At 41.8% G+C, this 105,345-nt stretch overlaps 8 protein-coding genes across 19 annotated transcripts; 3 read left to right on the top strand and 5 right to left on the bottom strand.

Annotated features, from left to right (window-relative positions):
- Positions 1 to 1,637: 1,637 nt before the first annotated feature.
- tnpo2b (transportin 2b) lies at positions 1,638 to 14,871 on the bottom strand. 2 transcript variants are annotated; one of them, XM_028973120.1, is made up of 25 exons: positions 14,631 to 14,871; positions 14,011 to 14,110; positions 13,717 to 13,792; positions 13,478 to 13,627; positions 12,607 to 12,713; positions 12,351 to 12,484; positions 12,178 to 12,259; positions 11,960 to 12,082; positions 11,671 to 11,789; positions 10,740 to 10,800; positions 10,383 to 10,554; positions 9,911 to 10,063; positions 9,220 to 9,445; positions 8,579 to 8,750; positions 7,968 to 8,054; positions 7,732 to 7,839; positions 7,267 to 7,425; positions 6,953 to 7,040; positions 6,757 to 6,855; positions 6,358 to 6,453; positions 3,686 to 3,761; positions 2,406 to 2,505; positions 2,239 to 2,313; positions 1,998 to 2,142; positions 1,638 to 1,774 (listed from the first exon to the last, which is right to left on the bottom strand). In XM_028973120.1, exons 2-24 carry the CDS (start codon positions 14,107 to 14,109, stop codon positions 2,035 to 2,037), a joined length of 2,670 nt encoding a protein of 889 aa, XP_028828953.1. In that variant the 5' UTR covers position 14,110; positions 14,631 to 14,871; the 3' UTR covers positions 1,638 to 1,774; positions 1,998 to 2,034. The 2 variants fall into 2 exon arrangements, with proteins under 2 accessions (XP_028828953.1, XP_028828954.1); XM_028973121.1 differs by having other exon boundaries at positions 14,011 to 14,115.
- Positions 14,872 to 15,072: 201 nt separating this feature from the next.
- On the bottom strand, positions 15,073 to 15,943 carry rln3b (relaxin 3b). The gene is made up of 2 exons (XM_028974233.1): positions 15,772 to 15,943; positions 15,073 to 15,542 (listed from the first exon to the last, which is right to left on the bottom strand). Exons 1-2 carry the CDS (start codon positions 15,941 to 15,943, stop codon positions 15,253 to 15,255), a joined length of 462 nt encoding a protein of 153 aa, XP_028830066.1. The 3' UTR covers positions 15,073 to 15,252.
- Positions 15,944 to 21,028: 5,085 nt separating this feature from the next.
- rfx1b (regulatory factor X, 1b (influences HLA class II expression)) lies at positions 21,029 to 37,354 on the top strand. 3 transcript variants are annotated; one of them, XM_028971210.1, is made up of 18 exons: positions 21,029 to 21,190; positions 25,201 to 25,550; positions 28,460 to 28,557; positions 28,709 to 28,780; positions 29,120 to 29,217; positions 29,531 to 29,888; positions 30,212 to 30,393; positions 31,534 to 31,653; positions 31,735 to 31,850; positions 31,930 to 32,048; positions 32,623 to 32,732; positions 32,927 to 33,078; positions 33,196 to 33,293; positions 33,739 to 33,888; positions 34,384 to 34,592; positions 35,937 to 36,090; positions 36,200 to 36,245; positions 36,322 to 37,354. In XM_028971210.1, the coding sequence occupies exons 2-18, from the start codon at positions 25,220 to 25,222 to the stop codon at positions 36,465 to 36,467; spliced, it is 2,559 nt and encodes an 852-aa protein (XP_028827043.1). In that variant the 5' UTR covers positions 21,029 to 21,190; positions 25,201 to 25,219; the 3' UTR covers positions 36,468 to 37,354. The 3 variants fall into 3 exon arrangements, with proteins under 3 accessions (XP_028827043.1, XP_028827045.1, XP_028827044.1); XM_028971211.1 differs by lacking the exon at positions 21,029 to 21,190 and adding an exon at positions 21,877 to 22,146; XM_028971212.1 differs by lacking the exon at positions 28,709 to 28,780.
- Positions 37,355 to 39,121: 1,767 nt separating this feature from the next.
- On the bottom strand, positions 39,122 to 44,829 carry dcaf15 (DDB1 and CUL4 associated factor 15). Its single transcript, XM_028971213.1, has 13 exons — positions 44,697 to 44,829; positions 43,732 to 43,829; positions 43,528 to 43,666; positions 43,092 to 43,198; positions 42,598 to 42,743; positions 42,258 to 42,416; positions 41,619 to 42,182; positions 41,378 to 41,469; positions 41,163 to 41,285; positions 40,915 to 40,997; positions 40,703 to 40,807; positions 40,511 to 40,626; positions 39,122 to 39,857 (listed from the first exon to the last, which is right to left on the bottom strand). Exons 1-13 carry the CDS (start codon positions 44,790 to 44,792, stop codon positions 39,802 to 39,804), a joined length of 1,884 nt encoding a protein of 627 aa, XP_028827046.1. The 5' UTR covers positions 44,793 to 44,829; the 3' UTR covers positions 39,122 to 39,801.
- Positions 44,830 to 45,056: 227 nt separating this feature from the next.
- Positions 45,057 to 62,175, bottom strand: vps54 (VPS54 subunit of GARP complex). Its single transcript, XM_028971209.1, has 23 exons — positions 62,019 to 62,175; positions 60,477 to 60,651; positions 60,061 to 60,302; positions 59,682 to 59,766; positions 59,385 to 59,419; positions 59,158 to 59,286; positions 55,561 to 55,946; positions 55,084 to 55,210; positions 54,209 to 54,316; positions 54,073 to 54,128; positions 53,832 to 53,928; positions 52,734 to 53,113; positions 52,297 to 52,429; positions 52,017 to 52,198; positions 51,823 to 51,935; positions 51,590 to 51,653; positions 51,183 to 51,288; positions 49,279 to 49,366; positions 48,766 to 48,887; positions 48,608 to 48,688; positions 48,423 to 48,530; positions 48,034 to 48,128; positions 45,057 to 46,801 (listed from the first exon to the last, which is right to left on the bottom strand). Exons 2-23 carry the CDS (start codon positions 60,619 to 60,621, stop codon positions 46,696 to 46,698), a joined length of 2,988 nt encoding a protein of 995 aa, XP_028827042.1. The 5' UTR covers positions 60,622 to 60,651; positions 62,019 to 62,175; the 3' UTR covers positions 45,057 to 46,695.
- A 142-nt stretch (positions 62,176 to 62,317) lies between these two features.
- Positions 62,318 to 79,629, bottom strand: peli1a (pellino E3 ubiquitin protein ligase 1a). Of its 7 annotated transcripts, none has more exons than XM_028973563.1 (8): positions 79,571 to 79,629; positions 75,613 to 75,668; positions 70,901 to 71,080; positions 69,797 to 69,926; positions 68,098 to 68,199; positions 67,310 to 67,522; positions 66,765 to 66,953; positions 62,318 to 63,743 (listed from the first exon to the last, which is right to left on the bottom strand). In XM_028973563.1, the coding sequence occupies exons 3-8, from the start codon at positions 70,981 to 70,983 to the stop codon at positions 63,117 to 63,119; spliced, it is 1,344 nt and encodes a 447-aa protein (XP_028829396.1). In that variant the 5' UTR covers positions 70,984 to 71,080; positions 75,613 to 75,668; positions 79,571 to 79,629; the 3' UTR covers positions 62,318 to 63,116. The 7 variants fall into 7 exon arrangements, with proteins under 7 accessions (XP_028829396.1, XP_028829395.1, XP_028829394.1 ...); XM_028973562.1 differs by lacking the exon at positions 79,571 to 79,629 and adding an exon at positions 76,105 to 76,401; XM_028973561.1 differs by lacking the exon at positions 79,571 to 79,629 and adding an exon at positions 76,105 to 76,401 and having other exon boundaries at positions 70,901 to 71,088.
- A 5-nt stretch (positions 79,630 to 79,634) lies between these two features.
- Positions 79,635 to 81,116, top strand: lgalsla (lectin, galactoside-binding-like a). Its single transcript, XM_028973564.1, has 5 exons — positions 79,635 to 79,749; positions 80,084 to 80,164; positions 80,249 to 80,337; positions 80,659 to 80,842; positions 80,918 to 81,116. Exons 1-5 carry the CDS (start codon positions 79,732 to 79,734, stop codon positions 81,059 to 81,061), a joined length of 516 nt encoding a protein of 171 aa, XP_028829397.1. The 5' UTR covers positions 79,635 to 79,731; the 3' UTR covers positions 81,062 to 81,116.
- Positions 81,117 to 81,942: 826 nt separating this feature from the next.
- aftpha (aftiphilin a) lies at positions 81,943 to 96,201 on the top strand. 3 transcript variants are annotated; one of them, XM_028974547.1, is made up of 11 exons: positions 81,943 to 82,224; positions 83,400 to 83,457; positions 83,533 to 85,034; positions 86,236 to 86,390; positions 86,918 to 87,044; positions 87,131 to 87,187; positions 87,345 to 87,467; positions 87,684 to 87,744; positions 88,176 to 88,259; positions 88,860 to 88,983; positions 94,786 to 96,201. In XM_028974547.1, exons 2-11 carry the CDS (start codon positions 83,406 to 83,408, stop codon positions 94,928 to 94,930), a joined length of 2,430 nt encoding a protein of 809 aa, XP_028830380.1. In that variant the 5' UTR covers positions 81,943 to 82,224; positions 83,400 to 83,405; the 3' UTR covers positions 94,931 to 96,201. The 3 variants fall into 3 exon arrangements, with proteins under 3 accessions (XP_028830380.1, XP_028830379.1, XP_028830381.1); XM_028974546.1 differs by having other exon boundaries at positions 81,946 to 82,224; positions 83,400 to 85,034; XM_028974548.1 differs by lacking the exon at positions 88,176 to 88,259 and having other exon boundaries at positions 81,946 to 82,224; positions 83,400 to 85,034.
- The last annotated feature ends 9,144 nt before the right edge of the window (positions 96,202 to 105,345 follow it).

Here is a 105,345-nt window from a genome sequence, read left to right on the forward strand (position 1 = left end):
AAGGAAGTTGCATCAAAGGATGCAAAAGGATACAAGATTACATGATCACAGTCACAAATGCACAGCCATAAAAATTGGAAATGGACCAAGCAGATGGTTTCAAAGCTTGCATAGAATATTAGAATACTTTTTTATCCCAAATGATGACACTGGACTGCAAATGTTCAACTTGATAGAAAATGCTTTAATTTTCTGTTGAGGAAAGAGAAAAATTGGATTGTTTTGAAAGCTGATGTAGCATCAGCATCACAGTTCAGAAATATATAAAGCATGGAGTCACTGCTTAACAGGGTTTCTGGGTTGTCTTAACTTGCTAGATTTTTTGCCTTTTTTTTTTTTTTATGTATTTATTCCCCCCTCAGCGAACAGACATTTCACATCTTACACCATACAAATTCAGAGAAAAGTTTGCAAATTGTTTAAAAAAAAAAAAAAAAAAAAAAAAAGACAAAAAATATTAAACAAAAAAAAGTGCATAATGGAATAAAATACTTGTGATTTTTTTTAGTTCACAGATGAAGGGGAAAAAAAAACAGTAGCAGCAAAAAAATATATATATATATTACCACGGTGAGTCACGACAAGTCAGTATGGCATCAATTATTATCAAGTACAAATACATAGTCACAAACCAAGCTCTCTCTCTCTCTCAAGTTCTCTCTGTTCTCTCCTACACAAACACACAGTTGGTCACAGTTTACAGGTCGCTAGGAGACAAGGGGCATAGGAGTCAAGTGTATGGTACCTTAAAATAATTAAACATCCCATAATAACAGCTACACACAAAACAAATGCAAAAAGTGAAGGGGGAGGAAAAAAAAAAAAAGAAAAAGAAAAAAAACATTTAAAACATTTTAGACAGGCACATTCAAAACACCGAGACACAAAACACCACATGAAGTGTATCGTTTACGTCCCTCGTTTACGGTAAAGCTGCTGCAAGCATTTACTATGAAGATGTCCAATAAACAGCAACAGAAAAACTGGGGCGGGGCTTTCACATTTCTATTGGCAGAAGGCAAAATTAATGGGCTCATGGTGTACATGCTGAGGACAGTGAAGAATCAACCAAATTGTGATTTAAAAAAAAAAAAAAATAGCAGAAGTGGTCATTTTATACAGAGCCCTTAAATCCCTGCTGCCACCCACCCGCCGCACCCAAAAGAGGATTTTTTTTTTCTATTTAACCTTCCTAGATATAAATATGACATCCCTCAAGCACAGGTTAGATAAATACAATAGCGCCCCCACTGTGGGATAGCAATTATTGCAAGTCTCTGCAAATGCCAAGATCTGATTGGTCATGTGGACAAGTGTGCTTCTATTTTATGTTAAATAAACGTACAGAGTTTTGTGATGTAGAGGTGTGTTCATGTGCAGTTTCAGTATGTGTACGTCTCATATATTATTACATCTCATAGTAAAAAGTGTCCTTCCTAACACAGATTCATGTGACATTTTAGTTTTCTAGTCACCACACGATCCCTTTTGGTCTTTTTCCCTCTCTATCTTACGCTCTCTTTCAAAGTCGCTCTTCTTCCCCAATGGTTGTCTTCCCTACATTTTTAGTATTTCCCCCATAATGGGTGCATTCCACAGTTATCTAGAGGAGTCCCCTCCCCCCTCCCAAACCCACCCACCCACCCTCATGGACATACAGGGTGTGCGGTCTGTCCTTCACGTGGAGCGGCCAATCACGTCCCTCTCCCCCATGACTAGGGCAGTGCAATACACAGATGGATGAGTTTCCCCGGTAACCCTCCTAAAGGTTAATCTGAAAGAAAGGCAGTCGTATTTAATTAGACTCTCCAAGTGCTAAAAGTGAAGGCTGAGACAGGTCATGATGTCCATCCACTTCAACATTTGAATGATTTTAAATCAGTAAAGTTGTTTACTGTAGTAACGGTCCAGAGTGTTTTTCTGCACTGGAATGAAAACTCACCACACATTTATAGGGCATTGTAAGCATGCATAGCCATTGAATAAAAGACTGGTACCTGGCAAATGCGCTGTGCCGGCAGGATGGGAGGGGCTCTAGACGCCGTAGCAGGCAGCCAGTCGCTCCTTCAGAATGGGCGGGAACTGCTCAGAGAACTGTTGCCAGTTTTCCTCCCCCACCTGCTCCTTAAAGCCGTGCAGGATCTGCACCCAGTACAGCGCACACACACACACACACACACAAAAATCAGCACAACAGGTCAAAATCAGAAACACAACCACCAAAGAAGGGATGCTGACCTTGTAGAACATGTCCCGAAGGTCATCTTTAGGGTTCACCCATGAAGCAACCGCGTCGCAAAAAAAGATGAAGTCCTGGGGACGATGAACAACGAAGAGTTAATTGGGAGTCACCAGAGGTGGCAAACATCAAAAAGCATCAAAAGTGGGATTAGAGCTGAACTTGCCTGCACCACGCCACCAGGATTAACACCAATCATGACACAGATCCCACGGAAGGCAGAGTCCTTCTCTTCATTGTCCCGAATGTTCCTTAATGACGTACACCTGTGAACAGAAAAAATAATAAAAATATGTCTACTGATCAGGAATAATGTCACATATGTGAATATGTGTAGAAATATCTTGTAGAAGATTACAAAACATAACAGGTTGGACATAACAGCTTGCATCTGGAAAGGATAGAAGACCAATCAGCCACATCATTAGCACCAATTGCCTAATACTGAATCAGTCACCTTCTTGCTGCCAGAACTGCTCTGGCCTGCTGATGCCTGGATTCCAGTAAAACCAGTGGTATCAGAGACCAAGGTGTCAACCGGATCCTTAAAGTCCAGTAAGTAGTAAGGTGGTGCCTCCATGGATCAGACTAGTTTTACCAGCACAAGTTGAGCATTCAGATCTGTGGAATTTGCAGCTATAGCTGAGGTTCACTGCCATTGAACATTGTCAATGAAACATCAGTGTTGGTCGTTAATTTGCAGATTCATCATGATACAAAATAATAATCAGCATGGACAGTGGTGATCAAATCAACTTTCAAACTAATCAGCCCATTCAACTGATGGAAAAACAAAATACAACCCATATGACAGCGAATCAAAAGCTGGAGAAATTGATTTAATCCAACTCTAATTCAAACATGCTTTTTTCAAACACAGTAAGAAGTAGTAATTCTAGAGGGCAATTTATATGGATACACCTTAATAAAATGGGAATGGTTGGTGACATTGAACACATTTTATACGTGGTCAGAAACTTGTAAATAACTCATGAAAGAATAAAGTTACGTTAAAACCACACCATTGTTTTTTGTTTTTTAGTTATTATCTGATTTCTTTACAGGGTTAAGTGTCTTGCTCAGGGACACAATGGTAGTAAGTGGGGTATAATATTTAAATAAATGATCTATGGGAAGCTTGTTCTAACACCTAGGTGGCAATGCAGAGAAGGGTTTCGAGGTAGGCCTTCTTAGTTCTTGAAGATATGGTGGGACTATTTGAGCAGTATGTCAGGATCAGAGAAGGCCCAGTGCAATGCAGAGTATGATCAGGGATTTGAGGTTGGAGGACGCCAGACAGTTTCTTGCACTGTATGCAAGTGTCTTTTTTTTTTTTAGTCTAATCGAATCGTTTTGAATCCGGGATGCCAGTTGGAGGGAATGGCACAACAGGAGAACTTGGGAAAGATTTGTGCATCCTGTACTGTAAGCTTTAGTGGTTCTCACCAGGGTCTGATGAATTGTTGTAGCATAGGAGCCACTTCTTGTGGACACACATATCCCAGACGTCCAATCGTTATGGCTGCCAAAAAAAATGACATTAAAAACAACTTACACAACAATAATCTTTGCAATAGAAAAGGAAAGTTGATACAATTAATAAATACTTGAACAGCAACACTGCTGCCCTCAGTTTGGTTCTGTACAACACCACAGAGGATATCAAAAGAAATGTAAAGTACTGTACATTCTAGTATTAACACTGTCATTACAGATATCATTGCTGCTCGCTCAAAATGGTATTGAAAAAAAATCTGGTTTCATTTTAAAATGGTCTGTTTGTCTGAAATAACAAAAATTCGCTCATAGGCTCACGTAATCACCGCAAGAAGGGTTTTATTCTGACATTTTAAACTGTGTAACTGTTAAACCAGAAAGTGCATGGTGTAACGTTACAACACAAACACGTTTTCAGTAAGTTACCTTTCTTGTAGAATTGTGCTTCAAGTAAAGAACTTGTTGTTTTGTTAACAACATTGATATTTAATCATTTGAAAGTCAATATAGCCCACATGCACAGCAATTTAAAAAGGAGAAAAAATGAACATGTAAAACTGCATTATTAAATGCTATGCCATTGAAAAATTAGGTCCACCAGGGCAGGTTAGTCTAGAGCCCTGATTAGTCTTACTCGCATCCAGAGTCAAGTTTCAGTTTTCAGCATTTTAGTTTTATTTTAGTCAGGATTATCCATGACTATTTTAGTCTAGTTTTAGTAGTGATTTAGTTCTCGAGGCCAAGACCATTTTTGGTCTTGAATTATGTTCCTAAATTCAAATGCAACCAGTCAAGAGCATCTATTTGTTTTGGTTTTCTATTGTCCATTAGCGCAGTGCAGCCACTGCTTGCCACAAAGCGAGGAGACGGCACGGTGTGGGGAGTGAGGCCAATTTTGTCTAGCCACCTTGAATGAGACAGCTGGGATAACGTCTACATCCACCAGGCATCTGGAGAGAAAGCACCATGAAAAGTAAGATAACTAACTACAAGATTGCTGTCAAACTGTGAGGAAAAACTCGATCTGACAAAGAATATTGCATATGCACGCATATAGTCATTTGTTCAGGGGGAGATATTTTGTAGCTCACTACAAGTACCATGATATGGTAAAAATCCTCTGAACATGAGTTATTGTGTACCACGGTCTGTGGGCTCAAGTTTAGGACAGTCATCTAATATTTCTAAAGCTTCTATAAAATAGCCCCCAATAACTCTCGGGTCACTTTTTTTTTTTTTCTGAAGGAATTCAGAAAAATAGTTTTTCATTACATAGCCATGTTCATATCGTACCCGAGGCCTCGGTCCCTTGTATAAGAGACTTAATTATAATATTTTTCTGGTACATCCCATCTCTTTCCATTAACAAGGTCTTATAAAATGGTTCTAGGAGAGGATTGCTGAGAATGTTATTTTCCATCAGGCCTTGTAACTACAACAAATCATTTTAAATGACAATATAATTGAAAAGATAACATGAACTAGATTTAATGAGTAATGACACTTTACAGCAATTCCTTTTTTCTCTCCAGTTGAGCTGAGTAATGTAAAGTCGATTTTAGCCGTAGTCTGTTTTCGGTCTTGGTCTCGCCATAGTGGGTCTTCGTCTAGTCTTGTAGTGGGTCTTGGCACTCGGTTAAGGCGGTCTTGACTACAAAACTAAGTTCTAGTCAACAAGAACAGATGACATTTTAGTCTAATTTTAGTAAATGAAAATTGTATTGTCTTTTTTTTTTCTTCTATATTCTTTTCATAATTAAAACAAAATTATGTTATTATTATATTATGCTACCTTATAGAATCAAGAATACTCTATATCCATTCCAGACATGGAAGATGCTCTGATTTGTTCCACACATTACATTTACTTTGGTTGTTCCCGTGGCGTGTTCACCTTCCTAGAGTAAATTTACAGCATTTATCAGACGCCCTTGTCCAGAGCGACTTACAATCAGTAGTTACAGGGACAGTCCCCCCCTGGAGCAACTTAGTGTTAAGTGTCTTGCTCAGGGACACAATTGGTAGTAAGTGGGATTTGAACCTGGGTCTTCTGGTTCATAGGCTACTACCACCCTTACCACACATTCTGTTTTCTTTTCCACTTCATTGTAAAGAAGTGGAAATAGTTTTAATTTTGCAAAACACTTTTAGGCTTGTTTTTATTCATCATTACATGATATAATTTGTTATATTTATAATCACATGACCAGCATTTTCGTTTCGTGTAGTCCTCATCATGTCAAAAAGTTTAGTTGACTAAGATATTTCATCATAAATTTTGTTGACTAAAACACTGCTACACTGCAGAAACTTGAGGGAGGAGAGAGGGACAGATGGGTTTCAGCATTGAATGGCCATTACTTGGACTTAGCCAATCAGAGATTGTTGTGTGAAGGATTTTAAATGAAGCTGAAGGGTGAGTGAAAATGGTAATTACTTAATATCGCGTGTGGTTAAAATAAAATGGCAATGTTGAATTAATAAAATGCCTAATAATCAGCCAAGCTGTTGGTCTTTAATAAAAACTGTAATTTCCTCCAATCTGGATGTGGATACACTCAATTTTGTTCATATTCAAATGTTTTACTAATTGTGTATGACATAAGACATCTCAGACATACCAGTGTTCTCTAGAAGCGTCTTGGGGGTGTTGGGCCTGTTAATGATCTCCACCAGGTTTGTTAGGACCAGAGCTACATAGGGCTGCATCTCCACACCTAAAAAAACCCCAAAAAAACACAGATTCAAAAACGCTCACACATCCACTCTCATGTAACCAGGGTTGGGGGAAAAAATAAGACTAATATATAAACTGCTTTTTATTAAATGTGTTACTGCAATTTACATGGATCCTCCTCACCCAAGTGTAAATATGCAAACAAGAAATCAGTAAACTAGTGATGTGCACGCCCTTCTTGTCCTACAGTTGGGCAAGTAGCAGATTTGCAATACTTAACCGTAAGGTACAAGACTGGCTTAATCCACTGCACAGGGAGTTGGATGAGGAGATTTTCACTTACCCATCTGCATGCAGATCTCTCCAATAGCCCAGGTGGCATTGTTACAGACAGAGATGAACTCCGGGTTCAGGTTGGTGCCCAAGATTGGCATGAACTCCGCTGAATGGTGGAAAGAAGACCCATTGCATGTGGCCTGCAGGACATAGCACTGTACACATCTTTATACTTGTGAGATATACTAATGCGTGTGCCATACCAATGCAGGGCTTCACATGAGGAAAGCAGGCCTTGGTTAAATCCCCCAGCAGAGCGAAGGAGCTCTGCCTGACCTCAGGCATGGTGTCCTACACAGAGAGAGAATTCAGCTCTTAAAACACACAAAACCAAAAAGAGACAAATTTGTGTTCTTTAACCTCTAAGCAGCTATCAATTAGAGATGCAGCTACCATTCTATTTTTAAGAAGACCTACCAATCACGACACAGACAGACAAAGCCTAAATTCAGAGCAGTCAAACCATTCTATCATTTCAGAAATGTACATTTAAATGGATTTCTGTTTCAACCCCTACCTGCATACACTGAAAAAGTAAAGTCATGATGTTGCTACGGGCAACCAGCTGGTCCACATGGCCTCCCAGGCCCTCTGCCAGACCACTGAGAAGATCCAAAGCCACGATCATGAAGTCCTTATCTGGAGCCTCGTACTGGTCTGGCTGCTGACTGTACATCTGAATGAGGAAGATAAGGGAGGGGACATAATCAGTGTATTTGACTCATCATTTCACAAAGGGTTCCTCATTTCCAAAAAAAAACAATCAGAATCAGACAACTAATAAGAAAGTTCATCCTGTCTTGAATTCATTGCACTGTTGGCACTGTACAGAATTAAATTCACATTTACATTTAAGGCATTTGGCAGTCACCCTTATCCAGAGCGACTTACAACATGCTTTCAAGTTACCACCAAATTATTCTTTATGTACCTATTCCCCCATGTCATTTATATAAATTTACTCTAACACACACACACTCACCATGGCCTGGGCAAGAGTCTTTTGGACGAGTGTAACACAGCGCTGATAAACGGGCTCACAGTAGGGCAGGAAGCCGCTCTGCAGAGCAGTGGCCACAGACGACAGACACTAGAGGGCGACAGAAAGCAAGCACGAGCGTGAGCCAAAACCAGGACACAGAGTTTCACCCGATTTTTGCCTCAAAATAAATCATCCCTCATCCCACGCTTGGTCTCCATGGAAACAGAAATGCCAACCTCTAGCAAAGGGAAAAGGTCCTTGTCTTCATCCTTTAGTTCATTCCATTTCTGAATAAGGGGGGGCATCAATTTCTGAATGTATTCCTACAAAGTCATGAGAATAATGTCAGCATGATTTAACCACATGATCATCCACAATTTTTTTTCATTTCGGCTCAGAAAAAATAAGCATATATCCCCATGATCTTATGAGGGCAATTGGTTTTTATTGGTAAACATAAAACCTATTAGGTTTTCAAGGACAACCAAATTCAATAAAGTTACAGGGAAGTCTAAAGAGAAATGGAATGCTCGGATATGATTACATGTAAACTGATTTGTATTTATTTAAACTCTTTCTGCTATCAAAAGTTTAAATGCTGGAACTATGGTCAACCCTGCAAGCAGTGGGGCAGCTTATGTTGCTACGGTAGCACTCTCTCATCATGACCTTTGACCCAGAGTGACAAACCCACATCTGAAGTGTCATGCTTTGACCTTGTCTGATTTACACAAGTTTGGTTTTGTTCAGATTCTTAAATCTAAAGCTGATGACAGGTTCAGGGTTCAGGACAAACTTTTTTTGAAAAGTATAGACTGTTCAGGTCGTTAAAATTCATATTTTTTACCGGTTGGTTGAGGTGATGCCCCACAGAGTCAGCCAATGTGCCAATGGCATCATACAGGATGAGGAGGTTCTTATGCTGGTACTTCCCAAAGGCAAACACCAATGTGTCCAGGATGAAGCTAAGGTATGGCACCAGCTCTGTGCATGCCTCTTCCTCCAAAGTGGCAAATGCACTGCAGGAGAAAAAGTCAAGCCAGAGAGACAAAGTTGAGGTGAGCATATCAGCAAAAACATATAAGCAAAATAAAATGTTTAATATTCCACTAAATTGTATTTTTAAATACTAAGTTAAAAAAATACTAAATTACTAAAAATGACTAGCACTTCACATAAATTTCATGTGACTGCATTTGTACATTTGTATTTGGATAGTTTTAGAGTAAATCAGAGCAGAATGAATGAAACACAAATTCATTCAGCCTGTGGATTAAACCCAGATCTGTTCATGTGCTATTTTATTTCATGTGATTTAAAATTCTGAGTATGGGCTCCAGGAGCCGGGAGCCAGCTATAGATTCAGTAAAACGATCCATGTCTAGCAACATACATGACCGAGGGAATGTGTGGTTTTCCAAGATGCTCAATTTCACTTATTACTGTAGACAAGACTTCCCAATAAACACTGCCACACACACAGCTCACCTGCAGGCAGCCTCCTGCACCCTCTTGTTGCCATCAAGGATGCGTTTGAGAAGCTCAGTCATGAGGGGTTTGAGGTGGGCATCAGGAGGTTGGCTGACCACCCAGTGGGCATACCGGCTCAGAGTCCAACAGGCAATGGAGCGCACCAGCGCCTTCTTATCACACAAGCACTGAATCAGGTGGGGGATCAGCTCTGGCAGGTAAGGAACCATACCCTGCATACAACCTGCAGCCCAAAAAGACAATAATATAATCTATTCACATGGTGTGTAGTAGCCTAGCAGGATACACACTCACCCAGGAACCTGAAGGCCACAGTCACAGGTTCAAACCCTACTTACTAGCATTGTGTGCCTATTTACTTAACCCTGAGTGTCTCCAGCGTGACTGTCCCTGTAACTACTGATTGTAAGGCGTTCTGGATAAGGTCGTCTGATAAATGCTGTAAATGTAAATTTATTCAGCTATTTGAGTTGTTTATAAATGTTTCTAATATTCCAGAGGTTCATAATACATGATGTGAAAGTATACCTGTTTAAAAAGACTGCAATCAATTCTCTGTGATCCTCATAATCAAAACTGACAGAAATCACCACAGGACCTTTTTTACTCTGGAATTCCGCATTTCCTCTGAGACACAAGGTTCAGAAAAGACATACACACACACACACACACACACACACACACACACCTTCAGCGATGGCCCCCAGCACCAGGATGCCGGATTCTTTGATGACCCAGTCAGGGTGGAACAGTAGACCCTTCAGCAAGGGTAGCAGGTGAGGCAGTAGCTCGTCCCTGAAAACGTTAGCCAACACGTCCAGTGCGGCCGCAGAACATTTACCTAACGACAGTAACCAAGGCAGTTAGTTCAAAATGGGTCGCATATTCATTCTTACAGTACATTATATTTTTTACATTCTTGCACAGGTTTGTATTTATCATGTATTTTTTTGTATTATAATACCTTTCTATTTCATCTACATTTTTTAGATACAGAGATGGCATTTTTGGTGGACAGGATCAGAATCTTGTACTACTGTACTAAGTATGACTGTGCACTGACAATAAAGTCTTTTAAATCGAACCTTCACCCCTCAATAGCTATGGAGAATACTGTTGGCACTTGCTTTGGTCATTTGGGTTCCTCCCCATAAACTTACGCAGGTTCCAGTCAGACAGTGTATCATCATCATCATCCTCATCTTCATCAATGTCCTCTCCCTCCTCCCCCTCACCATCCTCATGCTGCAGGGTGATGGTACGGGACTTGTGGAAACGTGGCTTAATGTCCTGCTCGCTGTCTGGCACAGTCTCATCTTCCTCTACATCTCCCTGACAGCGCAACCAAGGAATAAAACACTGTGACTTCCCCGCTACACAGAAATTCTTAACACATAATTGTTATTAACAATTATTAATTACTGAGAAAAAAAAAAAAAAAAAGACAGACAGACAGACAAAAGAGATGAATGATGGTTCATCAGAATCCAGACTCCACTGAGATGAGGCCAACTCACCTTCAGCAGGATGATGTCAATCTCTGAGTACTTCATACCATTTACAAGAATGGGAATGAGTCTGCAAAGAGACCACACCGGCACGGTTTAGCTATTTAATGCAATTCTGTATCATGCCTTTAAGCAAATATGTGCAAATATGTCCTTCAATTATTCTAAGCACAGACCATCCATTACATTCATATTGTGTTTCTTAAACCATTCTTCACCCTTTTTTGCATTGCAATGTCCTGTCCTCCTCCCAACAGGTAAATACAGTCTCCATAAAAAATAAAAAAATAAAAAATGAGGTACCCAATCAGTTTAGTTAGGTGGAATTTGTCCAAGTAACATACAGACAAATGCATGAGCTGAGGATTCCCAGCAGAATCACACTGCGTCCACTGGTTTGTCTTCTGGTACCATGTCTTTCACAGGCAAGTGACGTGTACGCACACGCACACACGCACACACAAGGACAGGTTCAAATCCCATTGTGTCCCTGAGCAAGACACTTAACCCTGAGTGTCTCCAGGGGGAACTGTCCCTATGACTAAGGGTGGGTGATACCTCCCAAAAATAATATCACGATATTTTAGAGTAATCTGAAGCAAACAATACATTTGAATAAATTAAAAATAATGTATACTTGTTAATCATTTGACGACATAAATATAACAAGATATCTAAATATATTATGTAAAAAAATATATTAGCATGAGCTCCTGAGCTAAGTGCCTCCCGGGATTTCAGACGATCCTCATACAGACTCGGGTGCAGATGGTGCATGTAATCACATGATTAAATTAGCATATCGTGATATTTTTTGTGGGCAAAACATTTCATACCGCACCCCTACCTGTAACTACTGATTGTAAGTTGCTCTGGATAAGTGTCTGTTAAATGCTTCCCAGAATACTCTGGGGCGGCATGACGGCAGAGCTGTACTCACTGGACCAGGTGTCCGGAGAGGGCTTCTTTACAGATGGGTTGCTCTGCCAGCGTGAGCCAGAACTCGCAGGCCTCCAATGCCACATTCTCGTCTGGATCCTGCGTGCGTTGTAGCATGTACTGAGGAAGAAACAGACCGGAAACAGGTATCGCATCAGAAAATTTAACCCGGCTAGTTTTGGCATTTCATACACCTTAAATAAAAGATTTTGGTTTAAGAAGGGGAAATAGCGTGATCTATGGCATCTACTCGAATGCCTCATGAAACGCATGAAGGGACTTGGCCTCACCTGTATGATGCTGTGCATATGCGGTATGAGCCTGTCAATGCGGACCTCCAGGAGCATCACCAGGGCCCTGCACACGTTCTTCCTCACCTCGGAGTCCTCATCACCGGCCAACGCAAACAAACTCTGAGACGGAGGGAGGGCCAGGAGGAGGAGTAGGAGGGACGGCGTGTTACATAACGCTGGGTAGTAGCGGCGAATGCACCAGAGAGAGATCTCACCTCAATGAAAGTGTCAATGTTGTCCATCAAAGCCTGCGCCCTGCTAATGATGAACTGGTTCACACAAGCGATGGCATGAGATCTAAGGAAGAGAAAGAAAAATCTAATAATTCTCGTGCCACCCCCTCACCCATCTGTTAAAAACATGAAGGCAAAGCCCAGATCATTCTTGCCTGATCTTAGGGCTGCAATGTTTAAAGAACTGCAGGAACTTGGGGATCATGATGTTGAGGGGGCGGTTGAGAGCGTCGCTGTCCAGCAGTTCAGAGGAGTCCTCGCAGATTTTCTGCAGTGCGCCGAACGAGCCCTGCATAAAACAGACAAGACCAAAACCAACGATTCATATAAAAAAAGCGGAACTCGGCAAATCCGCCTCTGAATGAGGAAAGCTGCGAGTGCGAGACATGCTGGGCGAGGAGCTTGTCTGACCTCACAGGTGTTGTAGTCCTCGGAGTTGAGCAGGTTGCAGAGCTGCGGCAGCAGCTCCGGCCACGTCTGCAACTCGCCCTTGGAGGCGATTGTGGTTATCAAGATACCTGGGGGGAGAAGAGCCAAACACACAGGCACTTAGGGCGGTTTCCCCAACTACAGGGCATCGGAATTGTACTCTAGATTGCCCCCTTCCCCCCTTGCTGCAGTTGGTTTGGTTCGCTCGGGTGCGCACAGCTTCATGAAAAGAGGTGGCCTCGATCCGAATCAAAATCTCGAACTCTGGTGGAATCCGCCAGGTGAGATCAGGACTATGTGCTATAAATCAGATGATTTGAGAACAATGAATTATGGGTAAATCTGTACACTCAACATCCGGTAAGAGATGCAGTTGGTGTGATCACCACAGACGCGCAATTTCACACAAACATCTAGTAGTCCACAAAAGAAGATCTGCTTCCTGCATTTACTGCATTTACACATCTGACCAATCAGCAGAGCCAAAGTTCTTGAGTGCTTTGAACCGCCGCATTTCGGGTTCACTCGCCAAAGCAAACAAACTATGGCGTGGAAGTGGCCTCAGCATTAAATACAGTCATGCCAAGCCATTTCCAGGCCGGGTTCATTAAGCTCTGGGTTGGGAGTGTCGAGACCAGAAAAAGTGGGTGCTAGTAGCCTAGTGGGTAACACACATGCCTATGAACCAGAAGACCCAGGTTCAAATCCCACTTACTACCATTGTGTCCCTGAGCAAGACACTTAACCCTAAGTTGCTCCAGGGGGGGACTGTCCCTGTAACTACTGATTGTAAGTCGCTCTGCATAAGTGCGTCTGGTAAATGCTGTAATTGTAAATGAAAAGACGCACTTACCTATTGTGGCTCGGATGAGGGGGGACGGATCACCAATGTTATTCAGGCACTCCCGCTTTATGAAGTCTGCGACAGGCGGTGGGAAGTTCTGGTAATGGGCCTTCACATTATTCTTGAGGATCAGACCACTGAGAGAGCGGGTGGGCTCATCTCAAAAAATGACAAGAAAGTCTACATGTGACATTCTTATGACATTTTTCACTTCATATTCAGTTATATCTGGTTTAATAACAGGATACCTTCTGATTTGAGACTGGTGAGGACAAAGATGAGGTAATTGTTGAAGTCGGGATACTGGTTCAGCTGCTCCAATTTCTAGCAGGAGCGTTAAGGACCTAAAAGTGAAGTGACGAGGACGTGTCCTCTGCATTTATCAGTCACCCTTGATGAGCGGTGGGCAGCCACGACTGGCACCCAGGGAGCAGTGTGTGGGGACCAGTGGCAGCTCGGGATTCGAACCAGCAACCTTCCTCGCCCGCTAGTCCACCCTGTGTGTGTCCAACATGTGCATATGATTCGCTGTTGAAGGATACTTCCTGGACAGCTCTCTGCGTGGCCGTGTCTGGGGACTGAGAGTCCTTCAGGAGCTGAAGCACCTGCTGCAGTCCCTGTTCGTCTGGCTGCCACTCCATCCTGCGCTGCGAAACCGCACAGTCAGAACAGGGGGACAATTCAAGTGACAAATGCGACCAAGTGACAGATCCTCGGAAACTGTGACCTTATTGCAAAATGTCAACAGAAGACGGCGCTCGTGCTGAACAATATGCCATTCCATGCGTGCAGCGACACCGCCACTGGTTTCACGTCCCGTAGATCGTTTTATTCAAAGAATCATAACGGGCGAGCAAACGAGAGCGATCGGTCGGATTTACGACAAGGAAAAAGTTCACATGGCGGCGCAGGCCACGAGAAGGTAGCTCGCTAGCCCGATACCCAGCTAGCCCAAACATGAGCATGAGTATCACGACATGGCCCCATTTTCTCTAATCAGCCACCACCCCGACGAGCCGGGTCCTCGCTGCGACACAAGCGCAAACACGCAGGACAGAATTAAGGGCGACGGCGGGGCGTGTTCGATCGCGACCGAGTTCAGCTACGGCTAGCTAACTGGCTAGCACGCTACGCGTTGGAAGTGCCACCAAACAGCACTTACCTGATCTCGCCGCCTTGCAAATGCGCGAATGTGTGTACGGGAGTGTTGTGCCGATGCTCGCTGAACTGCCACCGACCGCGGGAACGGGGTTCTTGTCGCGTTGCAGCGGCCCGATTCGCCTCGCCTTTGTTTGGAACCAGTGTTTATTTGGGAGATATTCAATGCCTATTGGATACAGCTTCTATTTTCGATAGATATGCCTGGGGGAAGTGGGCGCGTTAGAAAAAAAAATCTTCCGTGAACCTTTTCGGCTGCCGTATATCGCACCAATTAGAAATGGGCCAATCGCTGACGCGCTGTGGCTGCGTAAACATGCCAGAAGGTGGCGACAGAGAAATGAAACCGCTACCGTCAGTGGTGATTACTGTGGTTTATGTGTACAGCATGAGAGTCACCTATTGTGTAAAAAAACCCAAACAAACAACACATTGTTCCCAGTATCAACGTTACACGTGTTTAATAGCACAGCGCATGTGTAATTGACACGTAAAATGCAATTATAGAAACGTCTGAAAAAGACTGCAAACATCCGTTGCATACATGGAAAAGTTACGACTCTTTCAACCTCATGATGAACAGCTTTGCAAAGTTTGCAACACGACGAGTTAAAGAACAGAAACCATCAACAGAGGGAGCTGATTTCACTCTTGCTACAGCCCCACTTGCAGCAGGCGTTGGACAGACCAACCACCACATCCCGCCCCTTCCTGTCAGAGGAACGTAAGGCCTCCAGCACTTCCTCTGACATGAGAGAGCGTGCCTGGCGGTTAAGCATGTCTCCGTCCTGATCATCCCTGTCCCAGGAGGCGCCGTTTGGATGCTGCTTGTAGGAAGGTCCAGGGTCTGAGTTTAGACTCCAGCTTTTTGAGGCATCTTCATCATGAGAGGTGAATGGGTCACTTGCCTGGTCACCTGTTACAGAAAAGTGAATGTAAAATATCCCACAGTGGGACACACAACAAATAATGAATAAATCTTGAACCTTTAAGCTTGGATGTAAACATCTGTAGAACATAGATATGCACAGATATGAACAGAACATCCACACAGATATGAACATAGGTAGGAACATCATACACTGATCCAAATACAGAAAATTTATTACACAGATAAAGAGTCTCATGTGTGTGAGCTCTCTTACCTGATATACCCACGGATCTCCTCCAGCGAGAGCCACCGCAGGTGAATATGACAGCTCGAATGAACTCACGACCACACAGCTTCACGCCATAGATGGGGTTTGCCTCTGTGCCATTGGCGGTCCTGACCAATGCCACAAAGAGACCCAGTGTCAACACTACAGCCTTCCACATTTTGAAGAAAGGCAAAGATAAAAAGGAATTGATTTGGAAATAAACAGGTTGCCTTCCGCTCTTTTTTTCTTTGCCTCTGCTCCCCTGGTACAAATAAAGTCCTCCGTGGTTGTCGTTGGTGTCTTTTATATAGCACGAGACCATCACAATGACCTATGCCGGTGTAGCGTTGTACACAACAGGAGCGATAGCCGGAGGAGATAGAGATGGAGACCTTTGCCAGGACAAAGGCCAGGCCAGGACTGGCTGTAATTAACCAGTGTATGCGTATGGAAATGATATCAGAGACAGAGACATATTCTAATCTGATGGCGAATAACCTTTAGGTTGCCCTCGGCACAACCTGGCAATAGAATTGTGTTGGCGTCTGATGTCATTTTAAGTCTGCAACATCTTTTGTTAGAGCATTACTATTTTATAAATGGTATTGTATTTCTGAAATAATTTTAACCAAAAGAAATTAGGGCAATCACTGAATTAATATAGCAACTGATTATCACACATTTTGCAATTAATTAATGAAAAGGAATTGCAATATCTATAATGTTGTCACCGATCGGTGCTAGGCAGGAAGGAAAGGATGGACAGACAACTCAACTCAAATAGACCAATACACAGAAAGAGAGAAACACAAGAACAGTGCAGTGGTAAAACATTAATGAAGCAGCAGGATACATTTATACATGTAGGACACAGATGCAGACAATCCGGTAGTCAGGGCTACACTGGAAAAACACAAAACACAGACCAAGAGCATCCCACAAAGCCAGGCTCATGACAAATGTAAATTAGGAATTATTTCCTTGTGTTTTTTTTTTAAATAAAACACCTTTTAGACTCTGACATTAATTGCAACTGAAATACAATTTTGAGCAAATTCACAGCATACAAATACTGTACAATATATCAGGTACATGGTGACCACCAGGCCAACCTTGTGAAAGTGTCGCAGAGAAATCGACTGCCATTTCAGCAGTAAGACAAGACAGAAATTAGTTTTAACACCCTATCAGGCTGAGGAAAGCCTGTCTCCCACCACCCATCCTCACCACCTTCTATAGAGGGACCATTGAGAGCATTCTGACCAGCTGCATCACTGTCTGGTTTTGGAACTGCATCATGTCGGACTGCAAGACCCTACAGCAGATAGTGAGGACAGCTGAGAAGATCATCAGAGTCTCTCTTCCCTCCATAACGGACATTTACAACACACGCTGCAACAGGAAAGCCACCAGCATTGTGAAGGACTACACACCCCTCACATGCATCATCCGGAAAAAGGTACCGAAGCATTCGGGTCCTCACTGCCAGACTCTGCAAGAGCTTCATCAAACAGACCATCAGACACCTGAACACTCAGGGACTTTCCATTCTGAACAAACACACTCTACCTCTTATATTCAGAATATATCTCCATTACATTTCTATTACATTACATAACATTACCGTAGCAGCATTTGCACATTTCTTACTCGGCACCTTAATTACCAATTTCACTGTTTTTTAGCGATATCTGTCTTCTTTATTTATTTGCTGTTACTCTTGTTACTCCTACACTGCCTGTGTCCCATGTTTTTGCACTTTATGTAGCCCAGTTTGTCGATGTCACACATGTGCACTTTATGTCAGTATGTAACTTTGTTTAAACGTTACATGTAGCACCAGGTTCGGGAGAAACGTTGTTTCGTTTCACTATGTACCTTCTAACATGTATGTAGCTGATATGACAATAAAGTTCAAGTTGAACTTCAGCTTCAACATTCTAAACATTCAAATGGTCCACCATCCATGTAATGAAGAATAACAAAGCAGCACACAACTCAAATATCGGAAAAGACATTCCTTAAATTTGAATAACGTGAAACCTTTTAATCGCATCAGAAAACAAATAACATTAATGTTTAATTGAGTAAAATATACACTTTATCCACAAAATGAGCTCATTTCAAATTTGATACCTGCTACAGGTCAATAAAAGTTGGAACGGGGCAAGTGATGGCTGAAAAAACAAGAAAGTAAAAAAAAAAAGTTGTGAGGGCATCTTATTATGTTAACTGATATCAGGTCTGTAAAATGATTAGCTATGAAAGGGCTGTCTAAGAGAGGACGAGTCTCTCAGAAATAAAGATGGACAGAGGCTCTCCAATCTGTAATACTTTAATACTCCTCCAATGTGGAATACTTTAAAAACAATGTTCCTCGACATCAAATTACAAAGGGTTTGCAAATCTCATCATCTACAGGGCATAACAATATAAAAAAAACAGACATCTCTGTGCATAAGAGACAAATCTGAAGACTTTATTGGATGCCCATGGTTCTTGGGCCCTGTCTATGACATTACAAAATGGGACCAGGAGTACTTCCAGAAACCACTGTCTGTAAACATAATCCAAGAAGTCATACTTGAACATGATGTAGAAGGGCTGTTGTGTCCTGTGGGTCAAAATAGACTGTTTTAAAGTGAAAATGGTCACACAAGTCCAAATTTGACATTTTTCTTGGTTATCATGGACGGTGTGTCCTCCGGCCTAAACAGGAGGGAGACCTTCCAGCGTCTTATCAGCATTCAGTTCAAAAGCCACCATCTCTGATGGTACAGGGGAGCATGAGTGCATATGATGTGGGCAGCTTGCATGTTTTGGAAGGAACTATGAATGCTGAAGGGTATATAAAGGTTTTACAGTTTCATATGCTCCCCTCCAGATGACATGTATTTCAGGGAAGACCTTGTGTATTTCAGCAGGACAATGCAAAATCACATACTGCAGCTATTAAAGCATCATGACTATGTCAGAGAAGAGTCCAGGTGCTGAATTGTCTTGCCTATACTCATTTAGAGCATTTATCAGACGCCCTTATCCAGAGTGACTTACAATCAGTAGTTACAGGGACAGTCTCCACCTGGAGCAATTTAGGGTTAAGTGTATTGCTCAGGGAGACAATGGTAGTAAGTGGGATTTGGACATGGGTCTTCTGGTTCACAGGCGAGTGTTTTACCCACTAGGCTAATACCAACCATCTACTCCTATAGGGAACATCTTCCACATCATTAAATAAATCAAAGACAACCACAAATGGTTCAGCAGCTTGTAAACCTATATCATGCTAAGAATGGGACCAAAACTCCTGAACCTGGATGCCCAGAATAGAAGATGCTTTCGGCGTGGGGATAAGCCGTCGTACGGCTTAGCCCGAGGACGGCCTCGCCCGAGGACACTGGGCGAGCGGGGCAGGAGGACCGGGGGCGCCTGGCCGGCGAGGAATGAGGAAGTAATGGACGCGCTGCAACGCAGCGGGGAGTCAGTTCGGGATCTTTGGGAAGGACCGGGGCAGAGGAGAACCGGAAGACGGCGGGTTTCAGGATGGTCCGGGATCTTGGACAGGACGGGAGTAGGTCTTGGGCGGTAGGAAGGTAGGGGAGCATGGAATCCCGTCTTAACCGAGGGGTCAGGTAGGTTCAAGGTCAGGGGCAGGAAGAGGTTGTAGTCAGGAAGTTCCGGTCGGGGTTCCTTTCGTGGTTTCCAGGGGATCAGGCAATTCTCGAAGTCGTGGGCAGGCGAAGGTCATATTACGGGAATCTCAATTATCATCGGTCGTGGGTGAGAGAGCTAGCGTCTCTGGCGAGTAAACTTATACAACTCATTTAACACATACAAAGAGCGGGCGTGTCTCCTTGGTGTTACCTCCCTTTTATACTTGCCACCGCCCGCTTCCATTTCCTCTTCCGGGTTGCCATCTCCCAGGCTGGTGAGGTGCCCTCTAGCGGGCTGGAGGCGCGTTGGCCATGACATAAACATGTCCCTGGCCCAACTATTTTCAGATCAGAAACGGGCATCAAAATTGAAATGAGTGCACAACATTTGTAACATTTCTAAATGTAAACATTTGCTATGTTATCTGTGTTCTGCTGTGAATATTGGCTAGTGTGATTTGAAAGACTTTTAGTGTTATTTAGTATGTTATTCAAAAGTGAAGTGATGTGATACACAGCAGCACAACACACGGTGCACACAGTGAAATTTTTCCTCTGCATTTAACCCATCACCCTCAGTGAACAGTGGGCAGTCATCACAGGTGCCCGGGGAGCAGTGAGTGGGGACAGTGCTTTGCTCAGTGGCACCTCAGTGTTACCTTGGCGGATCGGGATTCAAACCGGCAACCTTCTGATTACGGACCCGTTTCCTTAACCACTAGGCCACCACTGCCCCGTAGTTATAGAACTATGAGATTAGACTAAAGCAGTATTCTGTAATCAGAGTTACTCTTCTGTAGTCGAAAAAGCAAATGTAATAAAGGTCTATCAATTATTTAATGAGTATAGATATGCTTAATGAGGGTGATGACACTAGGGTTTCTTCCTGTCCCTGCCTCATCTTGTTTTAACATGTTCCACTCAAACATCTCTTCTCAACAGTTAATTATATATGGTTTTATATACTAGGCTGTCTTATTGTAGGCTGTCTTATTTGGGGCAGTGGTGGCCTAGCGATTAAGGAAGCGGCCCTGTAATCAGAAAGTTGCCGGTTTGAATCCCGATCCGCCAAGGTGCCACTGAGCAAAGCACCGTCCCCACACACTGCTCCCCGGGCGCCTGTCATGGCTGCCCACTGCTCACTCAGGGTGATGGGTTAAATGCAGAGGAAAAATTTCACTGTGTGCACCGTGTGCTGTGCTGCGGTGTATCACATGTGACAATCACTTCACTTTATTCTTTATTCTTGTAAGATGCCCAGGGGTACAGTTTACTTTCGAAGTAATGCACAGTAATGATAGCTGATTGCTCATAAAGTAAATGCTAGACAGTTACAACATTGTCATAACTCATCGAAACTATGTACTACATTGCAATATATGTCACGTTAGTTGGTGACAAATATGACTGGCAAGCACGTTGCCCAACAGTTCTTTAGACAAGGGGTGTGTTTTAGTTGCGTAATGTCTGACGGTGGCGATCGACAGAAACCGAGTACGAATAGGACGAGAGATAAATTATTGGCAGAAATGTAGTCCAATAGTTTAGATGGAAACTCCCGTTTCCTTGACATGTTACACCAATCAGACAACAGAAGAGGGCGGGACTAATGCGGGTGGGTAGCAACAGTTGCCCCGGTGAGGACGAGGCGCCATAGTCACGGTAGTCCTGGCGACAAGAACCCAGCAACGAGAATCAACAACAACAACCTGAATCGTTAAGGAAAAAAAAAACTCAACGACAAACTAAGAAAATTCCACGGGAATCGAGAGGTGAAGAACGGCAACTTTGCGTATCCTTGTTTCCGCGCGTTTTTATGGAGATGATAGAAACGGTCACGGGTAATTTCAGTCTCGGGCTCTTTACAGCGCGACCGAGGCGGAGCACCGCGCCAGAGAGCCGCTTTCCAAGTGCAGGCGGTTGGTTGTTATGACGATGTCAAATCCGCGATAGTGGTACAAAATGGCGGGTGTTGTAACATGAGAGTGTTGTACTTTTAACTAGTTCTTTCGGCCTCCTCGGTATATTCGCCCAATGAAAGTCAGTCGGACTCGCTGAAAGGGGAAGTGGAAATGTGCATTACGCGTCCTCTGGCGACGCACTTTCTGTTTAACTTGTTTTTTTTTTTGCGTACGCTTTGCCGTATTTTGGAAATTATACGTGTACATTGTTGGTGTCGTGCGTTAAATATCAAATACTGGCACGTTTCAGCTAGGTAAAAATAACTTTTCGCTCGAAACAGTGAAAGTCGTCGAAGGGCCATATGTTTTGCCAGACCGTCCGCCAGGGCTGTCACAGAAGGGGAGTGATGTGGGCGGAGTTTGGGGAAGGGGTGGGGCGCCCTAAGGTATGTGGGATGATTGACGTCCACGACGTCCAATCGAGAGAAAACTTGATAAGGGGCTGGCCAGTAAGTAAAAAAGACGGTAACATTTAACGTTGCAACATTCTAGATCAAAAGCCAGAATTATTATGTGAGAAAAACGTTGAATAAGTCACGAAATATTTCGATAACCTTGCATTAGTTTTTACAGAAGTTGCAGCAGCGCCAGTACACCACCCGTCGCGCTAAACTTTGGTCCCCGTTGCGAGGTAAAGCGACAGAGAGGGGTGAGGTAACCCCACAAGCACCCAAAAGTCCGGGTCAATGATCGACGACAGAGCGGCCAGCGCGGAATATTTTGCATTCATAACTATTTCCTGTACACTGTCGTCGCCAGGAAAGCTGGTTTGTAATGCGTGTTGCGTGTCGGGGTTGCGTGTGGTGACCACCAGGGAGGTCTCTCCGTGCGCCACGTTGTCGGGAGTTCCGCTGCGGCAGCTGCGGGTTTTTCACGGAACTCGCAGGAATAAATATGGAATAAAGTTGAACTGTCAAACTAATCATAACATGAATCATTTGCGTCCACTTGTCAGTAGTTGAACTAATTCAACGTTTTCTTCCCAACAGTAACTCTGAAGCAGTTCAGGAAGGGAATATCTAAAAGTGTAAAATACACAAATAATTGTCACCAAATATGAAAGTGGCAGTAAAAAAAGTCGAGTCTATTTCTCCAATCACATAATGCCACTGATGAATGAAAATTGGGAAATTCTGCAATGAATGGTTTAGGTAAATCAGTATCTGATCAATGTTGGGGTTACTTTAGGAAGCTAGATAAACAGTCATTTTGTAATGGTGCCCATGACCATTAGCACAGCATTGTAGTTCATTCAGCTGATGCCGCTCAAAAGTGGTTACTGTAGCAATTGTTGTTTTCAATAGGCTAGCCTGAGTGTTAATAATGGTTTAATTTAGTTCAAAAAGACATTAGTTTTATTTTAATATGTTTAAATAATGTCTGGCTTAAACACTTGATTAATGCTGGGGGTATTTGTGTGTATAAAATATACTAAATACAGGGTTGTGTAATTCTAAGTTGTACTTTGTTCCAAACATGTTAGTCAAGCCTTTTAATTGCGCGCATACCTCACAAGACAGATATTTGTTTTTTCGGATTTGGATTGTATCTTTAAAATAAAGGTAGGTATTCTGACTATGCCAGCAGAATAATTATGAGTATTTACTTCTTATATAGCCTATAATCACATACAGTATGTCTCAATGGGCTTTGACTGACCCTTCAGTTGACACCCCCACACTTGACTCTTCTGCACACAAGGAAAGACCCCAGTAAAAAACTCTAGGAGGGAGAAAAAAGAAAGGAAGAAACCTTGAGAAGGAGTGATACCTGAGAGGGACCCCCTTCCAGGGTAGAGTGAGCCTGCAAGTGGTGTTTTGTCCAAGAAAAGAGAACGTCCAACAGGTTTAGAGGTGGAAAAGTCCAAAGTGTCGTATAGCGCATCTGTCCATGTTTGGAGGTATTGGACAGTGCAGAGTATTTTTTTAGACCAGTATCATGGTTTCCAATGCATGTCAATTATAGTGCTACTGGTCTATATGAAGATCCCGGAGGCTTTAGCTGTTACGGTGGTGGTGGCTGTGGTGACCCTCTGGTAACTTTCATGCTAGGTCATCTCATTAGCAGTTCATTGCTAGGGACTAGGATCCCTCTGGTGGTATCTTCACTGGACTCTGGAGGTGGTCTACTGTTGGGATTCAGTGCCTTGGAGAGAACAAACAAGCAGTGGCAGACGGTGCCATTGTACAACTGGTACAGAAATATATAGCTATAGTGGTATATTTGTGCAACAGTGGCCCGGTACCCTAACTTGAATTTTAAGGGTCGTAGTAACCTAGTGGGTAACACACTCACATATGAACCACAAGGCCCAGGTTCAAATCCCACTTACTACCATCGTGTCCCTGAGCAAGACACTTAACCCTAAGTTGCTCCAGGGGGACTGTCCCTGTAACTACTGATTGTATGTCACTCTGGATAAGGATGTCTGATAAATGCTGTAAATGAACACTGTCTATGCTTGACTAGGTGACTGTGTGATAAAGTGGACTTAGTAATTGACACTGTAGCTGGGATTTTAACAGAAGGCCAGAGTGAAACAGGTGTGTTTTCAGTCTAGATTTAAACACTGAGACTGTGTCTGAGTCCAGAACACTGACCGGCAAGCCTTTCCACAACTGCGGAGCTCTATATGAGAAGGATCTGCTCCCAGCTGTAACCTTCTGTACTTTGGGTACCAGTAGTGACCTTGCACCCTTTTAACGCAGGGGGCGTGGTGGGTTGTAAATAACTAAACGCTCACTCAGAGCCATTAAGAACTTTATAGGTTAAAAGTAGGATTTTGTAGGCAATCCTAAATTTGATGGGTAGCCAGTGCAGTGATTGTAAGATCAGGGTGATGTGGTGAAATTAGTGATATTAACTACATTAACTCGAATGAGATACTTGCGTCAATGAGGACACCTTCTTTACCTCTGTACTTGTTGAGACAGGCTATCCAGAGTTATGATGTAGTCAGACAGCATACTTCATACTTCTGAGGCCCAAGTACAAGAGTTTCTGTCTTATCAGGGTTTTACAGAAGAAAGTTGGTGAGCAACTGTCCACTGTCCTTTAGACAATTCTCTATTCTGTTCAGCTGTTCTGTCTCGTCTGGCATTGCTGATAAATACAACTGTGTCGTTGGCATAGCAGTCAAAGTTAATATGATTTTACGAATGATGTGATCGAAAGGTAACATGTATAAGGACAATAGAAACAGGAAAGACAGAAACTTGTGGAACACCAAACTCCACTTTACTATGTGAAGACAAATCACCATTAATGTTCACAAACTGATACCGATCAATATGATTGGAACCATTCCCTTAATCCCAACAACATTTTCTAACCTGTCGGAAAAAGGAAAATGTTGTGATCAATAGAGTCAAACGCTGCACTCAGGTCAAGCAGGACAAGCAGCGAGATGCGGCCCTGATCAGATACCAACAGCAGGTCATTAACCACTTTAACCAGCGCCATCTCAGTACTACAATGAGGTCTAAATCCCTATTGATATACTTCATGAATGTTGTTGCTGTGTAGGTATGCGCACAGCTGCTGTGCTATGACCTTTTCTAAAATTTTCAATATAAACGGAAGGTTACGTATCCTTCTATAATTTGAAAGGTGTAAATACATCCCAATCTTGATTTTAATGATCAGATTTATATAGTTTGTGTTCTTTGAAAAACATAAATGTTTCTAAAATAGACAAACAAAAAAGGTTTAACAGACTGCTAATGGATTTTTTTTTTGCTTAGTGGCCTAGCAGTCTTTATCTTCTAGAGGGTGGTTGATTTTAGTTATGCATGATTTCATCTCAGTCTTTGGCCTTGCAGGTTTTTAGCTGCTGTTATCATGGCGACTCCTGCCTATGTGGAGGAGCTTCAGCAACCATCCCAGCCTCAGGGTGGCACCATAAATGTTGCCACAGCCTCGCCTACAACAACTCCATTTCTGCCAGAGGTGCAGGCATCCCCGGGCTCTACCACGCAGGCAGCTGGAGTTACCGCTCAACCTGGACATAGCACGAATGCTGTCCCTCTCACTGTTGCTCAGAAGTCAACCATCTTGGCCACACCCACACAGGTCACCACTGCACAGGCACATTTTGTGACCACAGAGATCCAAAGCCCACAGTCAAGTAATGGCCAGAATACACCACAGTACATTGTGGTCACGGTAACAGGTGAGCCAGCTGTCCTTCAACCACACACCCAATATCTAAGAAATGTGTTTCTTGATATTAAAGTCTTTGTTTTAAAAGTAATTTCAATAAAGTGAATCATTCAGAAACGTATTTATCCAGATTATGCATGCTGTGTTATTCACACGCCTTTTTTCGGTCAGTGCAACACATACATGTATTCAGTATTCAGATTGATTATTCACTGGGGCAGTGGTGGCTTGGCGGGTTAAGAGGCAGACTTGCAGGTTCAAATCCCAAACAGCTAAGGTGCCACTGAGGTCCCCTTGATCAAGGTGCCACGCACTTCTCCCAAGGCACCTTTCATGGCTGCTCACTTACTGAGGATGATTTTGTTGTGTCTGAAGTGTTTCACAATGACAAATGACACTTTCACTTCACTGGTCAAGAGTGAGCAAATACTATTTTATTTATTATTTCTTGCTAGAACTATTTATTACTTAGAGTTGAGGTTGAGTTCCAATTTGTGTGAATCTGACAGACATTGTCACTGAATTAAGATGTTAGATGTTATCCTTGTTAAAATAATGTGTTTCCTAAGTGCTGATACAGGAAATATTTTTTTAGCATTCTAGCGTAGGGTAGTAGTAGCCTAGTAGCCATAGGCACTCGCCAATGAACCAGAAGACCCAGGTTCAAATCCCACTTACAACCATTGTGTCCCTGAGCAAGACACTTAACCCTGAGTTGCTCCAGGGGGGACTGTCCCTGTAACTACTGATGGTAAGTCGCTCTGGATATGGTCGTCTGATAAATGCTGTAAATGTAAATGTAGCGTTAGCTGATGGTTTCCAGGGGTGTTAATGACTGCTTATTTTTGGGGCCTTCTATAAGTAGATGAAAGACCTAGTTGAGTATCAGTTGTATCATATTGCCTGGTGACGAACGCATGCACTATGACCCTGTACAGACTTGCCATTAATATCCATCTTTGGCAATCCAATCTCAAGTGAGCAGCGCTAAGTACAGGTGTCAATGTAGAGATGAGTGTTAAATGAATCCATGTAACAGTGTGGATGGACAAATACTAACTACATTAGAAACTGCTGCTGTTTACTGTGCAGTACTACAGTTAAAACATACACAGTCTTACAAATATGATGACACTATATCATAATCCACAGTTTGCTGGAATGCACAGACTTGTTTTAATTTGATTTAGGGCACAATTTAAGTTAAAACTTAAAAGTTTAATTTTTTATTTACAGGCAATAATGCAGCATCATTACTCGCTTACTCTCTGCTTATTGCACACTAGAGTGACGGGTACCATTAACACTCACTGAACTTCCAACGTTAATAGAAAATGTATGAAATGTAGAAAATGAAGTGCCATGAACAGGGCATAGGGGTGACCAGATGGACACGCACAGCATACAACAATCAGTGGTTTATTACATGTAACAGGAGCATGCAGCAGGACACGACTGACATGTTAAGACCTGATGAGGACAAAGCACAAAAGGTGTCCATTTAAACAGGCTAGAAGAGCTGCACACAATCAGGATAATAGGAAACACAATGAAACTCCGGCTTGAATGGTGGAGCCAGAGTACCCCCTACGGAGTCAGTCCCTGACAGAATTCCAAGAGTCATATCTAGTCATTTAAAACGTGTCAAAATGAACTTTGTCAAAACCATATCTAAAATATGTGTATCTGCAAAAAAAAACATAATTTATAAATCTCAGCAGTTCTGTGCAATGGTCTAAACCATAATTGAAAATAAATTGTTAAAAAATAAATCTTTGTGGTTGGATCACAAATATTTTTTGTTAAATATTTTTTTTATTGTCTCTTTTAAATGGGTATAAAATTAGTTCTATAGGGGTTTATTTTCCCGGCACAATATAAAGCATGTTTATTAATTATGCTTGGTTTGGAATGGTCGCAGAATGACTATAACCGAGAAAGAGGAAATTGTCGATGGACAGTAGGACAAAGGACCATTTTAAATGTTGTTTTTAAATACATCATTATGGCCAACAGAAAGAGCTGTCTTATCTTAGAGACATTATGTGCTTTCTTCTTTAGTTCTGTAAATCCAGATACACTCCGTTGCACTGTCTGAAATGCTTTTTTACAGTGACAAGGATAAATGTGTTTATTTGCATAACTGAGATACTTCCTGTGATCGTACAGTTAAAGGCACGTGAAAAAACTCAACTCACACATGAAAAACTATTTAGCTGGAGTCAGACATCCAGACTACAGCACATGATGTAATGCGGTTTATGGGGTTTGCTTACTGTATTGCATCTTCATAGACATTCATAATCAGTGCCTACAAGGCTGATCTTGTGCTTCGGTAATAAAGTTAGGTCCCAGCTAAATGAGTTTTCCCTACATCAGATACGTCAGATGACACACATGCCCAGTGAGGGGTGATTTTAAAATGAAAACGAAGGAAAACATCTTACACTACATACAATGGACATAGGACAGCAAAAGACAGAAGAGGCGGTGAAAATTAAAAATGCATTCCCGTTTTTGCACATATCACTCATCTACATCTCTCACGCTCTCTCTATCCCCTTTTCAATCTGATATCCATGTTTACCAAAACAGGGATTTTTTCCCCATCTGCTAAGATTAGTTGTCCAAGGCTACATTTCTGGCCAGTCAATATAAGGGTAGAACGGAAGCAACATTCAGACTTTTCCCTCTGCCTGCTCTGTGTCTCTGCTGTCTGATGTTCTACAGTAATTACTATTACAGCCCGAATGGCGGCTATCGTGAGTACTCTTGCCAATAGGCTTATAAACTTGCCGCTTTGTCCATGAATTGACTCGTGTTACATATTCACTTCTCAGAGTAAGTCATTTACGCCTGAAAAAAAAGGCTGTTCATTGTAGTCACATGGTTCTATTGCTCTCATCCTATCCTTTCCAGAGGGTTCTTTGCACTCCAACGACTCTGTGTCTGACTCCAGTCCTCCACCCTCGGTGGTGCAAACAGGTGTTCCCACCCAAGTTGTGCAGACAGCACAGGTAAGAATATATATTGACTACGCATTACTTATGCTAATTTCAGTTTATAGATGTGTAAAGTAGTGGCGAAATGATGCACAGCCATCTCAGACATGTTCCAGCTGCAGGGTCTTGTGGGTAATGGAGTTTGATTTGTATCTGTTGCCTGTAGAGGTCAGTAGTCCAGGCTACGGCTAAGACTGGCCAGAACACCAGCCTCCAGCAAGCACATATAACTCCAGAGGTGATTGCCCGCTCACACTGACACATGGATGCCTTTCCGAATTTCTCTCGTGTTTCTGACGCATGCTGGCATTCAGGCATGCAAGCAGCTAGAGACAGACAGAGAAAGAAAGAAATGCACAGAGGAACCTGATTCCAGCACATGTATGGAATCTGATAGTTGGGATGTTGGGAGTTATTGTGAATATCAACCTCCTCCCACCCAGTGTGTCAGAGTGAATGAACAGCAGGAGGGTGAGATTAGGTGTTACATGGCATTTATTTGGCATGCTTGCATGTGCTTGTGATTGTTTTTGTCAAGGATCTGGATATTTATGTGTCTTGTATGTGCTTTTTGTAGGTACAGCCACAGATCCAGCCAAGTTCTGTACAGCATGTGTATTCCAGTCAGGTGCCTTATGTGGAGGGAGGGGAGAGCAACTACACTAGTAGCTCCATGTGAGTCAACAGTAGCCTTCCTGTTTCCTACTTCTTCCATCCCAAAATGTTCCCTCCCTCGGACTGACCACACATACGTCCACTAACAAACACACACATCCAATACATGGTACTTTCTTATGTGTAGTCCTGAGATGAATGTAATGACCATTTTATATTGTGCGTCTCTCTATCCATCACTCAGTGTTTATTTCTTAATTTGGTTGTCTTCTTCCTCTCATGTTTGGGTTTTGGAGCTGACATAGCACCATAAAACTTCTGTGTTCTACAAGGTCTAATCTCTGTCTGTCTCTCTCCCCCTTTTGGTTACCAGTCGACCAGGCAATTACTCGTATTCCGAGGCACCACTCTACCCTCAGGCCACACCCACTGCCTCATACTACGAGAACCCGCAGACATCCAGCTCGCAGGCCACCACCCCTGTCACTTCACAGACCGTCTCTGTCACGGCAGGGGCCAGCGGTACAATATCCATGTTTGTGGCCAACAGCAGTTCTGGTGCAAGTTCTGGGGTCACCGTGGCAACAGTTGGTATCACTGGCAGTTCGAGTGGGGCTGGAAGTAGCGGAGGAGGAACAGGAAGTTATGTAATTCAGGGAGGATACATGCTGGGAGGAGGAAACAACAGCAGTCAGAACTACTGTCACAACATACGCGCATCCCCGACAACTGTACGTACACAAGCTGACACACACATTTGCAAGCATTCATATTCATATTCTCATGCATAATATTAAGTCTTGTAGATACTCCAACATTTTAATTTAAGACACCTAGTACTCTTTTCATCAACAATCAATTACTGACCTGAGGACCAATGAAGATATTTAAGTGTCACATGAACATGCTTGTTGGATGCTAATAAAGCAAAATTATTTGGATTTTGACAGGGGAAATTGACTGATGATAAAGTAATGCAACTGTATTCCCACAGTTGAGACATTTTAGTTAAACACATCCTTCTTATCTCAAACTTGGACTCTTTTTCTCTTAGGTGCAATGGTTGTTGGACAACTATGAGACAGCAGAAGGTGTGAGTTTGCCACGTTGCACACTTTACTGCCATTACCTGCTGCACTGTCAGGAGGCCAAACTGGAACCAGTCAATGCTGCCTCTTTCGGCAAACTCATTCGCTCAGTGTTCATGGGGTTGAGGACACGCCGCCTTGGGACAAGGTACATAAAATCACAGAGTAGGCCTGGGTGGTATGGTCTAAAATTATATAATGTAAAGTACTGATGTTAATGGTGGATATTTTGCATTGTATTTGCTGCATGGCAGTTATAACTGTATTCTTAACTGTATGATTATACTGTATATATATATTGTGTGTATATATATATACTGTGTGTGTATACTGTGTGTGTGTGTGTGTATACACACACACACACACACACACACACAGTATATAATATTACATAATATGATAATAATACTAATATGATATGATAGTATGATAATGATAATAATAATAACAGAGCACCACAGTGTGACATGGTGAGAGATGTATTTAGTCCATATTTAGTTCATAGTAATAGTATTGAAGAATATTTGTTATACCAGTTTGCTCCCTTAAGTACGCATATGACTTCTTTTAGTCATGCCATGGCAGAAAATGAATGGGAGGTGCAATTGCTTGACATCGTGATCAATCAGATTTATATACTGAACACCCTATTTGTCCTGCAGCCACACTATTAAAGTGTCACAAAAAATGAGGGAGCAATAGTAAACAATGGATTTGTTATTTTGTGTGTATGATTTTTATACAAAAGGTAAGGTATATACAGAGCATGATAAAGATGTGCTATGCAGCATTCCCCAACACACTCAGTCTCCTTCAGCGGTCTGAAGAGGGGGTTGTACACCAGTAAACACAGCACAATTACACTGTGTAAACACAAATGCACAATATAATTCAGCAGGTGGGGCTCTGCCTTTGAATGGAGTCACAATTCATTTTTGTGGTAGATGAAATCTCCCAATTCAAAGTGAATGTACTGAGCCTGCTTTCCACACTTCTTGCTATAAACAGGTGTTATAGCAAGCTTGAGTTTAGTAATTATGAGCTATCATGGCTCATTATTCAAAATGTGTGCTTAATTAATTTTTTATTTAATTAATAATTTTAACAGATAGGAATGTGCTTATGTCTCATGCAGTAAGACCATCCTCTATTTAATTACCTGCCACTGGATCAGTATTGTGAAAGACCAGAGTCTAGATTTACATGGGACAAGAGAGTTCAGGTGTCAGGGTGACTCAAGGCTATAAAAAGGGAAGCAGTGCATTTACCTCCTTTATGTGTGTTAAAGGGGGAACTCAAAGTACCACTACTATGGCCTCCGGATCAAGGCTGGTTCCCAGTTGCTTAAACTGATGGAGGATCAGCAGTACCTGGCAATGAGACAGCAGCCGTTTACACAGAAACAGAGGTAGCTCATATCTACATTTTCATGCAATTTCTGTGTCTTTGAGATTCCTGTGCTTTGTCAGTGTGAATTCTGTTTTTGCAGGATAAAGCCCATCCAGAAGGTGGAGGGCATGACGAACGGGATGTCTCTGGGGGCAGGGCCGCAGCAGGTGCCTGTTGACATCAGCACCCAGGTGCAGCATTACCAGCAGTTTCTGGGTGAGGTGGACACATGCGAACAGCAATAAAGGTACAAGTTAGGTGAGCCGTGTCCCAACTGAACTCTGTTGTCCTGTAGAAACGTCTCGCACCCTTCCTGAGTTTCTGGATATTGAGCTCCAGGGTAAAGTGCTGCCGGAAGGGATTTCGGTGGAGCACGTCAAAGCCTTCCAACAGCTGTACCGGGAACACTGCGAGGTCAGCGTCCTACATGCAGACTCGGGCTCAAAAGATGCTATATGGTGTAACAAGTATCTTTATCATCTTTTCGTTGTTTAATGTAACTTCATAAAAAAACACGACTTGAAGATGTGTGCTGTGGACTTAAATATCACTATTTATGTAAAATGTTTCTTGTGGTGTGGAGTTGAATGATATTTTTTTAGACTGATATTTAGCTAAAATGATCATTCATAGAATACAAACCGTGTAGTTTTTACTACACATCCATGGAATGTAGTTTTATTTAATGAAGGGTTATGAAGTGTTATAATATGTTTTATTCCTGATCTTTTCCATTACATGGTACCACTTCAACTCCGCTCGACTCTAACTTTTTGCTTTTCCATCAGGCAAAAGTTGTGGACAGTACCCGATACTCTTTTTTGGTATCACCTCCATCGAGGTTCCAAGCGAGCTGAGGCAATTCCGAAAGGTGACGTGAAAACAGTCGAGTCGAGTAGAGAAGAGTAGAGTTTAGCTGGTACCATGCAGTGGAAAAGAGACGTGTGGGGCGTGTGTTCTTATGAAGCCTTGTGCTTTCTCTTTCCAGGCCATTATGGATGTGATGGTGAACCTGCAGTTCCCTCTAGTGGAGACTCTGTGGAAAAGCTTTTGGCGTTTCAGTGAGGGTCAGACCAGTGAATCTGACTCAGCCAACATGTGAGTTCTCAGCACTAACCACCATCCACATCGAAACTGTCCTTTGCTGAACCTCTCAGTCATTTCCATAATCTTGGTTGGACCGCAGAGGCAAATTTGAAATTATATCTACGTGGCATACTGGCTTTGGGGATTTATGAATTAGTATTACTTGTATAAATGGGAGAACTTCTGTGTATTGTGTGTCCATACAGTCATGAAGAATCAGAGAAGCGTCTGCCAAGGTCATGTCTGGTGCTGCTGTGTAAGTATGAGCCAGTGCTGGGCTGGAGCAGAGAGTGCGACGACACGTTGTACCAGACCCTGGTGGAAATCCTCATTCCTGATGTGTTGAGACCCATACCCAGTGAGTTACATTGTACAACAAGATGTTTACACGGCTATACTCACACCATGCTATAAAACGGCGGCATCAGTGATGTGTTTTGCAACTTTCAGTTTTTAATCCCATCAAAAATTTCAGGTGCCTTAACTCAAGCCATCCGCAACTTTGCTAAGAGCCTGGAGAGCTGGCTCACCAACGCCATGATGAACATCCCAGAGGAGATGGTCCGCATCAAGGTCAGACACGTGCATGGCTCTAAATTGAAACTTCAGTGGCTCAGAAGGGTCAACACAAATGCAAATCCTGCAACACGAATGCAAAGGGCACAATGGAAGTTACACGCCAGTTTGCGAATGCCCAGCTTTAAGACAGGTTGTGAGTTTCTTGTTTCACGTGGGTTTCCACCAGGTTCTCAGGTTTCCTCCCTCCATCCAAAGTCATGCACACTAGGTGAACTGGCAACTCTAAATTGTTTGTGGGTGTGACAGCGCATGCCTGTAATCCAGGATTTGCTCTGATTGAGCAAATTAAGATAAAATATAATCCCATTTGTTTATAGAAATAAAAGAATAACTGTTAGTTGTTACATATCTGAAGAAAACACACACCCATCCTCAGGTATTTCCATTTAGTGGTCTTATGTGTGAGCTGATGTGACATGAGCACTGCCACCTCCTGCAGGTAACGTGTGCGGGCGCCTTTGCTCAGACTCTGCGCCGGTACACTTCACTCAACCACCTGGCCCAGGCGGCTCGCGCAGTACTGCAGAACACCGCCCAGATCAACCAGATGCTCAGTGACCTCAACAGAGTCGACTTTGCCAACGTGCAGGTCTGTTGGTTTGCCTCTCGCTCTGAATTGAAAGTCATTGTGATATACAGCAAGCTCAGCACATGGTGACACAACAAAATGTGTCTTCTGCATTTAACCAGAATGTTGTGGGGACAGTACCTTGATCAAGGGGACCTCAGAGTCACACAATCACCTTCCCCTTCCATCTGTATACTCCTTGAAAACAGCCATTAATTAAACACCATTTTATTTCCTCTGTTTCATATTAGGCCTCCTAGATTCAAGATGATAAGAGCTGTGGTGTTTGCTCATGAGGCTGAACACTCAAGCACATCTTCAAATGCTGCTCTCCACTGCGCCTTTTTGATTATTTTGGGATGCTCATCGGTGGGCAGTTTAGAGAAGCCATATTTAAGAATACTCGCAGTAAAGTTTAGGAGATGATGAGCACACAAGGCAATCTTTGGTCTATAAATCTTCTCAGTGAATAGGTTCCTTTTGTGGGAATTTAGTGTCTTTCTCTCTGTGCCACAGGAACAAGCTTCATGGGTGTGCCGGTGTGAAGACCGCGTTGTGCAGCGTCTGGAGCAGGATTTTAAGCTCACACTGCAGCAGCAGAATTCTCTGGAGCAGTGGGCTGCCTGGTTGGATGGGGTTGTCTCTCGGGTCCTAAAGCCCTACCAGCCTGGTCCTTCCTTCCCCAAGGCTGCCAAGCTCTTCCTGCTCAAATGGTCTTTCTACAGGTGACTATGACTCTGCATGCACCAGAAAGCTGTGCCGTAGATGACTAATACACACATCTCAATATTAACAAAAATCTCAGGCTCCTGAAATAAAGCTAAAGCCCCAAGACTAGATTTAAAACACGAAATTGAAAAGTTTAGAACGTATCAAATACACTAGTTTCTTTCGTGTGGCAGCAATCTTTCATGACCAGGAAAGTGGCAGATTTCCTATTGATCTAAATTTTAAAATGTATGTCAATCTTTATCACACACACACACAAGCACGCACGCACGCACACACACACACACACACACACACAGACCTAACAAATTTTGAGGCCTAGGCAAGATTTCAGGTGGCACACCCTTGAATCACAGTAAATTCCACTGCTATTGTAGATATACTCTATACTAAACTTTGTCTTAGACAGTCTTTTATTTAAATAAACCAATTGCAAACTTAAATTGCAAAATTCAAAAATATGAAATGTTGACACATCAAAAAATGACCACCCCCCCAAAATAGCAGGTAAAGGCTAATTAAATGATGGCCTCTCAAGAAGACAGGTAAGAGTGACATTCCACTAAATATTTCCAGGATGCCTTCATTGGTTGTTGTGTTGCATTTTACCCATTTACCGCGATGGCCTGATAAGTATTATTGTTACTACTACTACTACTTAATAGGCTTTGCTAAGCAGGTATATGTATATTTGCTTGTTCTTTTTGTATTAAGATGCATTAAGTCAACTAGTTTTAAGATTAGCATTTGCCTATACTGCCAAGGGCAAGTATGCTGATCTGTCAGAACAGTGGACCTGACTGCCAGCAATTATAGTGCGTCACGAGAGAGTAAAGATTTAATTTAAATCTTTTTCATTTGATGTCTGATCACCACCCTGTAACAGAGTATGTGTTGCTAATAATTGCTACATTGTACGCTGTAGTTTACTATTAAGGGGAATACGTCCATCTTTTCAGTGTATCATACATCATCATTGATCTCACATGCCCACAGTTCTACGACTGCTTGTTTGTCAGCCTTCATCTGAGAGTAGGTGTTATGCGCAATGTGCAATTGTGTTATGTGCAAACCTGTAGCATAAAAGCCACGAGAAACAGCTGCTTTGCATGTATCAGACCTTTCCTGGGCCTTTATAAGTTGGTCCATTTCTGTCCACAGCGCAGTTCAGTATTTTTGAGAGGTGCACTAATCTCCATCCATTACTGACAGTGACATGTTACAATCCCACCACCACCACCGTACATCATCTTATGGCAGCAAAAAAAAGTGTAGTATGAAGGTGCCTGCGAGTGTTAAATCAGTATAAAACATACTTTCTTTGTACCTGCCCCTTCCAGCTCCATGGTGATAAGGGACTTGACCCTGCGCAGCGCCGCAAGTTTTGGCTCCTTCCACCTGATTCGGCTGCTGTACGATGAGTACATGTACTACCTGATAGAGCACAGAGTGGCCCAGGCCAAGGGCAAGACACCTATTGCCGTCATGGGAGAGGTAGAGATCGACACACACACACACACACACACACACACACACACACACACACAAATACACACGCCCTGTTCTAGCAGAGATACATCACACTTTCACTTCCCCCCCTCAGTTTGCCAGCCTGGGACGCAGCCTTAGCACACTTGACCCTGATAAAGGTATGCGCCTTCATCATCATCCTCATTTATTAAAGCATATATTTCCTAATTCTTTGCCTCTGTGTGTGTATTCCAGAGGAAGAAGAGGAGGAGGAGGAGGAGAGTGACGAAGAATGCCAGGAACTCTCTCTCTCTGCTGAGACAGAGTCCCTGGAACCACCAGCCAAATTGGCCAGGACTGATCCCAGGGCTCTCTTCAGCACCGGCCACACTGAGAACTGACAACACACACTCACACACACACACACACACACACACACACACACACATACAAAACACGGAGACACCAGCTACAGCTTTTGGCCTGTCATTCCTTCACTTCACTGTGCATGAGTGATCATGAGTGTGTGTGACTTTACTTCATACCACTTTCTGTCACACACACACACTTAGATATTTGCAACATTTCGTGAATATTATTCTCTGTCATGCTGCCTGTTCACTCCTGCATGCGTCTGTGTTTTAATCATTACTTGTCTGATGACAGAGGCAGTATGATGGGGTACAGGAGAGAGAGAGAGAGGTTGATGTCAAGTCAGTTTATTCTGTTATGAGTGAGTGAGTGAGTGGATGTAACCCTCTTCCTCCTCTCCTCCATTAACTGCCTTTACTCTGTTTCATTAGAAACCCAATACATCGTTGTTTCTGCCTTATGGACTCAGAAAGATGGACGTAAGGCAGCAAGTGCCAAGAATCAGTTCTGAAATATCATATCAGCCTTATATTCACGATTATTTCTCACTTATTATAATTCTTCTCTGTGTTCTGCCTGTCTTTGGCCTAAAAGATTTATTGTCTGATTGTGCCTTGGGAGAATGTTTAAAATTCAAAGTATATACAGTCAGGTAAATTCTATTTGATCCCCTGCTGGTTTTGTAATTTTGCCAACTAAAAAAGAAATGATCAGTCTATAATTTCAATGGCAGTGACAAAAAACACAGAAAAAGGCATTTAAAAAAAGTTATAAATTAATTTGCATTTTCATGAATGAAATAAGTATTTGATTCCTTCTTTGTTTTGCAAATTTACAAAAACAGCAGGGGATAAAATGATTCTTTCCCTGACTGTACCTGAATGACATGTTTGAATAAATTATGTTTGTGAAACTCTACCTTTGTAGGTATGTATTAGTTGTTATTTCTGTTTGAATTGTTCTGTAATGTGATGATGCTTACACTTCCTATGCTGTGTAGCCATCACAATGTTAAATTGATTTTTATGAGGGCATCTGACAATAGGGCCCTCTGAGAGTTATTTAGGCATTCTAGGGGAAAGTAATAGGACATCCATCCATCCATCCATCCATCGCCAACTATTTTCATTTAGATCCCATCCATAGATTCATGCATTGAATCTTTTCAAATGAAACCCAAACTTTATATGGCAGCATGATAACATTAACTGACCAATACTCATACACACACATGCAAACTACAACAAAATGCTAAGTCTCAACAACACTTAAACATACACTGAATTAACTTGGCCAGCCTAGTTCTAAGTGTTAGTATTGAAAAGCCTTTTAGTTGCAGCATAAATCAGCAGATATAGAAACTACATGCTAAAATAGCAGCAGCCTAAACTCTGTAACCATGGAAACAAAATGGTCTGCTGCTCAGCGAGATGAATTCAAAGATTTTAGTGATTTTAGGTATATAAAGATTATTTATATACATTATATATAACAAGAGACAAATGTTACTTTAAATGTTACTTCAAGTTAAAAGAAATTGTGTCTCTTTTGTGGACTGACTCTATATATATATATATAGATATATAGATATAGATATAGATAGACAAATGTCAGTCCACATAAGTGACACAATTTCTTTTAACTATATATATATAATATCAGTATACATAAATACAGTGTATCTCAAAATATTTAAAAACAGAAGGAAGACAAATCATGAAATGCTATTTCCAGGCATTTGACTTTTGAGGTGATTATGTTACGCTGACCCAAAATGACCCAAGTCTATTTTTTTTAAACAAATGATTTATACAAAACCAGTTAAGAGTTTGGACGACCTACTCATTTCCCTTTCTGAATGATTTTTATACCAGAAAAAAAAAGAAAACCAAAAGCTCTAAACTGTGAAGTGAACATGTGAGGTCATGTGGTAAACAAGGTTGAAGAGAGCAAACTCTGAACAATCTGTAAATATACATATATATGTAGATTTCTTTTGTAAGAATATTTTTGCCATTGTTATTAGAAGCCCCGTAGAGAAGGTGTGTACAAACTGTGGACTGGTGCTGCGTATTAGTGTGCCCTAGTACAGATTAAGAACTGCTTGAAGTGAATAAATGACGGAGGAGACTAAAACTTAAGTGTAGCAACCGAATAAAGATTATTTTTTTTAACAATTATTAATTGCAGTTATATATCATTTGAGTTTCCCCCAGTTTTTCTTGGTCAGATTTGTTCAGGTTCTGGATAATTTCTATCAGGACCATGACCAGGACATTGAAGGGTGGTTTTATTGTTAAGTCAAACTAGCATGATTTTTCTTGACTTCAGAGTAAATATGAGTTAATATTAAGTGAAATTCTGTACTTTGAGATGCAGTTTATTGTACTGTTTCAACCATCACGGCCTTATTTGAAATGTAATGGTAGCAAATTTTGATGTTTTTGAAGATAATTGTATAGTGAAATTATTGTGGAATGTGTTATTTTGAAGCAGAGGGGAAAAAAAAAACCTCTTTCAGTCTGTGGCTTCTTTTCTGTGAGACATTTTCAAAGCATGAACTCCTAACACAGCCTACAACCTTCAGAGCATTAAGCTTTGTAGTGGCAATCTGAGTGACCTAGAAATATATTAACACAGCAGAATAGAATACAAAGTATAAAAGAGCAACAACGCAGTCAAATAAGGGATGTTAATCTGTTTTATTATTAACCCATGTATAAAAATAAACAAATACAGCGAGATAATCGAACATTCTCGTTGAGTCTGCAGCATCAAAAGAGTGGGCTTGAAGGAGTTGGGCTCTAGTTGTGTTTGCAGCAGTCTGTGTTCAACATAGAACACAAAGGTAAAGGGTGGTGAACCCATAACCCTTGTGCAGATATCATGCTACGGATGAAAAACCAAAATCATAAGGTTTGAGTACAGTTTTGCTCAGACCAGTGAGTGGTGAACGCATATGAAGAAAATATTCAGAAATTTCAGTCTGTCTGTGCATATTCTTATCACACATAAACAGTATGCCAGAAAGCATACTTAATCTCCATATATAAAAAAACAAAACAAAAACAATAGAACAAAGTTCTTTCCAGCTTTCCCCAAAGCCTTAGCCACTGGGTTATCTTTGGAAATGTAGTCCAACATTGAACAAAACTAACCAACACTGCTTCAGTGTTACATTCAAGCAGAAAGAGATGAGCGCCAGCAGCATATAAAAACAGCTCGTAAGAAACCGTTTAGGGTCTCTTAAAAAAAAAAAAAAAAAAAAAAAACCTAGGTGGGTGTAATGATGTGTATGTAAACCAGGAGCAGCTTAAGAATGTCTTCATTTCTGACATTTGAAAAAGGACTTTTTCCAACTCGTCACAGGATGATCCATGTCCCTCGATCACTGTCTGCCAGAACTTGCAGTGATGAACCTGCAATCACATTAAGCAAAAGAAAAAAAAACATTGCATGAGTTCAACAAATCAAATTAAAGACATTTTCAAATTCCTCTGAAAGACATGAAGCTCATCAATGAAATTGAGAATGTATTTGTGACCTCAATTTTTTTATCTCCACAAAATTAATTAAATAAGATAGGATGATCCTTTATTAGTCCCCCACAAGTGGGACATTTACATGGTCAGACAGTACAAGATTAAAACAAAAAAATTGCATAGAGAATATGGCGACTGTATAATATAAATACAACAATAAACAGAAACAATTAATTCAGATAGACATAATTAAGGATATGCTGAAATGTGCCCAAATTCCCTTTATTTTGCTGACTTGTCACAGTGGGGTGACAGTGACCTTGTCTTTTGACCATCACCTTATAATCAGTTTGACTTAGAGTGAGCATTTGTACCACATTTAAAAGAATTTCCCTCAAGGAATTCCACAAGGATGGACACGGCCCTTCAGTCAAGGCAAGAGGAGGAGAAAAAAATAAAACTTGGCTTGAAAAAAAATCTGCTCTGATCACAGAAATAGTTTCTCATGTTTTCCAGATTCTGTTCAAGCGATTGGACGCGCTAGTGAGTGCACTATAAAGCAAATGTGTCAAACTGAGTGACAGACTGACCTTTATGCAGCGCCTCATTGGTCATGCGGTTGATGTAGCGCGAGCTGCTCTCGGGCACCAGCCATCTCATCACTGTGTTCACACAAGATTTCCTGTACGAGCTCCACACGCTCCCACTAGGGTCAAAGTGGAGATTGTTTTCAGAGGGCGTTTCACTTAGGAGCGCATTCCATTCACTTCAGTCTGCTTTACCTGGTCTGACCTTTAACCTCTGTGAGGTCTCCCACACCAACAGTCCAACAGGCCCCTGTGTTGAGGTCCCAGCTCACTTGCAGACTGGAATGATATGACTTTGGCCTGCAGAGAAGCATACAGGCGTCTTTCTTTTAGTAAAGTATGTGTAGAGCAGGTGCAACCTGGAAAATGGATGGTCTGAGGAATGAATCGGAGGTAGACAAGCAAACCTCGAGTGCTCCTCTTCAGCAGTGGAAAAAGCCAGCAAGAGAAGCCCAATGTTAATCACCACAACGTTCGTCTCTGGGCATACCTGTTGCCAAGGAAACAAAAAGCAATCAGAAAATGTCATAAGTGTGTGTGCACATAACTACTTTAAATGATTTAATCGTGTAATTACATGAAGGAATATTAGTAACAGCATTATAAATCTGTATGTGTGTACAAACGCTGCAATACATGTGTGTTTGCGACCAACCTCTAGAATGACCACATCATAGTCACTAAAGGAACAGAAGAGGGGCGCCCACTCTGCATCATTCCTGATCACCTCGTTTATCAGATACTCAAAGTCCAGGGTCAGCTGCTCCACACACACACACTGCAAGAGGCAGACACATACAACATCAGTACAACTTGCGCCACTCCTGCCTGCCTACTTCCTTATTACAAAATAAGAGCACGAACACAGACCTGGCCGTTGTATTGTCCCGTCACAAGTTGCAGGTTGTGCCCTTTAAGGTCAGATACAGTAAAAGGAAGCTGAACCTTATCATCCTCATCACCTTAAACAGGAAAAATGATGGACACAGAATGAGAATAAATCAAAACATGGATGAACGTTATGATCATTTCTAGCATGCTTAAAAAGAGACACTTTTTTTTTTACTATTATTATATGGGAGACTGATCCCAAGCAGGCAAGTTTCCTTACTGCAGTCCTGCTCTGCTGCCCCCTGCTGTTGAAGTCGATATCGCAATTGTGTGTAGTTCACATAGCCCAGCTCAGATGGGGCGGCATCCTGCGTGCAGCGTGGCGACTGTGGGGAGGAAGAGGAAGTGGATGCTGACGCTGGGGACATGATTGTGTTACTGAGGACGAGGTCCTCCTGTTCTGTCCGCAGAGAGGTTATGTTCTTGGAAGCCTGGTCACAGTCCTCCTTCCGTTCTCTTTTTTTCAGATCGTCTGAAGCCTCTCCATCACGTTCTCTACCCTCACTCTCTCTCCTCTTTAGCCTCTCGTGGTCAGCTGGCCCGGACTGTGATCGGCGGAATATGTCCGCAACAAACTCCCGTGCACGTACGGAGGCTTGCGATTGGCTGGGGGACAAAGGCGTGTGGCAGGGCTTAGAGGGACCTGGCCTAGTGTCAGGAGAGCCCACGGAGGAAGAGGAGGAGCTGGAAGAGGGAGACGATCCGGATGCAACAGGGTGGAGAGCAGAGCAGGACGTGTGTCTCTTTCTGTATAAAATCTGACTGGTCTGACCTGGCTTCTCTCCTGAAAAACAAAAAAGGGTAACAAAATAAAGATCCGTAAGTGTTTATGTGGAATTTTACAAGATCATAAAATTACCTTGGCAGAGCGAGACTGCACAGGCCACCAATGAGTAGCTGGTGTTGAGAAGAATAACCTGGTCCTTCTTCAGCTGCAAGGCAGGCTGAAAGGTGGGGAAAGGGTAAACCACCTGGTAATGAGCATTCAACACGTAACCATGCTCCAGACAGTCTCCTCCTGAAAAAAAAAAAAAAAAAGAATTACATGGATCCGTTCTGCAGACATTGCACTGCTAGATGGAAAATAAAAGTGTGTGCTACATGGTCGATATCAAATTATTCATCCAAATGACAGACTCATAGACAATCTCAACACTCAGATGGATGTTTTGTAGCATTGCAGAATGACGTTTTTTTACCGGTCCTTATCGTGGATGTAGTGGCTGTAGGGCAGCACTGCATGCATGGTCGTGCTGGTGGCATGGCAGCAATGGTTACGTAAATGTCTCTGTTATTCTCATCACTCATCACCATGTTCATCAGTGCTGAAGACGAACTACGTGTACTGAGAGAGAGAGAGAGAGAGAGAGAGTGAGCTATGAACTGGTTTATCAATAAAATAATATTTATTTATTTTAATATTTAATAAAAATGTAAGAAAATATTTTGAATAAGTCAATTACACAGTTTGCAAGCTAAAGTTGCATGTAAAATAAAGGTTAGAGTCATTATAAGTAATAGCTGACTATCCACATATGCCTTGTCTTAATTTGGTGTAACTGGAATTCTAATTAAGAACCGGTGTGGTATAATTATTTTGACTGTAAGCCTCTAATTAAGTCTAAAAACAAACAGGCATACAAGAAACTGCTAAACAGAAAATAATTCAGTGCAACACATTTAGAAACCTTACTTGAAACCAAAAATTACGATCTTGGAGTCATCATTATGCCACTCGCATACAGTCAGGTACAATTCACTGTAGATGTCTTCACCTGCAAACAATCGCACATGGTGTACCTGAGGAAGGAAAAGACCGCATTAGGAAGAATTTTATAGGTGAAACACGCTGAGCCCAGTTGGGATGGGCAGAGGTAACGGCTTTGTCGACTAGAAATGATTGCTCTAATGTGCATTGGGGATTTGTTTTAAGATGATTCATCAATGTTTCATACCATGTATTGTTCTAAACTTTCCCCATACTGTAGGATTCTGGCGGGATCATATCTGTGACTGCTTCTCATAGCTTAGAGAAAAGCTTTGGATTCTTAACAGTCTCTGATCCATTCATATGCACAGCACAGTATCATAGCGCTACAACAATGATGCCTGGATGGGTCTGCCAGTACCTGCTTGAGGCGGCTGTGTAGGTTGAACTCCCACCAGTACAGGTGGTAGGTGTAGAAGGAGAAGTCGTCATCCTCGCCACAGTCGCTGGTGTAGGACAAGACGTAGCGGCCACATTTGGTGAAGCCCAGAAAGATGTGTCTGTGGAGAAATGTACAATAGCATTACTGTGCAATGGGGTCTTGAACTCAGGAGCATTTACTCACCCAGCTCTGAGGAACTCCTCACTGACGATGGTCTTCAGGGGAATGCACACGCGGGGAGGGAGCTTTCGGAACAGTCGCTGAGAGAGATGACCTGAAATCTATTAGAGAAATAGAAATAAAATTTCATCCAATGTACCAACCACAACCACGTAGAGACTTAAATCATCTAAAATGTACTTTAATAAATTTCAATGTTCAGATGTGTAATTTTCAATATGCCTGAATATGTCTCAGGTAACAATGACAGTAATGGACAGTAATGGAGAAAACACAGAGACACCTGACATTTCCACCATGTACTGAATATGATATAGAATATGATATATCTATCCACTTGACATTTTCTCCATGTACTGACTATGATTATATATCTACCTATCTGATATTTCCACCATGCACTGAATTTGACAGCACTGTGTCCTTTGCAACTGGATATGCTACATTCATGGAATCGGTTACGTTTAAGCCTATTTCCCTCTCACAGGCTGTGAGAGGGAAATAGGCTTAAACGTAACCGAGATATATATATATATAAAAAACAAACACACACACAACTAAACTGAGTCCTACTTCGAGTTAAGACTGCAAAAGCCCGGTTGTCGGCACGGCCAATCAACGATTTAGCCAGAAGCCAGCTTTGTTCATAACTATAGTTAACCAACCGGCTAATTGGCTAATCTGAATAAAAAGGACAAAATTACAAGTCCCAAGTAAAAAAAAAAAAAAAAAAAAAAAAAAAAAAAAAACAGATCCAACGACTATGCTGAGCCCACCACAATTTAACATTTTACATACGTTCATTGCTGTCAGACCATTCTGACTACAGTCTGATTTTACAGCACTGGCTAGCTGGCTAAAGAGCCAGAGTTTAAGCAATGACAGCAAAGTGTTTCTTTCACGGAAAACCCGGACGTTGGTTCAACAAAACACTCGTGCATCAGAGGCTCGCGTGTAAGGGAAGTTACCTTTCCGCGGGTGAGAAGTTTAACGACATGGTCCTTGTGTTTTCTCTGTTGTTTCTGCTTGTTGTCACCTTTTTCCGATTTCGAGCTGGGCGCCATTTTCGCTGCAGATAGCCCCTTGAACACAGCTCAAGCCCAACCTCCTCACTAAGCTGATTGGTTGCGGGATGTACAATGAAACGCGCTGATTGGCTAGTACGCACTTCACTCCACGCACTTCAGCCCTATAGGTTGGTACTAGTACTGTACGATTATTTTGGATTTGAGTGTTAATGTTAGAACAATTATTCAGTCTAATGTAATTATACAAAAACATTAAAACATTTTACAAAAATCCCTTAATAAATTTGACTGGAAACAGAATACAAGTTGTCCATTGTGACTTTATTGGGGGCAAAAACAAAATTTGGACATATATATTTATATATATATAAAAAAAATAAAAAATCCTGGCATGCTTGAAGATTTTCCTTTATTCCAGATTTCCTCATTGTTCTGCGCAGAGCAGGACAGGAAGTCAAACTCAACCTTGCACATCTTTATACACACACACACACACACACACACACACACACACACACACACACACACACACACACACACACACACACACACACACACACACACCACACACACACACACACACACACACACACACACACACACACACACACACACACACACACACACACACACACAGTCACTCACTCACTGAAACAAACACTACATTTAGGCACTCAACAAAAGCACAGAAATGTGATTCAGATGTTATCTTTGATATTAAATCAAAAGTAGGCACTTTTGAAATTCACAGCACTGTTATTATTCGTTGGTGCTTTGCAAAATTGGACTGGACGTCCGCGGGCCCAATCCCACTGTCAGTCATTATTGAAGTACAACGCATCAGACTCAGGGCAGCTTCATAAGGGAACAAGTACACATGCAAAGAGTTATTCACAATTTTCCATGAATGCAACAATAACTTTAGATTTTTCAGTTAAGGTCTCAGCCTTTTAAAAATATCCATACAAAAAAAACAACAACACCATGGTCTCTGATGGATTCCAATTTCATCCCTTAGTGCCTTCACTTGTATGAAGATTTTAGAAGGTAAAGCTTGGAAAAAGCTACATTTGCTGGGAGGGAATATCACCTCAACCATCATAAAATCATCATAATCATTATCATGCATAGTATCACAACGACTGTGCAAGTTTAATAGGATTCGAGAGCTAACACTCATCACAGGGAATGCAGTTATCTGTTTTTGAATGCTACACACCTTTCAGAGAAATCATGTGTCAAATAAATTTATGGTTTCTCAGTACCCACAGAGCCAACGGTTAGGGGGATGTTGGAAAAATATTGTTGACATTGCATTTAAAAAATTCAGCTACATGTTACTGCATACAGTTACAAAGATTTCCTGTGCAGTTTTTTCCAGGTCTTGGGATCCCACAGTTAAAAACTGTAAAACCATACAAACATTTAGAAAATAAAATAAGTTACCCACATATACCTGTACACCCCTTCATAATCAAATCCACTCCTGCTCCTCTTAATTGTTGAATGAACTTTAAATCATAATTTATTTATTCATCTCTACTGAATTGCACAAAATGGAAACATAGTGTCTGTACTTAATAACAGCTGGAGGCACTGTGAGAGTCCATGAGGAAATAAAAAAAAAATAATAATCATCCATACACCTTTTAATGACTTGGTCCCCTTAAGCTAATGCCAGTTTTCTAGATTGTTTCTCCAACCAAAAGACCCACCACACTTCATCCCAGAGCCCAATCAGAGAAGGTCAGGTCCCCTTTTGGTCTGGAGAGAACAAACAGGTGGGAGCGGTGGCTCACAGAATACACACCGGGGCGGGTGGAGGCCACTTCATTGTCCAGTAAGGAGAGTCCGGCCTCCTCCTTCCTGGGACCCATGACCTCACTTCCACTTTAGAGGGAGAGTCACCACTGCAACAGCAGCACCACACTCAAATCAATCACCTCTTCTGCTCCCAGATCTCTGCCATGTTCAGGTCCAGCCTCTCTAGAGACCTCAGTGCCTGTATGTTCTCTGTATAGAACGCCACATCAACCATGACCAACCTGTGTAGAATAAGGAACAAACATGAGGAAGAGACACCGGACACATGACAGGAAGAGAAAATGCAAGCAAAGACACAAAATAAAATAAAGGCAAACATGCAACAAAAAAAACTGGGTGCACACACACACACACACACACACACACACACACGACCAAAAGACAAATAGATAAAGCCACAATTTTAACTAGACAAGGGAAGTTTGTGAACAAACTTCGATTTTGGCTTGGAAATCCGTAAAAAGCCGTAAAAAGGTTAAAAGAGAAAAAAGTAAAAAGAGAAAAAAGCCGTAGTTTTTGCTGAATGGTGTTGTCTGTTGACTGGCAAAAATGTTTGGGCTATTTGTGAGTTACTGGGGGCGTGGCCACTTTTGGATGCGTGGTTTTTCAGGGGGTGTGGCCTCCCATGTGGGATGTTGTTTGTTGACCTGCAAAGTTAATTTGGGCATTTTTAGTTTCTGGGGGCGTGTTTTTTGTTAAAAGGGGCGTGGTGTGCAAGGGTGTGTGGCCTCTAATTGGAGGATGTTGCTTGTTGACCTGCAAAGTTAATTTTAGTTTCCAGGGGCGTGTTTTTTGTTAAAAGGGGCGTGGTGTACAAGGGGGTGTGGCCTGTAATTGGGGGATGTTGCTTGTTGACCAGCAAAGTGAATTTGGTAATGGTTAATTTTTGGGGGCATGGCTTTTTGTGTAAGGGGCGTGGTTGTTAGGGGCGTGGTCTAGATTAGGCGGGACCCCGATGAAGGTGTGTACCAAGTTTCATGTCAATATGTTCAAGTGTGTTGATGTGAGAAAGGGTTTAAGTTCCCATTATAAGTGAATGGGGAGAATTTGGGGCTCAATGGGAGGAGTGTGGGCGTGGCCACTGTGGAAAAAAGGGGTGCAACGGAAAGAGGGGGTCATGGAGATGCTGGATGTTGAGTTTCGGGTGTGTAGGGTTAAATTTGTGGATGTGAGAGCTTGTCAAAAAGTGCTCCAATGTTAAGTCAATGGGAAAAATGGCTCAGAAAACTGGGTGTGGCAGGTGGGTGGAACCACGTATCCCTTAGAAAAGCACAAGCACACCCCACGGCCATATGCCGGATACATGTGTGAAGTTTGGAGGATGTAGGGTGAAAACTGTAGGAGGAGATGCATCTAGAAAAACGTCAGTAGAATAAGAATAAGAAGAAGTGGAAGAACAAGATTTTGGCTTTCCAAGCCAAAATAATAATCAAATCAAAGAATGTAAACTAACCCATGCTGAGGTCCTCCATCATTAATCATCCCAAGTCTAGCCAACTGCCTTTTGAGGTGCATTTTAAAGCTGGCATTTATTCTTAGAAACAGCATCTTTAAAGCAAGGAGAACATGGGAAAGAAAATGAAATTTATTCAAGAGATTTTTTCTCAGCACAGCAGTATACACAGTTGTGATGGGCCTTGAAATTGCGTTTTACACAGACCCTCATAGCACAATTATTTATATATAAATAAAAAGTACATTACACACTGAATTTAAATATATATACAGACTAAGAAAAATATCAAACTCTCTGTACAGCCGCTGTTCAGAAAGGATAAACTATTCTGATTTAATTCAAAGAAAAGGTCACAGTGACTACAACTTTAAATCAAATGTACATACCTGAGTCTGTTCCTCTGGTAGCAGCTCATAGATGGCTTCATGCATTTTTGCCATCTGTTTACAGACATTTCGGAAGCAGGTAGAAGGCATGGGGGCCTTGACTTCATACTATAACACAACCAAGCAGTTAAAAATCCAAGAAGAGCACATTTTTTACAGCAGGGTAACTGATGGAAAATGCATACCTTTGACAACACTTTCTCAAAAAGATTGTCCATGATTGCTACCAGTTTGGCTGAGATTTCAGCTATGTGGTCATTGTAGTCCTGCGGAGAGAGAACCAAGTCAGAAGAAGTATCTCATTGATGCATGATAATTTATATTATACGTATTGTGCACTTGCCTTAGTGATGTGGTCAAAGTGCCTGAGTATGCTATACTGTTTGGGCTGTAGCTTGGTCTCAAAGTGCGCCCTGATCACAGGAATGTAGTGGACCACCAGTTGAAGGCAGCGAGAAGCCAAAGCTAAGCAGGACAGAGGAGCAGGAGACAAGGTCATGCGCAATAAGGTACTAAGGCATTAGTTAGTGGTCCGTACTAAAGTAGCAAGAAAACCTGAAAAATCCTGAAAGTTAAGGTGCATAAACACTAGTTTTATTGGCTCATGTAGGCACCAGAAATAACGATTTATCACAATAGGTCAGTGTACATAAAATTCATAAAGCATTAGACTTCTAATGTTTATACTGTTTTATGAAACAAATTAATTTAAAATAAGCAAGCATCACAATATTTAGATGTGATATGAAACTTTATCACAACCTTAAATAATTGCATAGTCATGGTAAACAGATATAGACCTATAGAAGTAGGTCACATGAAGTGCCCATGAAGAAATGATGTGACTGGATCATACCCAGGTTTTTGGTAGTGATGGTCTTCAGCCCAACCACCTGCAGTGCACCAGCACCCAGCACCAGCTGACAGCTCCTTGAATTGAAGTGCTGTTACCATGGAGACATTGAGATCTGATTGAGGTCTGGCATCCATAGATTACATTTAGGCAAATTAGACGCTCTGTCATTACGCTCACCAAGAGACTTCACAACAAAAGCTTAAACTGTCTGACCTGATTTATAGCTGTTTGCAGGTTCTCTTCTACTAATATCTAGCTCTCCCAGTACCTCCAATATTAAAACATTGACAGCAAAATACTACAGCAAGAATAATGCAGTTAAACACATACAGGGTTCTTATACATTTTTACAAAATAATTTCCATGACTTTTCAATGCCTCTAAGGCATATTTTAAAGACCAAATATCTGAAAGCACAAAAATTTACCAGAAAATTATGACAACCCTGAAAAGCTGAACTGAAAAAACAGTGTTTCTTCCTCAAAGTTTGTGCAGCCTGAGCCGGAGTAAAATGGACCAGATCAGGTTTGGACGTAGATAATCAGCTGTAATTTACATGACTTTTTAAAGGAGACATGTGACTGCGGAGATGCTGGAGAACGGAAGCAATGCACGCAGCACCACATGCTGGGGTTCACCACGTAAAGTCAGCAAAGATACTATAGACCTGAGCTAGTTTTAAACATTGTAGTTATAAACATAGAACAAAACATTTCTCGCGCAGTCTTACAGGAATGATGTATATTATTATACAGTCAGTCAGATTTCAATGACTTTTCCAGAACTTTATATGTTTATTTTAATTTTGGAAAAATGTCTTTCCAAATTTCATAGCTTTTCAAGGCTTTTAATGACCGTAGGAACCCGGCACTTGACTGTGGGTATAGATCTGTTATGTTTGTAATTGTCATGTTATATTGTGAACAGTCCTTTTATTGGTCTGTTCTGTTTTGGTCATCTGCAAATGTAGCAAAATATAAATATGGTTAAAAAGCACCTTATGTGAAAGTATTAAAGTTAACAAAAATGGACGTGTCTCATTAATTCATACTAATATAAAATGTAATATTATCAAGAGTAATTTGTGTCATTTATTAATTGGCCCATGAACCCCAGGGATTTTCATATTCGGCATGCTTGCTTAAATAGCCCCGGGTTAGGTAAATCAATATTTGCTCAACGTTTGACGTTAACGTTAGATAAATAGCTCATTTTCTCTGGTTTGTATTGGTGCCCAAGACACACACAGTGCAAATCCTGACTACTAAATATTACTGCACAGTACTGTGTGTTTTATTTATATAAAAATCCTTAAAATTCTGGGCACTGGAGGGAGATGCAGACCACTGTTTAAGAACATGGGGTAAACAGCTTTGATTTAATTGAGTCATACAAATGGCAGGGAATCAGCATAGAACGATACATAACGCTTCTATGTATTCAATGTAGTCAGTCATGTCTTCAAAGTCAGTTTGCTGAAGTCAAGACCAAACTGATGAAGATTATTTTTGCGGTCACAGAGAGGTCAATTAAAAGAACCTTCTCAATTACCTCTCTTTTTTTCCCAGAAGAAAACTGTGGAAAATAAATTGTGTCTGCTTTGTTGCTAAGGCTGCATTATGTATGCCAGACAACATAAATCATAAACCTGTTTACAAACACGATTACAACAGTTGGTCTGAATTAAGACATCTCAAACACCACATAGAGAACACTGAAGGACCTCTAGCTTTTCAAAGCTAGTGATCTCGCAGTATCATCATAGACATGTCCTACTACACTAATCATAATGTAATGTTGCATTTATGTCAGTCTTCAGGTAAAAGCCACAGATCTGATGCCCCTAATATGTGAGTGTAGCACGTGAACTACAGAAGCCGCAGTCCAACAAAACACAATCTCACCTTCAGTAAATCAGAAAGTCGAGTGAGCATATCTGTGGTGATGGAGGGAATGTCATTCACACACTGACAGTATTCCAGAAAGATCCGGATCAACAGCAGCACAGTCCTAAAAAGCAATGGCAGTTACAAGACAACTCAAAGCAAAGCCTCATCTCAGCTTGATTAGAAAGGAATACAATTAGCCCCTTCATACCAGTCACTCTAACCTGTTGTGTAATGAGGTTACATCTACATAAGTTTAGCGTTATTGTTTATCAACCAGGCCTGTAATTCTGCAGAGAACATCCACCTGTGCACACCAGTTAGTTATTACATGTATTTTTCATAATTACAAATGTCAATATCAATCATTCAGACATCAACTGGAAAAGGAGTCAGCAGGAAAGAATTCATGGAAAGAATCTTACCCAACCACCGCGTATTTCTGCCCATCAACGGTTAAATATTCACTTGGCTTTCGCTCCTCTGAGACTGAAATTAGAGCAGAAGCACAGAATTCACCTTCTGGCATCAAATGACTGGTTCCACATTCACATAAACTTCTTAACTTTATTTACACCAGAATAGTATTTGCTATTCAGAGGCAATAGTGTTACCATAAAACATGATTAACGATTAGATTTGGAAAATATAATGGCACCGATGGGTTTGCGTTCAGGCAATGTGATTCTGCCATCAGCAATGAAGTTGACCAGGTCTTGAAATTCTGCGGGGACGTCAGCTTGCTTCCAGCGCTCATTGTCTAACAGTAGACTGTGAGAGGAAAGGGTGACGCATAAACATGAAAAGAATCTGAACCAGTTCGAATTTTGCTAAAACCGCTGACATTCCCACCTGAGCTTGGTCTTGCGCTCTTCATGGAACCGGTGGACAAAGCGGTTGGCCTGACTCTGAAGCGCCCCCCTGAGCGAGACACTGCACCTGCCACATAGCTCCTCAGAGTCCTTCACAAATCTTTCGACTGCTTGGGACAGGCAGACAAACTCAGCTGAGCTCAGTCGCTCCAGAGATCCATCCTGAGAGAAGCAGAGGCACTGGTTTGAGATGTTTCGGCAAATAAGCTAAAAGGGAACGATTTCAGAAAAAGTACAGGACAGCAGTGTGTGGGGTGTACCCTGGCTCTGGTCATCAGCACTTTGACACAGCGGTCATGGGTGACATCAGACGCTGTATACAGAAGCTCCTGAATGTTGTTGGCAACTCGGCCCAGTTCCAGATCCGATGGCATCATGTCCTCGCTGACAGCACTGGGGAAAAAAAAAAAAAAAAAAAATCCCTTTCATTTTTTTTTTTTTTTTTTAAGATTTAAGAAACAGAAAAACACACATTCCCCATACAAACACTCTGGTAGTAGCCTAGTGAGTATGATACTCACCTATGAACCACAAAGTCAAAGATTCAAACCCCACCATTGTGTACCATTGTGTTCCTGAGCAGGAAACTTTACCCTGAGTGTCTCCAGGAGGACTGTCCTTGTCACTACTGATTGTAAGGCTCCCTGAAAAGGGCGTCTGATAAATGCCGGAAAAGTAAAATGTAAATCACACTTACAGTCCTATTGAACTGCCTCCTGGTAGAATAGAGGCACTAACAGAGGTCAGCTCCCCTCGACTGGAGGATGACTCTGTAGTCCCTGATGCAGAGTCACTGCAGGAGGCATCTCCACGGGATTGCAATCTGGCCTGAGCTCCATTGTTTTGTTGTTCTTCAGCCTCATGGAGTGCATCACTGATAAACAGTCCTTCATGTGTTAGGTAAGCAAGCTCTGCTTTTCCCTGGTGGTTGTTGAGGGTGGGGTCAGAGGTAGTCTCCTCTTCCTCATCCCTGTCCCCGTCTAAACCCGATCTGACAATTTCCCCAAGGGTCAACCGATTCTTCTGACTACCGTCGAGAACCTCAAACACCACACTCCTAATCACACTCAGAGTTGCCTAAAAAGAAAGAACATAGTAACATAAATTTCAGGATATGCGAGGGAAATTCTACAGGAATGAAAAAGCGCAATGAAAAAACAAGATTTCATGCATCTTATTTTTCTGAGGGCCTGGGGTGGTAGTAGCCTAGTGGGTAACACACTCGCCTATGAACCAGAAGACCCGGGTTCGAATCCCACTTACTACCATTGTGTCCCTGGGCAAGACACTTAACCCTAAATTGCTCCAGGGAGACTGTCCCTGTAATACTGATTGTAAGTCGCTCTGGATAAGGGCGTCTGATAAATGCTGTAAATGTAAATGGATATATAGTCTAAAATAAAACATTATTTTGGCAACTAATGAAAACGACCAGTGTATAACACTGGATGTTTTGTGGGTTTGCACTGCTCGACTGGTACCACCATCTCTTAAGGTACGAGGAAACCATTAAATCGAGACTCTTCTCTGTCTTGGCTCCTAGGAGGTGAATCATCTTCCAATAGATGTTCTAACAGCCCATCCCTAAAGATCTAAAAAACTTCCTGTTTAGGAAATACTTTGACTACAAGCACTCAGGATTAATTCCACTAGGATTCTTCAGATCCTAGTGAACCAAATGAGGGATTTCAATGATGGACATTTTAACGCTCATATGTAAGTCGCTCTGTAACGTTGTGTCTGCAATTCTGCAAATGTAAATGTTTGGAATGTCTGATTTTGTCCTCTCTTCTACCTTGATTCTCTTGATGAAGAAGATGAAGTGCTCAAAGATGCCCTTTAGCAGTTCGAACCACTGGGGGGAGGTCATCAGACGCATCTGATCTGGTAGCCTGTGGATCACAAGGCACACTCTGGTTTAAACTGACTACACTACAGTCATAAACATACTTGAGCCAATATATTATATTATAATATTATAAAAGTAAACATCCAGGAAAGGAAGAGTGTCTACTCTGTTATGAGAGACTACTTACTTCACAACAACATCAGTGTCTATCTCATCAATCTGTGACACAGTTCTGAGAACGCACTGGAATGGGGAAGAGCAGACAGTTCTCATTTCCAAGGAAAAGTTCTGAAGTGGTCAATTCTAGCATCGCGAGAACGTACCTCTCTGACAATGCCTTTTGCAGCTTGGACCATTTCATCACTATAGATGTCCAGGAAGTCCAGCTTCCGTTGTCTGAGAAGTCCAAAGACCAGAGACTGCAGTCTATCCTGTATTTAAGATAGGAGACACACAGTTCATCACTGCTTTGTTCCTGAAATTCAAATGAGATTTTTGTGCTCATTCATTTATGCTTTTTGTGTTTAAGCAAACATTTTGGAATTATTTTACATTGTATGCAATTTACAAGGATTATAAATGGCAATTACAAATAAGACAATCTTGATCAAATTCGTTTTACTGCATTCTGCATGCACATATTTTAACGTTTACTACATAAAGGGTGACTAAACTGGTAAACACAGCACCTAGAAGATAATGCAGATATTTACTGAAAATGCATTCCTTTGACGAACGGCCAGAAATGATCCCAAAACTGATTGGTAAATGATCACAGTCATGCAATGATTCCAGTTGCTGGCTCTTATTTAAGCTGGAATCACTGCCAGAGGCAGTTCAGAAAGCAGCACAGACCTTCCTCGGTGTTAAGATGCGGTTGTGCATCTGACAGAAGAAGAACCACAACCCAGCTCACGTTGGTTTAGTTCAAGCCACACACAGCACAGTAACCCTACCCTTGCCACGGTGAGTCATTTACCACCATGTAAATCCAATCAGAAATAAAATCTTCAATTTTTAAGATAACATAATTAGTCTCACAAATGGGAGATTTGGATTTGTCATGTTAGAAAGTAGACAGTAGAAGAATTTACCTGAAATAAATAGAATACAAAAACTATACCAACAGTACAATATAAAAAGTACACTATACAAACAAATAAACAATAAATAAATAAATACGAATTTCAGAACTAACCTTCTCCAGGACCTGGCTGTCCTCCTCGAAGGATCTGTTGAGGTCACTCTTGGCATACGTGCTAAAGTCAGCAATCATCATCTTGTCAATCAGCCGTTCCATCTCACAAAGCTGAGAACCCAAGTGTCTGAAGAGAAGAAATGTGGAGGATGTAAAATTCTACAGGAAATAGCGCAATGAAAAAACAAGATTTCATGCATCTTATTTTTCTGAGGGCCTGATTTGGCACAGCCCAGAATACATGAATACCTATGGCAAATATCTTCATGCTGTAGCTGAATAAATGACCGCCCTAATAAGAATGGCCTTAACACTAAACATGTGAACTCTGTTCCTAGAATAGAACTAAGAGAATACGTGTAAGTCAGTGTGTTTATTGTCCTTTATTGTACTGTGTTTGAAATGGTTGTAAGTGTGTGTTACTACCACCATTTTCTGTGTACTATGTTTCCATGCCTGCCTGTATTCTCTCGATACCTGAAACTATGTATTCCTTGTAGCTCCTGCTGTAGCACTTCTTTGGTGGTGGCAATGAGCTCCAGGGCGCCCACAAATTCTGAGGTGGAGAGCAGCAGCTGGACCGTGGGCTGGGTCTGGTGCACGGCGGCCATCAGCTTCAGTTTGTTGTGCAGCTTCACACAATTAGCCCGGGTAATAGCCTGTCGCAGAGCTCGAAGTGGGCTCTCACACATCGCACACTCGATGGCGGCGGTGCGACTCCGTAGCGTGGCCACAGCATGCGTCGTCTCCTGGAGACGGTCCTGCAGCTCGTGTTGGGAGGACATGGCATGGAAGAAGGCCTCGGAGCGCAGAGAGATCTGCTGGGCGATGCTAACTTCCACCACATCCAGGTAGTGACTCAGCTGGAGGATGGATTGAAAAGCAGGAATGAGTCAATGGTGGGAAGAAAATGTGCAGAAATATGTGCAGATTTTCTGTGGCTTTTTTAAAAAAATTTTTAATGTAAATTAAAAACAGCCAAAAATTCTCACCCACATGACCAGTAAACTGTATCGCTACATGCAGAGCAATACACCAGAATTAATAGAAACTGTTCAGACATTCTTCTAATTATGAAGATAGAGTCTTATATTTTAACATTTTATTGCTATAAGTTTATCCATTGCTTGGGGTCAAATGAATAAAATGTGCATTGTTATCTAGTAGACACACCAAAATCTGTTTGCTCTATGTATTAACATTTAGATCTAATTTTGAACCCAAACCCTTTAATCCCAGTAGCTTGTGATGTGGTTTGTCCACCACATCCCACATACATGCAGTCGGACTGAGCTCTTAGGTCTCAGTAATAAAATTTTGCATGGAACTCAAAAGACAAAAATCACATACGCAATCTTTTAAAAAAGATTTATGAAAACATGTGCACGCAATATACCCGAAACAAAGAGAATTCAGCTGCAGCCCGACCCAACAGGTACATCTTTTTAAAAGCCTGGCTACATGCACTAGACTTTTTCCTGGTCATTTCCTGTAGCTGGGTAAACACTCTAAACACACTAAATCGCATGCGAAATCACTCACGATTAATGCATGCACACTGTAGTACCAGTCCTATGATCAATATGAACATGAAGAAAGCAGAAAAGAACCCACATCAGTAGTGATGCTGAACAAAGAGAAACGTGCTGCTTTGGTCATTTGGTGCGCAGAAAAATCCCAAAAGAGGCGGGTGTTTTAACAGGTCAGCAAACCTATCAGAATGGCATACACTTGGGTAATACCCATGAGTCATGCAATCATGGTAGTGTTTCGATCACGTCTAGCATATCACCAAATAAAGGTAAAGAATTGTACGTAATGTCAGTGTACATAATGTCATGCTATTCTGACAAAATAGGCTGAGGTCAGAACAATGGCGAAACATTTATAAAAAATAAAAAAAAAGAAGGGGGGGTTTAATAATAAATAAAGTGAGGTGAAAGTGAAGTGCATGGTGCACACAGTGAAATGTATCCTCTGCATTTAACCCATCAGCCTTAGTGAGTAGTGGGCAGCCAGGACAGGCACCCGGGGAGCAGTTTGTGGGGACGGTGCTTTGCTCAGTGGCACCTCAGTTGCACCTTGGCAGATCGGGATTCGAACCGGCAACCTTCTGATTAAGATTACCACTGCCCCAGGGGTCACAAAAATCCATTTAATTTAGCTCTATAAATAACTTGTCTCCTTGATGTTCCACTACAATGAGCCGAGATTCTGCTACTTTAACTCCAGTTCAGTGGTTGCACATACACAGTGAGGACCAGTGGTTTTGAAACAAATTTCAAACAGGGAGGGCGAATCACTATACGTCATGTACACTGTACAATGCACGATTCACAACTCGAGGATGTATGTGAAACACTTTTATGAATTATCTGAATAAATTTACAAGCAGCGAATCACTACAGCCCGTAAGTTTGCGTTTGCTGAATGAACATTTACAGTGCTTGACCTGAAATCACCACAACCTAAGACCTAAAACTAAAATGATAAAAATCAAACCTGAACCTAAAACCAATTCTTGGCTTGCACATTTATAGAAGGAGATTCTGATCTTTCCGGGCAACAACCCTCAGCAAAACCTCTCAATTCAAATTGGCTCACTACTGTTAACACCCACGGCGTCAGCAAAAAGCCTTGGAGTTTGGATTGACAACAAACTGAGTTTGAACAATCATGTTGCTGTGATCTCCAGATCCTGCAGGTTCACTCTCTACAACAATTGAAAGATTAGGTCTTTTCTTTCACAACAGGCTACGCAGCTCCTCGTCAAGACAATGGTCATCTCTAAACTGGACTATTGAAATTCTCTCCTGGCTGGAGCCTCTGCAGTCACCATAAAACCACTCCAGATGGTCCAAAATGTGGCAGCCCGCCTCATCTTCAATCAGCCAAAATACACCCATGTCACGCCTCTTCTCAGTTCTCTCCATTGGCTCCCGGTAACTGCTCGCATTGAGTTCAAATTCTTGATGCTTGCCTACGGGGCTGTAAATGGAAGTGCACCCTCTTATATCAATACACTACTAGCTAGCTACACTCCTGCACTCCCTCTCAGATCTGAAAATGAAATGAGACTGAAAATTCCCTCTTCACAGGGTCTCCGATCCAAATCAACTCTACTCTCCTTTGTTATCCCTGGCTGGTGGAACAACTTGCCCAGCTCCATTCGACTAGCCGAGACTACTACTACCTTTAAGAAGCAGATGAAAACACACTTGTTCAAAAAGTATTTCAGACGTGTCTAACACTTACACATGCACATGCACAAAATAATTTTTTTCCCCATCTAGCACTTAACAATTTCCTAGCATGTTCTTCTATAAGAAGAATCTATAGAAACTGAACAAGAATTGCTGGTGTCCTCCTCTTGTAAGTCACTTTGGATAAAAGCGTATGCTAAGTAAAGTAAAGAATGCACGTTTTCTATTTATCTAAATAACTCCATTTAACTTTTCAACAGCTGTGGCACATAGATTAAAAGTGTAGAATAAATTAAGATTTTATTAGAATTATGTTTGCCCCATGTATCTCCTACCATCAACTTCAAGGGCAAAATGTTCGCTTGCTGCTAACATCCCACCTAGGGACAGGGTGAATTGTAATGTGACAACCAATATTAAAACAAATAAATAAGTCTGAATTCTAATCATTTCCCACAGCTCTTAAAATAATTGAACTGTGAGCAAATGACAACACTTTCTCCATGTGTAGTTCCGTTTGATCAAAGGAACAAAAACAAAGTTGCAGATACGAACAGAAAACTGCAACTGGCTCAGTGGTGGCCTAGCGGTTAAGGAAGCGGCTCCGTAATCAGAAGATAGCCGAATCCCACCATGGTGCCACTTAGGTACCACTGAGCAAAGCACCGTCCCCACTCACTGCTCCCCGGGTGCCTGTCATGGTTGCCCACTGCTCACCAAGGGTGATGGTTAAAAGCAGAGGACACATTTCGTTGTGTCACCGTGTGCTGTGCTGCAGTGTTTCACAATGACAATCACTTCACTTTTCAATCATAATTCATAGGGTTTCTAAGATAATTTTCTTATGCCCATATAAATTCCAAAGATGCACCTTTTCTTGTAGTAACCGTGATGATGCTACATCTCTGTTCTTCCCACCAGCAACACTGAAGTGTGACCAAGGCAAGACATCATTAAAGGTGCCAGGGTCTTCCAGTACAAAATCTGGCTTCATGAATATCTGTGAATCCAGAATCAAAAGAGCAAGAAGAGTGAGAGATGGAACAGAGATTACCAACCATGATTCAATTTAAAAGATACATACAAGATGCTTCTCACCTTGGGTACCTGCTCCAGTTCTGCTCTGGCTTTATCTGTACACAGAACGATGGCAGACATGAGTCTTTAACCTGCACTACAGATTACATAGTGCTCACTTCTTGTAACAACTTGAATCCCAGTAATCCCAAAATCCCACTCAAAAAGTATACCCACATGCAGGCTATAATGTACCTTTCAGAGATCACCACAGATGTGACAACACATGTTAACGATTTCCTGTTGCCAGTGTCTACAGACTAACGTTTCGGGTTTCAATGTGCAATGTGCAATGATGACAAAAATAACGCATTTTACCGTGATTGTTGGTAATACTGGAGACTGGGTGATGCTCATCCTTGCTGGGGCAGATATTCTTACAGCGTTCATGAATTTTTTCCCTCTAATGCAAAGTGGATCGAGAAAAAAAAAAAACTTACAAAACCATAAAGACTATGCGGTCAAAATGCTAATTTCTTATATGCTATACATGCACTTCCTTCATTTCTGATCTGCAGAGTGATCTACGTTCATTAGTTATCTCGCAGAAACACATGGTTAAGCATATAGAAGTAGCAGTGCAAGAACGATGCTGCTGCCAGTTCCAGAGAGAACTTCCTCGGTGGTTTAAAGGTGTGTCAGTGCCACTGGCAGAATGTTTAAATAATTAAAAGACTAGATGAGACCGTTCTGTTACCTGAGCCATCTCTTGCAGGTATGGGCCAAAGTGCTCCTTTGTGATGTTGGGGAGGTAGAATGAAGGCATGACTTCTGTCTCAACAAAGTCTAAACCCCAGGTTTTGGTGAAAAAGTCAGATTCCCTCTTGGCCAATCGAGGGTCATTTAAAGCAGCAGGAAGGTTGACCTTGGAGTTGTACACAGTCCAGCGGTGTTGATCCGCAACCACTGATGGGCCGTCACACATCCCCCCGGCCTCACCTAAAAAGGACATATAGACAATATAGTGTAAATGTGTAGGGGAACATCCGAACTAAAAGAAAAGTGAGCAATCAAAGAAGATTATTCTACTGTTATTACTTTTAAAATTCTCCAGACCTTTACAAAGCAATAGCAGCATGAATGGAAGACAGGACCTGGTCTGTTCTGTCTTACCTGTGGGCTCCTTTGGACAGACATCAGGCAGGGAGCGGACAGGCCGATAGTGTCTGGAGGACAAGTCTCTGCTTTTCCGCAAAAACCCATCACTGCTGCCCCCACTAGCTTGAGGCACTGGGGAGGAGCTGTGGCTGGAGGCCATGGCATTGGTGCTCCTCTGATGGAAGGCTACCTACAAAGACAAACAGCAGTGACTAAGGTCCCCTGACATGATATTTTTTTGCTTTTATATGAGTCTTAATGTACCCTAATACTGTATCTGAAGTCTCTTTCTGATATTTAGCAGTGTTGCAGAATTACCGTCAAATTGAACTTGTCCCAAAATGAGATTTGCCCAAGACACTCTGTTTTGGTGTCTGAAGCTTTAAATGATAATGAGGAGGAGAGAGGCGGGACGAGGGGGAGAACAGCCTATAGAAGTAGTGGAGGCATTCATGGAAATGACATAATCAACACCATTCACCAACTACAATGTTTTCCATAGACAGGAAGTCGTGTCGCCATTTTTCCCAGAAAAAAAATTAAATGAACCCACTGGTGTTGCATAACGAAACAAACAAACAAAAAAAAAGTTTGAATTTTTTTTTTTTACATACAATCATTGGAGCAATACTTTGCATGTTTTCTTTAAGCCATGATGGTTGGTGGAGATAATGTTTTACAGAAAAAGCATGAGGAACAGGAGGTAACCTTTCCACATATGACATTAGGCCGTTCTATGACCGGTGAAGCAGAATGACCAAAGCACTTTTTACACCTATCGCCATTTCTAACCACTGCAGGACCATAGACAGGCTAGGGAAACTCGTATTGAAGTTAAATAATGTTAAATTTTCATGATAAGGAACCTTTAAGACTCAGTGGCTGACTGAAAAAAGAAATGAAACCGCAGGGTACAATGATGTGGTAGTTTTACACACTTCTGTCAGACATACTGTGACAGGGACTGGGGTGGGAAGTACCACAAAAAAGAATATTAATATTTCTTATTCAACACATCGGAAACATTTATGCAGCTTTTTACACTATGGCATAAAATAAATGACAAAATAAAATGATGACGATTATATCAAGTGACAGCACCGCACTGTGAGCAAAGTCCAATGTTATGACGAATTACGAGGCAGGTACATGTTTATCATGTGTGCTACTGATTGACAGCTGTCACTTCCCGCTAGGCCGCCTGACGTCCGAATGTTGAGCTCTTTGCACAGCGACCCAAGGAGGACAAACCGCGCAACAATCCAGGAAAGATGTTTATTGGGCATCTGGATCTGGGGAACCGGCTAATGCCGAGGGAGCAAGGGAATCTGCTAATATTAGCCGCTAACATGGCGACAGGGTACGGTCCTGACTAACTGGCTATAGCTAAAACCACGACCATTCCTACGTCGATCCTGAGGCCTTTCTATTCCCCGTCAGCCAAGCTGGACAGCTAACTCTATGCTAGCTGCTGCAGCTAACGCGGACGAGCGCCAAGCGCTTACAACTGCAGCAGCCCTCTAACGAGAGGCGCCTACATTTACATCGGTACATTACCTGTCGTCTGAAGCACGGCGACTCCCGAGCGTCCCATCCACCATAACCGCGTCATACACAAACACAAGCCAACCGAGCACACCGGCGCTGTTCCCGAAATGCAACGCGAAGCGACTCCGTGGAGCACACGGCGGCCATAGAAATGCTACGGGGTCCGGCGCTTAGGCGGTGCAGAGCTGCCACCTAGCGACAGGCTGGGCGAAGAGCACCTTGTACCGGCGGCAGACGCGCAGGTACATGGGGTACAGGTGACGTTCTCCAGCGACATTTCAACGAGTCAGTAATAGATGCTGCTTCTAACGCTCTCAACATTTTTATTATGACATATGTACATGGTTTTATATATATTTTTTTACTAAACGCACGAACATGGGGTGTAATGGGAAAGTTCTATTCATTTAGAACATACATTTAACACATACTCAGAGGAAACAATGAAGTAAAGTGTACACAAGTCTTTCATTTTAAAAGCAGATTCTTCATTTGAATTAAAAACTAAAATAAAACATCAAATTGTGTATTTATGCATGTCTAAGTGTGTCTATATGTAATATATATTAAAAAAACATTAAAAAGGTTGAATCCAGATCCGCCAAGGGGCCACTGAGTTGCAACTGAGCAAAGCACCGTCCCCACACACTGCTCCCCGGGCACCTGTCTTGGCTGCCCACTGCCCACCAAGGGTGATGGTTAAAAGCAGAGGACACATTTCATTGTGTACACCATGTGCTGTGCTGTGCTGTGTACCACAATGGTAATCCCTTCACTTTCACTTATATTTGTTATAATCTCGGGCACACTGAATAGGGGTAATTTATTGCCAGTTACCAAAGTTTTTGACACAGCTGAAACAAAGATGGGTGAAGAGAAAGAATTAAGGAAAGTAAAGGCCATAAAAAATATGTATTCACAATCAAAGGCACTTCTAGGGACTGTAGGGACTAGCCCCTAATTAGACAACTTGCAACCAAAACAATGAGACAGACAGGCTCTGACCTTGACAAAAAACTGTTCATCATTCTCTCAAATAAAAAAACAAAACAAAGGACTTCGTGGTAGAGTAAGATGGGTATTGAATTTGAAGGAATTTTCTCCTGTTCAGTCTAATGGTCCCTGGAAGATCAGGCGGACATATCGTCTGTCCTTGTGCAGTGGTTGTATACAGAAAGGACAAGCTGCATGGAAGGTCTGTGTTCCGTGTGGCAGTGGAATCCGGTTCCAGTAAGAGGCAGTCTTCTCTGAGCAAACATGGCCGCAAGGCACAAAAGCATGGGTGGGGGGCGCTGAGTCCAGGTAGAATCCTGATTCGCAACCCAGCCACAGAGGCACGTAGGGGCCACGGGTGCGGCACATGGGGCACTCTCGCTCCACAGTGCCCAGGTCCTGTTCAATAGTTTCCATCAACTCCGCCTCTTCGGGCTGCTGTGGCAGGGGCTGTGGGTGGCAACGGCCTGGCCAACCGTGATAGCCATGGACATGGCCACAACGAAGGTACGCCCATGGCTGTTTGCCATCAAGGACCTCTTTGCGGCGAAGACTGGGGAAAGCCAGTGTGTTGAGGCCCACAGGGCACTGTGGCCGGGCTGCATTCAGCTCTTGCCGAAGAACGTCTAGGTGCCTGATGGTGGGAGTGTGGGCCAAGCCATCAGCAGTTCGCCAAAGTAGCGTCGCTCCACATAGATCAATAAGGGAGCCATCCACAAGCTCCACGCTTTCCTTCTCGACCTGAGTAAAAATACATTTCAGAAAAATCATCATTATAACAATTATAAAAATGTGTTGGTAAGATGCAATTCTCACAATAAGTAAGGAATATTGTAACTTACAGGAGTGCTTTTCCTATTTGCTCTGAATTCCCTTTGATATTACTAATAATGTATGAGAAGAAACACCATTTTCATTAGTTTAATATTTATTACCCCCAAAATTTTGACAATAACAGGGACAGCCCTAAATAAGAAAAATTGACAATGTCTATAGCGGGTGTTCCCACCATTTGCTGCAATGACAGCTTGACAGCAACTTCTCATGCTCCTCACTAGCCTCATGATGTTGTTCTGAGGCAATGCGTTCCACTCTTCCACAAGTGCTAAACGCAGTTCTGCAAGGCAACGTGGGAGTGGGGTACAATCATTCAGTCAGTGGAGTCAACTGCAATGGTCATCTGGCATTCAAGCCAAAGCGGTGGAGTCGGTTGCGAATGGTTTGTCTGGAAACCCTAGTACCCCTCGCATCTCGCAAATGGGCCTGCAGCTGTGTTGCAGTTGCATAATGATGTCTGATTGTCTGAGGTCCTTGTGTACTGGTCATCATTGCGGTCTGTCACTGGGTCTGACATGCACTCTTCCTGTAGTTCTGTGTTCTGTGTTCTGTAGTTCAGTCCTGTGTAGGGTGGTAGTAGCCTAGTGGGTAACACATTCGCCTATGAACCAGAAGACCCAGGTTCAAATCCCAAGACACTTATCCCTAAATTCCTCCAGGGGGGACTGTCCCTGATTGTAAGTTGCTCCGGATAAGGGCGTCTTACAAATGCCTTAAATGTAAAATGTAAATGTTGATGCAAGTCTGTTGATCACACACCAAGTTCCAGAGCAACATCTGACTGACTGCCTCCGACCCGAAGGTACATCATGGCCAACTCTGCTCGTCCATTAAGTGAGGTTGTGTGTTCATGGCTGTTTGAATGATGAACTTGGAATGACTTACTGACAATACCAGCTTTTTATACCCACAGCATGTTGAAATTTATGCCACACTGAGAAAGGTTGTCTCTTGGTATTATGCCCCAATATAAGGCACACCTGTACACAATGAGACCATTACATGGAAAACATAAAATGAGGTGTCTATCACCCCAATACAATTGCCTACCAATCCCAAAAATGTCTGAAGTAAAGCAAACACCATATGTATGACATCCACTAAGTCTCTCACAATATCCCTAACTTATTGTGAGTAGAGTATATTTATACACACACACACACACACACACGCTCAGACATACACACTGCTGATTTTCAGCCGCTCTGGATAAATGCTGTAAATGTAAATGTCTGTATAACTTTATCTAACTACTTTTAACATATTTTGTCCATTACGTCCACAACCCAGTGTGGTCATTGGACTGAATATTTTTATTATTTGTACTACTTCACAGTCGTCTATAGAAGGCACCCTTGCTCACTTTATAGATTTTACAAGGGAAAAGCAGCAGGACGTAGGCGAGGCGTGTATGTTACAGTGACTGAACTGAGAACATCTATGAATCAACCAATCCTATTCTGTCCTGTCCTTTTGAGGAGAAGGCTGAGTTAAAGTGTTGACTGCATCTCTTTACCTCTCAAGAGAAATAACAGAAGCGCTAATGTCTGAAATTGTGAAAAATGAGCCCTTTGAGAGACATCATAATACCACGCCCAGATCACCATGCTGGCACTAGCTATTTTCCTACATTTGTCCTGATGACTTTTCATCCCAGGAAATTGAAACATGGGAGGATTATTGCCTCCACAGAGACAAAAAGGAACAACCCGCTTCCTCTGCGTGGTTTATGACAGGGTGTGGAACGGGGAATGGGAATTTGACATTCCTGCATAATGCTGGTTCAGGAACGTTACGCTTCAAATGTCAGGGTATGTTATCTGAAAGATGCAAAGAGCTACCTGAGATAAGAGTAACCATGGCAACTTCCAAATATAAACATAACTTATTTGGAACATGCACACAGTTAAAAATATATACACATGTACTTGTGTGGGATTAAGGTGTGAGTGTGTGAGTCTGCATGAGTCCACATGAGTGAGTCTGGTTCATGAACTGGTTGTGTGTGTGTGTATGTGTGTGTACGTCACCATGGAAACAAACAAGTTTGATTTACACAACTCATCTAACAGTCTCATATTGGCAGAGGTACAGCGGCAGGGTGTGTGACAGTGAATGCATGTGTCAGTGACTGATTTATGACTTTGTGTGTGTGTGCGTGTGTGTGTGTGTGTGTGTTAGCACATATGTGTTTATGTGCAGCATGTGAGCTTTGTGGATGTGCATTTGCACCTCAGATACCTGTAAAATACTAGAACGTTTCAATTACAATCAGCTTTCACTCTTCCTTACCCAGAACAACCTTCAGGACCCAATTTTGTCTTTTTCCAAATCAGCTCACTTCACATGATATTCTGGTTGTTACAGAAAAATGACATGCTCCATTTCAGCCAAACTTGTCTTCAGTCCTAAACCTATACATTCTAGACCTTTTAGCAGAAGAAGTCAACCACAAGACCCTCCAGCACTTCTCCACTGGTACCACCATCTCTCAAGGTACTTGCAAAGTGTTCTATGTCTTGGTCCTGGGTGGTGGATTGAACTTCCACAAGATGATACAACAGCTGAGTAACTAACGATCTTCAAAGACCTTTCCTTTTAAGAAATACTTTGATAAAAAAGTTTGGGTTCTGAGTTAATGTTTTTTACAAATTGGCCTAGTGAACCAAATGAGGGATTTCTATGATGGACATTTTAAAGCACTTATGTAAGTCATTCTGGACAAGGACATCTGCCAAATGCTGTAAATGTAAAATATTTGACACTAAATCTGTTGATACATATGAACATGTTTAAATTGTATTAATTTGGAAGTGGAAAGGAAATGGAAATGTTGTGTGTATTTGTGTATGTTAAATGAAGTATTGTGAGAGCATTTATTTGGATGTGTGACAGTGTACATGTTTGTGTGAGCGCTGCACTCACCATCCTGCCACGTTGCTGTGCCGATCGGGTTTCCCGGAGGCTGAACACATTGCCGCACACAGAGATCTCCCTCCACACACCAGGTTTGGAGTCCTGGGTGAAGCCATGGCGTGGGTGCATCACCAGCACCCCATTAGTGGTCAAACCGTCCATCATCCCGTCTGATGTTTTCCACTTAGCTGCCTTCTCCTGAAGAGGGGCAAGCAAGGCCGTCAGAGTAAGCTGCATTAGTAAGCCAATAGTACATGTACATGCAATAGTGTTTGAGTAGGTTTGTGAGCATTACATACATGAATACTTCACTACGTGATTTATCCTGTGGCCTATTTATCCCCCATTGACACTGACACTCATATACTCCTGCTGATTCAAATATTGTTGTCTGAGCTGACACCAAGTTCTGTGAATGCAACTGCTTCCAAACACCAATAGACTCTAGATTGTGAATCATGACTTAGTCACGCTTTGCCAGAAGGCTGTGAAGGAGGTTTTATCATTTTGTGAAATGAATCATACTGACACACAGGGGCTCAACTGCGTCTCACCCCCAGGAAAATATTCTTGGAAGAGTCAAAGCCAGCAGCATATATCCGAGCGGTGTAGGGTGGGCACCGCTGGCACAGGATTCGGCAGGAGAAGCGTGAGATGGTGCTCTGTGATGGCGTTGTCGTTGCAGTGTCAGTGTTGCCATGGATATGGCTGGTAGGTACTGTGTCAGTCACCACAAAGTCAATAGGACTCTCTGTCGATCGTCCAATCTGAATAGATAACACAAAAGAGGCAATAAAATTAAATAAAAAAGAAGCTGACATTTTCTGATTTAGGAAATCTCACATGTCTCGCATGCCACAACACAGGCAGCCATTACATACCAATCATTTATAATTCACAAATGACTATGAAATCTACACTGGGGGTTGAGGCTGACAAAATAGATGGTTGTTCATATCTGTGAGTCCAAATGTGACCCCACACTACCCTGGGGAGGAAGAGAGTGACTGACTGCAATAAATCTATGCCTGGGTTTAACTTTTTAAATTAGTTGGAGGGGAAAAACAGACTGCACAATTTCTTCTGATGTTACCAAAGTTATATTTGTAAACTTTCAATTCATAAAATCTCAATAGGATCATCAAAACTCTGTATAAACCTTTAGGCTATATAGACTCTATACAGCACACATTGTAAACCAAGGAGAATACGAACAAAAGTTTGGAACCACTGATATAATATAATATAATATAATATAATATAATATAATATAATATAATATAATATAATATAATATAATATAATATAATATATGTGTATAGTATGTTAGCATGGGTAGTACCTGGAACATGTCTGTACTGCTGTCATGGGTGTACTCCACAACCACAGTCTGGGCGCGGGAAAGAGTGTAGGAAATGCTGTGTTGGTCTTTATTGCTGATTGCCTGATGGTCAGAAAAATGAGTCAGAATGGAAAAAACACACCAGCACACCCACTCTTACACTGTCAACCCCAGACAGCATGAATGGACACATTAGCAAGGTAATCTCTTGCAGGGGAAGAATGCAAATAATAAAGCACAGCTTAAATGGTTATTTTTTATCTAAAAGTACTTTGTCCAATCATAAATTGTACCTTGCTGATCAGTTTTTAGCCACTTGATTGTGATACATTTAATATAGCTGTCAACAATTTGTATTTTTTTTTATTTTCTATTTATTAGCTCTGCTATCTATGCCTTCTTGTGCCTTTTATCTATGCTGTTCCTGTAAATACCTTAATTATTACAGTTTCAAAAATCTGGTGAACTACATGTAACTGAAAAAGTAGGATAACGTATTGTGTTCTCATCTATATCAATAGTCTTAACAGTGTCCCAGTCCGGGCTGCATGTGAAAGGATCTGTAGCGAGGACAAGGACATTTTCAGTGCCAAACCGAAGTGCGTGTGGGTTAATAACTTTGAGATGCTGTCCATGTATCATCTAAACAATAGATTCTGCTTTGACACAATTATTTTAGTTTTAAAGTAGCTTTAGTTAGCCAAAATGGAGTCCTTCCTTGAGTACCCCGATGTTACTGCACCTCAGCACCTTTTTCTTTGAACTCTTCTGCTGGCTTCTTTTGCTCTATTATCATAATTTGTACATATGCAACCTCATCCAACAACAATGTCTTCTAGTCCTTTGCTCAGCTTAATACAATTATTGGACTTTAGAATAGACTGACCAGAACAGACAGGTTTTATCTGCACTTTCATAGATTCAGAACAATTGTTTCCTTGTTTCATGGCAACTTTTAAGGACAACTGATGTCATCAGTTGCACACATTTGAAATGTATCCCCTTATGTTTGAATTGGTAAAGGCATAATTTACATTTACATTACATTTACAGCATTTATCAGATGCCCTTATCCAGAGCGACTTACAATCAGTAGTTACAGGGACAGTCCATCCCTGGAGCAACTTAGGGTTAAGTGTCTTGCTCAGGGACACAATGGTAGTAAGTGGGATTTGAACCTGGGTCTTCTAGTTCACAGTGTGTGTGTTACCCACTAGGCTACTACCACCCCATATTTCTATGAATGATAGTATCCCTGTAAAATGGAGTGCTACAAGTTCCACCGTGAGGGTGTTAGTCCCGCCCACTTACTTTGATGGTTCAGACTGACATACAGAATTAATTCATGATGCGCTGAATGTGGCCAAATTAAATAAATTGTGAAATATTTCAATATGACACATTTAATAAATTAATAACAATTTTTTTTCCAATTTTTTAAATTCCTGTTATATTGAATTAATTAATTATGTTAGAATTTTAAATTATTCCTGACACTTTTTTTTTTATTTCATTACTGATGTATTTATCTATTTCATTTTGGCACTCGTAGCACTCCATACTTTAAAGAGGTGTTTTAGATTGCCATTAAGCTGAAGATAAAATTAATGACATTTTTAAAAAACATAATTATGGATTTTAAAGGGAATGTTACACTGTTACAGAAGTGTGTGTATGCGCTGGGTCCTTGGCCTCTTGCCTTGGCAGCATGAGGTGTGCAGACGGTGTGAACTGCGCTGGGCTTCACACCATTGCCTTTGGCTCTTTTGAAGAGCGAGAAGTGACTTCTTCGGCGCCCGCGATCACCATTTGGCAAGGAACCGTTATACCTGCCATATAAAAAAGATTAAGGATCAGGAAGCTAACAGTGATATGATCTTAGTGGGCATGTCAACTTAACACTATGATTATTTGTATTTATTTTTATAAATCAGAATCTGAGACAACACAATCACCATTTGTACGGACTCAGAATCCACCAGCGAAGGCAGCTATTTGTAGCATCCCTTGGCCAACTTTACTCCACCACAAGCAGGCACAAGGAGAGGAGTCCATATTCTGTCTCCCTAAGGGTCATTCTGGCCCAACTGAACTCACGTATTATGCCCCTTGGCCAGTAAATCTCAGATTTTTTTTACTTTTTCTTTGTTTTCTTTGTCCATAAAAATGCTTGGTCCTGAAAAAGTATGTAGGCAACTTAATATGAAATATTCTAAACATGTCCCTATTCAATTCATGAATAGGGACACATCAATCTTGACCATTATTCCTCTGTAAGTGTTGTACTCTGTGGCATGTATTCATCACTGTATTTATTTATTTATAGTTCTCCTGTTAAGTGACTTTGGGTTTGTGGAAGTTGCAACGGTTAAGCGTGAGTGGAGCCAAACATTTGTTGAGATGAGCCAAAATGTCCCAACTCCCACTATTATTGTTTTTCAGTACAGAGTGAACCTATTGCTTTGATAAACGTCAACACCCACCTGACAATGATAAATAGATACATTAACTAAATATTTAACGCTTATCATCATCATGCATCATTCAGAGCATAAAAAACTACTCATTCACATCATTTGTTATCCTGGGTATCTGGATAATACATTTCTTTATTATTGCTGATGCGTTGCCAGAAAAATTAGTAGCACTGTTCAATCAATTTAGTTCTCATAATTGTTTCATGTTAAATAAATAATAATAATAAAAAACAACGAGTTACATTGGTCCAAGTGTGTGAAATATCACTAAAAAGAAACATGCAAACAATTTATGACTTTGCTTCTGACCTTAAATACTTTCTTACCCCAGAATAATGAGCTCCCCATATTTTATGGGGCCCTTGCTTGGCACAGTGCAGGTGGAGATTTCCTGGTCTACAGTGGACATTGGCAAAGACACTCTGTGGACTTGTCTTCAGGTGACTTCTCCTCTGTCTCTTTTCCTACCCCTCTCTCCTCTTCTTTACGCATCTACTTATTTACCTCTGCCAACGTGACGAAAAAACATAAGCTTAAGTATTTCAGAATACTACTTAATACTACTCAGAATACCATTTATCGGCCTGTGCTTCAAAGTGTGTGGGGCTTTCATTTAGAGTAGGGGTCACCAACGCTGGTCCAGGAGGGCACTTATCCAGGACAATTTTGTGTTTACCTGCATTTAGCACCCCTGATTCAACTTCTGTACTCATTATCACTCAGTTCTTACAAACCAGATTCCAAAAAAGTTGGGACACTAAACAAATTGTGAATAAAAACTGAATGCAATGATGTGGAGATGGCAAATGTCAATATTTTATTTGTAATAGAATGTAGATGGCAGATCAAATGTTTCATCCGAGTAAATGTATCATTTTTAAAGGAAAAATATGTTGATTCAAAATTCCCAAAGAATCCCAAATCCCCCAAAAATTGGGACAAGTAGCAATAAGAGGCTGGAACAAGTACATTTGAGCATAGCGAAGAGCTGGAAGACCAATTAACACTAATTAGGTAAATTGGCAACATGATTGGGTATAAAAAGAGCTTCTCAGAGTGGCAGTGTCTCTCAGAAGCCAGGATGGGTAGATGATCAGCAATTTCCACAATGTTGCGCAGAAAGATAGTGGAGCAATATCAGAAAGGTGTTACCCAGCGAAAAATTGCAAAGACTTTGCATCTATCATCATCTGAAGATTCAGAGAATCTGGAACAATCTGTGTGTAAGGGTCAAGGCTGTAAAACCATACTGGATGCCCGTGATCTCCGGGCCCTTAAATGACAGAGCACCACAACCAGGAATGCTACTGTAAAGAAAATCACAGAATCACTTCCAGTTGGAATACTTCCAGAAACCATTGTCAGTGAACACAATCCACCTTGCCATGGGTGGCCAGCTGAAACTACACTGCAGTCCCATCCAGACATCATCTCTTTCAGGGAAGACCATGCATTTTTCAACAAGATAATGCCAGACCACATTCTGCATCAATCACAACATCATGGCTGCATAGGATAAGGATCTGGGTACTGAAATGGCCAGTCTGCATTCCAGATCTTTCACCTATAGAGAACATTTGGCGCATCATAAAGAGGATGGTGCGACAAAGAAGGCCCAAGACTATTGAACAGTTAGAGGCCTGTATTAGACAAGAAAAGGAGAGCATTCCTATTTATAAACTTGAGAAACTGGTCTCCTGAGTGTTGTAAGAAGGGGATATGCCACACAGTGGTGAAAATGGCCCTGTCCCAACTTTTTGGGGATTTGTTGACACCATGAAATTCTGAATCAACATATTTTTCCCTTAAAATGATACATTTACTCAGTTTAAACTTTTGTTCCATGATTTATGTTCTATTCTGAATAAAATATTAGAAGTTGGCACCTCCACATCATTGCATTCAGTTTTTATTCACAATTTGTTTTTTGGAATCCGGTTTGTATGTTGAGGTGTGGTGGAACATGGAAAGATCTAAACTGTGCCCTCCAGGACCAGGTTTGATGACCCCTGCATTATGCACACCCACAACCTTGCCTACCAGCATGTTCTTTGCATCTGTGGATCAAATGAAAGATTAAATGATAGATCATGCAGAAACAGGCCAGGTGTGGAACACTGACACTGAAGTGGTCGTTCAGGTTCAACCCCCACTTACTGCCATTGTATCCCTGAGCAAGACACTTTACCTTGTCTCCAGGGGGACTGTCCCTGTAACTACTGATTGTAAGTCGCTTTGGAGAAGGGCACCTGGTTAATGCGGTAAATGTAAATATATGTATGCACCACAAAAATATAAGAGCTAATTTCTTATTGGTTTGGAACTAATACCGTCGAACATTACCGTCATCTTCTGCTCAATTAAATATACACAGTAACAGACATTTTAATCAATGGCACTCGGACCGTTGTATGTCACTGTACCTGAAAAGAAATAAATTAGCTTTAAGTGTAAGAGGGCATTACTGAAAATGACATATTTGACAATATCAGATTAAATAACAGATAATAACTAATTAAAATGGAAACCGAAAGAAAGTCCAGCAATCTTTTTACAAACTCATCATACCGTCACACCCCAATACAAGAGCCCACTTAAAACATGGGGAAAGTGTGTAAATATGCAAAATATGCTTAGCCTGTTTTACTTTACATTACTCTTTTGTTTCTGAATAGCTATTTCATATTTTCCACATTTCTTCAAACAATAATCCACACAAATAAAAGATTCCACTGAAAATAAAAATCTAAAGGAGCAATTTTTTCCTGTCCATTCTGGACAGCGGGGTGGAACTGCGATCAGAGGTGACGTGGCAGTCTAAAGTGGACCATTAGCTCAGTAATGATGCCCATTCAGTGGTGTTAAAGCTGAGCTGGCACGTTGTCCGCACCCCTCTTTCATCAGACAAGTGCCAGACGGAACAGGCGACATTGCAAATTGGGAGATAGTGTCCGATCTGTGCAGAAGACAGGGTTGCATGCTCCGTCCTGAATGTCTCTCCCTTGCACACACACACACACACACACACACACCTCCTGTCCCTGAATCACGGCCAGACTGGGACTGGCAGAGATGCAGAGTAAAACAAACGGGTCTGTTACCATGGAGACATGTGTACCAAAAACAGTGGGAGAACATTCAAGCAATGTGCACAAAAAAAAGAAAGAGAGAGAACTAAATCAAGTGCTTATATCAGGACTGCACTGATCATTCTGTGCTTTAAAACCAAAAAACTGCATTAACAAATAAGGATTCTCTGCACTAAGCATATTTTGGAAAGCTTCCTGTTTGAGGGATTGCTGGAATCTTGCAAAACCACCAAAAATATATTTTCTGATTATAGTGTTTTACTTTGTTGGTTTGTTGCTCACTACTATCAGCTAGGCTAGTACTACCATGACTGAATTATTCAATGAACACTATCAAACAAATACCCACTGGATAAGGGAACAACACAGTGGAACAGTACAGTGTTTAAAATAATTCTCATGCCATTAAAATGATTCTCATGCAATGTCTTAAAAGCTTGGCATATTGTAAGCAACATGTAATATTTCAAAAGGAGGTTCTCAATGAACAATCACTGAAAAATATATAGAAATATATTGACTTTCTCCCCAATGAATGCAGTTTCTGCATACTTTCTACAGCCCATGCAGCATATACTGAATTCTACAGTTTGACAGATGACAGATAGTACATTACAGGCATAAGTCAAAATGATGACTGCCTGGGTTTAGGACAGGCCGTGCCAAAAAAAGAGCAAAGACTGCGAAGGACACAGCAGAGCAGTTGTGAAAAAGAGAAAAGCGTCCGCACCAGCACACGTTCGAATGCCGATCTGCCAAGGTGCCACTGAGGTGCCACTGAGCAAAGCACCGTCCCCATACACTGCTCCCCGGGCGCCTGTCATGGCTGCCAACTGCTCACTAAGGGTGATGGGTTAAATGCAGAGGACAAATTTCACTGTGTACACCATGTGCTGTGCTGCTGTGTATCACATTTGACAATCACTTCACTTTACTTTACAAATATGTCTATGTCCAATGCATGTATATCAAACTCAAATCTAGATGGCACTCCATACTGAATATTCCACTTGTAAGTTTACTGGACCCCATTTTATTCCGAAATGCATTTAGAATATTCCGGTCCTGAAACCTGAATGGCTGACTGATATTTTTTTGAAGACATAAACGCCCCATTGCCATAGTGGGGCTTATTTTCATGCTCAAGATCAGCCTGTCGTGCTTACTTGATGGATTACCCCAACCCTGATCCAGGAAGGCACCAGTCCCGCACATTTTTGTGTTTGCCTTCATTTATTACACCTGATTCAACTTGTGCAGGACAAGTGCCCTCCAAGACCAGGGTTGGTGGCCCCTGATATAGAACAAAATGGCACTTTTGTTTCATGTCTGGCCTACTTTTTTTAACATTTGGTTAAAAGATGAGCATCAACTTCTTGTGCCTGTGCATGTCATGCAGAACAAATGCGCTCTGTGTGTGTAATAACAACCATGACTACATTTGGCCTGAAAACTATTTTTAAGAATAATAAATAAGAGAGAGCACATAGGTAACCTCCTGATAAAACCTCCTGACAACCATCTGAAACTGTCAGCGCTGGTTAAGCTAGTGGACGTTTCATGGTGGTCATACCAGCTAAGACCAGCTTTGATCAGCAATTAAAATGTGCTTTTGTGCTAAAAATCGTCTGTTGCCATTACGCAAGTACATTTCTTGTCGGCACAACCATGTAGGAAAGAATTACTGTTCCATGTTATAATTGTGTGCTGCACACAACACAAACTGTAATTCATGTATATGTAAAATATGAACCAACCACTTAAAAAATCAGTTCAACTATTTCCAAATCACATCAGAAAAAAATTATGTAATACATGTTTTCTTTTCCGGCACACAGAAATTAATCTTACTAAAGTTCTCCTGTTAAAACACTAATGTGCTTACAATTCATCCGTGATTGCAGTTTATCATTTGAAAATAACTGGTAGAAGAGTGACTGCACACTTACCGATGTGACAGCGGCAGAACTGTAACATCCCTGCAGATCTTCAGTTAGGCTGACGGCTGCAACATGCACACCCTGGTTAAAATATATTTTTATCAATTTTTAATATAATTCAACAGTTTTTTGTCTTCACATTTCCCCTTTAGCAGCTCAGAGTCGGACCAGTGCAGCTGCGTAACAGAAGAATAAAAAGTCACCCCCCACTCTCTTCCACACTGTGTTTATCAGTCTCTCTCTCTTTCACACACACACTGACACACACGTCACTCTGGAGAAGTCTCATAGAAAAGTTTGTTTCATGTCAGATATCGATAAAGTCAGCTCTTCACTGCACACACACATACCTGCACTACAACTCAAATATCATGTAAATCCTTTTCTTAAAAGTGTCTGCGCTTATCTGTGTTTGCATAACCATGAACCCGTTCCCTGTCCAAGGGATCATTTATAAAATAAGTTCGTGTTTACAGGTCATTAAAAGCAGGAAGCACAGACCTTTGAAAGCAGACAGATTTGAAGAACTTTGTGCATTTGAAATGTCCATTGGCTCCATATAGACAAATTCTTAAGTAAAAGTATCCACAATAATCCAAAACGGAAATCTACATTATTCCAGTATTCCTTTACTGTGATGTCTGGTTACAGTCTTGCTCCTTTGGTGACACCCTCGGAGAGAGCAGAGTCTGTGCTCGGTCCAGATGTTCCCAGAAGGAAGCACATGACCTTACGTTTGTTGCTGCTGTTGCAGTCCAACACACCAACATAGCAACAAGCTGCGCCTGACTTTTCCTGACTTCGGTGAAAATGAAGCTATGTGCACTGCTTGCACTGGATTACATAATAAAAATGTTATGCTAATGCTGGGCAAATATTAAGTTTCCCTGGCTGCCAAATGCCTGAAAGGCTGGCTACAGACTGTTGTCATGCTGTCATGGCGACAGTAACCATGCACACAGCTATATTTACAGTGTGTTTTAAATACCCAGGACTTGGGAAGGAACAAAGACTTGCTGGAGGGATTCCTGTGCTTATGTTTGTCTGTGTATCTTAGTAAGAACCAACAGTTCTCACCGGTTTTAGTCATGATTATTTTTTTCTGGTGCCCATTAATGCTTATTAAAATGTAATATTCATACATTTAAAAATATATAGCAGTGGTTTTTAAACATTGTTTTTTAATGTTTAATGACTTTAATTCATATGTATATAGTTGTAAATGATATACAACATAGGTATTCATATAAAACATATATGAATGAATCATTATCATTCTCAACACAACCCATATTATTACTTTTTCTTATTACTGTTATTACTATTAATTTTTGCAAAACATGAAAATATCAAGGCAGTGCAATGCAACAGATTTCCAAATTTAAAGTTTTAATAATCTATATTGTTAAGAAAACTAAAACAAAAGTCAAAATATAATGAAATTGTCATGATACTGTTAATTTGGAGCATTGTTTTTATGTCCCCATTGCTGTAGTCTGTGTAGGAAGAGTTGTGCCACCTCACTGTCTGATAGCCAGTACACTTCTAATTACAAGAGGTGAGTGGGAATACAACAAAGAACACACACAAAAGGTTCTGAAAAAAAACCCCAACTCTGGCTCTGCACTGTGTACTGATGCACTGCAGAATAGCAGACCTCTTTATTAAGAACTTGCATATAACATATAAGTGCCACTCGTCATGCATGACCCAGCAAATGATGCATTTTGACCATATTTGGACTGTTTCCCATCACAACATGGATCCAGGGTCTGGTTCACTCCTATTTTCAACAACTAACATGAAACATAAATCACAGCTTCTCTACATGGTACGTGCAAATAGCCCCACCTGTTGGCCTTTGAGAAATAAGCACTCAGGTTTCATCGTCTGGTGTCAAATTAGTCACCACTGAGTAGGCAAGAGAATTCGATTAAATACCTTCTTGTTTCTAACCCATCACAGGCATATTGCTTGTGCCAGCGCAGCACAAGGCACAAGTGACAATCACTTCACTTCACTTTATTTCAAGACATCAATACAATGATTAATCAAGCTCTGGCAAAGAAAGAAGCATGGGTGGTTGCAGGGGTTCATCTCTTCCATCCTCAATATGAAAACTTTGTTTTCACCAAAATTCCACTTTGGACTGAAATAAATAATGGGACATTTTACTGAAACAATGCCATGGCAAATGCATGCTGTAATCAAAACTGAATGCACTCCAACCTAATACAAGAGAGAACAACAAAAAAAGTCACAAACTCTAATATTTCATTGGATCGCGTTCAGCCTTGATTAAGGCATGCATTCTCTTTGAACATGTGAACATATTTTTCGCAACAACTGGATGCATCTTCCAACATGGTTGTTTAAGAAATGAGAATCTCCTCACTGCATTATTTCAGGTTAAATGACTTGTTACCAGAGGAAACATAATCATCTATGCAGTGATTATCCAATGGGAGACTATAACCTATTTACTTTTGTAGCATTCAGTCAATATTGAGAAGGCCAGAACTGATGGTCAAATGATGATTTATTGAAGTCATCCGTGTCATCAACCAACGCAAGAGCAGATACCAATAATTATGATCACATCCCTGGTCATGCATAGCACCTTACGTTAGTATATTTCTTTCCCTTCGCATAACTAATCACATCTTTTCTCACAAACATTACAAGTTGCTCAAATATACTTTAGTCATAGTTACAAACCTTGTTCCCTTATCAACTGATGCTAGATTTGTTGCTTTTAACTCTTTCAGTTGTCCTTTTCTCTGCGTTGCCACTGAGCCTTTCCTGCTTTACTTCGCGCCTTCTGTCTTACGTCAAGCTCAGTTCTATTACCATACTTCCGCTCACAAAGGGGTTATCGAAATAAGCGTGGGTAACATTATATTAATGTAAATCTTACTTTTTTGGTCTTTACAACTTTGTTAAAGTCTGTTTTTTGGGGGGGACAGGAAGTGTATTTTTGGCTAATATTGGGAATTACTTAGAGTAACAGTTTTTTTGCTTATGTTAAAATATCATGAAACTGATCACCGCCCAGACATCTTGACTATGGTACTTATGAATGAATCAGAAACAATTAGTCTTGAATTCCAATGGAATGCTGTGTTCACCAACACACTTTAAAAGCTTTACTGATTATTATAAATGATTGTATATATAATTATATATGATTGCACTGCTCCTTCAGACTAGTTGATAAACTGGTGCAACAGCAAATGTGTGTTCAACTACATTATAATTTTTAACTTTATCAAGGACTATTTTTTTTATTACTTTTGTAATATTTTCTGTTCAAACGCATGACATGGTTTTGGGAAAACTGAATATAATCAGGATTATAAAATCTCTTATAAAATACAGTACAAAGTCTGGAAGTCTGGGACCTATGAATAAACTGGAGGCTAAAGCTGATAATGATGCAGACTGCAGTCTGTGAATGCTCATTTTATCTAATCTTGAGAGTCTAATTTATTTGGCCAATTTTGCCAACAGTATTTCAGAATAAACATGCTGTTGGCTAACTTCTAGAAGATATTTTTGTAGAAGACAATCAATTGTATAGACTGGATGTTTAAGGGTGGTAGTAGCCTAGTGGGTAACACACTTGCTTATGAACCAGAAGACCCGGGTTCAAATCCCGCTTATTACCATTGTGTCCCTGACACTTAACCCTAAGTTGCTTGGGGGGGGACTGTCCCTGTAAGTCGCTCTGGACAAGGGCGTCTGATAAATGCCATAAATGTAAATGTAATGTTGGATATCTAGATATGGATAGCTCAACAATGTTCAAATAATGTGAAAACATATAATTCTGCATTACTTTATTATTTTACACAAGACATGTCTAATAGGAAAACAAATTGATGCATGACTCACTTAAGCATGCGTCTAATCAAAACGGCAGTAAAAAGATGCCCGGATGACAGATAAACCTGGAGGCGGGGCTTACCGGCCTGACGTCAGATGATTGGTCGTTTTCGAGGTGTGGCAGCACCTTGTCACTCCACTTGTCAAACTGGGTCACAAAATCATTTTACTAGTTTACACGTAGCTTAAACAAAAGGTCTTTTTTATACCTCCGTACAGGTTTTATGCTGTTCTCCTTTCAAGATGGCGGGAAATAATTCTGTGAGTATCTGAAAATAAAAATATATTTTAGTTGCGAATCAACTTTTGTAACTTGTGAATGATTTTGTAACGATGAGAAAATCATGTATAGAATGATGACACAGATTACACTGCCATGAAAAGTCAACTAGCTCTGGCAATACCAAGTCAACTATGAAAGTCAACTAGCTCTGGCAATACCAAGCCTATCAATTTTACTCTAATCTCATCTGGGATTAGAGGTTTTGTGGTTTGAAAAAAATCCAACCATGAAAGAAATAATTCCCATAATTCATAAATGTACAATTCCTTTGTGTTACCATATGTGTTATATGGTTGTGGTATTTGTCTTTAGCCACAGATAAATGCAACACCAGAGAAATGTAACAGATCCTCCGGTCTGACCTCTCCGGAAAGGAAGAGCGAGCATCAATTGGTAATACAAATAATTTGAACTAGAATTGATCAACTGGTTCGTTTTAAATGAATGACTTCATTTTGCTTGTTTATCCTGACACAGGCAGTCCCTTTCAGTGGCCGCATCCCTAATGGCATGAGACCTGGGAAGAAGATAGTAGTAATGGGCATTGTAAAGCCCAAACCTGACAGGTGATGTGGACACACCCATATCAGTCAGATATGCATCAGTTTCAAGTATGGAATGCATTGTAAACAAACATGCTTGCAATGAATCTACTTAAACAACTGAATTATGCTAATTATTCCATTATCTAACCAACTGAAACATTTATATTTTAATGACCTTTTTGCTATGACTACATAAATAGTGTTTTCCCTTTTGGACCATTCTGGACCTCCAGTGTAGCTGTCTTGAGGAGCATAACCAGCATGACACACACTGGCCAGCATACATTTTATAAGTATCTAGCAGGGTAAGACCATCAATAATGGTTCTTTTTCAATTGACAGTTTTGAAATAAGTCTAACATGTGGGCGTGGCTTTGAAGTCAGTCCACCCCCTGATGTGGCATTACAGCTGTGTGCCCGGTTTAAAGAGCAGCAGTTTCTGCGCCGGGCCTGTGTGTCTGGAACCTGGGGCGAGGAGGAGAAACTCATTTCTTACTTTCCTTTCATTCAGGACCAGCCATTTCGGGTAAACTGACTGTAAACTGACAGATTTAGAGTTGATCGAGTGCTTGAGGCTAATTCTCGCTTCTGATTTGGACAGCTTGAGATACACTGTGAACATCAACGCTTCCGTGTTTTTGTGGATGGCCATCAGCTCTTTGACTTTTACCACTGTGTGAGAGCCCTACCTGCAATAGACACCATACTCATCACTGGAAGTCTCAGAATCACAAAACTTGCTTAAAGGTTATAAAGGCAAAAAAAAAAAAAAAAAAGGTTTAAGCCTTCAGTGGTATTCTGTGTACAATATTGGTGCTATTCACAGGACCAATATTGCCTCTACACACGGAGATAAATGCAATGAACTGAACATTTACTCAATTTACTAAATGTTACAAGCTAAAGGGGACACATAATCAATGTCCATTATGGTGAGGGACAAAGGATCAAAAAATGATGGTTAACCTTGATGGTTAAAAGCAGAGGACACATTTCGCTGTTTCACAATGACAATCACTTTCACTTTCATTAAAAAATATATACTTAGGAGTTCTGTCTTAGATTGAGATGATGTAAATGACTGTAAGAAGATCAGTATGCCAATTTAGGTATAAGTTAAACAACTGTAGAATTCTGTAAATAGCTAGTTATTTTATGTACTTTTAAATTATTTTGTTTAAAAATGTTGTATCATTCAAACTGGTGCAAAGATAATTAATGCTTTTAAATGATTAACATTGATGGTAATATATAAATATTTTAAATAAAAACGTTGATACATTGGACTGGAATTTTAGTTTTTTTTTTTCCCAGTGAGATGTCCATTTGTGGAGGACAGGAGTTTGGAGCAGTTGGATGTTACTTGAACTGCCGCCCACTGGGCAGAATATAGCTGTCCACTTCTGGCAGAACTCCATGAAAAAGTATACAGTTCTTTTAACTTACAGACAATTTAAGACAGAAATGCATAAATTGGGTATCTGTTTATGACAATAAAACTGTAAACTTGATTTTCCTTTAGAAGGGTGGGGATGTATTTTTTTTAAACATGTACTTAGGTGGAAATATAGGCCATATTAAATACCAGATCATCCATCCCCACCCTGTTATTCTCTTCCTGGTCAGCAAGGCAGCAGTGGATGGACCTGCACCGAACAATTCATCTCGACGCGCTGAGGCCGGGATGCTGGCATGCTCTCCACATCAAAGCTCTTGCATGCTGGGAAATAATCAGAAAGCGGCGGACCATACCATTACCGGAGGAGTCAGCCTTATCCCATGGATGCTGTTCAAATCCTGTCAGGCTTGTGCTCTGTTTGTTTTCTCTACGGCCGTCGTAGCCCGCGGCGTAAATGGCAGGTGTAGTCTTCTACTGAGCCGCGGAGATGAGCTGCCGAGGACCTTGAGGTATGAAAGCCGGATAATTCGGTTTTACGCCACACACCGGGATCTAAAGCCAGTTAGCCAGCGAAGCTAACGGGAGCTAGCCGGCTGCGTGCGTGTTGATGTTTCGAAACATTAAAACCCTGCTACCCTGCTAGCCAGCCGGACCAGCTAAACCATCTAGTTTCGCCATTGTAATGTTGGTGGGGTGGGGAGAGAAAGAAGATTTCGCCAACTCTCTCGCGGCGATAAAAAGTTTTTATTTGTTTGCTGTGCGACGTTATTAAGCGGAAGGTGCATGTTGTCATGGCCAGAGCAGCTAACAAGTTAGCAAGTTGTGGTCGGGCCCTGTATGTTTGAGCAGGCGGGCGAGGTTAAGTGGAACACATTTTCGGATTTTAGTGTGGATTTAATTTTTTTTGTGCTACAGTAGATGCATTAATGAAATGTCGTCGTTTGTTTTTGCTACAGTAGCTAGCTACGAATTAACAGCATGTCATTGTGTTGAAACGCTTGGTAAGGCTTTGGAGGGCTGCCTTCCACACTAGATCTCTAGTGTTGGTGACCAGCTGTCAGGTTTGATCGGAATCTCTGGTCCCCCAACTTTCACCACTACACTGTCGGTGAAAGACCTCTGACCTCCAGGTACTGTAATGTCCGTGTCGTTCGCAGTTTGCCGCTTAATAACGTGCAGATCTTACATCTAAAACCAGGGCAACTAGGGGAACGTGGAAGATAGAAGCCACGCCTCCCCCGGATGGAAATGTGTTCGGATGCAAAGTGTACAATTTTTTTATGACTTAAAACTGTACTTCTTTCGGGTTTTCTTGCATCGAACAGTTACATAAATTGTAAGGTGTTTATTTTTTATTTTGATTATTGGGCCAGGTATTTAGAATAAAATACACTACTGCCCTGGCTGCTCTTTCAACGGAAATGCAAATATATTTATATTGAAATATATTGCTATTTTACGTTCATTAATTGATCAGTCACGTTATTATTATTGCTGCAACAACACATGGAGTCCTCTGCGATGCTTACAGGGTTTGCTGGAAAAAGGACCACGTTGTCCCGTCTCTGCATCAAGAGAGAATCCAGCAGGACTGCGGCTGTAGCATCACAGAACAACACATAACAAGCATTTATATTTCTGGATCTAATTTGTGACTTTTCTCATATTTGTTTTCTGCCTTCAGGTGTGCATGTGCGGCTCTTCTGTGACCACGGCAAGCACAATGGAGCCTGATGTCATCCGTATGTACTCCTCCTCTCCGCCCCCCATGGAAGTCGGTGTCGACGATGACGATGACGAATTTGGTGACTTTTCAGGAGTGCCCAACAGCGTCAGCTTTTCTGAGTTTGAGACACCCGGCACCTTTGACCAGGCACCGGCTCTCACAGCCACATCACCCCCTGAGCTCAATAGTGGCGGCGTTGTTGGCTTTTCAGACTCTGCACCCATGATTGTGTCGGCAAAGCCTAATGGCATAATCCCAAGCCGGTCGGACAGCCCCTCGGGAAGGACGCTAAGCACGGAAGAGCTGAAACGTTTGTCTGAGCGTCACATGGGTTCTTTCCTAAAGGACAGTGACCGGACGGAGTTTGAGACACCTGACTGCAATGGGGGTGTGGACTCGTCAGGAGGGCTCACCAATGGTTTCTCAGCGTTCGGTGCACCTAAGACTCATGTTTCCCATGTTTCCTTGGACAATACTGCTACGAACTTTTCTTCAACTCAGAGCGCTGAAGATGACCACAAGGATGACTTTGCAGATTTCTCTGCGTTCTCTAACACTAACCAGTGTACAAACGAGTCACCAAACTGGGAAAAGCCATTTGCTGAGGAGTGGCAGACAGATGAAGGTTGCTCGCAGCTTGGTTATCCTGAAGAGCGAGCAGGAAGTTCTGAGGAGGATGGGTATGTTAGGAATGGCATTGTCTCAGAGGAAGAGCAAACAGAGAGCATCAGCAATGGGGAACGGGGCTTTGACACAACAAAGGGACAAAGGGACCCAGAAACTGACAGTTCATGTTGCAACACTAAAGTTGCAGTTACACACATTGCACAGGACACAGGTGCCCAGAACGGAAGAACACAAGGACCATCTGATGAGGAAGAGGAGGAGGACATTGTCTTGAGGAACAAAGAATTGGACATGAGCAGGCCAGGTGAGCATGTGGACGAAAAGCGTGAAAGTTCAGAAAATGAAACTGAAACGGAAACAGAGACCTCGTTTGGACGGCCACTGTCCACTGACGCCCTAGAGGAGTTCGGAGACTTCAGCACAACAGGGTCAGTTCCGTCACCACCACTGCAGGAGGAAATGGCCACACCTGCTGAGCACAGTCAGCTAGCTGATGACGATGAGGACTTTGGGGATTTTGGGGACTTTGGAGAGGTGACGTCCTTTGGTGGTGGCCAGGGATTTGCTGATTTTGACCAGCCTCTTGCTCTTCCAGACCAAGGAAACTCTGCAACAGACACATCAGCTTCAGTCTTGAGGGAATCTGCACTTTCAGAACAGGAGGAATTGTGCAACGTTGATGACTCTGGGGAAGTCCAGAATGCAGGTGTCACTGAGGGGAGTGAAGGGGACCAGTTGGGCGATTTCCCTGCAAGTGACAGTTTTGCGGATTTCAGTTCAGCTCCCTTGAGCAGGGATATGGCCGTGGAGGAAGGGGGATGGACTGCTTTTGACAAGCAGGAAGAGGACACAGGAGCAGAGACCTGGGCCAATTTTGGCGAGGAGCAGAGTACGGAACTTTCAGAAAAAGGCCAGGAGGAGTGGCAGGTGCCAGTTACTGATGGCAGCAGGAGGGACAGTTCTGCGGTAAGAGTGTCTATCTGACAGAAATGTGGAATAGATGCAGCCCTTTTTTTTGTCTCATTGGTGACCAAATACCTCAAAATGGAATTGTGCTATTTTGTTATTATAAATGATTAATTCACATTATAAACTCAGTATAATATGTATTTGCTGTAGTAGAGCACAATTTTGAAATTTATGTGAAACCCTGGAATTATTGTAATTACACATTTATTTCCTTTATGAGTATTGAAGCAACATTTCTTGGTGCTTTTAGAGGTTTGTTTGGGAGCTTATATTGTGCTCCAAAATCTTTTGATAGTAGGGGGGGCCGGTATATGGAATATACACTCCCTGCTGGGTCCCCTGCCATTTTGCTTCATTTTGTTCAGATGTCAGTAGAAAGATCGAGCTGACACTGTTTGCAGAACCCAAGTCTGCAGAATGGCAGAGGGGTGGTAGTAGCCTAGTGGGTAACACACTTGCCTATGAACCAGAAGACCCAGGTTCAAATCACACTTACTACCATTGTGTCCCTGAGCAAGACACTTAACACTAAATTGCTCCAAGGGGGACTGTCCCTGTAACTACTGATTGAAGTCGCTCTGGAAAAGGGCGTCTGATAAATGCTACAAATGTAAATGTAATGGCTTGATAGCGGTTGTTCATCCTGCATTGGAGTCTTTTTTTCCCAAATTCTCTCTTCCATTAACATCCAGGAAGATTAGTTACAGTACCATGTCTTGAAATCCTCTTGATCATGTTGTGCACAGTGGACAAAGCAACTTGAAGGTTTCTTGGTTCTCCATGTGTAGTGTGGCACACTTTCTTGGAGTTCTGTGTGAAATCATGCCAAATTTGGCATGCTCTGTTTTGTGTTCCAATGCACATAAAGGAAATAAACATGCATGTACCAAGTGTTCCCTGTTGAAAAATTCCAGAGGGGGGAGCAATAATTTCCACCATGACTGATGTATGTTTTCCCTGGGAGTGAGATTGCTAATTGTTTCACTCTTACAACTTAAATAGCTGAACGTGGCTGTGGAATTTGAAAACCCTCAGGAATGTTGCTGGACTGCTCTGTCTATGTTATTTTTTTAATCATTGCAAACACGCAGACGCAAAACTCCTCTTTGTAATACAGAAGTTTCTATTTATTAGTTCTGGAGCTCTCAAGTCGCAGTTTAATATGCACATGAACAGTAACGTATGTGTCATCCTGTAGGTTTCTCTGTTGTGTCAGCTGGAAAGACTGTTCCAGGTCTGTTTCCATGAAACTACAGTTGTTGAGGTGGTGGAGGACATGCTACCTCTCAAAAGCTTCCTGGAGCCTACTGATGAATCCCAGCCCCAGAAGGGAGAGGGTGCGGTTGTGAATGGGTAAAGGGAATGGCTCCATCCTCATTGGTCTTGTGTTATGGCACGGTTCCTGTTTCACGTTTTTTGTTTATTTTTTGCCACCAGAAAATGAATTTAATCACTTTCATGACCTCATGACTCAATATTGTGGAGTATAAAAGCATGTGTGTGTATGTGTACTAGCTAAAAGTCCAAATTCTATACACTGCTGGAGAATATGATCTACACAGAAAAGAGATTTTTTTTTTAAATAGCAGTTCTGTGTCCCCTAAAACTCTGTTCGGACGCAAGGCCAGATCGGATAGAAATGTCCCCATTTTAGGGGAATGTGTCCTCTGCATTTAAACCTGCATCACCAGCAGTGGGCAGCCATGAAAGGCTGAGAAGGGAAGTGTGTTTGTACGCTACCTTGATCAAAGGCTCCTCAGTGGCTACTTCAGATTACTGGTCTTCTTCCTTACCCACTAGACCCCCACTGCCCCAGTTGTCTGCCACCAGTTACATGTTTGGACCGTTAAAAACCATAATGGCCTATATGTGTTCTGCAGGGGTCTATGGACCGTGTGGCACCAGCTGCAGGACATCCACAATGCCTTTGGCCTCAGGTACCAGTGGGGAGGTTCCCATAGCAACAAAACACTTCTCTGTTCTCTAGGCATCGACACCAGGAATATTGTAAGTTGATTTGATTTGTAGATTGATGTCATGTTACAGCATATTACATTTAGACCTCACACGGTTTCTTTCATCCTTGGCCTTAGCTGTTTACTGGCCAGAAGAAGCAGCCAGTGATTGTACCCATGTACGCTGCTAGCCTGGTGAGTACTTCAGGTTCTTCAACTTAAATCCCTGTATAAAGGGAGATGATTTCTGTTCAGTAACGGCAGACAGTAGGGCTGTGCTCAGGGAGCATATAGTGCCGTGTCATCATGCCCACATTCTGTTGTCCCCTCTCCCTTTCTTCCGTGTGTACAGGGAATGCTGGAGCCCACCAAAGAGCCTATGAAGCCTGTCTCAGCTGCAGAGATGATTGCCTCTATAGCACAAACACCAGCAGCAGCTTCAGAGATGGGCAGCTGTCCATCATACACAGCACAGGTAACATCAGCAAACCGGTTTAATGGATACGCCTGAGCTCCAGCTGAAATAAAAGTTGGTCCCGCCATGGTCTTATAATTATAGTTTAACCTGTACATAAAACATGCATGGAACCTGTGGTAGCTCCTGCAATACCTTTAAATAAACTGTTATAATTATAATTATGATTATAGTATTGTAATTAGACCTGGCTGTTTCTAATTCCTTGTCCACTAGGAGGCACTACCACCTGTGCAGTTTGATTGGAGCAGCAGTGGCCTTACAAACCCCTTGGATGGTAGGTCCACTGATCCCTTTTCTGGCCCCAAACTGGGCGGCCAAAAAAATTCTATAAATGTTGCCCACTTTTAAACTGGACCACCTTCAAATATATATCGTTTTATTGTGTAGATATTGCCAATTCTTTTTAGAGGGCAAAAGAGACAGAAAAATCTGAAAAAAATATTGTCATTTAACATGCCATATACTATAGTCTTCTCAAATGAATTTAACTTGCAGGGTCATTAATATTTCATTCATACTAACTTTCCTATGTGAAATATTTGATGCTACCTTATAACTACTAACCATTTTTCTCATTAATAATTTCTGTTCCTACTTTCTACAACTTTCCCCTTATCTTTATATTCGCACAAACATATCTGGCTTTTTTACTCCTTTCATTTTCATTCTTTCTGGGTATGTCTTGCCTTCCCATTTGGCCTCTAGCCAGTGGAGGTTCAGCTCTTCTTAACCTGGACTTCTTTGGACCAGTGGAGGAGTCGGCCTCTAGCAGCGCCACTTCTATCCCAGGTCAGCCGCAGCATGATATCACACTCCTCTTCTTGGAGTTGTTATAACATCTTATTTAATTTGATCTCTTTTTGTGCTTAATTCTGTACTTTAAACCCATGCTTTATCATCAACTTATTAAATTACAGTCTGTTAATGGCCTTCAAATAATGGTAGCTTTAAAAATAACAAAATCAGAACACATACTTAGGGTGACACAAATATAGTGTCAATCTCATGGCATGCACCATTCAGTTACATACAGTGTATCCAGAAAGTATTCACTGTGCATCACTTTTTCCGCATTTTGCAGAAATATTTCACATTTTTCCTCAGAGTTCTATACACAACACCCCATAATTTCAACGTGAAGCACGATCCGCACAAACTGCTTCCCGGGTGCCTGTCATGGCTGCCCACTACTCACTAATGGTGATTGTTAAAAGCAGAGGACACATTTCACTGTGTCATTGTGTTCTGGGCTGCAGTGTTTCACAATGACAATCACTTCACTTTCTACTGATTGGCTTTTAATACAGACAAAATGTAAACCAACCATGGCTTTGCTGCAGATCCAGTTTTCAGATATTGAAGCTGTTTTGTGTGTCTGTTTCCATGAAGGTGTGGACCCAGAACTGTATGAGCTCACCACAGCAAAGCTGGATCAGAACAGCACCGGCAGCCGTGTAGCTGATGCGTTTGCTCGCCTCATGTCCACTGTTGAGAAGAACAGCACTTCCACCAGGTCAGGTCCGGCTTCACACACAGGATAAAACAGAATTCTAACACAATATGGTGGAGAAAACATCCTTCTAAGACCAAGTGCAGTTCCAACAATGTGAATCTACCTCTCCTAAACTCAAAATACTATTATTCTTTAAATATTTTGTGATTTTACCCATGGACAGAGCTGAAGAAAAAAAAATCAAATGAAGTAAAAGTATCGTTACTTTCCTCAAGTAAAAGTAAAAGTACCAATCTACTTGAGTACAAGTAAAAAAAAACAAAAAAAAAACTTTCTTTCAACACGTCGTTTTAATTGAACGGTGTAATATAAGGTGGTATAATGTACAAAAACTATGTTCAGACCACTTCATAAAACATTCTTAAATGCCGTTGCCCAGTAAAATACCAAGTTCTGAATTTTATGGTCCTACTCAAACATTACAATAAAGAGAAAATGTGCCTTGAAACTCAAAAGTGAGCTCAGTTGCATACTGTTTCCCCTGATCGTTCTTGAGATGTCTGTGAAGATTCTCAGTCATCCAAGTGAATTTGTCTGAAAGTCATGGCAACTGGACTTTCTTTCTTTAATGTAGAGACATTTCATTCTGCATCCACAGAACTTTGTCAATCTGAGGGAAGTTGGCTTGTGCCCACAAATTTATCCTCCACCCATGTCCACCAGGTTGGCCACATTTAATGACCCGCTTAATGGGGGCATGAGGAGCTGCCAGGGCGGGTCTCTCACATCCACCCACCCCCCACCCCCCTGCCTTTGTTTCACTTAACGAGCCTATTCAAGGTCAGGAATGAGGTGAAACCAACCTGGAGGATAAATTTGTTGGCACAAGCCAACTTCCCTCTACTTTAAAGAAAGAAAGCCCAGTTGCCATGATTCAACTTTCAGACCATTCTTGAGATGGTTCTGCATCATATAAGTCTATATAAGGTCCCATAGTTGAATGGTCATGCCAGAGCACAAACCAAGCAAAAAGTTAAAGGAATTGACTTTAGACCTCTGAGACCGGATTGTCTCGAGGCACAAATCGGGGGAAGGTTACAGAAAATGTTTCAGCTGCTTTGAAGGTCACAGTGGCCCGCATCATCCATAAGTGGAAGAAGTTCAAAAACACCAGGACTCTACCTAGAGCTGGGCCACACCCTAAACAGGGCAACTGGGGAAGAAGGTCACTCTGTCAGAGCTCCAGAGTGGACCGAGGAGAAGCTTCTAGAAGGACAACTATGTCTGCAGGGCCTGTATGATAGAGTGGCCAGGTGGAAGCCACTCCTTGGAAAAAAGTTTGCCAAAAGCCACGTGAAGGACTCTCCGACCATGAGAAACAAAACTCTCTGGTCCTTGGTATGAATGCCAGATGTCACATTTGGAGGAAACCAGGCACCGCTCATCACCAGGCCAATATCATCCCGACAGTGAAGCATGGTGGTGGGGATGGTTCTCAGCTGCAGGAACAGGGAGACTAGTCAGGAGAGAGGGAAAGCACACAGCCAAGATATGAAATAAGTGGCTTCAGGACAACTCTGTTAATGTCCTTGAGTGGCCCAGACTTGACTCTTGACTTTATATCATAAACGGCTCAATCTCATCTGGCCACGTACCATCCGCCTTCAAAACAGCCAGGGTTCTTCCAATCCTAAAGAAACCCACTGCTGATCCTACAGACATTAACAATTACAGACCAGTTTCCCTCCTCTCATTTCTATCCAAAATCCTTGAGCGCTGTGTCTACAACCAGCTATCACTCCATTTATCACAGAACAACCTCCTGGATCCTAACCAGTCTGGCTTCAGAACAGCTCATTCCACCGAGACTGCCCTTTTGGCGGTTACTGAGCAGCTACATGCAGCCAGATTGGCAAAACTGTCATCAGTTCTTATTCTCCTTGACCTATCTGCTGCATTTGACACCGTTAACCACAAGACTCTCTTGTCAATCCTGAAGAGGCTTGGAATTCGGGGCTCAGCATGGCAGTGGTTTGCTTCCTACCTTGATGAGCGATCTTACCAAGTGACTTGGAAAGGATCCACCTCTACCTCACGTAGACTCTCCACTGGTGTCCCTCAAGGCTCGGTGCTAGGTCCTCTCCTTTTCTCCCTCTACACGAGATCACTTGGTGAGGTCATTTCCTCACATGGATTATCCTACCACTGCTATGCTGACGACACACAACTCCTCTTCTCCTTTCCTCCCTCTGATCTTCATGCTGCTTCCAAAATCTCTGCATGTCTAACAGACATCTCGTCTTGGATGGCAGCCCATCACCTCCAACTCAATCCCACCAAAACTGAACTAATATTCATTCCAGCAGATTCTTCACCACATCAGGATCTTGCTATTTACCTAGACAACTCGCAGCTCTCTCCTTCTGCAACAGCCCCCAACCTTGGCGTAACAATAGACAACCAACTCTCCTTCTCAACTCACATTAGCAATCTTTCCCGCTCATGTAGATTCCTTCTCTACAATATCAGACGAATCCGCCCTTACCTGTCAACCCAGGCCACCCAACTACTGGTTCAGTCCTTAGTAATCTCACGACTGGACTACTGCAACTCCCTTCTAGCTGGTCTACCACTATGTACCATCCGACCTCTACAACTCATACAAAATGCAGCAGCACGACTGATCTTCAACCTTCCCAAATTCTCCCATACCACCCCTCTGCTACGTTCCCTTCACTGGCTCCCAGTAGCTGCACGCATCAGGTTCAAAATACTGATGCTGGCCTACAAAGCCAAACATGGAGCAGCACCATCCTACCTCACAGCCCTTATTACACCCCGCACTGCACCTCGTCTACTCCGAGCCTCCAGTACTGCTCGCCTGGTCCCTCCATCTCTGAAGGTAAAAGGAAAACATTCATCTAGACTCTTCTCCGTCTTGGCCCCTCGGTGGTGGAATGAACAGCTCAGTCACTGAGCACCTTCAAACGACAGCTCAAGACCTTCCTCTTTAAAGAATATTTAGATTAAATTGTAATTTTCTTGTCAAACTTTGTGTACAGAATCTACAACAGAGTGAATTAAATAGATGTATTCATAGTTGGGGTCCTAGTGAACCGGAATTGATCTCTTCATCGATGGTAACTTGAAAGCACGTTGTAAGTCGCTCTGGATAAGGGCGTCTGCCAAATGCCGTAAACGTAAATGTAAATGTAAATGTTGACTCCGATTGAACATCTCTGGCGAGATCTTAAAATGGCGGTGCACAAAAGCTCCCCATCCAACCTGATAGAGCTTTAGAGGTTCTACAAAGAGGATTGGGCGAAACTGGCCAAGGATAGGTGTACCAAGCATGTGCCATCATGTTTAAAAAGACCTAGAGACTGTAATTGCTTCCAAAGGTATATCAACATAGTATTGAGCAAAGGCGGTGAATACATGTGATGTACATGTGCTTTCTAATTTTTTTAAAATTTGTAATAAATTTGCTAAAACCTCAAGTAAACTTTTTTCACATCGTCATTATGGGGTAGAATAGAGGAAAAATGCATTTAATCAATTTTGTAATAGGGCTGAAAACAAACACGCTGTGAAATAGTTTCTGGATGCACTGTATAGAGTATTTTACTTAATACCACATGCTTTCAGGCTGCAGGCCTGTAAATGTTTAGGATACAGACACTCAGCATTGAAAAGCTGATGCTATTTATCTGTGTAACATTCTCTAACAGCAGTCAAGTTGTTGTTTGTGTGAAGCAAATTGTGAATTTGTTATAACATTAAAACAGAAGATGACTTACTTTGTGCTTGAAGTGTGCTTCCCTTTCTATGGATCACCTTTGTCCTCTATCTTCTAAACCCAAAAGGACTTCTCCCGCTGCACCCTGGCTCTCTGATACATTGCGCAGCAATCGAAGAGTACTATGACCAGTGGAGAGAAGAAATCACAGCTTGACTTAGGCCTACTGTATTACCAGAATCTTCTACACAAATTTTCCGCTAACCTCACTGCTGCTAAAACTGCTTTCTACAAGGCAAAACTCGTAGCCTCTGCCCACAACCCTCAAAAACTCCCCAACATATTCTTATCTCTACTCAACCCTCCGACTCCCCCTGCCCCTTCTTCCCTGACTGCTGATAATTTTGCCAACTTCTTCACAGGGAAGATTGAAAAAAATCTGTGAGACATTATCCACCACAAATCCTTCTCTACCCTCTGAAGATTCTACAATTGCTCTAAATCAGTTTTCTAAGCTCACATCAGATGAAATCATTCAGAGCATATCTACAGGCAATCCAACCACCTGTTCACTAGATCCAATCCCTTCCACAATGCTCCAGACCATCTCTTCTGACCTCATCCCTTCCATTTCTTATATCATAAACAACACATCCATATATCACATCCAACCATGTACCATGTAGACTCTCCACTGGTGTCCCTCAAGGCTCAGTACTAGGTCCTCTCCTTTTTTCCCTGTACACGATATCACTTGGTGAGGTCAACACAGGCCACCCAGATACTGGTTCAGTCCTTAGTAATCTCACAACTGGATTACTGTAACTACTTTCTAGCAGGTCTACCTCTATGTACCATCCAACCTATACAACTAATACAGAATGCAGCAGCATGACTGATCTTCAACCTTTCCAAATTCTCTCACATTGCTACATTCCCTCCACTGGCTCCCAGTAGCTGTATCCATGAACTACTCGCCTGGTCCCTCCATCTCTGAAGGTAAAAGGAAGACTCTCATCTAGACTCTTCTCTTTCTTGGACACTCGGTGGTGGAATGAACTTCCACTTGAGGTCAGAACAGCTCAGTCACTGAGTATTTTCAAACGGCAGCTCAAGACCTTCCTCTTTAGAGAATATTTAGATTGAGTAACTTTCTTATTGTCTAACTTATGTACAGAATATACAACAGAGTGAATAAAATGATTTTATTTATAGTTGGGGGTCCTAGTGAACCAGAATTGATCTCTTCATCGATGGTAACTTGAAAGCATCACTCTGGATAAGGGCGTCTGCCAAATGCCATAAATGTAAATGTAAAATACTTGGGTAAAAATGTACTTGATTTAAAATGACCTACAACTTAAATTACAAATTACTCTGAAAAACTACTCAATTACAATAACTTGAGTAATTGTAATTTGTTATTTTACACCTCTGCTCTTGGATTATAGTCCCCGTCCTATAACGTTTTTCTATGTAGGTGTTGTGTTGGAAGCAGCTGATTGCGATTTTTATTGCCTGCTCAGGTGTTGCATGTGTAGTTGTTTTTGGCGGCCTGTATTAATTTTAGTCTTTGGGTCAAGCTGTCATTTTAGTCTTTATTAGTCTTTGTCATGTCCAGACTAATTTTAGTTTAGTCAAGTTTCTGTCAGCTTAACTTTTATGTATTTTAGTCTTATTTTAGCCAGAATTATACATTTAGTTTTAATTAACAAAAACTGATGACCTTTTAGTACAGTTTTAATTTTTTTATTGTTTTTTTTTTTTTTTAAATGCAATTGTAGTACAAGTACCTAGTAGAACAGACATAAACAATTTCTTTTAGTCAAACCCATTTCAAAATTAAAACAAGGTTATCTTATTGTTATTTTGATGTTATCGTATACACTCAAGAATACTTTACATACATTCCAGTGGCCATTTTCCTCCATGTGTTTTTTGAGTCATCTCCCAGCCATCTGATAAGCCACCACAATATATCTGTACCCACCACAAGCATTTTGAAATATAAATTGCGTGTACAATTTCTGTGACTAAGATCTTTCTCGGTTCAGGACTGTCTCTCTGCACTGTGGTGCACTGGCTGTGTGTTTAATACTCCAATCTCGATTCTGCTCCTGCAGGAAACCCAGAAAGGAAGAGAACCTGAGTGAGGAGGCTCTGAAGGTGATCTGCAGCCTTCCAGACTTGTCCTTCATGCAGGCCAAAGTGCTCATGTTTCCAACCACGTTAACCCCACTGGCCTCCTCTGAGCCTATGCCGGATTGAACCTTCCCCCATCTGGATTTATTCTGCTCGTCTCAATCAGTTTCCTCCATGCATCCACCCATTTATTTCTTCATCTATTGGGGCTTGGTCTGTTTTTGGTATTTTTGCTGCCAGGTGTCATTGTTTGGTTCTCCTGACATTTGGTTGCGTTAAACTAGGCACTCATTCTATATACCACACGAGAGTAGCTTCTTTGATTCTCTCTTTTTTATTTAATTCGATTCTTAGATCATTTTATTGTGACCAAGCATTAGTCATTTGTCCTTAACGGGGGAAAAAAGTGGCAGATCTGGAAAAAGTGATACTGTTGGGGAAAAAGCAACAACCATTATTTATCATGTTGCTAGGCAATTTGTTAATGTTAATTGTCATTAGATGAATCAGTGTGTATATAATCAGGGATTGTCTTTTGTCATGTTTTTCCTCTGTTTTTATTCTATGAGGTGTGGGTGAGCTGTGCGTGTTTGTGTGCGTGTGTGAGTTTATGTAAGGAAACACTGGACAAAGTCCTTCAAGCAAGGCGAATAGAAATGATGTACATGTGTGATATATATGTATGTATATATGTATATACACACATATATATAAAATGACTTGAATACCACACTGCCTGCAAAATCCAACCGAGTGTTTTTCATCTTGTGTTTCTGAGAGCCTATTTTTAATGTTTTACCCTCTTCTGTTTTCACCCATATGTTAATTTCAGGGTCTCTTTTGGATGTCCACTATGACTACGCTTCATCAATGACTATCACTGAGGCAGTGACAATGGGCTTAGTATGTTTCTGATGTAATAGTAGAATGGTGGGGTCATTTTTTTTTTATGTTAATTTTAGTTTTTTGATCTGCTGGTTTGTTGTATTTCTGAAGGAATCAATGTGTACATATATGAAGGCAAGAGGCTTCCAACACTAGGGAACAAGGGACCAATTTCTGCTTCCATTTGTCAGATTATGTTGTTTGTTTGGTTCATGCAGTCATTTAGGCACTTTTTTTTTTTTTTTTGCTTGTTTGATCACTGTCAGTGTATTCCGTGGAGGATTTTGCACATTGTAATGATGAAGTGGATGTACTGTCATAGTTCACTGTGGCTGACGGTGGTGTACAGCTAAAACTATGGCCTGTAAAATGTATGGGAAAATTCCTATGGAAAACAAGTTCACTTGAAGAGCCTGTACAGAAATGTACGTGCATGCCCGGGTTCTTTTCCAACTTAAAATGTGTAAATTTACTTTTAGTGTACACAAGATTAAAAGAGGTAATTTAAGAGATATGTAGGCTGTTTTGGTGTCTTCAGTGCCTCAGAATCCTGGTTTATGGGAAGATTTCTCCATTTGTGTATTGTCCCCCCACTTTTCGATTTTTGTCTCTAACAAATCAGCCTTGATGCATAAACATTTAGTCAAACCAGGAACAATCAATAATACTATTTCAGAATATTTACAGATTTAGCTTTTTGGTTGTTAACTAGGAAAAACTTGCCTTTTTTGTACAGCTGCACAGCTGTACATTTTCACTTCACAATGACAGCTGCCTGCCTTATGTCAGAACGAGTATATGTCGTGTCTTGACTGACTGTACAAATGTTTGTTTATAATTCATACTTTCACCAAGCATGTAGAAATAACACATGTTTCACTCTGGCACGTTCGCAGAAAAGCGATTAAATATAATTTAGTTGTGAAAATGTTGTGAAAAAAAAAAAAAAACACAAACAAACTACAATACTACTTGGATCAATCATGAAAAATCCCTTTATACATTTGAGGACACTTGGCATAATAAATGTGTTGCATTTAGGAGCATAAATACATAGGTGAGATGAGCATGAAATAACTTCCACAGTTTAGTTCCTTGAAGTGTTGCTGGGTTCCTGGATTTTTCTTCCGAAGAAAAAATCCAGGTTACTCATGATCCAACCAGAAGCTTCATAAAGTTGATTAAAATCCATTTTGAAAGGCTGACTGGGCCACGCCTGCTGATCCCAGCCCACCATCCCCACAGGTGGACAGAGTCCTTACAAGGTCCTCTGCAATGACCAGAGACACCACCTTGGAAGAGCCTGTGTTTGAAGAGCACAAGTTCAAGTTCAAGTGGATGTGTCAATGTCAGTGAAGAGGAGGTCGTCCAGTAACTCTTCTTTGATGTGACATGGCGTGTTTGCTATAAGCACGTGGTGCTGGAGCCGCACCACTGCTGAAGATAAACTAAATGCTTTAATCCCACTATAAGCTTTTCAGTCTGGCTTCAGGAAACATCACAGCTTCATCAACAACCTCCTCACCTCTAGAAATATCAGCATCCTGATTTTCCATCTCAACAGCCTCATTAATACTCAAATCTTTATCTGAATTTATTACATTTACAGCATTTATCAGACGCCCTTATCCAGAGCGACTTACAATCAGAAGTTACAGGGACAGTCCCCCCTGGAGGGTTAAGTGTCTTGCTCAGGGACACAATGGTAGTAAGCGGGACTTGAACCTGGGTCTTCTGGTTCATAGGTGAGTGTGTTACCCCTAGGCTACTACCACCCCTTATTACTGGTATCTGCTTTCAATCATATTTAACAAACAGAATGGCTCAAACCAGCAACTGACCTTCTGTCAATCAAGGTGTGTCTAAGGCTTTGTGTTGGGACCACCACTCTTCACCATCCACCATTGTGGACTCTGCTTCCACTTCTAAGCACCAACGCATCTACTCAGCTCTCTGGTCAACTATTCAAAAACCAAGTCTTGGTTTTGTTCCATTTTGTTCCAGTTCCATAACACAGGCATTATTTTAATCACAAATAAAATCCATCACTAAATCTGTATTTTACTAAATCTCTAGGCTCTGGTCTTTGCTAACTAAATTTGCTGCTGAAGCTCTTGTTTCGTCACTACCCACCTAGATGCCATGGCTTGCTGTTTGTTGAAACTGCTTGGCACCATTCCTATGTTAATTCCGGATTTCCTGCAAAATCCTCCTCCTGACATACCTACATACCCTTGCTCCCCAGCACCTATCAGACACACTACTCCACAATAAACCAAGTGATACTCCTCTTTAGAAAAACCTCTCTTCTGAAGTCCAAAATTCCAAATAACCTCCTACAATCTCACATTTTCTCAAAGGTATGTTCAGCGGCCTCGTGTTTTGCTGTAGTACGAATTACATTGCAGGCATCTGGAGATGAACGGTAAATTTTGCAAGAAGAGACAACGTTAATGACAGCAGAGGAAATCTGTTCTTTTTTCGGGAGGAAATCAACAATAAGCGCTACATGGAGAAGTGGAAATGATCACTAGTAATGAGACAGTTACACACGTGACCTGAACCCATGTGAGGATGTCAGGTATCATATGACTGGTTACCAGGCACATGGAGCTGCGGCTGCGGTACAAATTTGACCTCTGCCGCCCTCGGTTCCGAGCCCAGCTTCAAGATGGTTTGGGGTGAGCTGGACCGCAAAGTGAAGGCAAAGCAGCCAACAAGTTCTAAACACCTCTGGGAATTTCTTCAAGACTGTTGGAAAACCATTTCAGGTGACTACCACTTGAATCTCATCAAGAGAATGCCAAGAGTGTGTAAAGCAGTAATCGGAGCAAAGGGTGGCTAGTTGAAGAACAAAACCTTTTTAAAACTTTCAGTTGCTCGCTTTCAAGACCCCCAAAGCCTTTTTCAGCGTTTATCACGACCTTTTCATCTCGAACTGCTACTTTTTATTGTTAAATTTGATAACTTACTACAATTTATCTTGCTTTTTCTTGCAGGATATTGTTGTTGCGTGTTATTGTTGTGTTATTAACACTTTTTTTTTTTTTCAGCACCATGAGCATATCTCCCCACCGGGCTGTAGAGCCCTGGATGCCAAGAAGGATGATGGCGACACGTGGCCTTGTTAGTGGAACGCTGCGGCTGCTGCTCCACCTTCGCACGGCGCTGAATAAGACCACCAGCAGCTGGAGAAGGTGGCGGTGCTGAACATCACCACCAAGGAGCGGCTGCTGCTGGTGGTCGACGCCGTGCTCAACAAGGCCGTCACGGAGCTCGCGTTCTCCGGGCTGTACGCGCAGCTGTGAGCCGCCCTGCAGTGGCTCTGCGTCCCCTCCGCCACCAGCCCCGGAGTCTCCGTGACCTTCGGCGGCGTCCTGCTGAGCCGCGTCTGGAGGGAGCAGGCGGAGCCCCGCAGCGCCAACTGGGAGCTCTTTCGGGTGAACCTGGTGGCGGAGACCATCGTCCACAGCGCCACCCAGAAGCTTCTCCAGAACCCCACCAAGGAGAGCCTGGAGTGTCTGTGCGGCCTCCTGCCACGGCCTGGAAAGATCTCGGGTGGAGCGCTACTTCTGAGGAGGAGAACCTCGTTCCAGCTGCGCTTCAGGCTGCAGGACACGCTGGACGAGTGCAGCCACCGACTCTGCAGGCAGGAGAAGGCGGTGAAGAGCAGGGAGTGTCCGGTGGAGGGAACGCGGCTGTGCGCCATGGATGGAGAGCAGGAGTAAAGGCGCGTCTGGGCCCGAGAACAGCGCCACGATGCGTTTAAACACTCCACTTATTTTATTTCAATCTATTATTTCCAATTGGTACTGACCAAAATTATAGAAGATAATTACATTAGTCTATTTATTTCATCATTCATCATTTTCAATCATTTAAATATTTTAAGCTTTTAAATTGGTAACTAGTTTGCTTAATTGGCAACAACTACATCAATTAACATGAGCGATGCGACCTGACCAGTCCTAGAGTGAAACAAGCCCAACACGCAGAGCGATAATTACATAAATTAAAATTAGAATAGTATTAGTGGTAGTAATCCTATTGTATCCTGTAGTTTTAGTAGTTAATAGTAATAGTATTGTAGAATACACTCTGAGGCATGTTAACTGGGGAGAAAACTCTCCCAAAGCCAAACACATCCGGTTCAACCTCAAAAGCAAACCTCTCGACAGACGGCTGAGTTTCTTTACCACGTTCCACTTCTCCCCCCTTTCTGCTCTCATCCGTGGTGCACTCACTACCTTATCCTCCTGAGAGGAAGGAACTACTGAGTGGGTTGGTCTCTTTTCCAGACCTCATGTGTATATATGTTTGTGATTGTATAGGATGGCCCGGAGGTGATTTTCGCTGTGACCAAAGGGCCTTTCAACTGCCTTTGTCACATCTGGTCACTGGGCATCACTGCTATAGAAATGGCAGAAGAGCAGCCTCCCAATACCAATATGGACCAGGAAATGTAATCCAGGAGCAGTAAGCATCACTGGTGAGTCCATTTTATGGGTCATTCAGCAAGGGATTAACCTCAAACTCTTACACACATTCAGTAATCCTGTAGCCTCATGGTGGCGCTGCTGGATAAGATGGAGGAGGAGAGGCAGATTGGGACTGAGAGACACTCATCAGAACATGGGGTTTCATTTGGTCTGCTAACTAAAACAGTCCAGACCTGCTTTTATTCTTCTGAACAGGTCCTCTGTCCCATCGTCTAGTTCTGCTATAATGTTGTGGTGGTAGAATTGACAGAAGGTTATATGGGTGTGGGGTGGATAATTTGAACATTCTTAACAAATGTATACCTTTGCATGTGGAGCTAAAGCAAAATGTTCTCTCATACGGTCCAGAGTGTTATATGTCTTGATCACAGAAAATGAGTAAGATAACAAGAGAACATCCAAAACCTGTTCTTAGTAGGAATTAATACGGTGTTCATAGTAAATCGTTTTCTGCCATCCTTTCTAAGAAAACCAGGCAGACGGTCATTCCTGAGGACCAGGAGGAGGAGGAGGAGAGGCAGCAGAGGACAAAGCAGTGTCACATGATTCCATCCATGTGACTGGGAGCAACACGGAAATTGGCAAGATGGCCTCTGCCACCCGCTCAGTCATTGATTGACACACGTCAACGAGACTCGGCTCCACTCTTTCTTTGAAAAGTAAGACCGCTCCTGACCTTATCTTATCCTCTCTCCTGAACTCCTTCCTCTCGTTCTGTCTCGTCCTATCCCATCCTAAATTGTACTCTAACGCGAACGACAACATCTGTGTGGTGTTGCGGCTTACGCCGGTTCGCATTCGCATATTAAGTCGGAGGGAACTTACCTGCCTCCTTGCGTCCCACCGCACCGGGGTTCCTCGTCTCCTCCTACACGTGCTCATGTTCTGATGGGAGAGGTGACTGCAGAGCTGGCCAGATATATTATTACAGCATATTATATGTTTTGCATACAACATTTATTTCATATATAGCCTATAATCACACACAGTATGTCTCTGTTACAGATCCCAGTGCCTCGAGACTGTGACAGATTTAAAATGTGTATTGGTTTGTGGGTTGGGTCTGCTGTTTCTGTATTTAACAGCAAACACAAGCAGGAATCATCAGTGTCTTTCGCCCGTGCAGGCATTTCTTTATCTCAAGAAAATATATTTTACACTCAACTTTACAAACACTTTACATATACTCACTTCCTGAATTACATCACGTTTTCAGTCCTCTCACAGGTTAATCTCAGTGAAATATTTCAACAGAAATACATATTACTCGAATATTACATTCATTCAATAGCTGCTATACCCCTTTACAGAATCAACAGACATACATACTTTCAACCCATCGAACAACCATTTTCATAATAGTACAAAACAGTTTCAACTCAATATGAATGCAATTATTAATTTCAAAAGCATCTGGAACAGAATCTTTCCAGTATTTTCCCATCCCACAGCACATCAGTGGTCTTAACATATGTACACATACACATAAAAAATACTCAATCTACTTGGCAGAAGTAACATGAACAATGAAGCACGCATCGACAACTCTTATGAGTAATTTCTCTATTATACCCGACGGGTGTATTTAGAAATAGTGGTGCACTATACTAACCTGTATTTAACAGAGGAATCATTTGTGTTGTTCACTCGTGCAGGCGTTTCTTTATCTGAAGAAAATACCGCGAGAAAATACCAATGACCCAGTTGCTGGTTCGAATCCAAATCTGCCAAAGTGCCACTGAGGTGCCACTGAGCAAAGCACTGTCCCCACACATTGCTCCCCGGGTGCCTGTCATGGCTGCCCACTGCTCACACAGGGTGATGGGTTAAATGCAGAGGACACATTTCACTGTGGCAGAAGTGGCAATCACTTCACTTCACTTCACTTCTGCACACAAGGAAAAACTCCACTTAGTGATACAGAGAGGGACCCTCCTTCCAGGATAGAATGAACCTGTGGTTGGTGTCAGTGCAGGGTTGGTAATGATTTGTCCATCTTTGGAGGTACTGGGCAGTGCAGAGAAGTTTTAGTCCAGTGTCATGGTGTACATTACATGTCCATTATAATGCCATGGGTCCATTTGAAGATCTCTTTAGTCGTTATGGTGGTGGTGGCCATGGGGACCCTCTGGTATATTTCACCAGTCTTATCTAGTCAGCAGTTCATTGGCAGGAACCAGGATTCCTCTGGAGGTGGTCTGGGGGCATGGTTCAGTGCCTCAGAGAGAACAAACAGTAGCAGACGGTGGTATTGTACAACTGGTAAAGAAATACATGGTTATAGTGGTACGTTTGTACAACAGTGGCTCTGTAAATTAGATTTTTTTTTGCCAGAATTGCTCAGTTCCCAGACAGTGGGTGTGTCCTCTATTAATGCATTACTGCAATGTGTTTTTGTTCTAGTTTAAAATAACTAGAACTATTGCCTTTATTCTTATTTTGTGTCTCCGGCAGCTCGTGTGTTTTGTTGCAGTTTGCCAGGAGATTGCACATATCACTCAGCTGGTAGCCAGGCAGCGTAACTCCAGGAAGACTGGCCGCTCTCAGCTGGTCAACTGGCACATGAGGGTGAAGCCCACTTCCACCTACGATGGCCGCCAGCCATCCCAAATTATAAAAGCCACAACATTTATTTAGTAAAAGAGAGACAAGTTTACTAGATTGGTGTACAAGGTCAGCAGTGAGGTCCACGCACAAACGTGACGTGCAAAAGTGACGTGCAAAAAGTGATACAAATGATTTATTTTTTTTTTAAAGTGCAGAATGCCACGTTGGACACGTAGCTAGTTTAACCAGACCAGGAACTGGTGGTTTAAATGTATTGTTTAAATTATTCATAACCAAAGCTATAAAAAATGTTTCCCAATGTAACTTCTGAATGTATGTGTATGCATATCCACGTCTGTATATTTATTCATATATAGACAAATAGTGTATTGATCAATAAAGGCTTAGTAATTGTCACATTGGCGGATGTTTGATGTTTACCTATATTGCCTATTGTCCACAGCAAGGCCACGGATGTCTCTGAGACAGTCTCAGTACACAAGTCATTCCAATTATGGCACAAGCATTTACATTTCATTTACATTTGCAGCATTTATCCAGAGTGACTTACAATCAATATTTACAGGGACAGTCTCCCTGGAGCAACTCAGGGTTAGGTGTCTTGCTCAGGGACACAATGGTAGTAAGTGGGATTTGAACCTGGGTCTTCTGGTTCACAGGCGAGTGTCTTACCCACTAGGCTACTACCACCCTACAAGCCATCAAACCAGGAACAAAAGACCCAGTAACCAGGCGATGATTGCAAATAGCCACTCAGGTGTGTACCAGCCAAACATACAGAATCTGCAAATGCCCAAGCCTGGATCACTGATAGAGAGGTAAGCGAGTTTTACATTTATCTTTTGGAAAATAGTTGTACAGTTTGTTTAAATGTTTTATATTGCTTATTAAATGCAGAACACAAGTCTCTCCATCTGCAAAGCAAAAAAGTGTGCAGTCCAAGAATGGCAGTCATAAAAGCAGGTCAAAATTTTGCAATGCCTCCCAGCCGCTTCATAATTGAGTTTCATGTTAAGGGTTAGTGTTGCTTCAGGATTTATATAATGAATACATAAATACTCATGTATGACTTCTTTTCCTCATCCATTTAGTATCTCCATGTGAGGAGACTGCACAGCTATCTCACACACTGGCCTACAGCTGCCATTTGTCACAGAGCCAAAATAATCTCACTTCTTTGCAATTACAACAGGGGAGTCTCGCTGTCAAAGCTTCCTGAGCTGTATAAGGACTATTTCAAAGAGGACCTGCATGTCAGCATAGTTAGGAACTTGGAGAACTGGAATCATATATGTTTGGTAAGGTTTTTGGTAGTTTGGTAATGTTTTAATCCTTTGAGATGGTCTGGTCCGATTTCAAATGCAGATTTCCTAATCTATGTCTGCAGGTTCAGAAGCCTGAAAGCATTATAGTGGACCACCTAGTCTAACCAGCTATAGCCATAAAGTCAAGCCCGACGCTTGCTCCAGCCCCAAATAAACCACTTTCTTCCTTCCTAGCTGCATGCTCTTTGCTCACTCCACTAGCCAGCCCTGTTGTTGTTAGCCAGGGGTCTGCTCTCGGCCCTACACCGTCTCCGCAGTCATGTCAAGCAGTGAGCACTGATATGAAGCAGGAGCTGTGTGAGCTGTTGGAAAAGTACAGCAATGGCTTGTGGGCCCATACTCTGCCAAAGCTCTTTCAGGTATCACTGCATCCTAAAAAATAAAATGATCTTTAAGAGATATGTGCACTTAAGGCAGCGCTACACAATTAATTTCAGTTACGCCTCCCCTTAGCAAGAAGTAAACATTTTGCCTAAACATTTTTAGACACAGTGAATCTTTCCTCGTCTTCCACAGTTGTCACAATGAAGCCAAGCACTACATACACTTTGTCATACTTCCTCGGCTTAGCATTCGCAGCTGGAACGAGGTTCTCCTCCTCAGCCTCACGACTCCCTCCACCACCCTGAGGTAGCACTCCACCCGAGATCTTTCCAGGCCGTGGCAGACACGCAGCAGGAGGCCGCACAGACACTCCAGGCTCTCCTTGGTGGGGTTCTGGAGAAGCTTCTGGGTGGAGCTGTGGTGGAGATGTTCAGCGCCACCACCTTCTCCAGCTGCTGGTGGAAGTTGCGCTCGGTGATCTTATTCAGCGCCGTGTGGAGGTGGAGCAGCAGCCACCGCGTTCCACTAACAAGGCCGTGAGTCGGCATCATCCTTCTTGGCCTCCAGGGCTCTTCAGCCCGGTGGAGCCAGAATTCATCTCGAGGAGGAGCACTCATGGTGCTGAAAAAAAGTGTTGATAACACAACAGTAATATGCAACAACAGTTTGCTGCAAGAAAAAGCAAGTTAAAATTGTAGTAAGTTATAAGAAGCAATAAAATGATAAACGCTGAAAAAGGCGTTTAACTGAGAACTTTGGCACTGGTATGATTGTGGTGATCTTGATTGTGTCAGTTGTCAGGTCCTGCAGTTTTACGGGGATTAACTCATAGTTTAGAATACATAATAAATACAAAAATGTATCACCATTCATTTGTTAATTTTTGTAAGTAAGGGGCCACAATATTCATAGAGGGACGAAGATCCTTTCTCATAATCAC

Source organism: Denticeps clupeoides, chromosome 3 (genome assembly GCF_900700375.1).
Source record: "Denticeps clupeoides chromosome 3, fDenClu1.1, whole genome shotgun sequence".
NCBI lineage: Eukaryota > Metazoa > Chordata > Actinopteri > Clupeiformes > Denticipitidae > Denticeps > Denticeps clupeoides.

Excerpts from the sequence above, each read along its gene's own strand:
- tnpo2b (XM_028973120.1), bottom strand. The coding sequence starts at position 14,109 with ATGGAGTGGCAGCCAGACGAACAGGGACTGCAGCAGGTGCTTCAGCTC. Across the intron at positions 12,485-12,606 it reads AGGACTACAACACCTGTGAG|GGCTCGTTCGGCGCACTGCA; the intron begins GTCAGACAAGCT and ends TGTTTTATGCAG. Across the intron at positions 11,790-11,959 it reads ATATGCACAGCATCATACAG|TACATGCTACAACGCACGCA; the intron begins GTGAGGCCAAGT and ends TTTCTTCCTCAG.
- rln3b (XM_028974233.1), bottom strand. The coding sequence starts at position 15,943 with ATGTGGAAGGCTGTAGTGTTGACACTGGGTCTCTTTGTGGCATTGGTC. Across the intron at positions 15,543-15,771 it reads GAGATCCGTGGGTATATCAG|GTGACCAGGCAAGTGACCCA; the intron begins GTAAGAGAGCTC and ends TTTCTGTAACAG.
- rfx1b (XM_028971210.1), top strand. The coding sequence starts at position 25,220 with ATGGCGACTCCTGCCTATGTGGAGGAGCTTCAGCAACCATCCCAGCCT. Across the intron at positions 33,079-33,195 it reads TGTGTTGAGACCCATACCCA|GTGCCTTAACTCAAGCCATC; the intron begins GTGAGTTACATT and ends CAAAAATTTCAG. Across the intron at positions 36,091-36,199 it reads CTATTGCCGTCATGGGAGAG|TTTGCCAGCCTGGGACGCAG; the intron begins GTAGAGATCGAC and ends TCCCCCCCTCAG.
- dcaf15 (XM_028971213.1), bottom strand. The coding sequence starts at position 44,792 with ATGGCGCCCAGCTCGAAATCGGAAAAAGGTGACAACAAGCAGAAACAA. Across the intron at positions 43,199-43,527 it reads TACACAGCCGCCTCAAGCAG|GTACACCATGTGCGATTGTT; the intron begins GTACTGGCAGAC and ends TTCCTTCCTCAG. Across the intron at positions 42,744-43,091 it reads ATCGTAATTTTTGGTTTCAA|TACACGTAGTTCGTCTTCAG; the intron begins GTAAGGTTTCTA and ends TCTCTCTCTCAG.
- vps54 (XM_028971209.1), bottom strand. The coding sequence starts at position 60,621 with ATGGCCTCCAGCCACAGCTCCTCCCCAGTGCCTCAAGCTAGTGGGGGC. Across the intron at positions 51,654-51,822 it reads GCCTGAACGCAAACCCATCG|TCTCAGAGGAGCGAAAGCCA; the intron begins GTGCCATTATAT and ends CTCTAATTTCAG. Across the intron at positions 49,367-51,182 it reads GACTTTCTGATTTACTGAAG|CACTTCAATTCAAGGAGCTG; the intron begins GTGAGATTGTGT and ends CCATGGTAACAG.
- peli1a (XM_028973563.1), bottom strand. The coding sequence starts at position 70,983 with ATGTCCACTGTAGACCAGGAAATCTCCACCTGCACTGTGCCAAGCAAG. Across the intron at positions 69,927-70,900 it reads GGGGAGCTCATTATTCTGGG|GTATAACGGTTCCTTGCCAA; the intron begins GTAAGAAAGTAT and ends TTTATATGGCAG. Across the intron at positions 67,523-68,097 it reads GCAGTACAGACATGTTCCAG|ATTGGACGATCGACAGAGAG; the intron begins GTACTACCCATG and ends TTATCTATTCAG.
- lgalsla (XM_028973564.1), top strand. Across the intron at positions 80,165-80,248 it reads GGAAGAGCGAGCATCAATTG|GCAGTCCCTTTCAGTGGCCG; the intron begins GTAATACAAATA and ends ATCCTGACACAG. Across the intron at positions 80,843-80,917 it reads TTCAGGACCAGCCATTTCGG|CTTGAGATACACTGTGAACA; the intron begins GTAAACTGACTG and ends TGATTTGGACAG.
- aftpha (XM_028974546.1), top strand. The coding sequence starts at position 83,406 with ATGTGCGGCTCTTCTGTGACCACGGCAAGCACAATGGAGCCTGATGTC. Across the intron at positions 86,391-86,917 it reads GAGGGTGCGGTTGTGAATGG|GGGTCTATGGACCGTGTGGC; the intron begins GTAAAGGGAATG and ends TGTGTTCTGCAG. Across the intron at positions 87,188-87,344 it reads CCATGTACGCTGCTAGCCTG|GGAATGCTGGAGCCCACCAA; the intron begins GTGAGTACTTCA and ends CCGTGTGTACAG.